Source organism: Chanos chanos, chromosome 5, assembly GCF_902362185.1.
Source record: "Chanos chanos chromosome 5, fChaCha1.1, whole genome shotgun sequence".
NCBI lineage: Eukaryota > Metazoa > Chordata > Actinopteri > Gonorynchiformes > Chanidae > Chanos > Chanos chanos.
In genome coordinates this window covers 40,959,168-41,084,889 of record NC_044499.1, presented here as the reverse complement: position 1 = coordinate 41,084,889, position 125,722 = coordinate 40,959,168, and the positions used below count along the sequence as shown (strand labels likewise).

The following is a 125,722-nucleotide window of genomic DNA, read 5'->3' as shown; positions in this document are numbered from 1 at the left end:
TCTAATTTCACAGTCAATTTCTGTGGATTCAGAACCATTTTGAATAATTTTAACTATTTCAAAATCTGGTTTCTATGTATTTTAATTCCATCATAACTCTCTGCATCACATCCAAACCATAGTGAATGTCACATTATTTGACACACTTAATGCACACTTAATGAGATCCGACAGGCAAAGAGTAAACATTTACTTCAAATACACTGACTTTATGCATTTTTTATATTTTCTGTGGTTACTTATTTTTGTAATGCATGCATCTGTTCGTACTTTTGTAATTTTGCAAACAATGGTAAAGCACTTGATTTTTTTGTAATGTAGCTTTTGGTTATTTTAATTAAATTAAATGTTTACATGTCATAAAGAAAGATAATTCAAATGTATATAATAATATGTCAGTGTTCTTCCAATCACAGGTTTTAAGTATGTTAAATCCAGAGTGAATATCCCTACCTTTAAAAGCAGAAGTCTTACCTGCACAGAGCAGTACCCAACACTACAGCAGAGAAAACTATCTGACCCCTCAGTGCAAAAAAAGGAGACAGGCCTTTATAAACCCCGTTTATACCTGCACCTCTCAGATACATTACCCACACCTACCCACGTACACATGCGTATACACACACACACACACACACACGCACACGCGCACACACACACACACGCACATACAGACTCTCACTCTCTCTCTCTCTCTCTCTCTCTCTCACACACACACACACACACACACACACACACATGCACAGACACATATGCACACACACAGACACACATACACATATCTATTCTTTCTCTCTCTTTCTCTCTCTCTCTCTCTCTCTCTCTCTCTCACACACACACACACACACACACGAACGCACACACATATACATGGACACAGGCAAAGAGGCACAAACACACATACAAAGCCACAATTAACACCCTGGGTAATCTGTTCGTGATTTAACCCATAATATTGATGTGGTAAACAGATAACCCAGACTGATAACTCAGACTCTTGATAACTCAGACTGGACTGGTCTGACAGAGTCAATGTCCCTTTCTGCATCTTATCACATTTATACAACCTGTTTGGCATAAACACAAGCTCATGTTACTTAAGCTCCATTCACCTTCAACATCCCCATGGAAAGAACGCCTTTGCTGAAAGAGTTCCTCCTCTTCCTCCTCTCTGTCTCTCTCCCTCTCTTTCTCTGGGTTCATTTCATCCAGACTTAGGTCAAAGCTGCCATTGAGTGCCAAGGCAGACCTGTGTGGTCACAGCCCAGAAACAGGAGAGATTAGCTGGGCTTGAAAACAGAGTGTATTTTTCTTTAACTTGAAACCTTTATGTTGATTTTGGCTATAGGCTGCGCTAACATGGGATGCCAGGTATCTTACAATAGAGTTCTTTGATCCAATATTTCAAGGTTAATATGTTTTTATATGACTGCAGTGCATCAAATGTAGGGACTCAAAAGCTCAAGATAAGTCAGACCTATACACATGCATATTTCTAAGCGTAAAACTTATTCGGCTCTTCCCTGAACCCTCCTTCATAAGATTAATAAAGCAGGACAAAGTCTGGAAAAACATTATATCAATAACTTTTTCAAAGTGTGCTCTCTTTAAAAACAATTGGTAGTGCTTTATAATGCATAACATACAAGACCTGATGTTCATAAGAATTACCCCTGAATTCATATGACATTGTGAGTTTTATTACTCACTTATAAAACTTTATATTTTACTGAATAATGAAACCAAAAATACAAACATATAACCATTTCACTAAACATTTTTCCGTTATACATTCTTAAAAACACTTTGTCGGCATATGTGCTTAGACACAGAGCTCCATGAAAATACATATGGTACTTGAATTCATAAGTAATATACATCATATAATGTGTTACATGGAGGGGTTTCGATCCAAAACTATTTGCATCACATAAATAAAGAAAGGGTGAAAGAATGATACAGAGAGAGAGAGAGAGAGAGAGAGAGAGAGAGAGAGAGAAGAGATACTCACTGTGTGATGGGAATATAGAGTGAGGAGTCACCCTCATCAACATTTGTGTCAGTTGCCTGAGGAGAAAGGGAGCGTCATATAGAATATGATGAGCTTTTCGGGCTGAGTTTGTATGTTTACAGGGGGAGATGTAGAGAGGGCAGGAGTAATAAAGAATGAGATAAATGAGATAAAAGAAGACAAGAGTGAGAGAGAGAGAGCGATGCATTTTGAGCTGCATTAATAAAGAAGATAAAATAGCCATGGCTACTGAGAGAAAAGAACAAAAGAGAAACATTACATGGCACTGACACAGAGTAACAAGTATTTGTACTGTTTTTTTGTGTCCACAGTGACTTTCATAGCTATAGATTAGATATGTTTCTTGGTGTAGCACATGATATTTTTTAGTGTATTGTAACCTGTTAACTCTTTTGTCGCTGGACTCTAATCAACTCACCACACTAAAAGTGATATCCGTTGCCATTGGTTTATGCCTATTCACTTATTTCTTTTGCTCCGCGTTGTATCAGGAAAATGTTAACATAACCTAGAAGACAATATGACATATAGGAATTATAAAAACGTGAAAACAGGAAATAGGGTGTGTTAAAGAAGGAGGATTTTTAGTGTAATGTTGACTTATGTTGGGCCCCTCTCTTTGTAACAGTACTGTTCTTATCAGTTTGTTCCATTCACATTTAGGGCCTCCATCTATACCAGGAATCTGCAGTTAGTGTCTCACACAGAGCTGAGCCAACAGCAAGTTCATATAATGCTAACGCACACAAACACACACGACACAGGCACTCAAACATGCACACACACGCGCGCGTGCACACGCTCACACACACACACACACACACACACACACACACACACGCACACACACATACATACAACCAATCTCCCCAACAGATAAGGATTTTGAACATTACAGAAAGGGTCTATGCTTTACATTTAAGAAATAAAGCTCACACATATAAAGTTGAAGGATCTTAAATAGAAAGAAGTCTGGATATCTGGATAGAGGCTATAATGAAACATAATCAAAATTTCAGTTAAATTTGTATAACCTATATATACACCCTGAGCATCAAATTCCAATTAATATAATCTAAGATGCAAGTCAAGAACACATGCACCATGTATGTGGTGTAAATTTGCATAATTGACCAGCATCTATTAATGAGATATATTCTCTACTGCACTAAACCATTATTTTATTCAGTGCAGCCAACCATCAACATGTCATTTTAGATATAAGGACATGGTAGCTTAAATTTTATTACCTGTGCACATTTGTTGTTTTTGTAAAAGAGGAAACAGAAAAGGGTCTCTATGGACCTATATTACATAACACATAAGAAAAGCATAAGAAAAGACCTCATCAATATGTGTCAAGGGAATCTTTACAGCATGTGACATTTTAGCATGGGATATTTGAAAAAACAGAAAACTGACTCGGTCATCTGCGTTTTTAATTTTCTATCATCCCCATTCTGACAGTCGGCTGATCTAAGCTTCCCACACTGCTCCACACCGCCCCTTGTCACAGGTGAGTTCATAAGATGTAGGTTTGAGTCTTACCTGGTGAGATGCTGTCCAGCTGTTGCCCGGAGCTATGTCAGTGTGTGTGTGTCCAAGAGGGACCACATCGCTGAGTCACGGTAGAACTTTTCAGAAAAAAAAAAGGGTCCCCCCACCTAAAGACGTAAAAAAAAAAAAACGAAAAAAACAAAAAAAAACGGCATCCCTCCTCCCTCCATGGATGCAGGCAAGATAAACCCCTCCAGAGGCACAGGACACTATCACCCTCCTCACATCTGGCTCTAAGCCAGGGGCTACCCCTCCCCAAGACATCCACACCCCCCCCCCCCCCATCCCTTCAAATGGAGAGAACCCCAGATATAGGCCATTCAAATAGTCCTAACACTGATCTATGAGTGGCTCCCACACCATCAGTCTTAGCCTTACTCAGTGTGAACAAAGCAACGCAACTGATCTCAGACCAGTACAGAGGGCAACTGCTAAACTGTTCATGCAATGCTTCAGAAATTAGGACATTGAAAGCAGTTGTAAAAAACTAGTAGAAGGAGGAGATGTGCAACAAGAGCAGTAACGTTACTCATGACAGCTCCAGGCTCGTGCTTTTGGGGATTCCCTTCACTAAGGGGACTGAGGAGAGTGAAGATTATGTAAGCTCCATACTTCATTAAGAAAGCCTGAATACATAAACAGGCCTCTCAGTTCTTATTTACCATATGATTTTACAGCCCCAAACAACTTAAATTATCCTTAACAATTGTCACAGGACATCACATATTTGATCACCCTGAAATGAACTTAGCGAATATCTTGTCATTGACAAGAGCGGTTCAAATTCCACTAATATGTTTTTAATGAGGGTCTTAAAAACGCTGTATGATGGCTTCATGGTGCAAATCAGTCCTGGAAACGAAATTCTCTGCATGGATTTAGAATGTTACGATACCCATGGTTTGTATCTGTAGCTGAGCTTACTTCTGCTGTTTACCCTAAACACAAAGTAAGCTCTGTCTTCCATAGAAAGTAATAGCACACCATCATGATTTTTCATCAGGGTATTTATGGAAATAAAATACACAAAACATCAGAACACGACTGTATAACATAACATCGAAACTCTCAAATTACCCTCGTTTTGACCCACTGCCCGTTGTGAAAGCTTTTTATTACAGTGAAAACAAACAGTCAAGTTCTCCGATTATGTTTGATGTAAATCCAGTTCCTCAGACCTTGCAGCCTCTCGCAGTATGTTTACCACAGCATGTTTCCCAGGTCCCGGGTTTCCCGGGTTTAAGATGACTCATACTCAAAGTTTTGAATTTATCATTATTATTACTATTTATTATTATTATCATTATCTCAATACTGCTGAAGATTATTTCAGACGCAAAGGTGCATTTCCTAGATGATATGCTTATAGGTGTTTGAAGATAAATCATGCAACGTCTCGAAAAGCATCATGTTTCTGAAAAACAAAATGACATAAAAAGCAGACTTGAGCAAAAACGTATTGTCAAATGTAAAGTCTGTAATTCGGTACAAATTTTCATATCTTTTGATTGGAAATATGTATTAAATTCAAGATTCAAGACTATATCAGATCTATGATACATATGTTATTCTGAGAGTTGAGCCCAAAAAAAGAGACTTCACTGTCTCCACCCACGGAAAATATATGATAATGATTTTCACAATCAAACATCTTCACAAAGACACAGACAAATACTGGTGTTTTTTTTCTCAAGCTTCATATTGAGAGCATTGTCTGGATATTAACATATGCTTTTCAGAACCTGTGTGCAAAAAGTGAAAAACAAGGACAATCACACAGTAGCACAGAATGTAAGAAAAACAGAACTTTACTTTGACGCGCTGCTCGCGGGTAAAAATGTGATGCGCTAAGATATGTAATGGAAAGTTAGCATACTATCAGTGAACTCCATATGCAGTTCCCTCTGTGAGCTATTATCTACACACCAGACCAGAAGAGAACAAACACCAAGACATACAAGCATAAGCACTAGTTCATGGGTCCCACCTCATATCTTTCACACACTACAGAATGCAAGAAGTTCCTCTGAGGAAAATGCCAGTTATATTTTCAATGTTTACCTGCATATTTGTTCTCTTTCACTTCCCTACAACAGTCAAGCCTTCAGGTATTAATGGTGAAAATGATCAAATAAATAAATACTAATAAAAAAAACATGTTTGTGAGAAACTCTCTCCTCATTGCATGTTTGAAATGAACTGAGCATTTTTGACACACTGCGTATGACAGGTAGTTGATTTCATAAGTATGCCAAGCTGTGTCGTTCGAGTCGCTGGGTATACATGAGGTGGCAGCATTGCTCTGCTAGAACAAAAAAATGCTTACTGCATATGCTGACTCCAGGGGGCAGCAAGCCTCTAATCAGAGCATTAAACACCAGATTTCAAAGGAGATCTAATAAATGAGAGAATCTTTGAATTTTTCTTGACCATGTTCTCTGAGTGGGACATCTGAGAGCCTTCTGACAAGGAAAAGTGTGTACAATACTCACTGGTTACTGAGATAAGAGCACTGTTATAGGAAAATATTGATATCCGCCAACAGTGAATCCTTGTAGCCCCTCCTGCCACCCATTTCTCTCACATGGATGGATTGGGGGGCATACCAAATACAAAGTGATTTAAATTGTTAATGAATGAAATGACTAAGACTAAGGATACAGCTGCAATGACTACAGCAGTCAATCTAGCCACTATGCTGGTTTTGGGCTGGAAAAACCATCAAGTATGCAATTAGAGGCATTTTCTCGCCAGAATCATCATATTGCCAATGTGTCTTAATTTAATGGAGGATTACAGTAAGCACTGTGTAAGCAGGATGAGCAGATAAACTATGCTCATTAGAAAGACGAAAGAGAGTGCTTGTGCATTTACTCACATTAAGTGAGAGGAAAATAGAGAGACAGAGAGATAGAGTGTGTGTGTGTGTGTGTGTGTGTGTGTGTGTGTGTGTGTGTGTGTGTGTGTGTGTGTGCTCATGTAATAGAAGAAGAGATTGGAAAAACACTGGGTCTGGTAGAACAGAATGAAGTAAGGTCTGACAGAAAATATTCACAAGAGCAGATGTCTCCCTCTCCCCTCTCCTTTCTTTTTTGTCTTTCCTCCTTTATCCTGTGTCTCTAGGCTGCTGTTCTGTCTCAACTTCCCCTCATTCCTTGTAAAGGACAGCTATAATGTCAATGGATAAGCCACCAATGGCTCAGCTTTCAATGTTTGGAGTCTGCTCAATAGAACACACTGAAGACGCCCCTACTCATACAAATGAGCCCTCTACTTCTTTCTCTCTCTTTCCACCCTTCTCTCTCTCTCTCTCTCTCTCTCTCTCTCTCTCTCCTCACCTCCTTTCTGTGTTTGAGGACATAAGCCAAGCTCTGTGCTGATACTATGTATCTGCTATGAGCTCAATGCAGGCAACTGTTCTATTGAACTCTAGTAATAACATCCTCATTGTCAGGCCTTGAGTCAAGTGGCCTGCTAATCTCTTACAGATTACTGGGCATGCACAGATCACAGACAGACGACATTTCCTCTTCTTGCCCTGTCTTTCACACACATACTCATTTCTCCCTCAATACCAATCCCTTCATTTCAAAATGATATATTACATGAGGGCAGCACAACTCTCATCTGAAGCAGATCAGATGATTAGAAGGTTAAGAGTCCTTGTAGCTGATTGGTCAGTAATTGAAAAGACACGTTCAGATGCATCTCAGAGGACCCTGATGATTAAAACTGAAGTCCCTTCAACACCCCTGGAATTAGTGATCATTACTAGACAGGTGTCTCTGAAAAGTTTGAGGAGGGATTGTGATGATATAACTGAAGGTTAAGCAGTAACAGTAATGTTTCAGAAAAAGAGCAGAATTTGATTTTGTCTGTGGAGATTGTGGAAGACACATCTTGAAATGTGCTTGATGTACTTAAAGACGTCATGTTACTGAACATGTTGGGAAAACCTGAAATCACTTTTACTGAAACACAGAGGTTCATCCAATTTAAATGCTCTGCTTTTTTTAAAAAAGCTATTTCAATCCTTTCAGCATAAGTGAGACGCAAATTTTCAAAGGAATCTTATTAAATTATTATATTCAAATCAATTTCTGAATTTAGTGGAAACTACTTGTAGAAAAAGAGAAAGAGAGGGGGGAATGTATGTGTGTGTGTGTGTGTGTGTGTGTGTGTGTGTGTTTAAGTGTATTTGAGTCAGTGTGTAAGATTGCCTTTTCTCTCCTTTGCTCTCCATCTCTCTTTGACAAAGCAGTGCAGAGGTAAAGCGTCAAGGGCCTAGTTTCACTTCTCTGTGTCTGACCACATGTGTCTGTGTAATAGAGCCTAAGGATGATAGGGGGCAGAAACTTGGTGCTGGCCCATCAGTGAAATCAAACTGTTCCCTTTTGTCCTGCTTGACAGAAAGAAAATAAAGATGGAATGAGAGACATGTGATAAGGTGAACTCTCAATGAAATGAGTGACAGCTGTCAGTGAGGTACCAAGTGTTCTTGTGCCTCTTCCCTCAGTATATTGTATTCTACACAATATTTCGCAAATCTGTTATAATTGTTATTAATGTCTTTTGGCTGCCACTGGCAGCTCTGCAAACATTGAAACCTGAAAACCTGAACATGTGTAAAAAAATATTTCTGTCAGTATGATTAAAGACATTTAGAGAATGAATATTTGGGAAATAGAAAGTAACCTTAAGGTGTGAGCAGGCGTGCTAACGGCATGGAAATCTAACCAATCAGTTTATCTGAATAACAGATGGCGATGTTCACTTGCTCGATGACAGGATTACACAGATTTGTCTAGTATTGATCTGCCAATCTGCTGGACCCTTCAGTCTGACTCTGTAACCAATAAATCACTGACTCAAGATGAGTGCAAGGTCACTGTAAAACAATCAATACATCTCCGGTAAGTATCAAATTTCCGTAGTTAGGGCCGGCTCTGACTCCTTCTGAGTCACAGCAACTCAGGAAACTCATGAGGGTAACGTTTTACCGCAGAAGACTAAATAAGAAAGCATTAATTTTCCAACACCGTCACTCCCCTGGAAAAAATGCTTGAGAGAAAGGGACAAGCTTGAAGAAATTTGGCGATAAGGGGTTGAGCAGATTTGGGGAAGTTCTGAATTGACTTTAGGACTGATGCTGCATTTCTGCAATAATACAGCGACGACAAAGACATAATCCATAAGTAATGTCTCACTTAGTTAATCTAGTTTCTCAAATCAGAAAAGCACGATTGTGTCGAACCTAAAATACAGCTTGATGGGCATAATCACAGCCTCTGACAGCCAATGCATTGCTCCATGTGGTGCAGGACGGAAGTTTAAACCCAAATGGGTACTGTAGAGGCGACTTCAAAAATTTACTTCAAAACCTCAAAGTAACGCACAAACGCTCTCTGAATCCAGAGCTGTAGCATTATCGCCACCTTGCGGAGGATTTCATTCAACATCTGGGAGACCCGATGTAGTTGTCGTTTGAAATCTGCTCCATAGGAGATAACTGCCAGAGAACTGGCAGAATGGTTTCCATTTCAGTTGTAAACTGATGTGCATCCTGTACCGCTGTGGGCAACATGGCTCTGATTTCATACAGTAACGTAACTTCAAAGACTAATGTATTTTGCAGACTGACAGTCAATTTGATTTACAAGTCGTCCAGGTTGTAGTTGCAATTCTTTTCTTGTAACAATTAATCTCACAGAAGGCATAAATTACCTAACCACAAATTTAAAGCCATAAATAATAATAATAAAAAAAAGTATAAACGCTTTATTATGAGTTTGAAAAAAAGGGTCGAAAAGTGAGTTTAATTGACTTTTAATATCTGAGCTGGTCAGATGTCCATTTTCCTTTATTCATACCTTACTTAATAAAACACCGCGGCAATAAAATGGTGTGCAAGCAGATAACTTTTAAGGGGATGATAACTGCTCTTTGAGGCGGGAGTAAGGCGGCGACCCTCCAACCCCCCTCGTCCCGTAACACACTGATGAGGAAGGAGAGGAAGAAGATGAGGAGGAGGTAAATGGAGGATTATTTCCCTCGAAGAGACTGTGAAAGCTGTTACGTTGTCATTTGAGACGCGCACTGGTGCACGGTCCAGATCAGCCTAGCAGGGCGCACCACGGTGCTATCGCTCTGGACTCCCCATTACGGTGACGGAGAGATGGACTGTGCATCTTTTTAAAGGAGGACTGATGTCTTGGACGTAGAAGGACACTCATTTATTTTCTCGGACTCTTTTTTGGAACTCAGAAACTACGAAGACTATAAAGCCACACGAGGATAAAAGAATATTTAAAACTAAGCTTCATGAACGCTCTAATTACTATGATGCTCATTTCACAGGTCAGCTTCATTACGGAAGTAAATGAGTAAATTATTTTTAGTTGTTTTTGTACGAAGTTTATATTTTTCAAGGCGCTCAAAATTCGGCGAAAGAGTTGCAGAACATGTTTACTGTGATCATACCAGTGTTCCTTGGAGTGGTGAGTAGCACGTAGTCGTTCAATTTGTATTTTTTGGAACCTTGTCTTAATATATAGCCTAATTTAGTTCTCCTACTGTTTGCAAACCTTCGTAGTCTTGCACCTGAGTCTGTTCTTTTGGCTGTCGCTCGTCAAGGCAATGAGCGAGCTGTGATTGGAGCAAGTTTTTGCTTCAGTCCTGCTCATTGTAACCAGCCAGAAATTTTTCTCAAGGTGTTGAATGTATTCACCCTTATGTTTCGCTCTTCCGCGTATAGTGAGCTTCATTGTAGCGCACGTGAGATGTTTGCTTTTTATTAAGTATATTATTAGAATATTATATAGAATGTCTAATATTAAAGGATATTATTAGAATATTGTATAAAATATCTAATATTAGAAAACGTAATTTAGATGTTGGTCTGAAACAAAAGTGGAAATGACTCCTTGGCTTCTAATCATGATCCTTGATGTTGAATTTGTTTTTATTTTTTAAGTTTGAGTTCATTTTGTTTTCAAAACAGTGCTTTCCTACTTCACCTTTCCTTTCGCGAATTTCCTGAGTTTGTTACGATCAGCGTTACAGTAATATTTTTTTTTTGCCAGTTTAGTGGTTCATATTATCACTGGTACAACAAAAATCTTCACTGTGCCTTAATATCAGCCTCTAACACCAATCTGACCCATACGCCCCTCTCAATAACCCCGCGGACACGACTAGATATTTGCAATGCTGCGGGGCAGGGGCTAACAACCTCAGTGCTTTGCTAGGTTGTTTACTGACGGGTACACAGTGTTCATCTCTGCAAATTGTCTACATTCTGAATGTAATCAATTCCCCTCTATGTTAAAAAAAAAAGTCCTGAACTTAGTTACTGAATTTAGCTGCCCCATTTTTAGCAATCCTAGCATCATCTTGTCCCTATTGAGCATTTACACGCCTGAATCCACTGGTTTCACAGGCACGATCGCTGTGTCAGCGACTAATGCAATATTAATATGGCATGTTCTCTCTCTCTCTCTCTCTCTCTCTCTCGTACGAAAAAGCGTGATGACTTATAGGTGCTTGTTACCATCACAGGCAAATCACTTATCAGTTATAACCCCACCCACATTGGAACAAGCGAGGGCCATTAATTTTAAGAATTAAAGAACAAAGCAAGCTGCGACTCAACTCTCTTATGGTACTGGAAACAGCATAGGAAAGCTTACAAGCAGGTATAATCATCAAGAAACAAGAAGTAATTTGATTACTGAAGCGGGTTTTATATCAGTTATTGCATTTGTAGAGGGTTAGAGGCGTCTGATATTTCGCAGATCATATGCTCCCAGTTTCTGCTCCAGAGAATGGGTTCGGTCCTCTGATTACTTAATAAGTGGTGACAGGAAGAGGTCAGTCACTTAAATGCATTCAGCTGAGAAATACTTTAGCCAGAGTCTCTCTCCAACATCTTTAAGTCATATAATTCTATAACTCCATATCTCTCTTATACCTTTGCTCTGCAAACAATTCCAAATTACTTCATTATTTCCCCCCACTAATTAAACCAACAGAGAATATAAGAACCTTTTAATAAAAAATGTAACAACCTATTAGTACCTGGTCTATACATACAACATCAGATCACAGGATCACTGTCATCCGATTCGGCACTTTGATGTAGAAGGGTTGCAACATTCTGCATGTTGTTGCCAGATTTGAAGGCACTAGTAGGACTTGGCTCCTTTTTGGAAGCACTTTGGTTTCTGTAAACATGTTTTTTGCCACGTGAGGTTATTCTAGTGTGTGAATGTGTGCAGATTGTAAGAACTGGTTTCAGGGCTGTGGGAGCTGAACTGATGCACATATGTTGACAGACATATGTTTCTCAGTAACTTACAGCGTATTATGATAGCGCACGCGGGTTGAGGTAGAGAGAAAGGCACGTGTATTTATGTCTTACACTGACACAGCGTAACTTAAAAGATCATGACAGAAATAATTCAAATTAATAGTTAAACAATTACAATTCATCTTTTTCCAGTATACAAGCGTCAGAATTGACAAACAAAGCGAGACGAAACATTTGAGAAAAGTTATTTCTGTTTTGCAACAAACTCGAAAGCTCATGGATAGCAAAATTCCTCTCGGAGTTTTTCATCAGTTTTTAACCTGATGAAGAGCCTCATGTACCTCCCAGCGCTATAACAGTATTCAGGGTTGGTTTTGTTGTAGATCTACATACTTGAACTGTTAAAAACTGTCTTTCGACGGCCTGTATGTCACTCAGCAGACTTCTCATGCATTCCTGAGATGTATAAAACATGGAATTGGTTCCAGAGGCTCAGGACCAGTAAGAACTTGGAGATTATTGGTCGTTCGGACTGGAATGCCTGTTTACGGGAGGGGCGGAGGGGTTGCTCAGGTGGAGGGAGGGAGAACTTAAGAGCGTTATGCTCTGCAGAATACCAAGGAGTCTGTTGGTCAAAGGTATACAGAGAGTGTTTGTTTGTTTGAAGGGATACTTACATATGTCACTATTTGCAGTTTCTTTTTCCACCTGACTCAGAGATACCTCGAGGGGACAGTGGCCCGTGCACCACCCCCTCTCTCTCTAGAGTTGTTATTTCAATCACTTAACAAACTGACATCAGTATTCATCACTTACTTGCTAAAATCATTTGAATGAAATGCTGGAAAGGTCACTTTTGTCATCTACACACCCTTTATGTCAGGACTTGAGTTCAGGTATGCAATTTTTTTTTTGCTTAAAAAACCAAAATGCTGACCATATTGGAACAATTTGTAGTAAAATAAATAAACGGCATAAAAAATCTTATGCTAAATAAAATTATTATAGATTCACAAGGGAGACACAAAGCAATCTAGAATTAACAGTATAGGGATTGAAACCTAATGTAAAACCTTAGTTATGGACCGTCAGACCAGAGCCTTTAATCCACTGAAAGAAATGTTTTTATGTGAAAAATGCTACATCCTGTATGTAACTATAGGTCTATACAAAATCAACAGAGAATGCGAGAAAAACAGGACTGTAACTAGAGAAGCTTAAGAGACACCAGCTGCTTGTAGTTTGGCGAGCCAGTCTTTGTAAACCACATGGCCTTTTTGTGTGATGTCTAAGGTGACAGTGTCTGGTATGATGCATTCCTGTTCCTACGCCTCCTGGACAGAGAGGGCGTGCTGGGGTCAGTGTCTGGAGAGACTGCGCTGGCTTTAAGGAGATCCACATTGGGAGGGGTTAGAGTTGTAATTGAAGGGCTGAACGTTGGGTATGGGGAGCATTAAAGGGTGTAAAGGGTCACATTTACATTTAGAAAACATTACCTTTCTAACCTGAAGTCTGTACGCTGTTAAGACTGTGAGTGACAGGACCGTTATCGGCAGGAGATTATGATTAAGAGGTCATTCCATGTACTTATACCGACTCTTTGTTCTGTCTTATTCCTTCAGTTACGATACATTAAACACTTGGACTTAAAAAGTTTGAAATAATGATGGAGAATGTGAGGCTGGGTCTCAAGTTGAGGACTGAGAGGTGAACTGAAGATGATTTGAAAATCTAGCTCTGGGTAACACAGAAGCATGTGGAGCACCTCTTGTCACTACATGTTTGGCTATTCATTGGAAGTCAGCCATCGTACCACGCTCTGTGGGAAGAAAACAGGCTGAATCTGCCTGGAAGACTCATTACTCATTTACTGCTGACCTCTACATTGCAATATGTTGTACTTCTGAGCCTTCTGGGTAAAGTAATGGAGAACATGAATATGATTATGTTATGTTCTCTCTCTCTCTCTCTCTCTCTCTCTCTCTCTGTTCCTTTCCTCTGTTTCTCTGCGTAGGTTGGTGTGTTGGGAGCACAGGACCCGTGTATGTCGGGTCAGTACACAACAAGTGGTGAATGTTGTAAGGAGTGTCAACCTGGAGAGGGTGTGGTGCAGCCATGTGGAGATACTCAGACAGTGTGTGAACAGTGCCTTGACAGTAAGTTCTCTCTTTCTCTCTCTCTCTCTCTCACACACACACACACACACACACACACACACACACACACACACGCACGCACACACACCTCCAACACCACAGCCTTTCCACTTGGGCAGCGTTAACTCTAGCACCGTAAAATGAACCTGCATCCTTATTTAAAATGCCATTTCCTGAATGCATCCCTAGCCCCACTGTCTGCTCTCTGTCTTTTAAAGGAGAGATAGCTCTCTACTCTCCCTCTGGGATACAGAGAGAGAGAGTGTCTTTTAGCTGTGAGCAGTAATTAGCAGTTAAAGGGGGAACAGTTTGGCAAATGTGACTTGACAAAATACTGTCTGGAGTGATCACAGACCACTCGTAATGTTTCTGGCTGGGAGTTTAATGAATTATGGAAATAAAACATTGGACCAGGATCTTGATGCGGAGAAGGCTGTTTAGCCAGAGTGGATCTCATGATTTGTTACGTGTTTGCAGATAGGGTCAGGGGGTAGAATGGACCATGGGTTACAGAGACCAGAGCCAGATTTTTTATTCTGATTCCCTTTGCTCATTCAGCTGTATCCCATGTTGGACTATCATGATCTGTAGAGAAAAGAAAGAGAAAAGAGAATGGAAGATATGGGTAACAGATCAATGCAAATGCAAAGAGAGGCCTGTAGAGTTTGAGAAAGGAAAAATGTGAATTTCTAGAGAGAGAGAGAGAGAGAGAGAGAGAGAGAGAGAGAGAAGGGTGGAACAGATGAGCCAAAATCTGTAAAGTGTTGATCTTGTCTTTGTATATCTCGGTTATGTGTTGGCTTTCGTATGATGCTGCATGCAATGTAAAAAGATCTTAGTAAGATCAGAATGCATCTATTTAAGACATTGCAGTGTAAAACAAAGTGTAGGACCATACACTTACTTAAATATTCTTCTGTCCCTTCGTGTGGAGCCTTGAGGCAAAATATCCATTGACAGTGTGTTTGACAGTGGACTCCACCCCCACCCCGTGTCAATCAATTCAAACCTTAGACATTCCTCTTCCTGTAATTCCAGCCCCAGTATCTGGCCTCCCCTGAGGGCTGCTCTGGGATCAGCTTCTCTCACCCTATCGTTCAACTATAACCATTATGTGCTGAAAACCACAAACTGTTCCTGTCACAATCCCAGTAGTCCTTTTTTCTGTTTTTTTTTTTTTTTTTGAAATGTTCAATAATGATGTGTTGAAAAGTAACACTTAAACGCATTTTGGTCCAAGATAAATATTCGCACTGTCACACAGACACACATCATTGAAATTGTAAAAAACAGCAGTGTTTGTCTTGACAGACCACATTTCCTTCTTGGAGCTGCAATAAAAAAAGGCTTAAGCAAGACTTTGGCAGCAAACAGAATGCTGTATTTGTTACATAGTACTGTTGGGACATTGTATATTTTACTATGTTTGCCAAATTACTAAAAATTTCATGTTTAAATATGTCATCTCAATAAGGATACTGGTACTTTTTTTTTTTTTCGTTTTATCTATTGGACTGACAGTGTCTCTTGCGAATGATGATAATAAATTATTGCTACAACACACATCAAACTCAATACAGCAGCCAACACACTTGAAATTAGGAGTTACACTGGAGCTCATAAACACATAACAACTGAGGCACGTGGATGGAAATATCTGAGTAATACTACAGCTAGTAACTCAAATGGTTACATTTGTCCTGAACTAATAGTTCACGTACCTGGCGTTGAAAAACCTGCTTTGCTCTTTGAAACAGGTGTGTTATTCCAATGCCTCCCTTCCCTAGCTCGGGGCCTAAACACACTAATCACATGATACACGCGCTCGTCACCCTTCTATTCACCTCAGTAGTCTCACCGACGTGCAGTTGTCTCTTTGAACCTTTGCACACTTTCACCAACACTCTTCGCTTTCACTCTGCATTTTCATGGCCAAAAAAAAAAACAAAACAAAACAAAAATCTGTGACAATTAATTATGAGCTGCAGCTCCTACATGAATTTAATAACCGGTCCTGTTAGAAACATACAGGCTCCAATGCAAGTGTTTTGTTCCATTCAAAGTTCCTTCTCAATGTTACCATAGGCAGTTTTATTGGCTTACCTGTTCCTCCTGGCCTAATTTGAATAGGGTTCAGGCTCAAGAATTCTGTGCTGTCAGATATAGTAAAACATGACATTTTGTCAGTCCTTGGTTCAAGGCTGGATTCTACTTTATGGTATAGTACAGTGGCCCTTATAGTTCCTTCAGTATAGACATTATGTCTGTCTGTCTTCAAGCTTCTTATATTTAACCTTATTTTTACAACTTCAGCACTTTCATGTTTAGATAGTGATTACTGAAGTTTCTTGCAACATAGACCCTTCAAAAACTTCAAATACCTCAAAATGATGTAAAGCCTGAAAGCCTCTGCTTTTAATTTGAGACAGCTTAAAAATGCAAGGCGATGCAGTCAGGTCTCATGAAGTATGGCAGACAAAACGACTGCAAATTCAGATGGAGATAAACCAGCTGTTTCAGAAGGAGTGCACAAACACGTACACACACACACACACACACACACACACACACACACACACACACACACACACACACACACACATGCGCGCGCACACATAGACATGCTTTACTCCAGCATTCCAGAGAGACTGACACATAGAGACATGGCGGTAAAATATAGTTGGCCTGGGCAGTCAGGGTGGCTTTCCTTTTAAGGGCTTTTGACAAACAGAAGTCACTGACTGAATGTTACCTCTGCTCTCTAATGTACCGACAATGACAAACGCCCACACAAACACACAGCTGCTGGTATACAGCCTGTAGTGATGAGCTGATATGCATTATTGATGGGTGGCACTGTGATAATGGCTTTGAGATGGAGGGATGAGGAGGAGAGGGCTGGGTAATGGTAGGAATGGAAGCTTGGCAGAAGGAAAGGCTGAGTGGACGTATTTTCATCTGCAGGAAATGTAGCAACTACCCCCAGCCTCTTAAATAAACCCCAGCAGTTACCCCAAAGAACACAAGGCATTACCCTTCCTCCCCCTCATCAATAAGACAATCAGCAGAGTAGCTGGACAAAACACAAGGGAATCAGGAAGACCATAAAATACGAACTCCCTCTCGTCCAGTGAAGAGACACAATAGCACTTCAGATTCACTTCAGAAGATGAATGTTGCCCTTAGGCAGGCTAACGTTGGCGTTATTGGTCATTCCCATTGAATGTGGCAGTTTTGTACAATAGAAACATTGGGTGGCTCTGAAGTTCTCTCTCCTTTTCTTTTGTTCATTAGTTCTACGTAGCGTTAATCCTGTCAGTGGGGAAAAAAAAACATTTGATCTACTACAAGACACTGAACACTGCTGTACAAAGGCTGGTCGCAAGGGAAGAGCTGTCTACACAGTCTACACACACACACACACACACACACACACACACACACACACACACACACACATTAACATTGGCATCTTGTGTGATTTAAAGCTTTTCTGTAGCCTATCTGAATAATATTACATAAACATACCATATTGATTTTTTCTGTCCCCAATGCACTGCATTCTATAGAACTCCATAAAAAATACTTGTGATATTCAAAACCTTCAAAATCCATTGCTTGCTTGTCATGAAATTGATTCCATGATGGGAAATCATGAACATTATGTGTATTATGTTCTTCACCTCAAATTATGTGCTATGATTATGATTTCTCTTTTTTGCTCTCTCTTTTGCTATCATCTGAAAACTGACACATCATTTTATACACATTAATGTGCTCCTGCTCCCTCTCTCTCTCTCTCTCTCTCCCTCCCTCTCTATCCAATAAGGTGAGACATTCTCAGAGAACTTCAGCCACACAGAGAAGTGTCAGCCATGCACACGTTGCACAGGCTTGCTGCGCATGGAGACTCCCTGCACAGATACCAACGATGCCGTGTGTGTGTGTGACTACGGCTACTTTCGCAGCGAGGTGACGGGCGAGTGTCAGGCGTGCACGGTGTGTCCTGAAGGTCAGGGTGTGCTGATTCGTTGTATGCATTATCGTGACACAGTGTGTGAGGAGTGTGACGAAGATACCTACTCAGACCAGGAGAGTGCACTGGACCCCTGCCTGCCCTGCACCGCATGTGAGGAATCTGAGACAATGATCCAAAGCTGCACTTCAGTTAGTGACACTGTCTGCCAAGGTGAGACTGTGTGTGTATGTGTGTGTGTGTGTGTGTGTGTGTGTGTGTGTGTGTGTGTATCTGTGTGTGATTGAGCGAGCAAGAGAGAGAGAGAGAGAGATTGTGTGAAAACTATTGGAGAGATAGAGAATTTTCCCTGGAGTTCTTTCTGAAGCGTATTTTATCATAAGATGAGACATAGAAGCACAATTATCTGCAGTTTTGAATCGGCTGAATTGTGCTCTGTCACATGGCCTTTCACTGTCTTTGTTGGCCGCCTGTTTCACTGTGTACAGTGAACAGGAGAACATTGGTCTGTTGGCCCAAGACTGATACTGTGCATCTTCACATTAATAGTACAGTACTATTTGGCTTATCCAAAGGTCAAATGTGAAGGGTAATCTCAAAATGCAGTCTTTATGTCTACAACCCACACTCATCCCAGACACTTGTCTTTTCTTTGGTCTAACTTGGTCTCTTCTGACTGGTCTTGGTAGGTCATCATAACGCATTGAGTATGAATAGCTCTCATATCACACAGTTAAACCCTGCAGGCAAAAGAACAAGTCAAGCCAGGAATTCCATTCAGTTCACATCAGGCTAGATTCACTTTATAACATGACTAAACTAGGATAAATGAGAGGTCATTAAAGAAGGTTTGCTGATCACTGCAGTGTTGGAGTGTTTGGAATATGTGTGTGTATGTGTGTGCGTGTGTGCGTGTATGTGTGTGTGTGTATACATGTGTGTTTGTGTGGTGGTGGTAGTGGTGTGTGTGTGTGTGTGTGTGTGTGTGTGTGTGTTGAGGGGGGGGGGAGTGGTCGGTGAACTTGCTGAGGGGGTAAGATTGGGGTTGAGGGGTTACGCATGTAAAACAAGGTCAGGAATAAAACACTCAGAAAGGGTCTTTTGTATCTCCCTTTGACCACCCCAACCTGTCCTTTGCCCTCCCCCACAGACTGATCGTCTGAGTAGTATTTTTAGGATCTGTGAACAAGCTTTACTCACGCTGAAGAATTTTTTATAAACATTTTCTGGATCAGGCTGATCTTTGTATATCTTTTCCACTTCACATACAGAAGTCTTCAGCTTTGGGCATGTGCAGCTGGATGAATGTTTAACACTGAATTTTGTTAAAGCAGTTGAAAGAAGCTCTCTGCCAAGTTACCCACTGCTTAATGCAGTCTCTTTACCCTCTTTATGACAAAGAGGGCTTTGATTTGTATAGTACTTCCCATTAGGGCATTATGTCCTAACTGCTGACCAGCCAGACAACATTATTGGATTTACATCCTCTTTTGTTGTTTTGCCTTTGCAGAGTTTCCACATCATTGGTTCAGATGTGTGGCATGTGTAGCCTATTTACTGACCAATGGGTCTGAATTGACTGATGGCAATACGCGTTTTATAAATAAACAGGACTCCTGTCCTTCGTTCTCTTGCTACGACGCATTAGCTGTACTAATGTCCTCTCTGTGAGAGAGCCGTTTCCTCCCTCATTAACACTGTCCTATCACTAACATCAGGATAAACATCCCTCCAGACTCATCTCCCCTGCTACAACGTGCAGTAATGAGCGACAGAACTTGGCTTGTGTGTGTACATGCGCATGCATATGTGTTTTGCTGGCTGTGTGTTACATAGGCAAGTCCACGTGAACAGCACAACAGTACATGGCAAGAGGAATTCTCTACAAAAAATGCCAGGGGAATGAGTATGCCTGCCCCCCGTGTGTGTCTACTGGTAGCCCACTCACGTCTTCCAAAGTTCTCGTCTGGAGATGTTTATCTTACCACAGATCAGGAAGACGTCTACTTGCTCCCTGCATGACCCAACACTCTGACCTCAGCCCAGGTCAGGGGTGAAGGCAGGCTACTGTGTTCAGATGGGAGTGAAGGCTAGATCTCTGCTGAAGTCCTGAATAAGATTTAGAAACAGCAACATATCATGATCCCCTACAAAAGAGGAGACGTTAAGACAGTAGTTTGGTCAGAGGCAAGTTAAAAAAAAAAAAAAAAAAGACTTTTTATCTAATAATAAATTATGATCTATTTTCTAAAAGGATCACCCGGTTTGGTGATTTTAGCTACAAGTTCTCTATTATTCCCTCCTAAAACCCGCCTTGTAAACAATATGATTGCTTGGCGCGTTTAACTGGTATATTCTCAGGCAAAATGACATAAATGGAAAGAAAATGTTACAGAGAAAATGCACTTGGAAAATAAATATTCTCAGATAATGTGTGGACATGTGTTCTACTGGTAAATGAGTAGCCCAGGGACAGTCAAAAAAGCCGGAGGGTAAGTAACTGATGAAAATTGATCTTCAGTGTAATGATGGGGATCTTGTTTCCTCTAAATTTCCACACTCTAATTTGGGTTTAGTAGCCTGTATGTGACCAACCCAAAACAGAGGAAGCCATTTCTGTAAGGAGAAGGAGGCAGTGTAAGTGGTGTGTAATTTCATTAATAGAGGGATCATTTACAGAACTTCTGCTGTATGTGTGTGTGAGTGTGTGTGTGTGTGTGTGTGTGTGTGTGTCTGTGTGTGTGTGTGGTGGAGGGGATGGGGTGGGGGGGGGCTGTTGTGATTATCAGGAGATATCTCAGATTTGTCCCGTCCTCCACATTATGTTGAAAGCTGGTTTACAACATTTACATTTACTTACATAACACGTGTTACTTCCACGGGCCGCTCAGTGCTCAGACTACTCTCAGACTATGTTCAGACAAGCTAGAGATTTACTAGATCACATTCCTTAACTTTCTTAAAGAATTGCTCTCTGCTGAGTAAAATTGTTTGATTGGAGGAATAACCTTTTGTTTAGTTACCTGGAATTTGGAGGCAAAGTTAGTGTATGTGGGGAAAAGGGCAAGTATGAGGAGAGAGTTAGGAGGTATGGTACATTTAACTGATTCCTCCTGTGTCATGCTGATTCCTAACATGACATAGGCTACACAACTGGACAGAATTTGAATTTAACGTGCAGCACCATGAAAAACAGAAAAGATGTAGCACCATATATTGTAGCAATGTATGTGAATTGCCAAAAATGAATCATGTGTTTAGACGTTTGTCTGTGGCCAAAGTTTGGAGATTGAAGCAACTGTGTTAAAAATGCAAATACTAAATGCTAAAGGAGTGTGTGTCTGTGCCATATCCTCTTTGTCATAAAACGACCAGATGATCGCATCACTTACTCTGTGGACCCTTCTTTCTGTGTGAGGGTGCATAAAGCATCATTGTACTACCGTCGCAGAGAACAATTTTTTTTTTAGTGCTACATCCGTCGACTTATCCCTGCCAGTGTTGACCTTTTAACTTTAAACTCTATCCCTTTTCCTGTCACAAAGTGTGCCTATCATACTGGAAAGCCTTACTCTGTCTCTTTCTCTAGATTTACTCTCATTCCCTGTCTCTCTTTGTACACACGAGCCTCTTTATCTGTTACAGTCGCTCTTTTTCACCATTCGATCTCCAAAACAATGAACTCCATCCATGTGGGAATACTGTACTGTCCTCAGCAGTGTGCCACAGTGCAGAATGTGCCCTGTGACATTCCTTAGGGAATCGCAGGGCTGTTGGAACGGCTTGGCCATGCTTTCGGGGGCTCAGAGGTGAGAGCTAGGCGTGCGGCCCAGCTCGTGTCAACTCATTCATGGCCGATTTTCCGCCTCGTAAATCTCCCCACGGCCCTTGGCTGCATGCTGAGACTGAGTGTCTGATAAGTCACATTGGATAACTGATTTTTTGGGAGAAGTTGGCATTCCCTCTGTAGAATCTGACATTCCAGCTGAGGAATTCTTCTTCTATTTGCCTTTTGTTTTCAAGAGGCTCCTTTTTCAGACCGTGACAATTTACATCTATTCTTTTATCTGCCCATCTTCACCACTGATGTCAAAGTTCAATTAATCGGATTGTAGAGCAAAAGTGTGCATTGTTTGAGCCAACCACAGTGGAATGACATCATCCCTGATCATTAGCATGGCCAGCAACTTGGCCTGGAAGTTTGAATGTGCTGCTGAACAGCCTAACTGCCTCTTTTGTATAGTGGAACTTTTGTGTTTTATATGAAAGACTGTGTCAGGCAGAAAGTTGGTGTCCCATTTGGTGATACATAAAAAGCATTTACATATCACAAATAAGAACCTTGCTATATCAAGAAGTGACGTTTAAATCTTGGATACCATACAGATCCTGTCAGTTGACCTATAGAGAGGTTTTTTGGAGAATTTGACTGAAAAAACTGTAGCACTTGCATCTGATTTGATTTGCTGAATTTTGATTTGTGGGTCTAAAAGCATGGAAACTGGAGTGATATGGAAAGCTAGCGTTTACTTCTTCTAATGAACTTGTCTTTCTCTTCAAAGAAATAAGTCTTTTAGACAGGAAGTGTTTTTTCCCTAATCACTGACAGGAAATTGCCCTTAAAGGTCAAGAGGTTGTTTTGGACACCATTTGCAGGTTAGTGACTGATTAAATTTGGATGTAGAAATAGCTGATCAGGGATCAGGTTTCTCAGCCTATGCCACATTTCAATCATTATATGATCCTGAAGTCATTCTAGAGCATCACTTAAAAGAGAATCAGTGCCAGCCCTCTGATTAAAGCAGAACACTTTGCTTCTATGAATAATACAAATTATAATGGCTTCTCTTTGTTGCATAATGGTTTTGAATTGCTGACCAGAAACAAAGTGTGTTGTGGCCTGGAAAAGAAAAAAGAGAAAGGAAACAGTAGGAGTTTGGACAACAGAGGGGTTGAGATAGTGCCTGGTGAAGAAGAGATAAAACAGAGAGAGGAGAGAAAGAGAGATGAGCAGACAGATGTACACTTAAGGAGAATATGCATTTAAGATAAGAGAGGGAAAGGAGAGAGAGAGAAAGAGAGAGAGAGAGAGAGAGAGAGAGAGAGAGAGAGAAGGAAAGGGAAAGGAGGGAAGGAGACAGAGCAGATGTAGAGAAGCGTTTGTGGTCGATAAAAGAGATGAAGTTTCTCCTCTGCACTCTCAGGTTACTCTGGCTGACCTCTGTGAGTGCCTATCACATTCTGCCGCAGAGAACACACACACACACACACACATACACATACACACACACACACATGCACAGACACATACACCAGCACCACATTCCATATTTCTACTCTCAGTGCTTTTAGCTGAAATCTTAGTCATTATTCAGTCATGTAAGGACATTATTAGTACCAAAACAGAGGAACGGATTTCTGAGCAACAGTAACACTGCTGCTCCGGGAAATGGTCTATATTATAGAGTGAACAGCAGTATTAGTAGTAGTTGCAGAGGTAGGATAATGACACACAATAAAACCATAGTTTTAAGAACTGTTTTGTAACAGTGCCCTGAAATCACCTCTTTTGCTTAACTTCAGTGTGAGGCTTTTAAACTCTTTTACACTCTAGTGATGTGTAGCAAGGCTAGACATTAGCTTGGGTGGGCCTGCACACCTGCGTGCACACACACACACACACACACACATACACACACACATACACACACACACTTTATAGGCACAGTTCCTCTAATTTCATTGTAACTGAAGTCATAAATTTGGGCATGTACTTTCCCCTTGTTAATAGTTTAAATCGAGGATGATGTGAAATTAACTCTTGGCAAATGCTGGGGATATTATGTTGGAGCCAATCTTCTGTCTTTCTCGAAATCCCTCAGTCTCAGTGCTTTTCATTCTGAAGGCAAGATAAAGAGGGTAATCTCATGTCCTTTTACATATTCACAAACTCAAAAGGCCAGTGAAACATTTTATGCGCTGTATATAAGATTAATCCAGATCAGAAGGATAATAGTGATAATCAAGTCAACCTGTCGCTAGAATTATTTAAATAGTTTCTCATAAGAGCTGGACAGTGTGTGTGTGTGTGTGTGTGTGTGTGTAAAGATACAGAGGGCAAAGAGAGGACAGAGAGAAAACAGTTCCAGCTTCCATTTAGCCTTATTCACCAGAGTGTAATCACTGTATCTGATCTGAGTATTTCACAACACTACATCCATTCAGCGGAGTGAGAAAGAGAGAGAGAGACGGCGTGAGAAAAAGAGAGAGAGAGAGAGAGAGAGAGAGAGAGAGAGAGATGTACGTTTTGATTTGAGATAAATTGATAAATTGGGAGAGCAGGAGAGCAGTAAAGGAGATATGTGTGGGAGATAAACAGGGAGTGGCAGCATTAGAGACCATTAGAACATGAAGGAAACATGAAGGTTTAAAGTGAATCTAAAGGGAGAAATAAAGAAATAAAGAAAAAATAAAAACAAGTCAAGGAGAGGAGACAGGGGACCAGGAAGAGAGGGGAAGAAAGAAAAGATGGAATGAATGACCAGAATTGTGTGAAGCCTTTCTGGAGAAGATGATAACCAGCTGAACAAAAGAGCAACAGTAAGTAAAAGAGACATGATGGAGAGATAGATAGTTTGAGAGAGAGAGAGTGGAGAGCAGGAGAAAGAGAAAGAAAGAGAAAGAGAGAGAGAGAGAGAGAGAGAGAGAGAGAGAGAGTGAGGAAGAAGGAGAACATTTTGTGCTTGACAAAGAGGATCTCTGTCCATGCTGGTATCTGGTATCCCCTCTGTGGGGATTGTGTATGTGTGCCTGTGTGTGTGTGAGCATGTGTGCGTGTGTGCGTGTGTATGCGCGCGTGTGTGTGTGCGTGTGCGTGTGCGTGTGTGCGAACGAGTGAGCGATTTAGCGATATGTTGGAGAAGTGGAGTTAATTTTTTTTTTTGGTTGTTTGAGAAAAGTGGAAAGAACAAAAAGGAAAGAGTATGACTGGGAAACAATAATTACAGTAATCCAGATACACACAAATGAACACACCGTGAACACATAGATGCAGTAAACCAGAGCAATAAGAGAAGAGATATGATATGAAATTTTGGCATTCTTTGACACGGAGAATGTAAAACTGTCAGAAATCTACTCGGGGTAGACTCAGTCGTTCTGCATCAGCGCCACACCCAGTCAAACCGTTGTGTGATGGTCTTTAGTCCATTCCCATCCTTAGGGCCTCCATCCTCCCCCTATGGCCAGAATATCTGATGATAGACAATGTGTCCCTCCATCTGTCAGCGGTGTAAGTGAACACTGTCCCCCCAACATACACTCTCACCGTGATGGTGTTCATTGCCACTGCGGATAATTTCTTCATGATCTGCCTCTCTTTCCGAGAGGCTTGTGTTGGACTGTCAACTCTGCTGTTAATTATGAAGTCGACCTGTAGTTAGACTTTTTCCCCTTTTCCATTGGTTCTCTGTTAGATCTGCCGAGAGTGGTTGACTAAACTGTGCCGGACTCAGACACAGGACAACAGTATTCTCTCATCTAATCATAGTCGTTTGGCCCAGTTTTAGGTCTATTCAGTGTGACGCAAACTAAGACCGTTTATTATAGTCCACAATTGAATCAAGCCGAATCAAATCAAAATGACCATTTCTTACCCTGCAAGTGACATCAGTGTGCATGGCTGGTGAGCAAAGCCAGAGAAGACCTAAGTGCCAAGTTTCCATGTGATTTGACTTCGTTTGACATTTTGAGTATTCACACTTTTGCAATACTCCCTTTCTCTAATCTTTCTCTTTCTCTCTCTCTCTCTCTCTCTCTCTCTATCACTCTACTCTAACAGGTCTGAATACTCCCAGCACCTTTGGTTCTCCTCCTCCTTCTCCTGAAGAACCTCTTGTAACAGACATGAGTGACTTTCCTCTGGATGTGTCCACAGAGAGGGTGACCACAGCAGACCCTGGGCTGAAGAATCTGAGGAATGGCCTGAGCGAGAAACTGATCCCCATTTACTCCTCTATTCTGGCTGCTGTTCTGCTGGGCCTCATCGCCTTTGTCATATTCAAATGGTGAAGATGAGAAGAACAAAAATATGAGATAAATGAGCTTTTTGGTTTTTTTATTTGTTATAGCCACGGGTGTCGGAATTTATTATAAAAATACAGACGGGCGGCACAAGGGAATCATAAAACACCAAACTGGTCATAATTTTTTTTTTCTCTTCTTTTTTTCCTGAATCAACTCGAATGCGGTTGATAACCTTCTGGCTCACAAGCCCATTCAGAACAGAGCAGCGTGTCACCTCCATCAGACACTGCTGCTGGGGTATTCCAGCCTCTGAGAGACCATTGTGTTCTGTTTATGGTGTGGTAGAAGAGAGTGAGAAAGAGAGACAGATAGAGAGAGGAAGAGAGAGAGAGAGAGAGAGAGAGAGAGTGAGAGGATGGAGCAGAAATGGATAAGCTTTGAGGTGTAGTCACGAAAACATAATGCCATTTATTGGCTAACAGCGCTGTTCTAGTTTTAAACTTTATCTGATCTATTTTTAATGAGGTCATCCATGTTTTTTTTGTGTAACGGAGGCATCGTTACATTTCATCCTCTCTGTTGGTTTTGTTTGTTTACATCAACACATGGGAGCTATGTTATCATCCCACCATACTCATTTAGCATATATTCTTCTTCAATATTAAATGTGTGTTTTCTCCAATCTTTATGGTTCAGTGCATTTCTGAACACAAACACATTTTTTTTTTTTTTAGTTCGGGAAAATTGAAAGATGACATGAGAAACGGATTAAGTTATGGTTGAAAGGGTTTCACTAGCTGCAGGCCATGGGCAGGGAGACAGCACAACAGAGCGGGACATGAAATATTTAAACACATCATTGGAGGGCATGTGATTGACCCACTTCCACCATATTGAGCAAGAATAACAGTCTGATGTGCATTAGCCACATAATGCCACTCCTCATCATTGATCTATTGTACTGCACTTTATGTACAGATGTAGTGATATCAGATGTTCATTCCTTGGCTGGGAGTGTCAGAGCTGTTTACAAACAAAGGGGTGTGTCTTCTTTGAAAAAAAAAAAATCATACTTTATCAACTGTGAAAACCCATCTGAAATATTTTTTTTTTATCTGTGTGTGTGTTTTGCTTTTCTTCATATAGTTTTCTTTTTAGTGTGAAAACAATTTGGTGTCTACATGGAACTTTCTGTAGTTTTTAAAGTGTTTCTGATCTTTTTTGAACTTTCATTGGTTTGATTTTAGGTGGAACAGCTGCAAGCAGAATAAGCAGGGTGCCAACAACAGGGCGGGCACTGCCAACCCCAGTCAGACTCCCTCTCCTGAGGGAGAGAAACTGCACAGCGACAGTGGCATCTCTGTAGACAGCCAGAGTTTGCAGGAAGGGCAGGGTCAGCCCCATACAGGTAAACACACACACACATGCACTTATGCATGCCACACAGTACCATAAACGCAGACTTTCATATGCAGTGCACAGTACACGTGTATCTTTGTACAAGAACCATGACACATACACATAGCACTAACTTCAAATTACAGCACAGTACATCATTTACATATAGAGGATTGTGGAGTACATAGCTATGTGAGCAGCAGGAATATGTGTCTCTGCATGTCAACTGTGTTATCCCAGCTGCACATGTGCTTTAGTATCTAGGAGTCTAACCAAGGGGTTGCCATATCCTCTGAGTTAGGATTCAGTCAGTCTTTCCTCAGAGCAGCGCTCATGGAAGGAGTCAGGTCTCAAGTGTTCTTCTTTTCAGTACAAGAAAGGAATCCCCTTTAGGGTGTTAGATGTCAGTCAATATGACTCTTAAATTGCACTTCATACATTTTTACAAAACAAACGACAAAATATGAGAAGTTGTAAAAAGAACCAAATTTATTCAGTCTACACAGTTTACTATTCAAACACTTACATGGCTTCTGGTACAGCCCACATTGCAAGCCAGAGAGGAACTGTGTGAGGATGTTTGTGTATATATTCTTGTCTGTGGTTAGTCTGGTGATGTTTGTGGGATAGGAAACATGTGATGAATGTTTTCCCACTAACATCACAGTAGATAGAGGAGGGTCAGATTCAGCTGAGATTTATAATTGAAAAAATCCTTTCATGAATTTCTGTACAGATGTTTCAGTTAATCATGTGAATTTCAGCTAACTTGCTGAATGGGCTTTCCTAAAAATGAACTGAACTCAAAAGTAGTGCTCAAAGACTTCCCTTTCAATGTTCAGGAACAAATGATTCAATGATTCCCCCAGATTTCATTTTCTAAAAGCTGGGAGTGTCCACTGAATGTAGCTTGAAAAAAATAAATAAATAAATTGTAGCACGATTGACAGTGGCCTGTTTTTAGGTCTGCATGTAGTAGAAAGATAATTACCATCTATCTATCTATCTATCTATCTATCTATCTATCTATCTATCTATCTATCTATCTATCTATCTATCTATCTATCTATCTATCTATCTATCTATCATGTTTCTCAGTGGTGAAGATGGATGGTGGCTCTGCTCTTTCCCTGCCTCTGCACACTCGTGAGGAGGTGGAGAAACTCCTCAGCCATACCTGTGGAGGAGAAGGAAGCGGGGCCACAGAGGAGACTGACTGGTGCAGCCTGGCAGGGTTGCTGGGCTACGAGGAGGAACGCATCGCCTCGTTCCGTCAAGAGGAACGTCCAATCCAAGCTCTGCTCTCTGACTGGGCAAGTCAAGATAGTGCTAGCGTGGACACGCTTTGCACAGCCCTGCGAAAGATCAACCGAGAGGACATCATTCAGAGCATCAGCCTCAAACCCACTGCTACATCTGCTGTTTGAGAGAGAATGGCACGTGCACACACACACACACACACACACACACACACACACACACGCACACACACACACTTCATTTCATTTCACACACAAAGAAAGAGCAAATCTTCATCTCCACATGCTCCTTATCCACATCACACTTTCTGGATAATCTAGGTGTTATACATACTGCCCCTGCCCTTAGATGTCTTTCGTTAGGTGTTAGTGAGATGTGCCTTTACTCTCTTAGCGAAGGCCCACACTGTTTTCACTGACTGAATTTCCCCTTCTTCAGCTTCTTTTTGCATGTGTCCTTCACCCAATGCTAAACGTTCCCAATGCTAAATATTCACCTCTCACATCACCGGTCAAAGTCCCATGACCTTTTTACCCATCAACCGCCTGCCTCAGTCATCACCCTTATACCCATCATCAACCGCCTGCCTCAGTCATCACCCTTATACCCATCAGCTACACTACCCATCAGTGCCTCTCAGTATCTGTATAGTAACCACTGGCTTTTTTTCCTCACTCACCTTCATCTAATCCACCCCCAAACCCTGCGACCGATCAGCCTTAACACTAGTCTGAACTCCCTCAATAAATATATATTCATGTTAATCAAGACTTTCACCTAGTGACTAACGATGACCTCAGTCATCCTGATGCCATTGCTACACTTTGCCTTTGTGCTGTGAGTCTGGTAGACGCAGCTGCTGTTGCCATATACATTCATATCTATGATTACAAGCCATGGTGACTCTGTTGCCCCCTCTATCCTTAGAGTCATAAAAGCCTCACGTTCACTGCCTCCCCTCAGAGCTCAGTAAAGCTACACAGTCTGGTTATCTAACTTATTACATTGCATTACATTACAGAATGTATGTAAGTGTCATTGAAACATTATGGCCAAATGAGACACAGACCAGTGGTCAAAAGACTTTGAGAAGAAAATCACCAGTCACTGTTTCATGTCTCTCCTGCAGACCACTACACACTACTCTCACTCAAGCCTGAATTTCGTCATGTGTGCTTTTGATTTAGTCAGTGTGGTTTTGAAAACACACCAGTTAACCGGCAATTGTATTGGCACCGCACCCCCCCCCCCCAGCCGACAATTGTATTGGCACCGCACTCCCCCCCCCACCCCCCACCGCGTCCCCCGTCCTAAACAGAGTTGTATATTCTGTAAGATTAAAGTATTCAGATGAATGTGACTACATGTGACTACATGAAAACAATGACTGATTCATTGCGCAGAGACTGCTACCTATTACCCACTGAAGAAGAACGAGCTGCTCAAGAGTCACTGATGCTGTAAATGGAGAAGGATACACAGCATGGATCATTATACCAACAATTATACGCCAATTATAACAATTATACCGTCAAAAGTATCTTCACTCCAACGTCCAGTCCATCAACACTGCCTGATCTGCCTTCATCTTTCAACACAGCGTAGGGAAAATGAAGCTCTGAGACTCTCGACATGACAAAGACTGCAAAAACCACCCCTCCCCTATTACTGTATTTGTTTTTTTGTTTTGTTGTATTATCTTCTCAAAACACCGTGTATTGAACTAGCATTTGAGAGAAAAGTGACTTGTAGAACATTCCAGATGGACTCCAGTGAGTTTGAAGTCCCAGCTGTCCTGGTGGTCTAAGCTGAAACATTAGATGGGCTGTTTTTTGATCAGGAGAGTAAAATGGGTAAAATGATACTGGTCACTACCTGCCCAGGGTCATCACCATGACAAAAGAGCTCGGTCACGCAATCTCTGACCCAGTCAACGTGCAGAAATGAGCACACACACACACATGCACTCGCACACTCCCACTCCCACACACTCAGAGAGAGACAGGGAGAGAGAGAGAGAGAGAGAGAGAGAGAGAGAGAGAGAAAGCAAGAGCGGGCAAGGGAGAGGGGGAGAAAGAGTGAGGGAGAGGGGGAGAGAGAAACAGTGTGAGAGAGAGTAAGAGAGAGAGAGAGAGGGAAGGAGAGAAGAGGCTGCCCTAAGAAAGAAGCAAATACGTGTAAAGTGGACGTTTTCTACAGAATATGTATCACATGTATCAAAAGTCACAGTGACAAGTGAGGGTGAACTGGCTGTAAGAAATAAGAAACTGAGATCAAAGGTATACGTCAGGAGGACAGCCAACAGCTCTGCTCCTATTCGTTAACCTTCCTTCATCACCATTACACTAATATGATCCAGGCATACCTTAATCACATATATTGAAAACAGACATTCAGTATCTGGGGGTCTGAATTTGTTTGGCTTTCGTAATTAATAACAACTGAGTGCAACTGTCATATGATAAATAGAAAACTTAAAAGAATAATCAGTAATATGGTCAGATACACTTTCATATTTATGATACGTACACCATACATGTGTTCTGCTAGTGTGTCTGCCACTGTGTACTCTGGGCAAACCCTGTGTGTTTCTCCATGCATGTGTACCGAGCTGAAATCCAAGGTACTACACGGTGTATTAAAAAACATGATGCGATGATAAGCTAAAATGTAATTCTTCAGGGCAAAAGGTCAAACAAAATGAAAACAGATATCCAGGGGATATCTTGTTTCTCAGGGTGGTTTGTGCCACTTCTCTACACTGTGGTGTATTGTTGGATGTCAAGGTGTGGCCAGATATTGGTTTGTCAGGGCCCTTAAAGGGTATTGGGAGTTTGTGTTGTGTGTAGAGAGGGAAGCAGCAGCTGTGGTCTGCTCAGCCAGAAACAGTGCGACATTAAGCATCCTTTTCTCTCTGATGAATAGGGATGTTAGGAGGCCAGCACGGGGGTGAGGGGTGTACAATTTCCCTGTTGTCTGTACAATGCGGAAAACCCATGATACATAAGAGAGTTTAGCCAGCATTCGAGAAGGTAAAGGGAGTAGTAATTTACAAGACATAGACCACGCCACAGCACAGCTGTCTTTTTATTTGACATGGATGCATTGTATTCTGACATTATATCTACACTGTAACCTCTTTTCCCCAAGTTTTACTTTTCAAAGCGTTTTGCATTATTTAACTGTGTGTAGCATAGAAAATGATGTGTAGATTTCTGCTGAATGTCGTACTAAGAACGTGATTAAACTCTGATGCAAGAACAATGTAATTTTTTTGTTGCTTTTCACAAACTTGGTTTTTAGTGTTATTTCATTGTTTTTGACTGATGAATATGGCAATGAGCAATGGATATATTTGACACACTCTTCAAGTACAAACACTCTCTAGAAAGTATACATTCAGTAGTTCTCGATGAAGGTTTTTCTCCTCTGTAAGAGAGGGGTTGTGTATTTCTGATTGATAAATGGTGTTATGTTTCTTTCCTAAATTTGTCTGATTAGATTGTAGCACTTATATGTGTAAATATGCATTCTCTATCACAAGTGCCTGAGAAAAACTTCAGGTCTCTGTTCTTCCTTTTTTGTTATTCAGTTTGATTTTTTTTTTTATTGATTTTTTTGTTTGTGATTAATTTGTTAACAGTTGTTTGTTATTGATGTTACTGTTTTTTAAATAGGGCCTAAGAGGCCTGAAGGGGACCAGAACTGTTCCTATAGTAACTCTGAAGCCAATCTTAACCCTGTCTGTCAGTATAAAACCACCACAATTGAGACTCCAGTGCTCTGACTAAAATAGAGGTAGTCACTGCTCCTCCTCTTGTGTTTTGATTGTTTCTTCACTTTTGTTTTAACTGGTTCTAACTGACTTTATTCGCAATCTGTATTATGATGACCTGGTTCAAAATCTGCTTTTATTACCTCTTTATACTGTTGTTCGGTATTAGTGAAGAAATATTCTATTGAATTTGCAAAAGTAGCACACTGCTTTTAGATAGTCATTTGAAAGCGATCTACAAATAGTCACAAAGATTATCTAGTTAACAAGAGACAATCAGGGAATCTGGGTACAGTGACAGTCCTTAAAACATAAAACGGAAGTGGTTAAAACATAAATAAAATGAGTATGAAGTAAACTTGAGTGGGTATCTGGACAAACAACGCAAAACCAAGTTCTTCATAGAAGTTAAGTTAAGCATTGAGTAAGGGGATAACGTGGGACAGGTTGGAGGCGATGAGAGGAGAGGAGAGGAGAGGAGAGGAGAGGAGAGGACAGGAGAGGAGAGGAGAGGAGGGGAGAGGAGGGGAGAGGAGAGGACAGACATCAAAGTTTGTTATGGTAAGCTTATTTAGGGACACTTCTCTCAAAGTTATGATTTGGAAATGCACAAACTGCTAAAATACTGAATGTTTCTTGCATTTACTAATATGTACACTGTATTATATAAATGTGAATTTAATAGAATCCCCACATCCCATTAAATGCTGCAGAACAATGGAAAGAAATCCTAGTTAATAAAGTAATTAACATCAGAAATTCGTGATTTAAGGCAGATGTTTTCTTTTTTTGTTTGTTTGTTTTTTGCAAAAGCCCACATTTCACATACTCTCCAGTTGTCTACCTTAAAAAGCAAAGATTTGCTAAAATGCAAATTAAAAGAACATGCCACCTTATTAATATTCAAATACACCTCCATCATACCATGCATCACTCTCTGTGACTTGGTTGCACTGTGAGGGATTTTGTTAGCCTTTTTTTCTGGTATAGCTCATTCTGACATCTGGTCTGTCTCCCTTAAGGCGACCATAATTCATGCTTGCATGTAACTGAACCCAGAGGACGCATGTCTGATGGCTGAATATATTATGAATGTGTGTGTTTGTGTGTGTGTGTGTGTGTGTGTCTATGTGTGTGTGTGTGTGTGTGTGTGTGTGTGAGTGAAGTGACAGAAAGAGAGAGAGTTACACAGTCTTTAGCAGAAGTAAACATGCTAACATGCTAACACACACACGCACACACACACACACACACACACACACACACACACACAGTGACTTGATGCACCACTGCACATCATCTTGTCTTCAGGCCCCGGGTCAGACCACCAATACAGACCTACTGTGACCCTCTCTGTGCTGTTTCTTCATGCAAGACCTTTAAAGGGTCATTATCTTGAGTTTGACTGGTATGATTGAAAGGTCTTACAGGCAAGTGATACAGATCATCTGATGTCAGTAGTTTAAGATATACTGCTGAGGTCTGTCATCTGGTCAAGCGTAATTCACTTACCACTGACTTTTGAGCTGTCACCCAAATGTGTAAAGAGTTATAAACGCATGCTACTCAAGTTAGCAAGAGACACAAAGGTGAATGAAATGCTCAAACGTTAATCATTAACTCTTGTCATTCCATTTCATATGCCACGCAACAATCCTGTAGATGTGTTTGTTGAGTGCAGGAACACAAACACACACCCACCCACACGCACACAGACACACACAAACCCAGACCTCAGTATGTTTTGATCGATGATGGTGCTGTTATAGCCTATTTTGATTCAGCTGTAATTATGTGGGATCCGCCTCCACCATTGCCAGTAATTAGGACCACATTCCCACACTCTCAGTCCCAAAACCAGCAGCTTTTCCCTGTGGGCTGATCGTGGAGGAGCCTGCCTGATCCGTGACGGGGGCCATGCATGGAGCATTGAGAGGTGCTAAAGGATAGAGGGGTCTGGGTGAGACAAAGGGCAGCTCTGGGTGAAGGTGATTACATGGCTTAGTATGTAGCACACAAGCATAGAATCCAGCACACTTTCCCTGGCTCACAACTTCTAACAGCTTTTTCTAGTTAACAAATATGCCTTAAAAAAAAAAAAAAAAAAAAAAAAAAAACTTTTATCCACTACTACACTGGTAGGGATGCTTACTTTTAAGGATAGGTTAGGATAGTTATTTTTTATTTCAAATATTCTTTCATATAAAGTTGAAGAATTCTCTCAGAGAGGCTCAAACATTCATCTGACCTTTGACGCTCTCAGCTGTCTTAATGCGTATCAGGGATTTATAGCCTATTAAACCAAGGTGCTGACACCAGAGGACTGAAAGCCCCTACTGAATTGGGCAGTTATTGGATGGTAAAGTTATCACTGTTAATTTACATTCTGTAAAATCAAAAGACAAAAGAGTTCTCTTGAGTTATTGATTTGGAAAAGTAGTGAACAAAAGAAAGAGAGAGGTGAGAGAGAGAGAGAGAGACCGCAGGAGACAGGGAAAGAGGGTGCAAAGCAACAATGACACAGCCACTTACTGACCAACACAAAGGCAGCTGAGGCTTGGCAGGCGTTAAATGCAGTCTCTCTTCTTCTGGCTAAGTCACTCTATAGCCTCCCACACCGACCAATGATAACATCAAAGCTGGACCAAGCTCTAAGACAAACAAGGCTCTGTGAAACTGCACCACAACTGCACTGACACTACTCAGAAAGTGATGTCAGCGAAAAACAACAACAACAACAACAACAAAGACAACTTCATATCAGTTTTTACCTACAATTTTCAAGTTATATCTTGCATTTGAGTAAAGGACATGTTGGATCAATTACATTACTTTAAGAATAATTCAGAGCAGGTGTGGACAGAAAACTCATTATAACTATATCTCTATGTAAATATGAAATTACTGTTCATAACGAATCATTATTACTGTTCTGTTATTTCCAATAATACTGTGACAGTATACAATACATTACGCACACTAATCAGAGATGTATTAGGACAGTGTTAGCATTAGGCACAGCAAAGCCAAGAGATATCTGCCATACGTTTGTGTGTTAGCGTGTGACTGTAGGCACATTTTGAGAGAGAGAGAGAGAGAGAGAGAGAGATTCCACTTCTCTGTTGGACCACTCATAATGAGAGTGTTCTTCACATCCCTGTAGATGTTATGTTTTGGAAATGTACAGATCATAACATCTTTTTCTTTGCATTCTTATTCTCTTTGTACTCAGGAGAGAGCACAACTGATTCACATGACTGTATATGCCCATAGGATCTTTTTTTTAAAAAATGGAATTCACTCATTCAGACTGTCTTCTCCCCTATGCTTTCTCTCTCTCTCCCTCTGTGTGTGAGTGTGTGTTTATATGGGTAGACACATTTGGAATTTAAAATGTTTGAGTTTTCCTTGTTTCTTGGGAGCCATTATTATTATTATTATTATTATTATTATTATTATTATTATTTTGCATCTTTAACCAATGCCTTATGCTGCAACACAAAGCAAGTGATGGCAGGGGAGCATGTTTCAGAGTAGGGATCACCAGATAAAACTCCTTACTTAACAATTTCAATCCATCCAACCCATTATAGCACCTTGACATTTGGGCCTGTTCATCATCTTGTTAGAGATAAAATCCAATGACAAATGATTTAGTTTGAACATGTGCTGCAGTATGGTAATACTGATGATTGCTGAGTCTTTTGCAACCCTCATTACATCTGTGGTCTAGCCAAAACATTGTATACGTAATTTAAGAGCATTTGTGGTAAAACCCCCAACAATTAAAACTCTAATTATCCAATTTATCCATGTGTATATCCTGTTTTGGATGTCTCGTGTTTCTCTCTACATCAGAAAATGTTCCAAATTAATGTTTTTTTGGGAGAAGAAACAGTGGTAAAAAAAAAAAAAAACAGAATGAAAATGGTTGCAATTCTTTCGGTTTATTGCGTGGTTTTCAGTGAATTACAACCATGTCTCTCCTAAAAAGGCCACCGAATAAACTATTTACAAGTTCCTACATCAGACAAAAACAGTGTAAATCAATATTGAAATGACCCTGACTTCTCCCCCAAACAGTCAGTAAGAGCTGGGAGCTGGCTGGGGGCCTGATGTCTCTACTGCATTGACAGTTCACTAAGAACGTGATGATTTTTGGTACGAGGATGTTCTATGTACTTCATTAGTTCTTCAGTTCTTTATATGGATCTGCTTTCAAGATTGTACTAGTTTCACTATTACAGTTTTACAGCTTTATAGAGTCAGAATAATATAATATAATATAATATAATATAATATAATATAATATAATATAATATAATATAATATAATATAATATAATATAATATTAGATCATATCATATCATGACATATCATATCATACCATGTTACTTGCTGAAAACTGAAATGCAGACAATATCTGAGAGAGAATTTTAAATTTGTCATCACCACTTCATTACTTTTAAACATGGAAGGAAACACCTTCAAGAAATATTAACAGCAGTCTAGGCATAGCTGTTTCATACAAAACCACAGTTCTGTGGGGAGCAGAGTTGGAGCTCATAAGCTTTAGTGTTTAAACAACTTTGACTTTTCATACTGCCATTAGTGGTCCCAACACATCACACAAGACAGCTCACTCAGCAAATGGGCACCCATACTGTTAAAGCAACAACAAAGGTCATTTACCAGTGGAAATACACAATCAGCAGAGAAATTGTGAGGGTAAAGGTCATATTATGGGGTCTCTTTCACCACAGAGAGAATGTAAAATGTATTTTAGACTGTTTTATTGAGTGACAGTCCTCCTTTATCCACATTATTACTCATTCCATTTCTCTGATTTGACAGAGTGAGCAATAACCAAATCCAGTGTACTTGTCTCATCATGTTTAAAAGGAGCGAGAATTTCTGAATGTACGAACACACGTACACACATACACACCAGTCCCCTGACATCATTTGTGTAATGCTAGGTTGTGTAAGATCAGTAGTTATGATAAGGTTTGGACTTATATAATGCTTTCTTTCATTTGTCTGTTTCCTCCATATCCTTCGGTATACTGTACTCAGAATTTACATGCAAGGATCTAGGAGAGAGAGAGAGAGAGAGAGAGAGAGAGAGAATTTGAACTTATCAGAGTAAAGGTGCACACACACACACACACACACATAGAGAATGATGTAAAACACAGAATGATGTAAAACCTGAAACACAAGATGTGAGAATGTGGGTACTTTTCCAAATGCTCTGGGCAGATGGAGTCCAGACCAGACCCTCCTCAACAGGTGTCCTTCTGAGCCATAAACATCACTCGTGTAACACACCAGCACTGGAGCCTGGGGCACACATAGATACTAAAAAATAATAACATGATTTACAAATATTATAGATTTTTGTTAGAAAAAATTATTAAAGTGACACACGGATCCTCCGAAGTCAGAGTAAGTAGTTTATTTCTGGCTGCCAGGAGACAAGTCACAAAACAATACAGTCAGGTATCACAGTTGTGAGAAGTCTGTCTTCTCTTGTTCGCATGCAGTATTTATCTTCTAGCAGAAGCAGTTTGTTTGGCCAAGGCGGAGCTTCATTATAATATTTAATATTTGACACATCTGCTCATCTGCACACAGCGTCTTGCATGTTTGCACACGATGTCTTATATATTTTCATGCAATACTTTAATGTGGTTGGTCACACTACACGTTTACCGTCTGAAGAACATCCTGTGGTTAGTTCGCTCATCACCATCTGTGAGGCGCATCTAACCTCAGTTCTTCACGTGACTCAGTTCAGCATCCCCAGTTGAACTTTTGCTGAACTCTAGTAAAACATGATCATGGCCTTATTACATACAAAGGAATAACATCTTTCTTTATGCAATTACAGACTACATTATTTGAGAAGTGTGAATCACGTTATGCTGACTGACACCGTACGATCCCATTCTAACTGAACCAAAATGCTAACATGAATTTCAACGCTGGCCCACGCGCCATGACAGAAATCCTACCACCATCGGGCTAGAGCATTCAGTACACACAAGCAAATGCACACATGAGAGTGAGAGCTCTTTTTCCCCCTCATAGGAGACCCTGAGTCCATATCAGTCATACACAGGACAATGCTGCATCTTTCCTTTCACTCCATGCCACTGTGTCTGTGCTACATGCAGGTATAGAATGATAGCCGTGAGGCCATTTTGATATCTCCGGTCAATAAAGGAATGATGTCAGCCTGTAACGTTGAGCTTCCAAAGAAAAGGGAGAGTGCATTTCAATCCTCACGAACAACAAGGTTGTGGCCAGGCCATGTCGTATTAATGTGTTGATGGGACTGAATTATAGGACTTTTCTCCTTGGTGTATTATCTGCTTTTGACATGAATGTGTCCACCCTCGAAAAAAGGAAAAAAAAAAAAAATCTACAGCTCCTTTTGTTTGCTTAAGGAAGAGAATCCTGCACTGAGACAAGGTGAACTGAAGCTTGTTTCAGTGCAGGACACATGCTATTCAAACAGTCTTTGTTTTGAGGTTCACAAATTCATCAAAAACAAAAAAGTCCTATTTGAGTCAGAGGTTTAGGCTTTTCAGTTAACTCATATCCTGTCAGAGTTTGCCGCACTGGTCTTTTATCTTTCTCGCCTCTGGTAGCCTAAAGATGTCAGGCTGACAGTTAGAATTTGAAAATAAACGATTAAATGACTGTTGAGTGTAAGTGAGACTGTATTATGGTGTCGGGCAGTCCCATTGGTCAAGTGCAATAACAGCTCATTCCTGAGGCTAAGGATTGGTCAGGGCATGCCATCTACACGTGTAAACATCACACACACACACAGTTCTCTGTGCAGGGGGGTGACTGACATGTTATTGCACATGTGCAAACCATTCATAAGTTCTAACACGATTGGTTGATTCATTGTCAACACATCCCGAGCAGATGTTGGGTAAAAAGGATTTGAAATATATGTGTCCTCTAACATGTGTCCTCTTGTTGACAAACTGCATCTGAAAGCAGTTTAAATCAAAGGAGAGGAAACACTTTCTTTTTTTTTCTCTCTTTGGCATCTTTTCTTTTTTTTTTTCCAGCTTTTGCCATTCCTCTTCCCTGCTTTCCCCAGCAGTATTATTGTTTTCTGGTGGTTACATCAGCAAAAGGAAATGTGCTTTTCAAAGACTGTAAAAAAGGTGAGGAAATCGGTCCTCAGATTTGTGATGTTAACATGATGAAGAGGGTGGAGTACAGTGATGCTCCTCCACGACACTTTGGGGTTAGGTGAAACAGAGGGAGCTCGATCAGTGGGAGAGGACACCAGTTCCTAGTTTGAGTAGACAGATGAGCTCCTACATTCCCCAAGTTCATTAACCAAAGAGGCCATGAGACAGCCCACACATCACAGCTGCAACCACCAAACACCCCACACACCCCTTGGGCCCATCCAACACCTATTAAAAATAACATAATCCCTGTTAATAGCTGACATAAGTGATTTATTGAACTCAGAGTAGACCACACACTATACCTGAATCAGACAATGCTGTCAATGACCATGGTCCATTCAGAGCTTTACAGAGACCCTGAAGCAGACCATGTCAAACACACAGACACATGCAGACTGCAGACTTCCCTCAGGTTCACATAGTCTCGGAGGTGCCAACCGCAAAGAGTTTCAGGATGGGGTCCAAAGTGAACACCTGAGACACGTATAGCCCACACACTCTCAGGACTCATTCACACACACCATCTTTTAGTCAGACTAAACCACACACCTGGCGACAAGAAAGCCCAAAACAGCCCTGAGCTCCGCACAGTACAATCTTAAGATGCGCAATTACAGAAAAGACACCTGAGATACAGGTAAAGCCATGCAACCCGCAGGTCTGAACAAAGCCTGTCAAACTGAATGCACACAGAAGTAGGGTGCCGTGACACAGTTTTCCGTCCAAAACGCCTTATATTTAATCTCCCACAACCTCAGAACTTTCATGTTTAAATAATAAGAGTGAGACCTCATTTAAAATGCTATCTCCAAAACATAAACATCTCTATGAATTATTAAACCCAAAATCTGCTTTATATTTTAGATGGCATAAATTGGACATAGCACAGATAGGTGTCTGGAGGAACAGTGAGCAAGACCACCGAAACTTCCTGTGTTCATGGGAGGAGGACAAACACACGTACATGCACACGTACATGCACACACACACGTGCGCATGCGCACAAACTCAAACACACACACACCAGCCTTTGAGGTGTACAGAAAACAAGCTTTACCTCGCTCATGTTAAAGCACCAGACATCAGGCATTGTAATCAGGCACTTGGCCCTAGTTAAGCTACTAAGCATGAAAAAAAGAGAAAAGAAGGTCAGACCCACACAGTAGGATCATATTTCTGACATGAAAACAGAAGACTGTTGATAGCAGAAAGTGGACAGTGTCTCTTAACATCAACTGTTAGTGGTTTAATGCACACAAAATTAATCAAAAGAACCTATTCCTCTTAAACAAATGGCAGTGACTGATACTGTGGGATCTAAAGAACGGTGCAGAGGGAAGAAGTGCGGGGGAAGTATTTTAAGTTTCAGAACCTTTGTGAACCTGTTGCCAGTTTATTTTGTATCTGTTCTCTACTTTTTCTTCCCATTGCAGGATCCTGTTGGAGTGGAAGAGAGCCACGGTTTCAGGTTCATCTGCAGTATCAGTTATCAGAGATGGACACACTTCAAAGAGAAGAAATGAAAAGGCAGCGATCCACACCCAAAACTGCACATTACAACAATGAGGGTGGATGGATGGGGCAAACAAAAGGGGGCAGGAGCCCCTCTCCCCCTCCCCACCACCACGAGGAATCATAATGAGAGTGTGATTACATCTGCGGACTCCAGACAAGCTGTGGGACGTTGCTAAAGCTGGAAAAAGAGTTCTTGTGTGGAATTGTTTGGGCCAAGAGGATCTCAGGAGAAGCGTGCAGATGAAGATAGAGTTGAGGAAAACTTATAATCCTCTGATTTACGGAAGAAGCTTAATCAATATGGCGTAGCCATTTTTAATGATCTTGACAACAGCTTGACAGCACAGATTTTTCCTGCAATGTTTATGAACGTGAATCTCCGCTTAAACCACATATTTGGAGCCCTTAAACCACATATTTGGAGCCCTTAAACCACATATTTGGAGTCACGGGTATCATGGAAGAGCCCCAACGCTAGAGCCCCAAAGCTAAATGTCACGCCCCTCTCTGTTTTCCCGGTCTGAAATGTCTCTGTACATTTGTGCATAGTCATGCCTCTGTTCAGCACTTAGTCAGTCTGAGGGACCAAATCAGGTTAGAAACGATTGGCTGGTCAATTCCCTCCCAACTCACTGTAATCCAGATCTAATTTCAGTCTATTTTCTCAGCCAGTTGGGCAGAGGGGGGGTCAGGGAGAAGGCCAGAAGGGTGAAGGGAACTTTATTTGACCCTGTTAACATGGGTAGTACGACATCAAATAACTGATGATTTTTCTTTGTCTCTGTCTTTTCATTTATAATTGTCCGAGGTATGTACAAACATTTTTAATTTCTTTGTACAGGTGATACAAGAAACGCCTTTAATGTGGGAAATCTTAGGGTGTACATGTAACTGTGTAAGACAGGCAATGAACATGCTGATGTTATAGTATTTGTCCTTTCAGCAAAGCAGCTTTTGGCAAAATTTTAAAACTTGATGACACTCAGCAAATCATGCACGTCCTGCTGATAATGATAAAAATAGAATGGGTTGAAATGCCAAAGAAAAGATAACTATGTGAAGAGTCGAATTCCTAAAGTATCTGCTTGTTAAACAGTCATCTGGGACAAATCAAAAGTTCGTATCATCACAAATGCCGAAGAATCAATTTGATTTTCATTTTTAAAAGAAAGTGAGTCAGAGCTGTCCAAACTCTGACTCTGGTTGTCCTCACCCTTCACTCCCACTATTTAAGGCAGAGGGTGGAAAAAAAATCCCATAAACCAGCAGCCATAAGCTTCAGGCACTGAAACCAGATGCAGGAGGAAGTTCTTAGGTCTCAGAAAATCTAATCGGGGAAAATCTCTTTTCTGATCAAATGAAGAGGAAAAACACTGTTACACGTAGTCATCCATTTTCAGGTTGGGGAGGGCATTACTCTTTTCAGGCAATAAAAAAAAAAAACAACGAAAAACCATGATGATTATTTCTGTCTTTTCCCATTTCTGCCGTGTTCAACACTGTTTACCAGATTGAAGCAAAAGTTGCTCTGTCCCCCAGTTTAATAAGTTCGGTCAAAGTGTTTGGGATTTTCTGGACCCTTCTCAGGAGTCTAGAATTTACCACTGTCAGGTGATTAATTAGGAAATTGCTGCTAGATGAACAGTGTGGCTCAGTAATGTGTGTTCTCAGGTGAATCATTTTTGTACAATAAAAGAGAGATTTTCTCTTTGGTGAGGCAGGGATAAAGAAAGGCTCTTTAATCTAGTCTGAAACATTGTCCAAGTCAGCTCTCGTTGCTCAAATACGCCATACGAAATGGAATTTATTCTGAAAACAGACCCTGGGGACTTTCAGTCCCTGTAAGGTGTCTAATACTGGAACAAAAATGACAACTCAGAGAGGAAGATGATTTCCCACTCTATCTCTTTATCTCTCTATCTTCCACAGAGAAACGACATTATGGATTTGAGACAGGGCACCCAAGTCTAGACATCTGGTCTAAAATGATTGGGAATGAGAGCAGAAAAGTGTTTAGCCCATATCTTTATCACTATACTCATTAAGGCATGTTGTGACAGCAGTTTTTAGTCACATAGGAAATTGCTAAGAGACTCTAGGGAGGGCTTCGTGTTAAGTCAACAAGTCCCTTTGACGCTTACACACATCTGAACAAACTGGACGTCTCTCTTCACATGTGTTCCACGGAAAGTCGTTCTGGGATTGTAAATTCTTGTAATTCGATCATGTAGAAATTCTTGAAAATTAATTAATTTTCACTTTCCCTGAAGTTGGCTTCATGAACACAAAACATTTGTGGATGTGAGGAACATTCTAGATCTTTTTATTGACAGCTTTCTGCCATTTTCATGTGATAATTATGTGAGCATGAATGAAATAAGCAATGAGGGAATGTGTGTGTGTGTGTGTGTGTGTGTGTGTGTGTGTGTGTATGTGTGTGTGTGTGTGTATGTGTGTGTGCGTGTGTGTGTGTGTGTGTGTGTGTGTTGAAGGAAGAAACCATCCTGCCTGTTGATTTATTGATTACATGAGATGGAACAAATTGAGTGTGTGCCCTCTCCTGACAAAATACCACCTGTTCTCATTAGATGGCCCCTTAGTGTATTCTTCCACCCTCTAAGTGTTTTAGGTTGAGTCTTTGAAGTGCCATATCTAGTCCCGAGTGATTCCCCCATTGTCTTTGAGGAACCGAACACACTATAACACTCTGCCCAACATTCTGTTAGCACAAAGTGGCTTGACGGATGACATAGCACTTAGGGACTCGGCCCCACTTCAGGAGCAAGACACATATTTCATGGAGATTTCTACTATCACTATTCCACTTTGTTCCAGCTCATTTTGCTTCACATCTATATATAAGCCATTTTCTGTGTAAATCCTTTCTTTCCATGAAATATGAAACACACACACACACACATACATTAGACTTTGTATCCTCTGAGAAGTTTCACAAACATCATTTTAATGTATCCAGAAAACTACAAAAAAACCACCAAAAACCATTTTAACAGCGGCAATTTTCCCTTGTGAGAGCCAGCAAAGGTCTCTCTACGTGTCAGGTATTTGTATACATTGAATCCTCAGGATGGTAGAATAACCTAAACTCATCCACCACACACGCAAAAACACACACCGTCATACTCCATCTTAAAGCTCTCACGGCACCTTTTCCTAGGTGCAACGGTTTCTCGTAAGAAACATAACTTTTACAAAGCAATAGTCAGGGAGGGAAATTTAGAAATCCTGAATTGATATTAAGGTCAGAGTTCATTAAAGACTGTGAGTACAAAAACAGGCTGAACATATGAAGAAAGAGGAGACAAACACATCTGACACACCTTGTAAACCCCAGTCCCCCCTAAGGCCAGAAAAAAGGAGCATCTGAGAGACTAAACACACAAAAACATCTAAACTATTTCAAGTGCAGCAGCAAAAGGAACAAAACGATCTATGACAGAGCCACATAGCCAAGGTCTCATCGTAGTCAACAAACGTCTTCAAATCACGAAAGGACAATACAGCGCAGGTAAAAAAAAAAAAAAATAGACAGCGGTATTTTAGTTGAATGCCGTGATTTTAGCAGGTCTCAGTGGTTTTGGGCAAGGAATTTGCGTGACATGTTGGACGGTTCAGAACAAAACGCCAAGCACACCCAGTTAGGACAAGATGAGTCCTGTTTAAGAGGAAAGTCAATGAAAAGCCTGCCCTTAAACAGCGGGTTTGGAGAAGATCTGCTGTTTAATCGTTAGTACTGGTGATGGTTGTTATGATATTACAGGAAAGAGAGAAGAGGCACAATTTCTTTGAAAGGATTTCATTACCTGTTGAAGGAAACAATAAAGCATCTTTAGAGAATAATCATTACTATTCAAGAGATAAAGTTATTTTTGTGAAATGCAGAGGTGAAATTTAAACTCATTGTAGTGTCCTTCACTGGAAGGATTCAAGTAATGTGACATGCCATGAATTTCATGGCATGAAAAGAACTGTTCAAATATTGAGCTATTTGCTCTCTTTTAAAAATAACGCAATTTTGAATTACATTGTATGACACAAATGTGCGTGAATCTGTGACTCTCTGGAAAAATTTTTTAAAAAATTGGTAACTCAATATAGAGGTAGTCAGCCGCAATGTAGATGACAAGTGGCATTTATTTCAGAGTGATGTGTCTTTTTTGGATGGGACACCATTTTTCATAGCTTCAAACAACGGATTTTATGTGCGGTTATGCATGATCTCTAATATTTTTGTAGCCTAAGAGAGACAGTGGAGATCAATACACCTGCTTGACTGCAAGACCCATAAACACAGAGAGTCCATGGCTCAACCATAGTGATTTTACTCTGTTATTCTGAGGGGAAAGATTCACACACACACATACATACACATACACACACACACACACACACTCACATTCATATATATACACACTATATATCCACAGATAAGGGCCATCTGCTCCTGGCAAATCAAATTTGGACAGGATGTATCCAAGAGAAAGGGAGAGAGACATACTCCAGAGTATATCTGTCACAGTTAAAACGCTGGGCTAGGATCGCAATGTTCAAATGGATCCTTGGACAACTAAATTTAATACATTTGCATGCGCTCTGTTCTGTGACTTTTCCTTAATATTAATCTGCTTTGCTTTATCATGACAAATACCAGCACAAACACCTTTCATGGGACTGTTTCATTATTTCTAACCCCCCAAAAAAGCAAAGGTATTGCCTTTAAAGGCAATGTTCAGCAGGGCTACCATCTGTAAACACAAAAATTGTGACTGTTGAAAAAACAAAACCATACTGGTAAATGATTAGAAAAAAACCGTATTTTTGATGGAGGCATGTGTCCTAGGAGAAGTGTTAGTCTTTTAGCTTTGAGCTTAGTCCGTAGAGGATTATTTGAAGTGGTCACAGGTGGTTTCACTTGAGGTGGATCTCAAGTTGCTGTTTAACCAAAGCAGCATATTACAATTTTAACACACACACACACACACACACACACATTAGCACAAACACTAAAGCACAAAGCTCGCTATTTTATCTGAAAACGCCTTGTGAGAAACACAACTGACACAAATAATGTAAACATATGTATCTGTTATAAAATGCATATTATTTCAGGAAGCTCCCCAAGCAAAATTGTGATATGACATAAAAAGGAAAAAGAAGTCCGAGAGCCATTTTAGCCATGTGAGTTTCATACATCAAAAGTTAATCCCAGGGCATGTTTTCTTTTTTGAGAAGGACTCAACCTTAATCTTAGCCTCAAGGCCTTCTAACTATCTCATCTCCACTTGACCAGCATTAGTTACATATAGTCTCTTGTGATCTGTCTAAAGTGGACACTGGGCAGAATGATTGGGTGTAAAATCAAAAAGCCTTTGCGATCACTGAAACATGGATTTTAACAAAACAAGTTAATCTAACTTTCACATGCTATTTAGCTCTATAGAGCGTGGGAAAATATCAGAGAGGTCAGTAGAGGTGAAAATCTTTTTACCCATAGAATGAGACCATTGGCTGCAACTGCGTATTCATAGTGTGCTTTTCTATGTCTTTGCTGTCTCAGGCTATCTATGAATTCATCAGTCTATCTGACTATTGAGTCATCAGTCTATTTTTCTAAATAAATCAAATTATCCATCCTCTGACATTGGCTCTGGATCCTTCTTAATGGAAGTCAATATTTCACTTAATCTGATTCACGGCCAAGACTTTTCTTTGACAAATCAGAGAAACTGATATTCTCTTCCTGTTTCCCAAACACAGTGGGAAATCATGCAGCTCCAGAGGATTTATTCATAGTTCATAAGAAATGCCAAGTTTCCCTGCCAAATGTCTCTATTAGTTCACTGTCCCAGAAGACTCTCTACTACAGCAGATGTTGAAGAGCATTTTTGAAGAGTATTTGTTGGCATTCTTAAGACCACCATCAGCAAACATATTTAAAGCTAACAGCAGTCCTAGGAAAATAAAATCATTTTTTAAAAAAGTGCATGCTTAATCACTTGGACATATTTTATGATAGACTTTATGGTAGGCTATGTACACTTCATGCAATAATCACAATTCACTTTTATTCTATTGAGTATTCTTTCACTAATTCTGAAAAGAATGACATCAAACCATCTCAAAAGTTGATCTTTTCAGGATAATTGTTTGACACTTTACACAAAATGGAAAACATAATCCACATGACCATCTCAGTGCCTGTGTGATCTTCTGCAACAAACCTAGTGCCAAAAGCTATAAAACTGATTATCACAAATCCCAGAGCACAAGAGTTTAAGATAGAGTATACATAAACGAAAAAGACAAGACAATGTCTGTTTTGTTTTGTTGTCGAGGTATTGTGCAGAGGGCTACGGGTCACCCGTTATGGCTGTATGATCATTGCTTTTATGTGTGTTATAAGAGCCATTAGAAAGTGCTTGAAGTGTCTTCTGACACATTTGCTCAGGGTGATCCTGTTACGTCTGCTTTGTGACTCTGACAAGCTAAAATATGAGTGTATATTTCAGTAATGAGTATGATGGTATGGTACAAATAGGTCCCATCCATAAAACCCCCAGAGATTGAACTGTACTTACAACTGCAAAGCTCTGTCGCCCCCTACAGCAGTAATCAGACACATCACTTTCGCCCAAATGACTGCATTTTGTAAATGTTTGTATTTAAAGCTGATCATAACAGTAAAATAGAAAAACCTGAAAACAGAACAGAAGTGATTCACAATCATCCTCGTATTCAATAATTATTATTTTTGACAATTGATTATTACTCTATTACATTAATTGTTAAAGCACATTCAGTCAAAGTTACCAAAATGCAGAAGAAGTTGTTACAATCTTGAGATAGCTCTGACAAACAGATTATATCTTCTATAGCATTTCATCTCACCTGAGACTAGAGCACAAGGTTTTTTTTAAGTAATCTTAGCAGCAATATGATTAATTTAAAACAGTGTTACTATCAGCAAAATATTGATCAATAATTCTATCATTTCACAGTACACAGAAATATGCTTCCAATGATTTGGCATACAGGAACTTTAACTGATGAAGTTATTACATCTGTGATGCATAAATTCAGGATGCGCTCAGTGAACACAGCATTGCAGAGTGCGGAACGCTGACATTAATGGACCTTCAGCCCTATGGAGCCCTATGTATCCTCACAGCTGTTGGGAACTGCACATCCACAGCATCTACAGAGTGATGAGAGGAGTGATGTAGAAAACACAGAAACCAGAGACCAGACAGAGGACACATGAGTAAATGATAGATGTGATATGTTGCTTGCATATGTCTTTACAAGAAAAAATGTCTGAAAAGATTTAAACCCAAACCAAACATTGCGTAAAAATTTAATATCTACTACATACCCTATTCTATTCATATCTGACATATATTATATCTTTCACCTCACTACTGTGTATAATCAATAACAAAAGAGTATTTGATCTTCAAATTGAGGATGAATAGCTTCAGTATTTACCTTTGTTTCTGCCTGAGAACTCCAGTGGGCCGAAAGAAACTGAAGCACTGTCATGGCCATCCACAGACCTGCGTCTTCTCAAGTGATATGCCTGATCACATGGCTGAAAAAATGAGAATAGACAAGTTTAGGGTGAGTTAATGTCATTTCTTCTATAACTAAAGCTAGATATAATAAACAAACCAAATGTAAGACCTGAATGTCAAGATGGCATGTTTCTGGTGCCAGTGGCAATTTCTTGATTACTACCAAGAAATCCTCAAAAGAAGCTGATTTGAAAGCCATTCTGCCTCAGACTGGTATCAGTCCAGTTGGAGGTGTGAGTTGGGGCTTGTGTTGGTCTGATACACCAGTAAGCACTGTGAGTCACCAATTTATCTCTAACCCCATAAAATCCTTTCCTTTTCTTCAAAACCTGAGAAGATGTCTCACAAGATCTGAAAACTCACCAGAGTACAGCTGTTGTCCTTGAGAAGACATATGTGAGTTTTACAGTGCAGGAAAACCTGAGAGAAATTTCCCACGAATGTAAATATTCTGAAGGAGAAAAGGCCAGTTGTGGAGTCACCATTCTCCAGCACCTCCACTGTTCCATCCTCAGGATTCGGACATCTGGAAAAAGGAACGAAAAAGACGTCAATACAGAGAATCAAAGGGATAGAGTGTGTAAGATAAAATGTGAGTTGAAGAGGGAGGGAAGTTGAATGGGGCCTCTTGGAGGCGCTGTTTACTTTGACTAACTTAGTGAGGCAGCTCCAGTTGTACCTCTAAACAATTTCGTTCTGTAAATATGGCCATCACAACAGATGTTTCAGATGTATGTATAAATATCTGAGCCAAATAAACAGCATAAAGTCAGATGGTGATTGAACCTTGTGCAGTGACGTGGTATATTCACAAGACTGGTGTGTTTAGTCATACCTGTTAACAATGAGGTCCCAGCTGATATTGTATGTAGGATCACGCACAGGAGTGGCCCAACAGGTATCCATCACCAGGGCAACCTGACTGCTATCAACCCCATCCACATGCACTGCCACATAGAGTCGCTCATCCACAATTGCATCCACACTCCCGTTAAAGGGTTGTGAAAACTCAGGATCCGGATACGGAATCATCTGGACCTGATATGTCCCCTGACCTGCTGGCAGCTCCACATTAACATTTCTAAACAAGCACAAACAAAGACAGCACTATAAATCAAAGACTCCACTTTTGTGCTCTGTAATCTATCTATCATAACAGCTATGTCTCTTTCAAGCTCAAAACAGGGTTGTTCATCTATCAGCCAAGGTCACTAAAATGGCTAAAATTGCTGCACGCTCATATTTATTAGTGGGTTTCTCAGAGTTGAAATTCAGTTTATGAAAAGTGACACAAAGAGATATTGTTAATATGTTAAATGTTAATATTACTGTATGTTGTCAAAAAAATTAACATCAAAATACTGTGTGAAGCTCATGAGCTATAACAGGGTTTAATCTTTGCCTACAATGTAAACAAATACCTTTGACCAAAGACCTATCCCTGAAAATACATACTCAATGAGCATTCAATTAACATGTTAATCATGATGACAAGTTAAAGTGTTTCTTCTGTTTGAATAGGCTATTTACTCTAACAGATCATGATTTTGCCTGAATCTTATAACTGAATACAGGACAGCAGCATTAGAATGCTTTTCAGTACGAAGAGGGACCAGTCTAAGAAAAGTCTGTCCAGAAGTAGTAAAGTCAGTTACAAATGTTAGTTATTTACAAATTCATACATGTGGGAAAAGACAGGGCACCTTGCCAGTGGGATGATGTCCTCCTTCGTGGAAACGGTCTGGGTGATCGGATATGCACACTCAAAACTGAGGTTCAGTTGTCTTTCTCGGCTAACAGAATATCTGCTCCAGTCCACTAAGCCTTGAACGGAGTTCTCATACATGTAGTGTGTGCTGTTGGTCTATATAGCATGAACTGAATTAGCACATTTGAAGGACTTAATGTTGTGCTGAGTATTTAATGTACTCCTGAGTCTTCCAGGTCTTGTTTTCCACTCACAGAATGTGCAAGGGGATAAATTAAGCAAATACATTTCTCTGTAATTATCCATTCAATGCATGAGGAGTGATCACTCAATTTGAGACTCATGGTTTATTAATAACATCGTACTAAAGGTTATGGGACTCAAGTAGTTACAAATTAAATGTAACATTTTAATTGAAGAAAAGAATGAGATGTTGGCCAGCCTTCTCTTATAAACCTCTCTCCTGTGTTATGGATTTTTGACTCATTTCTCCACCACTCCTTCAGGTATTTGAGATTAGCACTCAGTACTGTCTTCTTGACACTGTGTTAATCTGCACACACAGTACAGCCTTTCTCATACGGCACAATGCCGTGTTTAAGTCTGTATAAAAAAAAACAGTGCATGGCCAACACAATTTTGCACCTTTATAAGAATAATTAAAAAGTTCTAAAAATCATCCATCAGATGCGGCTTTGCAATGAAGGATAATACTTCTTCCTGTCAAAATGTCACGCTGGTGGTGTGGTGCAGGACCCATGCGCAAGACACGAAGATTGAAGGTGACAAAAGGAGGACTTTACTTACAAACTAAAGATCAAAATACGCGTGCAAACTGGAACAAAACCGATAACAAAAAGGTGCAGCATAACAGTGTGCATACAAAACACAAACAACGATAGACAAAGGACAAGGCAAACACAAGGGCTTAAATGCAGAGGGAGAACTAAAAAGGGCAAAACATGATTGGTACAAATTAACGAGGTTAATAAATGAGACAAACAGGAACAGGTGAGGGGCGGAGACAGACACAGAACAGGAGCACAAAGACATATCAAACTAAAAGTCCAAAATGAGGTGCAGGCTGTGACACAAAAATCAGAAGTCTCAACATTGTCTCAAATTAATGTTTGCTTATTTTAGCTTGTTACAGTAAGTTAATTTCTTGGAAATTTCAAAATTAAATAGAAAGTAAATCTAAAAACACTGGAACTTCATTTTAGTCCAACACAAATTTTGACATTCCACATTGTAAACTTAAATTGTATCACGCACCTACAAAATAAACACTATTTTAGATTAGAGACACAAGAAAACTTACTGTGAGAGTAGTTCCACAGATTCTCATGTTGTTATCAAACTGAAATATGACTCTGCCATCTCTGATGGTCCCTGTGCAGCTGGGGTCATTCATGTGTAACACATGGGCAGGGAAACCAGCCTCAAGGAGCTGGCAGCGAGACAGGGAGATTGTTCCTGAGCTACTGTGACAAGACAGAACAGCGTCTGAGAGAAAGAGAGATAGAGAAAGAGAGAGAGAGAGAGAGAGAGAGAAAGAGAGAGAGAGAGAGAGAGAGAGAAAGAGGGAGAACTGTTGCTCATGTTGATTGTATGCAGTGCTTTTTCAATGTTCTCACACACAAATCACACATATTGACACACAGACATCAGTCCTACCAAATGGTTCAGAGTCAGTTTTGTCATAAGTCTCATTACAGTAGCAGCCATAGATTCCGTTTTTCTCCCCACACCACTCATCCTCTGTACAGTTCAGTTCAGCGCAGAGATCTACTTCACAGCAACAGAGAGAGACATTATTTATCAAATTATACATGTCTCTTGCTCAGAGGAAAAATCAGACTAATGCACAGCAAATTAAGAGCAGAAATTATGATCAGGACTGTAATTCTGCACTCTGAAAAAGACAACCTCCTAGGAAGTGTAAGTATTGCATTTATGATGGCTTTAGACATCAGATGTTAAATGTACTCTTGGTTAGAGGAAAAATCAGACTAATGCACAGCAAATTAAGAGCAGAAATTATGATCAGGACTGTAATTCTGCACTCTGAAAAAGACAACCTCCTAGGAAGTGTAAGTATTGCATTTATGATGGCTTTAGACATCAGATGTTAAATGTACTCTTGGTTAGATGGAGATTAAGCAATTTCATGTATTAAATGTTTATCTTAAATGCAGGAAGTGTCGCCAATCCAAACGGCAAATGCAGCAAGCAATAGACTGTATACATATATACTGGTTAAAGATGTTTGCAGCCTCAGTTCTTAAAAAGATGGGGGTTATGGTGGTAACATTGTAGTAAAAGGAAGAACAGACTCTAAAACTAAATTCGGACACTCTAAAAACACTTGTTTTCTGATGAAAGTATCAAAATAAAGACACATCATTCTTCAGTGTCTTACCAGTGGGTGTGGGTGTCGTGAGAGGAACATCTGAGGTAATTGTATTAATGTCTGAAAACAAACAAGTGAGAACCGTTTTAGTTACACACTGTAAATGGTGTCAAGGTTCAATCTGAAATTAAACTGTGACTCTACCTGTACAGAAAGCCTTGCTGCAGCCGCTTGGTCTTGTGATCTCATAAACATAGTAACCTCCTGGACACGCTTTGACCCGAACAGGGCTTGAAGTGAAATAACAACAATTGTTATTCCAGTCTCCACAGACTGGAAGTGTGACCACCCCATCTTGTATTTGTGGGTGGGAGCCATTAAGCCAGAAACGGACAGCGGTGCCACATGTGTAGGGAAAAGAAATGCAGTGCTCAGCCAGTTGAATGTCCATGCCATTATAGAAAAAACGATACCAGCCCACCCAGTCGTATGTGCTGTCACATAGATTTTGATTGGCAGTGTTGTTGGATGCTCTCCAGGTCTGGTCCAGAGCTGTGTAGTTGTTGCATGGGTCAGTAAGGGGACTGCTTGTGGCTGATACTGATACTGTGGTGGACAGTGAGAAAAGCGTAATGAAACATATCAACACACGATATGCCAGCATGAGGACACATATTCATAGGGCATTACCACTTTACAGAATAGATAGGGGATTAAGGATGGTCGTATTAGTAACTGAGACAGTGTATTCTAAATTGCACAATTACACACACACACACACACACAGACACACACACAAACACATTTCTATGCTAGATTCTGGGGGCCCTACAGAAAAAAATTGTATTGGTACTTTTTTAAATAAAGGATATTGTTGTTACTGGTAAGACAAAGGTGTGATAGTGCTTTCTGGTCAGAGTACAGTCAGGGTTAAGGTTAGTGGTAAGGTAAACTCGTTATTCTTGTCTTTCAGCTTTCACTATAACAAAAGTAAAGAATAACAAACTAATCCTAACCTTAGCCCTAACCCTTAATATTTCTCACACTTTTCCTAGAAATAGTGACATAGCTGTTACTCAGGATATTATCAGATGTTGAAAACCCTGCAGCTTTAATTTGAGAGAAGGAGGCAGTGCACTCAGAGAACATACACATCATCACTGTTGCTGTCATCATAAACTGAAGAAGCACTGAGAACAGCATTTTGGGAATTTCCTCAAAAGAAGATTACATCTGCAAACAACAACAGCAACAACAATAACAACAAAAACATTAACCACATGATTACATACAATTCTTGACTTTTAAAATGTGAAAAGTAGGAAATAAAAGTTACTTATATACCAGATATGAAATGATGAGTCTCTCTCTCTCTCTCTCTCTCTCTCTCTCTCTGTCCCTCTCTCATCCTTTCCCTTCAAATGTTTAGTTCTTATAGTTATTGTAATATGAGAAATACTGAGGACCATGGGAGGAGCTCCAACAAAGAATAATTTAGCTGGACTGATTTTTTTTGTTTTTAATATCACATTATATTTAATAAATACATTTTCAAACACTGTCACGCCGCATAATGTATAAAGATTCATGCGCTCCCCATGTGGACTGAGACAATACATTTTTATTTCTGTGGTGGCACTTAGAACAATGTGGCCAGAAAAGTTAACGTATCAGTCCACAATAGAACATAGTCACTTCTGAACTAATGAATACGTTTAATTCATTTTCATTATGAAACTTTTCAGATGATTGTTGTGCTTGACACGTTAATAAGATGTGAGGTGCCGGCGTTATCGTTTTGAGAGCCTATTTTTCACAAAATGCTTTTGTATTCATTAATAGCATTGACTTAATCTAAAAGAGTTAGGCACACACAGAAGTTAATATTTAATTTAAGTGTTTCTCAATTCTTTCATATGAAAGTACATGGTAAACACTTCGTGAGAAGATATTATTTCTACGCTAGCAGTACAGCTTCTAAACTGTTATGCAATTACTTTTTTTCCCTCATCATTGCCACATTTTGCCTAAAAACCCAAATAAGGGCAGCACGGAAATGAATTGCAGTTTTTTTGTGTTTAGCATACATTGCTGAAATTTGGTATGAGACTCCTCTGTGTCTATGGCTATTTGACTCACATTTGCCTTTTATTTCACAAATTTACTGTCACTTTATATTTTGAAAACATAAATAAATGACAACATCAGCTTTGGTTATTTCTTTCCCTGAAATGAAAGGTGAAAAAAAAAACCTTAAGCATTTATTATTTTTGCTCTCAGTCGGAATGTGCAACTTATATTTGTTCTTGACCACAGGGCCATCTGTAGTGTACTTCTCTGATTGGTCAGAAGGGTTTAAGTTTTTATAAACTTTCAGATATTTTATTAAGAAAACCCATGTGTTAATTACTAGATATCAATGATTGAGGTGTTGGTTTTCTCTTGATATGCGCTGTATGTGTGGGGTAAGGAAAGGGTAGATTTCTGCGTGTGCTAGAAGAGTTGCCACTTTTGAAATATATTGAGTTCTAATGATTTTGTTTGTCTCCATCCATGTAAGGACTGATATGTGTGCGTGTGCACATGTGTGTGAGCGTGCACATGTGTGTGTGCATGTGTGTATAAGCAAATATCACTTCCATGTATTTTTGAAGTAAAGGCCTGTAAAGGGGAAAAGTTCCATTATAAGAGTTCACCACTGACACACTCTGAATTCTATTTCTATTACACTTGAATTCCTCTACATTTCATGTGTTCTTTTGGCAAAATCCAGGCAGATCACGTAGTGTCTCCTTACAGTGTTCTTCATGTTTTGCACGTTCCCAGCCCTAAAATGCGTCATAAATATTTTGAATGTGTCAAATGTGATTCAGTTCAGACTAGACTAGAATAACTGCATCTGGGAAGTGGTGTAGATGCCAAGACAACAGGAGGATCCTGATAAGGAACCCTGGAACACGGATGACATTCATCCACAGAGTTGCCGGTGGTTGAATTTGTGTGAATCTCCTAATTTTGGGCACTGACTTGCACAATGCACTGTGGCAAAGCAGTGAAAACTTAATGAAATACTATGAATACAAGGCTGTTTTGTCTTTTAAAAAAAGAAAGAAAGAAATATAAGTACAAATAAGTAACCACTTTACTTTAAAAACCACTTCACATAACACATATTACACCACCCAATAGATGTGCAATTGGAGCGATCGTGTGCAATACACAATACTTCTCCACATCAATCATTTTTTCTTTTTCAAACAGGATGCTATGATAATGTCTCCAGAGCTGAAATGAAGTGCAAACATTGTGATGTTTTGAATAACTGACTGCACTGACTTGACTGAGAAGTGTAAACTGTATCATAACTGGTTTTTGTTCATGCCTCCAGCATAGTCTTTCTAGGAAACTTATACATGTCCATATGTTAGAATACATATTGAAAATCTCTCTCTCACACACACACATACACACACACACAGAAGTTTTATGCTCATGAAAGAGCATATTTAATAAAAGCATACTTGATTTTGCTCCCTTGCAGTTGTTCCTCATTATGAAGTAATGTAGAATTTTCATAATGTCAAATTCATCAGGAATATACGTTTGTAATGTATAGTGTGCAGTTTAAAAGCATTTGTGGTGTTCTTGCTGAATTTGGAAAAGAAAAATTATCTGATATTTCCCCTTTAGTTTTGCAGTTCCCAGGTTTGGATGAATATATGCAAAATTTTATGAAGTGTCACAATACTTACATTTTGCAATTAAATGCTCTTGCCACACAACATGAAGAATGAGCCGATATCTCAGATTTATTCTTACCAGCCCAACTACGTGTTTGCTTCCATGCACATTTGTGTTCAAATATTAAACAGAAAAAAAGACATAAGCCGGCCCAGCTTCTACATCAGGGGTCTCAAACTCCAGTCCTGGAGGGCCGGGGTCCTGCTGACTTTTGTGGTGTGTAGTGGTGAAAATAGTGAAGAAGTTGTAATCACTCACTAATAGTAGGATTGGATCCTTCACACAGTGGTTAATGAGCCCTTGAGCAACACAGTGTACTCCAAAGTAACTTCAAAAGAGTACAAATACTGTTGCACAATAAAACTGCATACAGAAGATCTTTTTACAAAACTGGATTTATCAGTTAGCCAAACAAATTGTGTGTCAAGTCTATCCAATAACAGAGCAGCTTTTTGAGATAAAAGCCTACACCTATTGAATAATCTATCAAAATATGTTGTGTTCTGTCCACGCCCACTAGGTGTCTGCACATAGCTTGTGTTACTGCTGCATGTAGATCTGCTGAAGTAAAGGATTACAGCTATGTGTTTGTGATGAGCACACTTCAGTGAATGCATTTGTACTGAATAAAATCTTATGGAATGGATTTATGTTACAGAGTGCTCTACAGAGAGTTGCGAAATGTGTGTCCGAAAAAGCATTAATGAAAAAGCATTACTTTGTTTATTATGATGTGCATGTAGATATGCAATTTTAATATGATTAAATGTAATTAAATCTGGTGTATGTTTAGGTTGAAATGTTAGATGATATTACGCCATCATGTTCAGTGTTATGATGATTTATTACATTTCTTTCACTCATACATTTCTACTTTTATATTTCCAACAATGCTAACTTGCTTCAAAGTACATACAGAGCATTAGTAGCCAGTGCTGGACTGGTGATCATTTTTTTTTTGTATGACCTACAAAAGAGCGGAAATGCTGCAGGAAAAAAGAAGTTAGTTAAAAAGAAAAAAGAAGTTAGATGTGATTTCACAAGTATCCTTGTACAGAAGGAAGGCTATTTCTCAGATGTTTACATGTACATTAGTGTCATTTGTTTTTTATTTGTTTAATTTTAAAAAAAAAAGGCTTCAAATATGTTACGGAATGAACTGGAAAGGAAACGCATGCAATTTGCCAGCTGTTTTCTGCCACCGTGCCATTCATTTGGATCTGCTGATAAACTGTAAACTAATAAACTTCCTTACAGTCAAGACACCTTCGAAGTGTGCAAAACTCCCTAATTGCTTGATTTGTCATAGTATATATGAGCATTGAAGCTCAGCCGTACTTTTTGAGGGGAAACCTGACTTAGAGAGCCCCTTGATGCTCAGTTTTCCCCAGTGACGACTACAGTGTAGCTGTTGGAGGGGGTCCTGAAACTGTCCTCTTTTCCCAGTTCGAAATTAAGAGGGTATTCACATTTTCTGCAAGATGGTATATTGTCTGCTCGCTCTGTCATACACAGCCATTTCTCAGTATAATCACATCATGACAAACTAAGTATATTGTAGAATAAAGTTATGGAATGGTCTTCCACCATTCGTTATGTAGTCTTACTACTGTTCCTTATCAGTCAAATTCTTTCAAGGCATTATCTAGGAATTTTTGTTTATTTATTTATTTATTTTGCGACCATGGGGAAGAAATCCTTGCAAAAAGTTGACATGTGAAATGTTTCTCCACTGTGTAAATGGTCCCTGAATGAAGAGCCACAAAACAACCCAACCCAAATTGTAACTAATAACTGTATTTTTTCTGAGGCTGTAAAAGTGAACATATGACATATTTCGACCCTTTTTATTCATGACAGACCATATAATGGAGGAGGAGAGGAAACGAGGCCAAGAGGGGGGAGTGCAAAGAAACTGGTGCCACACTAATCGTTCACTAGAGTGCAGTACAGCTTAGGGGCGGGAAACATTCCTTTTTCTGTTCGTCTGAAAGGGTCGCTTCCTCTCTGTGGTTACTGCAGTCAGTCTTGACCGCGCTCTACAGCAGCACCAATTGTTTCAGCATTCAAGTCAGTTACTTAATACGTTTCATAGCGAGTTAACACGTTTCGTAAAAAGGCTCAGTGCTTTCAGGACGGTACTTTAAATTTGATACTGTTGGCATATAAGATTTGTACTTCTCCACTGATACGAAGAGTTGGAAAATAAGCGAATACGATCTTGACTGTGGACTGAGGAGATGCGCTCCACCGAAGGATTTGCCTGACTGTTACTGAACGGGACAGTTTGTCTGGTAAGACGCTGTACAACTTTTCGTTATCCTCACATTCAGTCTGCTGACCAGCCGATTGAAATCAGTTTAAAGGGCAATACAGCTGCTCCTTAGCATTATATCTTTATTTCTTATTTAAAGGACGGTGTATATAACAGAGAATTTAAGAGTACGATAAGAAATTGGAGTCACTTAGCTTCAAGATGGTTGCATTATTAGCCAATTACATTAACTGTTAAAACACAATCAGTCAAAGTTACCAAAATACAGAGGAAGTTGTTACAATCTTGGGAAATCTATAAACAAACAGATTATATCTCTCAATAGCATTTCATCTCCCATGAGACTAGGGCACAAGGTTTTTTATCAGCAAAATTTTCATCAATAATTTTATAATTTCACAGTACATAGAAATATGCTTGCAATGATTTGGCGTACAGGATAATGCAACTTCATCTGATGAGGTTATTACACCTGTGATGCGTAAATTCAGGATGTCCTCAGTGAACACAGCGTTGCAGAGTGCTGAACACTGGTATTAATGTCATATCCGCTCATAAACATGCTGATCGTATGCTGGATCTGTAGCTTTAACAGAGACCTTCAGCCCTATGGAGCCCTATGTATCCTCACAGCTGTTGAGAACTGCACATCAACAGCATCTACAGAGTGATGAGAAGAGTGATGTGAAAAACACAGAAACCAGAGACCCGACAGAGGACACATGAGTAAGTGATAGATCTGATATGTTGCTTGCATATGTCTTTACAAAAAAATTTTTTTTTTGAAAAGATTAAACCCAAACCAAACATTGTGTGAAAATTTAATGTCTACTACATACCTATTCTATTTATATCTGACTCCTAAGACTGTGAATTTGTTGAGGTTATCTCATATATTATATCTTTCACTTCACTACTGTATATAATCAATAACAAAAGAGCATTTGATCTTCAAATTGAGGATGAATAGCTTCAGTATTTACCTGTGTTTCTGTCTGAGAACTCCAGTGGGCCTAAAGAAACTGAAGCACTGTCATGGCCATCCACAGACCTGCGTCTCCTCAAGTGATATGCCTGATCACATGGCTGAAAAAATGAGAATAGACAAGTTTAGGGTGAGTTAATGTCATTTCTTCTATAACTAAAGCTAGATATAATAAACAAACCAAATGTAAGACCTGAATGTCAAGATGGCATGTTTCTGGTGCCAGTGGCAATTTCTTGATTACTACCAAGAAATCCTCAAAAGAAGCTGATTTGAAAGCCATTCTGCCTCAGACTGGCATCAGTCCAGTTGGAGGTGTGAGCTGGGGTTTGTTTTGGTCTGATACACTAGTAAGCACTGTGAGTCACCAACTTATCTCTAACCCCATAGAATCCTTTTGTTTTCTTCAAAACCTGAGAAAATGTCTCACAAGATCTGAAAACTCACCAGAGTACAGCTGTTGTCCTTGAGAAGACATATGTGAGTTTTACAGTGCAGGAAAACCTGAGAGAAATCTCCCACGAATGTAAATATTCTGAAGGAGAAAAGGCCAGTTGTGGAGTCACCATTCTCCAGCACCTCCACTGTTCCATCCTCAGGGTTCGGACATCTGGAAAAAGGAACGAAAAAGATCAATGCAGAGAATCAAAGAGATAAAACAAGATATAGGGTAAAATGTGAGTTGAAGAGAGAGGGAAGTTGAATGGGGCCTCTTGGAGGGGCTGTTCATTTTGACTGAGTGTGGCTGATCGAATAGTACCTCTAAACAATTTCATTTTGTAAATATGGCCATCACAACAGATGTTTCAGATGTACTGTATGTTTAAATACTTGAGCCAAATAGATAGAGTAAACTCAGATGATGAGCCTTGTGCAGTGACGTGGTACATCCACAAGACTGGAGCATTTAGTCATACCTGTTAACAATGAGGTCCCAGCTGATATTGTACGTAGGATCACTCACAGGAGTGGCCCAACAGGTATCCATCACCATGGCGACATGGCTGCTATCAACCCCATCCACATGCACTGCCACATAGAGTCGCTCATCCACAATCTCATCCACGCTCCAGTCAAAGGGATGTGAGAACTCAGGATCCGGATACGGAATCATCTGGACCTGATATGTCCCCTGACCTGCTGGCAGCTCCACATTAACATTTCTAGACAAGCACAAACAAAGACAGCATTATAAATGAAAGACTCCACTCAGTACCTTGTAATCTATCTATCTATCTATCTATCTATCTATCTATCTATCTATCTATCTATCTATCTATCTATCTATCCATCATAACAGCTATGTCTCTTTCTAGCTCAAAACAGGGTTGTTAATCTATCAGCAAAGGTCACTAAAATGGCTAAAATTGCTGCACACTCATATTTATTAGTGGCTTTCTCAGAGTTGAAATTCAGTTTATGAAAAGTGACACAAAGAGATATTGTTAATATGTTAATGGTAATATTCTGTTGTCAAAAAAAATAACATCAAAATACTGTGTGAAGTCCATGAGCTATAACAGGGTCTAATCTTTGCCTACAATGTAAACAAGTACCTTTGACCAAAGACCTCTCCCTGGAAGTATATACTCAATAAGCATTCAATTATTATGTTAATCATGATGACAAGTTAAAGCGTTTGTTTCGTTTGAAATGGCTATTTACTCTCACAGATCATGATTTCGGGCGGCACGGTGGCGCAGTGGGTAGCGCTGTTGCCTCACACAGCAAGAAGGTCTCGGGTTCAATTCCTGGCCAGAGTCCTTTCTGTGTGGAGTTTGCATGTTCTCCTCGTGTCTGCGTGGGTTTCCTCCGGGAGCTCTCGTTTCCTCCCACAGTCCAAAGACATGCAGGTTAGGCGAATTGGAGACACTAAATTGCCCTAGGTATGAATGAGTGTGTTTGTCTGTGTGTCTGCCCTGCAATGGACTGGCCCTATGAGCGCTGGGAAAGGCTCCAGAACCCCCCGTGACCCTAATTAGGATAAGCGACTGAGATAGTGAGAGAAAGATCATGATTTCGCCTGAGTCTTATAACTGAATACAGGACAGCAGCATTAGAATGCTTTTCAGTATGAAGAGGGACCAGTCTAAGAAAAGTCCGTCCAGAAGTAATAAAGTTATTTGCTTTAATCAGTTATGTATAACTTCATATGTTTGGAAAAAGACAGGGCACCTCTCCAGCGGGATGATGTCCTCCTTCATGGAAACGGTCTGGATGATAGGATATGCACACTCAAAACGCAGGTTCAGTTGTCTTTCTCGGCTGATACGAAATCTGCTCCAGTCCACTAAGCCTTGAACGGAGTTCTCATACATGAAGTGTGTGCTGTTGGTCTATATAGCATGAACTGAATTAGCACAGTTAAAGGACTTAATGTTGTGCTGAGTTTTTAATGTACTCTTGAGTCTTCCAGGTCTTGTTTTCCACTCACAGAATGTGCAAGGGGATAAATTAAGCAAATACATTTCTCTGTAATTATCCATTCAATGCATGAGGAGTGATCACTCAATTTGAGACTCATGGTTTATTAATAACATCGTACTAAAAGTTATGGGACTCAAGTAGTTACAAATTAAATGTAACATTTTAACTGAAGAAAAGAATGAGATGTTCTGTCTTATTTTATTATAGTATTTGAGATTATTACTCAGTACTGTCTTCTTGACACTGTCTTAATCTGCACACACTGTGCAGCCTTTTTCATATGGCACATTGCCATAGCCATAAATATTCTATTGTTCTGAAAATTACATAACAGCAGTCACAGGTCAGCCCCACTCATGACATATGGGAGATATTGCCATATTGCCATAACACCTTTATAGGAATAACGAAAAAGTTTTAAAAAATCTTCCTGTCAAAAATCAGAAGTTGTCTCATCGTTGTCTCAAATTAATGTTTTCCTTATTTTAGCTCGCTACAGTACGTTAAGTTCTTGGAAATATCAGAATTAAATGCAACATAAATCTAAAACAATTTCATTTTAGCCCCCCACAAATTGTGACACACCACACTGTAAATTTAAATTGTATCACACACCCACAAGAAAAACACTATTTTAGATTAGAGAGACAAGAAAACTTACAGTGAGAGTAGTTCCACAGATTCTAAAATTATTGTCAAATCGGAATATGACTCTGCCATCTCTGATGGTCCCTGTGCAGCTGGGGTCATTCATGTGTAACACATGGGCAGGGAAACCAGCCTCAAGGAGTTGGCAGCGAGACAGAGAGATTGTTCCTGAGCTACTGTGACAAGACATAACAGCATCTGAAAAAGAGAGAGACAGAGAAGGAGGGAGAACTGTTGATCATATGCAGTGCTTTTTCAATCTTCTCACACACAAATCACACATATTGACACACAGACATCAGTCCTACCAAATGATTCAGAGTCAGTTTCGTCATAAATCTCGTCACAGTAACAGCCATAGATTCCATTTTTCTCCCCACACCATTCATCCTCTGAACAGGTCAATTCAGCGCAGAGATCTACTTCACAGCAACAGAGAGAGAGACATTATTTATCAAATTATACATGTCTCTTGCTCACAGGAAAAATCAGACTAATGCACAGCAAATTAAGAGCAGAAATTATGATCAGGACTGTAATTCTGCACTCTGAAAAAGACAACTTCCTAGCAAGTGTAAGTATTGCATTGTCACAGCCTGCACCTCATTTTTTTGGACTCTTATTTTGAAATGTCTTGTGCTCCTGTTCCGTGTGTGTTTCCATCCCTCACCTGATCCTGTTTGTTCCATTTATTAACCTCGTTTTCCCCTCGTAAATTTCATCCAATCATGTTTGCCCTGTTTAGTTCTCCTCTTGTATTTAAGCCCTTGTGTTTGACCTGTCCTTTGTCTATTGTTGTTTGTGTTTGTATACACTCTGTTTGGCTGCACCTTTTGTTACTGGTTTTTGTTCCTGTTTGCACCTGTTTATTTATCTTCATTTTGTAAGTAACGTCCTCCTTTTTGTCACCACAGTCATTGTGTCTTGCGCTTGGGTCCACCACCACTGCACGCATGACATGCATTTGCGATGGCTTTAGACATCAGATGTTTAATGTACTCTTGGTTAGATGGAGATTAAGCAATTTCATGTATTAATTATTTATCTTAAATGCAGCAAGCAATAGCCTGTATATATACTGGTTAAAGATGTTTGCAGCATCTTAATATATTATATTAGTTTACTAATATCAATATATTCTAAATTTTACACACACACACACACACATTTCTATGCTAGATTCTGAGGGCAATTCAGGTAACAATTGACCCATGTACTAAATATCAATTGAAATGACTGTGATGATGTCACAGGCTACCATCAAAATAACTTACCTCCAGAGCTGCCGTCAACACGGAAGACCCAGCGACCATTAATGTTGACGTTGCTGCTTGAGGGGAGGTCTTCAGACTCAGCTACAGGAATTGAGAAATAACGTCCTTCCTCCACTCTAGTGTAGCCAGCCTGAGAGCCATTCATATTTCCAGTAGCATCACAGTCAATAGAAAAAAAGCAGTTGAAATAATTCATCTGGATGGAGTAACTTTTTTGAACATAATTCTTTTCCTACATATGGACTGTAAATATATTCAGAAAGCAAACTAAAATTGTGTGTGATTATATCAGTGAAGACAGGAACAATGAAGTTTTAAAACCTTTCCCTTTCACAGAATATAAAGAGATAACATTTAAAGTAAATGTTTAAGCGTTGAATATTACTCATCAAAATTTCCTCATGCTGGCCCTACTGTGACTAAAAATACAGGATTTCAAGATTAATGAGTACATCCTTGAAGAATAGCTTATTTTACAAAATTCAATAATCCTTCCTGTATTAAAAAGAACCAACATTGAAATGGTTGTCAGTGTTTATACTCGATGAACAATACTTTATTTTACAATTATATTTAAGATAATCCTCACCTTCCAGCCTTGAGCTGTGTCAGGAACGACAACATAGTTCATCATTATGAATGAAAGATGACCTCCAGAGATTAAAATCACTTGAATTTGTGCTGCCTGAAAGATGCAAGAATTATGTTCTTGATTAAACAAACTGTTTTTCAGAAAGCATGCCTCAGTTTCTAAGTTCAAGCCATTAGGAAATCTTTTACTATCACTAATGAAACATATATACTAACACACACCCCATTTCGAGCAAAGTCTGGAACACCATCCCAGGTGGCTGTAAAGACTGACGAAGCAGAGAAGGACAGAGTAGGAAAAAGGGTGTTAATGTCTGCTGTGGCTCTTTCAAGAAGAGGACCACTGGTGACCTCCTGGTAGTAGATGGTTCCTGCAGCTGCATTGTTGAGGTCTGTCCACAGTGGAGCAATGAGGTCTCTTGCCATAGTCTCGAAATCATTTGGGTCCCAGGCAGCGTATGGAGCATCAAATGTCAGCTGTCCATTGTGATTGATCTGAAATAATGAAATTGACCTGTTTTTTATTTTGTTTCATTTTTAGCTTTTTTAATTCTTTTTTCTAATGACTTTCTTTTTTAGTTTAGGACAAAGCCCACACAGTTCTAATTGTGTAATTAATAGATCAAATACTTTGTCTTAGTGTAAAACTCATTAATATCATTCTACATGGCCACAGAATGGAGAGCGTTTCGTTCATCTCTGGGATGTGTGAAAAAATATTGATATTATTTTGTACATGCATATTGTGTATTTGCAAAAACAAAAAAAAAAAAAGCAAGACAAATTGAATGAGGGTTGAGAACAACATAGTAGCTCATACTCTGGACTGCTGTTCCCAGTCTACTGTGCCCTGACCAAGCCTGATTTCAGGACAGGGTGGACAACAGTAGACCAAACATCTATGCTAAGATGACACTCAGAGATAACCTGGGAACACTTTATAGAACAACACATATGCTTCCTCATTTGAGGATCATTTGACAGACTTTGATTAGCTCTGGTCAGTCCTTTAAATGACAAGAATACCGATAGAGCTTCTCCAATCAATGCAAAGCACTTCCATATCTCAAGCCAGCTCAGTTATTGTAGCTGAAACCAGCTTTGAAATAAGCATCGGTGCAAGACAAGAAAGTATTCTCTCACCCCTACTATCTGTAACCTGTCTAGACAAAATGATTACAGCTTAATCACTCCTATCATTTTGGATATGCTTGCGACATTGCACAAACTGCCTATAGTAGACAACTGGAGGCTATCATTAATGAGGAGGATGTACCATTTACTGGTCATGGCCACAAATGTAGTTACAACAACACAGAGTATATGGCAAAAGGAAGAAACCAACAATAAGGAAACACAGAGATGATCAAGATTATCAGGACTGACAGCTTTGTTTCCCTGGGCAGTACACTTTCTGAGACTGGCAGTATGGAACCAGTAATAGAACCAAAAATAGATCAGAAAATATGCAAGCTAACCAAAAGTGTGGGAGCACACTACCCACTGCTCAAAGATAATTATATGTTAAGGAAAGTTTAAGCACATATGTACAACACTATACTCAAATGACTATACACCAGCATTAGCTCTCACCAAGAAACTCAAATGATACATGTGCATGTGAAACGAGACAGAATGAGAAATATCAACATCAAGAAAATTGAACACATCATTTGAACACATCAACTCTTGTGGTTTTATTCACAATGGATGAAGAAAGGGAAGTGAAGAAGATGCTACAATGGAAACCACACAGGAAAAGACTACTAAGTAGACCATGAAAAAGATGGCTCGACAGGATTAAAGTAGCCCTAAGGCAAACTGGAATGATTATCCATGAAGCTGAAGATTTTAACAAGACTGATCTACCTGAGGGATGTACATGAGTAGGCTCCCACCCAACAGGCCAACTTAGGCCCACTGTACAATGGGTGAGAAAGGTGAGAACATTCTTGTTTCAGCTGAAAACAAAGTAAATTGATTTACTCACATGTATCTGACTGTAGCTGCGTCCAAAGTAGTTGAAAGGCTGTTGTAAGTAAACAGTTGTGGAGCCATCATCAGCAGCAGGTGCGGCGAGACCATCCAGATGTGAGTACAACACATCTGCAATCAGAATTGTTATATAAACCATTTCAGATATGTAGTGAATAAATTTGGACAAATAGATCAATGATTTTTTTTCTCAAGTTTGTTTTTACCAGAACCTACATGCACTGTCTGGCCAAAAAAAGTCACCATTTGGATTTGGAGCCTCTGGAGGCAGTGTTATGATCTGGAGTCACTTCAACTGGACAGGTCTAGGCTCAAAAACATGTGGCAATAAAATGAAGTCACCTGTGTGCCTGAATGTACTGAATGACCAGGTTATCCCATCAATGGATTTTTTCTTCCCTGATGTCACGGGCGTATTCTAGGATGACAATGCCAAGATTCATCAGGCTCAAACTGTGAAAGAGGTTCAGGGAGCATGAGGAGTCCTGACCATAACCCCACTGAAAGTCTTTGGGATGCACTGGAGAAGACTTTACGGAGTGCTTAGATTCACCCGTCATGAACGAGATCTCAGCCAAGAATTACTGCAACTCTGGACAAAAATAAATGTTGTGACTTTGCATAAGGTTATCAAAACAATGCCACGGCGAATGCATGCCATAATCAAAACTGAAGGCGGTCCAACTGCATTTAGTTTTTTGGCCAGGCAGTGTATGTATGTATGAATGAATGTATGTATGTATGTATGTATATGTATGTATGTATGTATCAATGATTGTAGAAAGCATGGACAGTGTGGCTACATGCCCCTCCATTCTATAGAGATGAAGCCAAAATTCCTCTGTCATGTTTTCAAATTTGTAGTGACTTTCTGCTGCTATCTGGAGCCTAAAAAAGGACCTATGCACTTTTGTTACTAGTGGGGACTTTGTCCCCAGTTTGACAAGGCATCCCCAAAAGAATGGTGTTCTTTCTGCGAAATGTCCACCTGAATTTGCAAAAATGAGTATGCACACGTGCACACACACACATGCACACAGTGAAAACAAATGTATTTTGTAAAAGGCATAAAATAAAGATCTGTAATTCCTGAATTTCTCACCAGTGGGTGTAGTTGTACTTGTGAGGGTCTCAGGTGTCACAGAAGAAAGGACAGGGGTAATTGTATCAATGTCTGAAAACAAACATTTGTTTTAAAGTGAGAACTGTCTTAGTGTCACGCTATTATTGGTGTCAAAATTTAATCTGAAATTAAAATGTGACTCTACCTGTACAGAAAGCCCTGTTGCAGATAGTTGGTTTTGTAATCTCATAAACATAATAACGTCCTGGACACGCTTTGACCCGAACAGGGCTTGAAGTATGTTCACAACACTTGAAAGTCCATTCCACACAGACTGGAAGTGTGACCACCCCATCTTGTATCTGTGGGTGGGAGCCGTTAAGCCAGAGTTTGGCGGCAGTGCCACATGCGGTCCACGTGTCTATACAGCGCTCAGCCAGCTGAATGTTCATGCCATTATAGAAAAAACGATACCAGCCCGCCCAGTCACAGTCACGGTCACACATGTTTTGAGCTAGAGTATTGTTTGATGCTCTCCAGGTTTGGTTCAGAGCTGTGTAGTTGTAGCATGGGTCAGTAAGGGGACCGCTTGTAGCTGATACTGATACTGTGGTGGACAGTGAGAAAAAGTTAATGAAACACAGATCATTTTTAGTCAAACTAGCTGATGTAAAACGATTAGATTTTTATTTAACTATCTCATGAAATGTATCATAAAAGGAAGAATACGCTCTAAACTGAATGCAGACACTCCAGAAACACTTGGTTTCGGATGCAAGTATCAAAATAAAGATATATAAGTCTTCAATGTCTTACCAGTAGGAGCAGTCGCACTTGTGAAAGTCTCAGGTGTCACAGGAGAAAGGACAGGGGTAATTGTATTAATGTCTGAAAACAAACATTTGTTTTAAGTTGAGAATTGTCTTAGTGCAACGCTGTTACTGGTGTCAGGATTCAATCTGAAATTAAAATGTGACTCTACCTGTACAGTAAGCGAAATAACAGCCACTTGGTCCTTCAATCTTATAAACATAGTAACCTCCTGGACACGCTTTGACCCGAACAGGCCATGAAGTTTCATAACAACAAAGGCTTGCCGTCATTTCTATACACGTTGGAAGTGTGACCACCCCATCTTGTATTTGTGGGTGGGAGCCATTAAGCCAGATGCCGCCAGAGGTGCCACATGTGTAGGGAAATGAAATGCAGCGCTCAGCCAGTTGAATGTTCATGCCATTATAGAAAAAACGATACCAGCCCACCCAGTCATATCTGCTGTCACAATGAGAGGTACTGTCAGTGTTGTTTGATGCTCTCCAGGTCTGGTCCAGAGCTGTGTAGTTGTAGCATGGGTCAGTAAGGGGACCGCTTGTAGCTGATACTGATACTGTGGTGGACAGTGAGAAAAAGTCAATGAAACACAGATTCTTAGTCAAACTAGCTGATGTAAAATGATTAGATTTTTTTTAACTATCTCATGAAATATATCAGCTTCATAACATTTTGTCATATTTTTCCTAGAAATGACGCCATAGCTGTTACTCAGGATATTATCAGATGTTGAAAACCCTGCAGCTTTAATTTGAGAGAAGGAGCCAGTGCACTCAGAGAACATACACATCATCACTGTTGCTGTCACCATAAACTGAAGAAGCACTGGGGCTGAGAACAGCATTTTGGGAATTTCTTCAAAAGAAGATCAAATCTGCACACAACAACAACAACAGCAACAACAACAACAACAAGAAATGTTAACAACATGATCAGCTGTTTTTTTTTTACTTTTAAAATGTGAAAAGTAAGATTATAAAAACCACCTACATGCAAAACATGAAATAGTGAGTCTCACGCTCTCTCTCTCTCTCTGTCTCTCTCATCATTTCCCTTCAAATGTTTAGTTTTTATAGTTAGCGCACGATTAGGGCTTGGACTGAGGACCATGGGAGGAGCTCCGACCAAGAGTATTTTAGCTGGACTGATTTTTTTCTATCACATTACTTTTCATAAATAAATTTTCAAACACTGTCACACCACATAATGTATAAAGATTCATGTGTTCTCCATGTGGACTGAGACAATAAACGTTTATTTCTGTGGTCACAATAAGAACAGTGTAGCCAGAAAAGTAAACATATCAGCACACAGTAAAGCAGATCCACTTCTGAACTAATAAATACCTTAAATTTATTCTCAATTTGAAACTTTTCAAATGATTGTTATGCTTGACATGTTAATAACGTGAGGTGCCAGCATAATCCCTATTTTTCACCCAGTGCTTTTGTATTCATAAGTAGCATTAAATACAATATTATTTTATAATTGAATACAACACACACACACACACACACACACATGCAGTTCCATGCATTTTGTGAAAGAGCATGTTTAATAAAAGTATACTTTATGTTGTGCCCTTGCAATTGTTCCTCATTATGAGATAACCTAGAATTTTCATGATGTCAAAACTTTTTGCAACTAAATGCTCTTGCCACACAAGACACAAAGAATGAGCCAATATCTCAGATTTATTCTTCCTAGCTCAACCACATGTTTGCTTCCATGCACATTTATGTTAAAAAAAAAAAATAAACAAAAAAAAATAAGCTGGCCCAGACTTTGTTTTTTTTTTTTAAGGAATACTTTCACACTCCTTTAGTAGAGCATTTTTAGCACAGAGACATTCATTCTTGTCTTCGCTCTGTTTTACACCAAATGTTTGCAATAATATTCAAATCTAATGACTGTGACAGCCATACCAAAGCCTCCAACTTTCTTTTGGGAAACTATTTAATGATTGATTTTTGTTTATTTCAGAGCATTTTATCACTGTGAAGGGGAGAAGTTCCATTGTAGGAGTTCACCACTGACACACTCTAAATTCTATGTCTATTACACTTGAATTCTTCTACATTTCATACATTCATTTGGCAAAATCCAGGTAGATCACCTTTTTCATTGTCTTGTATGTTAAACCATCACAGTGTTCTTCATGTTCTGCCTGTGTTCTGCCCTAAAATACATCATAAATATTTTGAATGTGTCAAATGTGATTCAGTTCAGACTAGAATAACTGCATCTGGGAGGTGATGTAGATGCCAAGACAACAGGAGGCTCCTGATAAGGACACAGATGGCATTCGTTCCACAGAGTTTACTTTACTTTAAAGACAATTTCATATAGCAAACATTAGAGCACCCGGTATTCGTGCAATTGCAGCAATACTTCTCCACATCAATCATTTTCTCTTTTTCAAACAGGATACTATCATAGTGTGTCCAGAGCTGAAGTGTAGTACAAATAATGCAATATTTTGGGAACTGACTGCATTGACTTGAGTGGGAAGTGTTAACTGTATCTTAATTGGTTTTTGTTCATTCTTCCAGCATAGTCTTATTGGGAAACCTATATATACTCATGTATTAGAAATATATCTTCATATATTTAAAAATCTCCACTGTCACACCACATAAAGTATAAAGATTCGTGTATTCCCAATGTGGACTGAGACACTAATTGCTTATTTATGTGCTGGCAATAAGAACAATGTGGCCAGAAAAGTGAACATATCAGCACACAATGAAGCATATCCACTTCTGAACTAAAAAATAACTTAAATTTATTTTCAATTTGAACCTTTTCACATGGTTGTTATACTTGATGTGTTAATAAGATGTGAGGTGCTGGCATAATCATTTTGAGAGCCTATTTTCACCCCATGCTTTTGTATTCATTAAGAGCATTGACTCAGAGTGACAGGGTTTGGAACACATAGAGGTTAATATTCATTTTGAGTCTTTTTCAATTCTTTCATATGAAAGCATATGGTAAACACTTTGTTTGAAGATATTGTTTCTACTGTGGGCGTACTGCTTCTTGACTGGTCTGCAATTTCGTTTTTCCCGATCATTGTCACATTTATGCCTAAAAACTTAAATAAAGAACATAAATAAGAACCACACAGAAATGAATCACTTTTTTTTTTGTTTGACATACGTTGATGAAATTTGGTATGAGACTCATCTATGTCTATGGCTATTTGACTCACATTTGCCTTTTGTGGAAACTCATATTCAACAAATATACTGTCAATGAGAGTTTATATTTTGAAAATATATGAATAAATGGCAACATCAACTTTGGTCATTTCTTTCCCTAAAATCAGAAGTAGAGAAAGTTTGAGCATTTCTTATTCTTGTTTTTGAGTGGAATGTGCAGCATTGAACATAGGGCTGTCTGTAGTGTACTTTTTTGAGCTGTCAGAAGGGTCTGACTTTTTATTAAACTTTCACATATTTATTAAGAAAAGCCATTTGTTAATCACTATATGCATAACTGAGGTGTTGATTTTCTCTTAATATACTCAGAATGTGTGAGTTGGGGAAGGGTGGATGTGTGCATATGTATGTATCACATCACTTACATATATCTTTGAGGTAAAGGCCTGTGAAGGGTAAATGTTCCATTATAGGAGTTCACCACTGACACACTCTGAATTTCATTTCTCTTACACTTGAATTCTTCTTCATTTCATGCATTCTTTTGGCAAAATCCAGGTAGATCACCTAGTGTCTTTTTTTATTATTATTTTATTGTCTTCTATGTTAAACCATCACAGTGTTCTTCATGTTTTGCCTGTGTCCAGCCCTAAAATACATCATAAATATTTTGAATGTGTCAAATGTGACTAGAATAACTGCATCTGGGAGGTGATGTAGATGCCAAGACAACAGGAGGCTCCTGATAAGGACACAGATGGCATTCGTTCCACAGAGTTTACTTTACTTTAAAGTCAACTTCATATAGCGAATGTTACAACACCCAGTAGCCATGCAGCTGGAGCCACATCAATCATTTTGTCTTTTTCAAACAGGAAACTATGATAATGTGTCCAGAGCTGAAGTGTAGTGCTAATATTGCGATATTTTGGGAACTGACTGCATTGACTTGAGTGAGAAGTGTTAACTGTATCATAACTGTTTTTTGTTCTTTCCTACATCATAGTCTTATTGGGAAACATAATCATGAATTTAAAATTCTCATACACATACACGCGCTCACGCACACACAGACACAGACACACACACACACACACACACACACACACAGACAGTTTCATGCATTTTGTGAAAGAGCATGTTTAATAAAAGTATACTTTGTTTTGTGCCCTTGTGATTGTTCCTCATTTTGAGGTAATGTAGAATTTCCATAATGTCAGATTCATTAGGTGCATTAAGAACATATTTTTGTAATGTATTGTACGCAGTTAAAAACATTAGTAGTATTAAACATGTTGGGTTTTGAAAAAGGAAATGATCTGATATTACCCCTGTGAGGTTGCAGCTCCCACAGCTGGATGAATATATGCTAAATTTATAAAGACACAATACTTACATTTTTGCAACTAAATGCTCTTGCCACACAACACACGAAGAATGAGCCAATATCTCAGATTTATTCTTACCAGCTCAACCACGTGTTTGCTTCCATTCACATTTGTGTTAAAAAAAAATTAAACAGAAAAAAAGACATAAGCTGCCCCAACCTCCACGTGGTCTACAAGATCTTTTGACAAATTTGAATGCAACAGACTTTGTATTCTTTTTTGAGCAATATTTTCACACTCCTTTAGTAGAGCACTTTTAGCGGAGATTTTCATTCATGTGTGCACTGTATTATTTTACATCTAATCAAATGTTTGCGGTAATATTCAAATCTAGTGACTGTGACAGCCATACCAATGCCTCCAGCCTTTTTTGGGAAAGAATTTCATGATTGATTTTTGTTTGTTTCAGAGCATTGCATCACTGAAAATATCTAAATTCCTCTCAACTTCAACTTCTTGCCTGACTCTGAGCATTAGCTTCTAGGATTTGTTGATTGAATCAATCCTTCCTCCTTCCATACATATTTCCTGTATCATGTACTGCCACACAACCCCAGTGTATAACAGGTCCACCCCCTTCTGTTGACAAAGGTTGCCATTAGGCTCTCCTCTTCAAATACCTAATTCTTTTTACTTCAAGCAGATCATATTGATTGGGACTCAACAGTTAAACTTTCATTTCAACAGTCAAAAGCACATCAAAGTTTTCTGTCAGCCAGTTTTAAATAATATTTAACATTTAATAACATTTTTCTCATAACTCCTCCATACAGTTCATTGTAGTGCTGGAAATACTGTACAGTGAGTACACTGGAACTTCACTTTTTCTTTGTTTGGTATGTCTCTGAGAGTTCAGACAGAACAATCACCGTCTAACAGAAATATTGTATTTCACATTAAAATGACAAATTCTTTGTCACTGCTTCGAGGCATGGAGTTGTGACAATAGTGAAGAAGCAGTAATTACCCAGTAATAGCAGGTTCAGATCCTGCACACAGTGGTTAATGAGCCCTTGAGCAACACAGTGTACTCCAAAGTAACTTCAAAAGAGTAAAAATTCTGTTGCACAATAAAATTGTTCACAGAAGATCATTCTACAAAACTGGATTTATCAGTTAGCCAGACACATTTAGCATCAAATCTATCCAATAATAGAACAGCTTTTTGAGATAAAAGCATATACTTATTGAACAATCTATCAAACTGAGAGATCTTACTTCAGGAAATGCCTCCAGATCTGGATAAAAGTGTGGTATGAACAAATGAAGGTGAATAAAAGGTATAAATATGTTGTGTTCTGTCCACACCCACTAGGTGTCAGCACATAGCTTGTGTTACTGCTGCATGTAGAGGCTGAAGTAGAGGATTACAGCTATTTCAGTATTTCTATTTCTGTCACTTGCTTTTGGAGACCATCAGGTGTAGTGTATGGTTCACTTGATTACATCTGGTGCTGTCTTTATTGATCAAGAAACCGTCCATTACAAAGTATATGCATTCTCTGAACTTCTCAAAGAGGCTTAAAAGTATCTTGAAATAAACTAGAATTGGTTAAGTATGCATTGGTTTGCATTTCTATTTCTGTCACCGATTTTGAATTTTTCAAAACTTAAAATAAATATAAATGTTCCCAGGTTTAGGTTACAAACTAGCAGTGACAGATGAATAACTGTTATTATTGTTTCTGGGCCACTTAAGGTCAAGTAAGAAGTGTTCAACTGCAGAGATGAGAAGAGCATAAAAGTTAAGTAATAAACTCATGTGGGGAAAACTGAGGATCTGTCACTGTGTCCACTTCCTTATGGCAGTTTCTCCTCATTCAAACACAAATGTTTGTACATCAGAGCAGTCTTGTGAATCTCACCTCAGTTCATGATTTAGCTGTATGCTCAGACCTCCCCTGGGTGAATAAGCACTGAGCTATAGTGGAGCCTGAGCTGCTTCATTTTCTCTGATATGCTTGGTCCTCCGTTTTGCCATCATATGTGTTTGTGATGAGCACACTTCAGTGAACGCATTAGTACTGAATAAAATCTTATGGAATGGATTTATGTTACAGATTGCTCCACAGAGAGCTGCAAAATATCTGTCTGGAGTAATGAAAAAATATTACTTTGTTCATTATAACATGCATGTAGACATGCAATTGTAATATAATTAAATATAAATAAGTATGGTATATGTTTAGGTTGAAATTTTAGATGATATTATCCCATCATGTTCAGTGTTATGATGATTTATTACGTTTCTTTCACTCATACATTCCTACTTTCATATTTCCAATAATGCTAACTTGCTTCAAAGTACATACAGAGCACTTGTTGCTAGGACTGGTGATGATTTTTGGTGTTTAAGCTGGAAAAGAGCAAGAATGTTAAATGAAGAAAAAATTAGCCAAAAGTTGCTTAGATGTGATTTCACATTGAAGGACCCAGGTTGTACAGTAGGAAGGCGATTTCTCAGATTTTTGCATGTACATTAGTGTCATTTGTTTTTTATTTGTTTAATTAAAAATGGCTTCAAATGTGTTATGGAATGAACTGGAGAGGAAACACATGCAATTTGCCAGCTGTTTTCTGCCACTGTGCCATGGTGCCATTCATTTGGATCTGCTCAATGAACTGGTTAATGTCCATATAATCAAGACGCCTTCGCAGTATACAAAACTCCCTAATTACTTGATTTGTCATAGTATATATGAGCATTGAAGGTCAGTCGTACTTTTTGAGGGGAAACCTGACTTAGAGAGCCCCTTGATGCTCACTGTTTTCCCTAGTAACGACTGCAGTGCGGCTGTCCGTGGTCCTGAAACTGTCCTCTTTTCCCAGTTCGAAATTAAGAGGGTATTTGCATTTTCCGCAAGGTGGTATATTGTCTGTTCGCTCCGTCATACACAGCGATTTCTCAATGTAATCACTTCACGACAAGCTAAATATATTGTAGAATAAAGTTGTGGAATAGTCTTCCAGTATTCGTTATGTAGTCTTACAGTCAAATTCTTTCAAGGCATTATCTAAGAATTTCTGTTTGTATTTTTTTGCCACCAGGGGAAAAAATCCTCGCAAAAAGCCTACATGTGAAGGGTTTATCCCCTGTGTAAATGGTCCTTAACAGAAGAGCCACAAAAAGAACACAGGAATATTCAGTGGCGGGAAACATTGCTTTTTCTGTTCGTCTGAAAGAGTCGCTTCCCCTCTGTGGTCAATGCACTCAGTCTTGACAGCGCTCAGCAGCAGCACGGATTGTTTCAGCGTTCAACGGAGTTATCTTCTGGCTTTATTCTGGGAGTTTTGTGAACAAACTTAACACGTTTCATAGCGACTTTAACACGTTTCGCAAAGATGCTTGATACTCTCAGGACGGTACTTCATCGAATAAATTCGATATTATTGCCAAGCAGGGTTTGTACTTCTGATATGAAGAGTTGAAAAATAAGCGAATACGATCTTGTCTGTGGACTGAGGAGATGCGCTCCGCCGAAGGACTTGCCTCACTCCCACTGAGCGGGACAATTTGTCTGGTAAGACACTGTACAACTTTTCGTGATCCTCACATTCAGTCTGTAGATTTATGTGCGTTAAGTTATGAGCTATTAGAAAGATGCTTAAAGTGTCTTCTGACACATTTGCCAAGCTAAAATATGAGTGCATATTTCAGTAATGAGTATGATGGTATGGTACAGATAGGTGCCATCCATAAAATCCACCAGTCTTTGAACTGTACTTACAACTGCAAAGCTCTGTCACCCCCTACAGTAGTAATCAGACACATCACTTTCACCCAAGTAACTGCATTTTGTAAATGTTTGTATTTAAGGCTTATGGTAATAGTAAAATAGACAAAATTTAAAACAGAACAGAAGTGATTCACAATTATCCTTATATTCAATGATTATAATTTTTGACAATTGATTATTTCAAAACACATTCAATCAAAATTACCAAAATGCAGAAGAAGTTGTTACAATCTTGGGAAATCTATAAACAAATAGATTATATCTTCAATAGCATTTCATGTTACCTGAGACTGGCGCACAACTTTTTTTAAATTAATCTTAGCATCGACATGATCGATGTAATACAGTATTATTATCAGCAAAATATTGATCAATAATTCTATCATTTCACAGTACACAGAAATATGCTTGCAATGATTTGGCATACAGGAACTTTAACTGATGAAGTTATTACATCTGTGATGCATAAATTCAGGATGTCCTCAGTGAAAACAGCATTTCAGAGTGCTGAACACTGGCATTAATGTCATATCCGCTCATAAACATGCTGATCCTATGCTGGATTTGTAGCTTTAACAGAGACCTTCAGCCCTATGGGGCCCTATGTATCCTCACAGCTGTTGGGAACTGCACATCAACAGCATCTACAGAGTGATGAGAAGAGTGATGTGAAAAACACAGAAAACAGAGACCCGACAGAGGACACATGAGTAAATGATAGATCTGAGATGTTGTTTGCACATGTCTTTACAAAGAAAATTCTTTGAAAAGATTTAAACCCAAACCAAACATTGGGTAAAAATGTAATATCTACTACATACCCTATCTTTCACCCCACTACTGTATATAATCAATAACAAAAGAGTATTTGATCTTCAAATTGAGGATGAATAGTTTCAGTATTTACCTGTGTTTCTGTCTGAGAACTCCAGTGGGCCTAAAGAAACTGAAGCACTGTCATGGCCATCCACAGACCTGCGTCTCCTCATGTGATATGACTGATCACATGGCTGAAAAAATGAGAATAGACAAGTTTAGGGTGAGTTAATGTCATTTCTTTTGTAACTAAAGCTAGATATAATAAACAAACCAAATCTAAGATCTGAATGTCAAGATGGCATGTTTCTGGTGCCAGTGGCAATTTCTTGATTACTACCAAGAAATCCTCAAAAGCCATTCTGCCTCAGACTGGCATCAGTCCAGTTGGAGGTGTGAGCTGGAGTTTGTTTTGGTCTGATACACCAGCAAGCACTGTGAGTCCCCAACTTATCTCTAACCCCATAAAATCCTTTTGTTTTCTTCAAAACCTGAGAGAATGTCTCATAAGATCTGAAAACTCACCAAAGTACAGCTGTTGTCCTTGAGAAGACATATGTGAGTTTTACAGTGCAGGAAAACCTGAGAGAAATTTCCCACGAATGTAAATATTCTGAAGGAGAAAAGGCCAGTTGTGGAGTTACCATTCTCCAGCACCTCCACTGTTCCATCCTCAGGGTTCGGACATCTGGAAAAAGGAATGAAAAAGACATCAATGCAGAGAATCAAAGAGATAAAACAAGATATAGGGTAAAATGTGAGTTGAAGAGGGAGGGAAGTTGAATGGGGCGTCTTGGAGGAGCTGTTCATTTTGACTGAGTGTGGCCGATCCAGTTGTACCTCTGAACAATTTCATTTTGTAAATATGGCCATCACAACAGATGTATAAGATGTATGTATAAATATTTGAGACAAATAAACAGAGTAAACTTAGATTTCATTTTGTAAATATGGCCATCACAACAGATTCAGATGTACTGTATGTATAAATATTTGAGCCAAATAGATAGAGTAAACTCAGATGATGAGCCTTGTGCAGTGACGTGGTACATCCACAAGACTGGAGTGTTTAGTCATACCCGTTAACAATGAGGTCCCAACTGATATTGTAGGCAGGATCACTCACAGGAGTGGCCCAACAGGTATCCATCACCATGGCGACGTGGCTGCTATCAACCCCATCCACATGCACTGCCACATAGAGTTGCTCATCCACAATTTCATCCACACTCCCATTGAAGGGTTGTGAGAACTTAGGATCCGGATACGGAATCATCTGGACCTGATATGTCCCCTGACCTGCTGGCAGCTCCACATTAACATTTCTAAACAAGCACAAACAAAGACAGTATCATAAATCAAAGACTCTACTTTGTACTTTGTAATCTATCTATCTATCTATCTATCTATCTATCTATCTATCTATCTATCTATCTATCTATCTATCTATCTATCTATCTATCTATCTATCTATCTATCTATCTATCTATCTATCCATCTATCTCTCTATCTATCTATCATAACAGCTTTGTCTCTTTCTAGCACAAAACAGGGTTGTTAATCTATCAGCAAAGTTCACTAAAATGGCTAAAATTGCCGCACACTCATATTTATTAGTGGCTTTCTCAGAGTTGAAATTCAGTTTATGAAAAGTGACACAGAGAGATATTAACAGGGTCTGATCTTTGCCTACAATGTAAACAAATACCTTTGACTGAATACCTCTCCCTGGAAATACATACTCAATAAGCATTCAATTATTATGTTAATCATGATGACAAGTTAAAGTGTTTATTTTGTTTGAATAGGTTAGTTATCCTCACAGACCATGATTTTGCCTGAGTCTTATAACTGAATACAGGACAGCAGCATTAGAATGCTTTTCAGTATGAAGAGGGACCAGTCTAAAATTCTGTCCAGAATTAATAAAGTTATTTGCTTTAATCAGTTATGTATAAATTCATATGTGTGGGAAAAGACAGGGCACCTCTCCAGCGGGATGATGTCCTCCCTCATGGAAACGGTCTGCATGATCGGATATGCACACTCAAAATGCAGGTTCAGTTGTCTTTCTCGGCTGATAGGAAATCTGCTCCAGTCCACTAAGCCTTGAACGGAGTTCTCATACACGAAGTGTGTGCTGTTGGTCTATATAGCATGAACTGAATTAGCACAGTTAAAGGACTTAATGTTATGCTGAGTATTTAATGTACTCCTGAGTCTTCCAGGTCTTGTTTTCCACTCACAGAATGTGCAAGGGGATAAATTAAGCAAATACATCTCTCTGTAATTATCCATTCAATGCATGAGGAGTGATCACTCAATTTGAGACTCATGGTTTATTAATAACATCGTACTAAAGGTTATGGGACTCAAGTAGTTACAAATTAAATGTAACATTTTAATTGAAGAAAAGAATGAGATGTTGGCCAGCCCTCTGTCTTATAAACCTCTCTCCTGTGTTATGGATTTTTGACTCATTTCTCCACCACTCCTTCAGGTATTTGAGATTAGCACTCAGTACTGTCCTCTTGACACTGTCTTAATCTGCACACACAATACAGCCTTTTTCATATGGCACACTAATATAATAATAGCCATAAATATTCTGTTGTCCTGAAAATTACATAACACCAGTCACAGGTCAGCCCCACTCATGACATATGGGAGATATTGCCATATTGCCATAACACCTTTACAGGAATAATGAAAAAAAATCTTCCTGTCAAAAATCAGAAGTTGTCTCATCGTTGTCTCAAATTAATGTTTGCCTATTTTAGCTCACTACAGTACGTTAAGTTCTTGGAAATATCAGAATTAAATGCAACATTAATCTAAAATAATTTCATTTTAGCCCCCCACAAATTGTGACACACCACATTGTAAATTTAAATTGTATCACACACCCACAAGAAAAACACTATTTTAGATTAGAGAGACAAGAAAACTTACAGTGAGAGTAGTTCCACAGATTCTCATATTGTTATCAAACTGAAATATGACTCTGCCATCTCTGATGGTCCCTGTGCAGTTGGGGTCATTCATGTGTAACACATGGGCAGGGAAACCAGCCTCAAGGAGCTGGCAGCGAGACAGAGAGATTGTTCCTGAGCTACTGTGACAAGACAGAACAGCATCTGAAAAAGAGAGAGACAGAGAAGGAGGGAGAACTGTTGATCATATGCAGTGCTTTTTCAATCTTCTCACACACAAATCACACACATTGACACACAGACATCAGTCCTACCAAATGATTCAGAGTCAGTTTCGTCATAAATCTCGTCACAGTAACAGCCATAGATTCCGTTTTTCTCCCCACACCATTCATCCTCTGTACAGTTCAGTTCAGCGCAGAGATCTACTTCACAGCAACAGAGAGAGACATTATTTATCAAATTATACATGTCTCTAGCTCACAGGAAAAATCAGACTAATGCAAAGCAAATTAAGAGCAGAAACTTTGACCAGGATTGAAATTCAGCACTCTGAAAAAGACAACTTCCTAGCAAGTGTAAGTATTGCATTTACAATGACTTTAGACATCAGATGTTTAATGTTCTCTTGGTTAGATGGAGATAAAGTAATTTCATGTATTAAATATTATCTTAAATGCAGGACGTGTTGCCAGTCCAAATGGCAAATGCAGAAAATAATAGCCTTTTATACATATACGTTGGTTTAAGATGTTAGCAGCATCTTAATATATTATATAAGTATATTAATAATTAATATATTAATATATTTTAAATTTTACACACACAAACACACACACACACACACATACATATTTCTTTGCTAGATTCTGGGGGCAATTCAGGTAACAACTGACCCATGTACTAAATATCAAATGACTGTGACGATGTCACAGGCTACCATCAAAATAACTTACCTCCAGAGCCACCATCAACACGGAAGACCCAGCGACCATTAATGTTGATGTTGCTGCTGGATGGGAGGTCTTCAGACTCAGCCACAGGGATTGAGAAATAACGTCCTTCCTCCACTCTAGTGTAGCCAGCCTGAGAGCCATTCATATTTCCAGTAGCATCACAGTCAATAGAAAAAAAGCAGTTGAAATAATTCATCTGGATGGAGTAACTTTTTTGAACATAAGTCTTTTCCTATTTATGGATGTTTCTGACATATGGACTGTAAATATATTCAAAAAGCAAACTAAAATTGTGTGTGATTATATTAGTGAAGACAGGAACAATGAAGTTTTAAAACCTTCCCTTTCACAGAATATAAAAGAGATAACATTTAAAGTAAATGGTTAAGCGTTGAATATTACTCATCAAAATTTCCTTATGCTGGCCCTACTGTGACTAAAAATACAGGATTTCAAGATTAATGAGTACATCCTTGAAGAATAGCTTATTTTACAAAATTCAATAATCCTTCCTGTATTAAAAAGAACCACCATTGAAATAGTTGGCAGCGTTTATACTCAATGAACAATACTTTATTTTACAATTATATTTAAGATAATCCTCACCTTCCAGTCTTGAGGTGTGTCAGGAATGACAACATAGTTCATCATTATGAATGAAAGATGACCTCCAGAGATTAAAATCACTTGAATTTGTGCTGCCTGAAAGATGCAAGAAAAAGCTCTTGATTAAACAAACAGTTTTTCAGAAAGCATGCCTCAGTTTCTAAGTTCAAGCCATTAGGAAATCTTTTACTATCACTAATGAAACATATATACTAACACACACCCCATTTCGAGCAAAGTCTGGAACACCATCCCAGGTGGCTGTAAAGACTGACGAAGCAGAGAAGGACAGAGTGGGAAAAAGGGTGTTAATGTCTGCTGTGGCTCTTTCAAGAAGAGGACCACTGGTGACCTCCTGGTAGTAGATGGTTCCTGCAGCTGCATTGTTGAGGTCTGTCCACAGCGGAGCAATGAGGTCTCTTGCCATAGTCTCAAAATCATTTGGGTCCCAGGTAGCGTATGGAGCATCAAATGTCAGCTGTCCATCGTGATTGATCTGAAATAATGAAATTGACCTGTTTTTATTTCATTTTTAGCTTTTTTTTTCTTTTTTCTTATTTGTAATGACTTTCTTTTTTGGTTTAGGACAAAGCCCACACAGTTTTAATTGTGTAATTAATAGATCAAATACTTTGTCTTAGTGTAAAACTCATTAATATCATTCTACATGGCCACAGAATGGAGGGCGTTTCATTCATCTCTGGGATGTGTGAAAAAATACTGACATTATTTTGTACATGCATATTGTGTATTTGCAAAAAAAGTGGACAAGAGAAAACAGTGAAAACAGAACCCAGACCCAACACTAGAGGGAGAATAGAGGGACCAGGGCGTGACACCTCCTATCTGTAACCTATCTAGACAAAATGATTACAGCTTAATCACTCCTATCATTTTGGATATGCTTGCGACATTGCACAAACTGCCTATAGTAGACAACTGGAGGCTATCATTAATGAGGAGGATGTACCATTTACTGATCCCGACCACAAATGAAGTTACAACAACACAGAGTATATGGCAAAAGGAAGACACCAACAATAAGGAAACACAGAGATGATCAAGATTATCAAGACTGACAGCTTTGTTTCCCTGGGCAGTACACTTTCTGAGACTGGCAGTATGGAACCAGTAATAGAACCAAAAATAGATCAGACAATATGCAAGCTAACCAAAAGTGTGGGAGCACACTACCCACTGCTCAAGGATAATTATATGTTAAGGAAAGTTTAAGCACATATGTACAACACTATACTCAAATGACTATACACCAGCATTAGCTCTCACCAAGAAACTCAAATGATACATGTGCATGTGAAATGAGACAATTACATCTCATACTGACAGTGACTGAAAAGGACAGAATGAGAAATGTCAACATCAAGAAATTTGAACACATCATTATCACAATAGAGAAAAATCAACTCTGGTGGTTTTATTCACAATGGATGAAGAAAGGGAAGTGAAGAAGATGCTACAATGGAAACCACACAGGAAAAGACTACTAAGTAGACCATGAAAAAGATGGCTCGACAGGATTAAAGTAGCCCTAAGGCAAACTGGAATGATTATCCATGAAGCTGAAGATTTTAACAAGACTGATCCACCTGAGGGATGTACATGAGTAGGCTCCCACCCAACAGGCCAACTTAGGCCCACTGTACAACGGGCGAGAACAGTGAGAACATTCTTGTTTCAGCTGAAAACAAGATTTACTCACATGTATCTGACTATAGCTGCGTCCAAAGTAGTTGAAAGGCTGTTGTAAGTCAGCAGTTGTGGAGCCATCATCAGCAGCAGGTGCTGCTAGACCATCCAGATATGAGTACAACAGACCTGCAATCAGAACCATTACATAAATTATTTCGGATATTTAGTGAATAAATTTGGACAAATAGATCAATTAGTTTTTCCTCAAGTTTGTTTTTACCAGAACCTATGTATTTATGCATGAATATGTGTATGTATGAATGTATTTATGTATGAATGTGTGTATGTATGTATGTATGTATCAATGACTGTAAAAAGCATGGACAGTGTGGCTCCATGCCCCTCCATTCTATAGAGATGAAGCCAAAATTCCTCAAATTTGGAGCCAGAGTCTGCGTAGTAGAGGCGAGAGTCGAACTGTGTGTAAAGTCAGGTACACCGACTTTTTTGGTAGGCCTGCCCCATGACTGTCAAAACATCTTTCAGCTTTCATTATAGCAAAAGTAAAGGATAACAAACTAACCCTAACCTACTAACCCTTACCTTAGGCCTAATCTGAACCAAAAACACTTTCACACTTTACTTTTAATAGTAATAACATTATCCTTTATACAAAAAGGACCTATGCACTTCCGTTACCAGTGGGGACTTTAATTTTGTCTCCAATTTGGCATGGCATCCCCAAAAGAATTCACACACATACACACACACGCACTGAAAACAAATACATTCTGTAAAAGGCATAAAATAAAGATCTGTAATTCCTGAAGTTCTCACCAGTGGGTGTAGTTGTACTTGTGAAGGTCTCAGGTGTCACAGGAGGAAGGACAGGGGTAATTGTATCAATGTCTGAAAACAAACATTTGTTTTAAATTGAGAATTGTCTTCGTGCAACACTGTTATTGGAGTCAGGATTCAATCTGAAATTAAAATGTGACTCTACCTGTACAGTAAGCCGAGCTGCAGCTGCTTGGTTTTATAATCTCATAAACATAGTAACCTCCTGGACACGCTTTGACCCGAACAGGGCTTGAAGTGTCATAACAACGATCGAAAGTCAAGTCTCCACAGACTGGAAGTGTGACCACCCCATCTTGTATTTGTGGGTTGGAGCCATTAAGCCGGAGCTTGACAGCGGTGCCACATGTGTAGGGATATGAAATGTAGTGCTCAGCCAGCTGAATGTTCATGCCATTATAGAAAAAACGATACCAGCCCACCCAGTCATAGTCACGGTCACACAGATTTTGATGGAGACTGTTGTTAGATGCTCGCCAGGTCTGGTCCAGAGCTGTGTAGTTGTAGCATGGGTCAGTAAGGGAACCGCTTGTAGCTGATACTGATACTGATACTGTGGTGGACAGTGAGAAAAAGTCAATGAAACGCAGATTCTTAGTCAAACTAGCTGATGTAAAATGATTAGATTTTTACTGAACTATCTCATGAAATATTTCAGCTTCATAAAGCTTCTCATATTTTTCCTAGAAATGATGCCATAATTGTTACTCAAGATATTGTTAGATGTTGAAAGTCCTGCAGATTGAATTTGAGAGAAGGAGCCAGTGCACTCAGAGAACATACACATCATCACTGTTGCTGTCATCATAAACTGAAGAAGCACTGGGACTGAGAACAGCATTTTGGGAATTTCCTCAAAAGAAGATTAAATCTGCAAACAACAACAACAACAACAACAAAAACATTAACCACATGATTAGATACAATTCTTGACTTTTAAAATGTGAAAAGTAAGCTTACAAAAGTTACCTCCATATGAGATATGAAATGGTGAGTCTCACAAACTCTCTCTCTCTGTCTCTCTCCCATCCTTTCCCTTCAAATGTCTAGTTTTTATAGTTAGCGCAAGATTGAGAAATACCGAGGAGCTCCAACCAGAACAATGTGGCCAGAAAAGTGAGCAAATCAGCACAGAACAGTGCATATTCACTTCTGAACTAATAAATAACTTAAATTTACTTTCAATTTGAAACTTTTCAAATGATTGTTGTGCTTGATATGTCAATAAGATGTGAGGTGCCGTCATAATTGTTTTGAGAGCCCATTTCTCACCCCATGCTTTTGTATTCATAAATAACTGACTGAGTCTAAAAGGGTTAGGAACACACAGAGGTTAATATTTAATTTTAGTCTTTTTCTACTCTTTCATGTAAAAGAACATGGTAAAAACTTTGACCATGCTTGACATGTTAATAACATGTGAGGTGCTGGCATAATCGTTTTGAGAGCCTAATCCAATGCTTTTGTATTCATTAATAACTGACTCAGTCTAAAAGGGTTAGGAACACACAGAGGTTAATATTTATTTTAAGTCTTTCAAATGTTTCACATGAAAGTACATGGTAAATACTGAAGATAATGTTTGTACTGCAGGAGTACCACTTCTTGTCTGTTCTGCAATTTCTTTTTTTCTGATCATTGTCACATTTATGCCTAAAAACTTAAATAAAGAACATAAATAAGAACAACACGGAAATGAATCACATTTTTTTCTGTTTGATATACATTGATGAAATTTAGTATGAGACTCCTCTGTGTCTATGGCTGTTTGACTCACATTTGCCTTTTGTGGAAACTCATATTTAACAAATTTACTGTCAGTTTGTATTTTGAAGGTATATGACTGAATGGCAATATCAGCTTTAGTCATTTCTTTCCCTAAAATCAGAAGTAGAGAAAGTTTGAGTATTTCTTATTCTTGTTTTTAAGCAGAATGTGCAACATTGAACAGAGGGCCGTCTGTAGTGTACTTTGTATTAAACTTTCACATATTTCATCAAAAGAAATCATGTGTTAATTGCTAAATGCATAATTGAGCTGTTGGTATTCTCTTAATATGCTCTGCATGTGTGGGGTGGGGAAGGGTGGATGTGTGCATATACATGTATATGTGTGTGCGTATGTGTGTAAGCACACATCACTTACATATATCTTTGAGGTAAAGGTCTAGGAGTTCACCACCGACACACTCTGAATTCCATTTCTCTTACACTTGAATTCTTCTTCATTTTGTACGTTCTTTTGGCAAAATCCAGGTAGATCACCTAGTGTCTTTTTTCATTGTCTTCTATGTGAAACCGTCACAGTGTTCTTCATGTTCTGCTTGTGTCCAGCCCTAAAATACATCATAAATATTTTGAATGTGTCAAATGTGATTCAGTTCAGACTAGACTAGAATAACTGCATATGGGAGGTGATGTAAATGCCAAGACAACAGGAGGCTCCTGATAAGGGTCTCTGGAACACAGATGGTATTCATCCAAAGAGTTTACTTTACTTTAAACACAACTTCATAAAGCAAATATTACACCACTCAGTAGCCGTGCAGCTGGAGCAATACTTCACCACATCAATCATTTTCTCTGTTTCCAACTGGAGACCATGATAATGTGTCCAGAGCTGTAATGTAGTGCTAATATTGCAATATTTTGGGAACTGACTGCGTTGATGTGCATGAGAAGTGTTAACTGTATCATAACTGATTTTTGTTCATTCCTACATCATAGTCTTATTGAGAATCTATACGTATTTACGTATTAAAATAAATAATCATGTATTTAAAATTCTCATACGCTTACACTTTATTTTGTGCCCTTGTGATTGTTCCTCATTTTAAGGTAATGTAAAATTTCCATAATGTCAGATTCATCAGGTGCATTAAGAACATATTTTCTTAATGTATTGTATGCAGTTAAAAAAAATTAGTAGTATTAAACATGTTGAGTTTTGAAAAAGGAAATTATCTGATATTACCCCTGTGAGGTTGCAGCTCCCACAGTTGGATGAATATATGCTAAATTTATTAAGCCATAATACTTAAATTTTGCAACTAAATGCTCTTGCCACACAACACACGAAGAATGAGCCAATATCTCAGATTTATTCTTACCAGCTCAACCACATGTTTGTTTCCATTCACATTTGTGTTAAAAAAAAAATTAAACAGAAAAAAAGACATAAGCTGGCCCAGCCTCTACATGGTCTACAAGATCTTTTGACAAATTTGAATGCAACAGACTTTGTATTCTTTTTTGAGCAATATTTTCGCACTCCTTTAGTAGAGCACTTTCAGCTGAGATTTTCATTCATGTGTGCACTGTATTATTTTACATCTAATCAAATGTTTGCGATAATATTCAAATCTATTGACTGTGACAGCCATACCAATGCCTCCAACTGTTTTTTGGGAAAGAATTTTATGATTGATTTTCACTTGTTTCAGAACATTGTATCACTGAAAATATCTAAATTCTTTTCAGCTTCAACTTCTTGCCTGACTCTGAGCATTAGCTTCTAGGATTTGTTGATTGAATCAGTCCTCCCTCCTTCCATACATGTTTCCTGTACCGTAATACAGGTCCACCCCCTTGCCTGATGGCAAAGATCGGCATTAGGTTCTCCTCTTCAAATGCTGAATTCTTTTCATTTCAAGCAGATCATATTGATTGGGGCTCAACACTCTGAAGCACATTAGAGTTTTCTGTCATCCAGTTTAATATAATATTTAACATTTAATAACATTTTTCTCATAACTCTGACATACAGTTCATTGGTGTGCAGGAAACACTGTACAGTGACTACACTGGTTCTTTGCTTTGTCTTTGTTTGGCTGGTCTGTGAAGGGTCAGACAGAACAACAATCACAGTCTAACAGAAATGTTGTATTTCACATTAAAATGACAAAGTCTTTCTCACTTTTTGGGGAGTGCGGTGGTGAAAATAGCGAAGCTGTAATTACCCAGTAATAGCAAATGTCAACAGAGCAACACAGTGTACTCCAAATTTGCTCCAAAGGAGTACAAGTACTGTTGCACAATAAAATTGCATACAGAAGATCATTCTACAAAACTGGATATATCAGTGAGCCAGACAAATTCAGCATCAAATCTATCCAAGAACACAACAGCTTTTTAAAAATTCTATCAAACTGAGAGATCTTACTTCAGGAAATACCTCCAGATCTGGATAAAAGTGAGGTATGAATAAATGAAGGTAAATAAAAGGTATAAATATGTTGTGTTCTGTCCACACCCACTAGGTGTCAGCACATAGCTTGTGTTACTGCTGCATGTAGAGGCTGAAGTAGAGGATTACAGCTATTTCAGTATTTCTATTTCTGTCACTTGCTTTTGGAGACCATCAGATGTAGTGTATGGTTCACTTGATTACATCCCGTGCTGTATTTACTGAATCAAGACACCATCCATTTTATGCATTCTCTGAACTTTTCAAAGAGGGGTAGACATATCTTGAAATAAACTAGAATAGGCTAGGTAAAGTTGGTTTAGTCAAAAAATTGCATTTCTACTTCTGTCACCTGTTGTGTTACCAGGTTTAGGTTACAAACTAGCAGTGACAGATGAATTACTGTTATTATTGTTTCTGGGCCACTTAAGGTCAAGTAAGAAGTGTTCAACTGCAGAGATGAGAAGAGCATAAAAGTTAAGTAATAAACTCATGTGGGAAAAACTGAGGATCATTCACTGTGTCCACTTCCTTGTGGCAGTTTCTCTTCTTTAAAATGTATCATGGGCTAAGCCAATGTGATGGGCAGTGTCAACATTAGTGTCATCAGTGATGGTCACATCAAATTGCAAATGTTTGTACATTGGAGTAACCTTGTGAATCTCACCTCAGTTTATGATTTAGTTGTATGCTCAGACCTCCCCTGGGTGAATAAGCACTGAGCTATAGTGGAGCCTGAGCTGCTTCATTTTCTCTGATATGCTTGGTCCTCCGTTTTGCCATCATATGTGTTTGTGATGAGCACACTTCAGTGAATGCATTTGTACTGAATAAAATCTTATGGAATGGATTTATGCTACCATTTAATCCACAGAGAGCTGCAAAATATGTGTCCGGAATAACGAAAAAGCATATTGTGTCATGCATGTAAAAATGCAATTTTAATATGATTAAATATAAACAAATATGGTGTATGTTTAGGTTGAAATTTTAGATGATATAATGCATCATGTTCAGTGTTATGATGATTTATTACATTTCTTTCACTCATACATTCCTACTTTCATATTTCCAATAATGCCAACTTGCTTCAAAGTACATACAGAACACTTGTTGCTAGGACTGGTGGTGATTTTTGGTGTTTAAGCTGGAAAAGAGCAAGAATGTTAAATGAAGAAAAAATTAGCCAAAAGTTGCTTAGATGTGATTTCACATTGAAGGACCCAGGCTGTACAGTAGGAATTCGATTTCTCAGATGTTTGCATGTACATTAGTGTCATTTGTTTTTTATTTGTTTAATTTAAAATATGGCTTCAAATGTGTTATGGAATGAACTGGAGAGGAAACACATGCAATTTGCCAGCTGTTTTCTGCCACCGTGCCATTCATTTGGATCTGCTAATAAACTGTAAACTAATAAACTTCCTTACAGTCAAGACACCTTCGAAGTATCCAAAACTCCCTAATTGCTTGATTTGTCATAGTATATATGAGCATTGAAGCTCAGCCGTACTTTTTGAGGGGAAACCTGACTTAGAGAGCCCCTTGATGCTCACTGTTTTCCCCAGTGACGACTGCAGTGCAGCTGTCGGAGGGGGGCCTGAAACTATCCTCTTTTCCAGTTCGAAATTAAGAGGGTATTCACATTTTCCGCAAGATGGTATATTGTCTGTTCGCTCTGTCATACACAGCCATTTCTCAGTATAATCACTTCAGGACAAACTAAGTATATTGTAGAATAAAGTTGTGGAATAGTCTTCCACCATTCATTTTGTATCCTTCCAGTCAAATTCTTTCAAGGCAGGAGGAGAGGAACGAGGCCAAGAGGCGGGAGTGCAAAGAACTTGGTGCCACACTAACCGTTCACAAGAGTGTAGTACAGCTGCACAGGAATATTCAGTGGCGGGAAACACTTATTTTTCTGTTCGTCTGAAAGAGTCGCTTCCCTTCTGGTTACTGCACTGTCTTGACGGCGCTCTACAGCAGCACCGATTGTTTCAGCATTCAAGTCAGTTACTTAACACGTTTCATAGCGATTTAACACGTTTCGAGATTTGTTCAGCTGATATGAAGAGTTGGAAAATAAACGAATACGATCTTGACCGTGGACTGAGGAGAAGCGCTTCGCCGAAGGATTTGCCTTACTGTTACTGCACGGGACAATTTGTCTGGTAAGACACTGTACAACTTTTCGTGATCCTCACATTCAGTCTGTGGACCAGCCAGTTGAAATCGATTTATATGGCCATACAGCTTCTCCTTAGCATTATATCTTTATTTCTTATTTAAAGGGCGGTGCGTATAACACAGAATTTAAGAGAATGATAAGAAATTGGAGTCACTTGAAAAGGTTACATTTTGGAGCCATAGCCTACACACTCTCTTAGATCGAATGCAACCCCACTGCTTTTCCATGTTTTAGGCATAACTAGATAACTCGGTACATATCTAACCTGGGCATGTGTCCTACTGGTGTGAAATTCTACCAAGAAAAGTCCCAGAATTCATGCAATTTAATCACAATTCAGGACAGCGTTTGGCACAACAAAATTTGATTTTTAGGTGTCATTTTTATTTATCCTACACTACTCAAAGCCCAGTGCTCAACAATCATAAATTATGCATTCTGAATTGACCTTAATCTCACGTGTAATTAGTACCAGTTCTGTTCATCAGGATGGATCATTAGTTAAAAGGGCAGCGTCTTAGCATTTCACCAGTTTGAAATCTACCATTAGAGCAGAACATTAGTCATCAGTGAGGCCTTAGGTTTGGCCCCAGGGGAGAGAGCAGTTACACTGGACGACCCAGAGAACCCACCTGACAAGCTGATGTCAGAGGGTTGTGATGTGGATAATTACTAAATGTGCAATAGCTCAAACAATGAGCTATAATCTGACTGGAGCAGCTCTTGTGCCTCATGTCAGTTTTAATCACTCGAGACAATTGCTTGTGCTGGGCAGTGGAAAGAAAGTAGGAAATAAGTAATGTATTTCATTTCGGGCATTTATATTATCACTCTCAGGAAACCTATACAGCAGTAACCTAGCAATTTAGCATTTTAAGACCCATTGTTGGACATTCAATTTTCATAATAGATTGAGTTTAGCTTGTCCTCCCCTCTCTTTTCTGTTCTCTTTATTTCACTTTCTCACTTATCATTGATCCTCTTATCCCACAGGATTTATTCATAGTTCATAAGACATGCCAAGTTTCCCTGCCAAATGTCTCTATTAGCTCACTGTCCCAGAGGACTCTCTACTACTGCCGCTGTTACATTTTTGAAGAGTATTTGTTGGCATTCTTAAGACCACCATCAGCAAACATATTTAAAGCTAACAGCAGTCCTGGGAAAATAAAATCATTTTTAAAAGTGTATGCTTAATCACTTGGACATATTTTATTATAGACTTTATGGTAGGCTATGTACACTTCATGCAATAATCATAATTCACTTTTATGCTGTTGAGTATTCCCTCAATAATTCTGGAAAATGTTAAATCAAACCATCTCAAAAGCTGATCTGTTCAGGATAATTGTATGACACTTTACACGAAATGGAAAACATAGTACATACATTGTCAGGGTTCCTGCATGAACTGTTTTCTCTGTTGTGCCCCTGCTGGTCATTTCTGGTGTTAGCTGTCATTTGTTTTTGGGTTTTTTTGTCATGTGCTTTTGTTTATTTTGGTTTTCCATGTTTTCTGGCCCCGCCCCTCACTTATTGTGTCATTGTGCTCACCTGTCGCTTGTTGGAGTTGTATTAGTCTGTCTATTTAAACCCTGCCTGTTCTACCCTTTGTTTGTCAGTTTGTACTGCTTTCCCCAGTGTGTCATACTAGCCTTCTGTTATTCTGACTGCCTTCTGTGTTTGATTTTTGTTTTTTTTAATATATATATATATATATATATATATATATATATATATATATATATATATAAAAATACTGTTTCTGCCTGTCTTGCCCTGCAACTGTTTGGAACCTTCTGCCTGTCCCTGGAATTTGCCTATGTCTTCCGTTTTGGATTGTTCGCCTGCCTCTGACTGCTCTTTGGTATGACCTCTGCTTGTTTTTTGGATTCCGCTATCTGTCAAGTGTATTGAAAGACTGTTGCCTGGCACAATAAACATCTCTAATTCATTCATTGGTGAGTCTGCAACTGAGTCCTAAGTTTTCCCTGACATATGTCCACATGACCATCTCAGTGTCTGTGCGATCTTCTGCAACAAACCTAGTGCCATAAGCTATAAAACTGATTATCACAAATCCCAGAGCACAAAATTCTAAGAGAGCATACATAAATGAAAAAGACAAAACAATGTCTGTTTTGTTTTGTTGTTGAGGGAGAGTTATGTGTAGAGGGCTATGGGTCACCTGTTATGGCTGTATGATCATTGCTTTTATGTGTGTTATGTTATAAGAGCCATTAGAAAGTGCATGACACATTTGCTCAGGGTGATCCTTTTATGTCCACTTTGTGACTCTGACAAAGAGGAGAAACTCAACCCAGTAAGTTTATACCGTTAAATGACTTTACCTATTCCCCACCATCAGCTGAGATCTCTGTATGGGCGTACATCTTTACTAGCATTGAGTTTTAAATTTGCCACATGTACACTAACTTTTTCCTCTTAAAAGAGAAAATGAAACCCACAGAATGTTGCAAAATGAACTATTAATCTGATGACCTATATTTCAAACACTGGATGAGAACATTTTGAATTCAAGTCTTTTATCTACAGGACAGTTAAACATAAGTAGAAGCACTTAAGTGGCTAAAATATGAATGTATATTTCAGTAATGAGTATGATGGTATGGTATAGATAGGTGCCATCCATAAAACTCATCAGACTTTGAACTGTACTTGCAACTGCAAAGCTCTGTCACCCCCTACAGCAGTAATCAGACACATCACTTTCACCCAAGTAACTGCATTTTGTAAATGTTTGTATTTAAAGCTTATCATAATAGTAAAATAGAAAAACCTGAAAACAGAAGTGATTCACAATCATCCTCATATTCAATAATTATAATTTTGACAATTGATTATTACCCAATTACATTCATTTTCAAAGCACATTCAAAGTTATCAAAATGCAGAAGTTGTTACAATCTTGGGAAATCTATAAACATATTATATCTTCAATAGCATTTCATCTCACCTGAAACTAGAGCACAACTTTTTTTATCAGCAAAATATTGATCAATAACTCTATCATTTCACAGTACACAGAAATATGCTTGCAATGATTTGGCATACAGGAACTTTAACTGATGAGGTTATTACACCTGTGATGCATAAATTCAGGATGTCCTCAGTGAACACAGCGTTGCAGAGTGCTGAACACTGGCATTAATGTCATATCCGCTCATAAACATGCTGATCGTATGCTGGATCTGTAGCTTTAACAGAGACCTTCAGCCCTATGGAGCCCTATGTATCCTCACAGCTGTTGGGAACTGCACATCAACAGCATCTACAGAGTGATAAGAGGAGTGATGTAGAAAACACAGAAACCAGAGACCCGACAGAGGACACATGAGTAAATGATAGATCTGATATGTTGCTTGCATGTCTTTACAAAGAAAAATCCTCTTCTTCTTCTATCATTCACCTCACTACTGTATATAATCAATAACAAAAGAGTATTTGATCTTCAAATTGAGGATGAATAGCTTCAGTATTTACCTTTGTTTCTGTCTGAGAACTCCAGTGGACCTAAAGAAACTGAAGCACTCTCATGGCCATCCACAGACCTGCGTCTTCTCAAGTGATATGCCTGATCACATGGCTGAAAAAATGAGAATAGACAAGTTTAGGGTGAGTTAATGTCATTTCTTCTATAACTAAAGCTAGATATAATAAACAAACCAAATGTAAGACCTGAATGTCAAGTTGGCATGTTTCTGGTGCCAGTGGCAATTTCCTGATTACAACCAAGAAGTCCTCAAAAGAAGCTGATTTGAAAGCCATTCTGCCTCAGACTGGCATCAGTCCAGTTGGAGGTGTGAGCTGGAGTTTGTTTTGGTCTTATACACCAGTAAGCACTGTGAATCACCAACTTATCTCTAACCCCATAAAATCCTTTTGTTATCTTCAAAACCTGAGAGAATGTCTCATAAGATCTGAAAACTCACCAGAGTACAGCTGTTGTCCTTGAGAAGACATATGTGAGTTTTACAGTGCAGGAAAACCTGAGAGAAATCTCCCATGAATGTAAATATTCTGAAGGAGAAAAGGCCAGTTGTGGAGTCACCATTCTCCAGCACCTCCACTGTTCTATCCTCAGGGTTCGGACATCTGGAAAAAGGAACGAAAAAGACATCAATGCAGAGAATCAAAGAGGTAAAACAGGATATAAGGTAAAATGTGAGTTGAAGAGGGAGGGAAGTTGAATGGGGCGTCTTGGAGGAGCTGTTAATTTTGACTGAGTGTGGCCGTTCCAATTGTACCTCTAAACAATTTCATTTTGTAAATATGGCCATCACAACAGATGTTTCAGATGTATGTATAAATATCTGAGACAAATAAACAGAGTAAACTCAGATGATGATTGAACCTTGTGCAGTGATGTGATACATCCACAAGACTGGAGCGTTCAGTCATACCTGTTAACAATGAGGTCCCAGCTGATATTGTAGGCAGGATCACTCAGAGGAGTGGCCCAACAGGTATCCATCACCATGGCGACGTGGCTGCTATCAACCCCATCCACATGCACTGCCACATAGAGTCGCTCATCCACAATCTCATCCACGCTCCCATTGAAGGGATGTGAGAACTCAGGATCCGAATACGGAATCATCTGGACCTGATACGTCCCCTGACCTGCTGGCAGCTCCACATTAACATTTCTAAACAAGCACAAACGAAGACAGCATTATAAATGAAAAACTCCACTTTGTACTTTGAAATCTATCTATCTATGTATCTATCTATCATAACAGCTATGTCTCTTTCTAGCTCAAAACAGGGTTGTTAATCTATCAGCCAAGGTCACTAAAATGGCTAAAATTGCCGCACTCTCATATTTATTAGTGGCTTTCTCAGATTTGAAATTCAGTTTCTGAAAAGTGACACAGAGAGATATTGTTAATATGTTAAACGTTAATATTACTGTATGTTGTCAAAAGAAATGAATATCGAAATACTGTGTGAAGTCCATGAGCTATAACAGGGTCTAATCTTTGCCTACAATGTAAACAAATACCTTTGACTGAAGACCTCTCCCTGGAAGTATATACTCAATAAGCATTCAATTATTATGTTAATCATGACGACAAGTTAAAGTGTTTGTTTTGTTTGAATACGCTGTTTTGTCTCTCAGATCATCATTTTGCCTGAGTCTTATAACTGAATACAGGACAGCAGCATTAGAATGCTTTTCAGTATGAAGAGGGACCAGTCTAAAATTCTGTCCAGAATTAATAAAGTTATTTGCTTTAATCAGTTATGTATAAATTCATATGTGTGGAAAAAGACAGGGCACCTCTCCAGTGGGATGATGTCCTCCTTCATGGAAACGGTCTGGATGATCGGGTATGCACACTCAAAACGAAGGTTCAGTTGTCTTTCTCGACTAATAGGAAATCTGCTCCAGTCCACTAAGCCTTGAACGGAGTTCTCATACATGAAGTGTGTGCTGTTGGTCTATATAGCATGAACTGAATTAGCACAGTTGAAGGACTTAATGTTGTGCTGAGTTTTTAATGTACTCTTGAGTCTTCCAGGTCTTGTTTTCCACTCACACAATGTGCAAGGGGATAAATTAAGCAAATACATTTCTCTGTAATTATCCATTCAATGCATGAGGAGTGATCACTCAATTTGAGACTCATGGTTTATTAATAACATCCTGCCAAAAGTTATGGGACTCAAGTAGTTACAAATTAAATGTAACATTTTAATTGAAGAAAAGAATGAGATGTTGGCCAGCCTTCTGTCTTATAAACCTCTCTCCTGTGTTATGGATTTTTGACTCATTTCTCCACCACTCCTTCAGGTATTTGAGATTAACACTCAGTACTGTCTTCTTGACACTGTCATAATCTGCACACACAGTACAGCCTTTTTCATATGGCACATTGCCATGCTTAAGTTTGTACCAAAAAACAGTGCATGGCCAGCACAATTTTGCCGAATATCAACTTTCATACGTTCATTCTATTGTTCTGGAAATTACATAATAGCAGTTACAGGTAGTCCCCACTCATGACATATGGGAAATATTGCCATAACACCTTTATAAGAATAATAGAAAAGTAAAAAAGATCATCTGTGTTTAAGTCCGTACCAAAAAAAAACAGTGGACGGTCAACACAATTTTGCACCTTTATAAGAATAATGAAAAAGTTCTAAAAAATCATCCGTCAGATGATGCTACTTCTACTTATGCTACTTCTTCCTGTCAAAAATCAAAAGTTGTCAAACATTGCGCACCTGTAAAGTAAACATTATTTTAGATCAGAGTTATTAGAAAACTTACCGTGAGAGTAGTTCCACAGATTCTCATATTGTTATCAAACTGAAATATGACTCTGCCATCTCTGATGGTCCCTGTGCAGCTGAGATCATTCATGTGTAACACATGGGCAGGGAAACCAGCCTCAAGGAGCTGGCAGCGAGACAGAGAGATTGTTCCTGAGCTACTGTGACAAGACAGAACAGCGTCTGAAAAAGAGAGAGACAGAGAGGGAGGGAGAACTGTTGATCATATGCAATCTTCTCACACACAAATCACACACATTGACACACAGACATCAGTCCTACCATATGGTTCAGAGTCAGTTTCATCATAAGTCTCATCACAGTAGCAGCCATAGACTCCGTTTTTCTCCCCACACCATTCATCCTCTGTACAGGTCAGTTCAGCACAGAGATCAGCTTCACAGCAACAGAGAGAGAGAGAACATTTATCAAATTACACATGTCTCTAGCTCAGAGGAAAATCAAATTAATACACAGCAAATTAAGAGGAGAAACTATGACCAGGATAGTATTTGTAAGTCCATACTCTGAAAAAGACTGACAACTTCCTAGCAAGTGTCACTATTGTCACGATCCAGTCCGGTCCTTCTACTGCCTAGCTGTGTTTTCCCTCTGTCCTGTTTGTGCCCTCTTCCTGGGTTACGCTCCTGGCTTTTGAGTTCCATCTATCACCAGCCTTCTCTCCACACACCTGTTCACTATCACCTTATTAGACTGTTTTAAAAACCATGTTTCATCCATTCAGTGCTGGCCAGATTATCTTGCCCCTTTCCAGGAGATTGTCCAGCCTTTTCATGAGTATTTAGATTCTTCATGTTTTTGACTACTGCCAGTTTTTGGATTTTTGCTCTGGTCTTGCCCTTTTTGGTATTTGGTGATTGCTTGGTATGTTTTTGCCCTCCTAGCCTCTGACCTGTGCCCTGCTCACTTTGATTACTGTTGCTGCTCTTCCCTGTACCTCTGTTTTTTCCTCTTTGTGTTCTGACTCTGGATAACCCTTTTTTGACTGTGAATTCTGCCTGCCATTCTCTGTGCTTTTGATCATTAAAATTCACTTTTTGAACTCTCGCCTCAAGAATCCTGCTTTTGGGTTTAAACACCACGTCCCAGGCCTCACAGGCCGTGACAACTATTGCATTTGCGTTGGCTTCAGACATCAGATGTTTAATATACTCTTGATTGGATGGAGATTAAGTAGTTTCATGTATTATGCTAATCTTAAATGCAGGAAGTGTTGCCAATCTAAAAGGCAAATGCAGCAGTAATAGCCTGTATACATATGTTCTTTTAAGATGTTTGCAGCTTCAAATCATAAAAAGACGGGGGTTATGGTGGTAACATTTTTCTAAAAGGAAGAATAGACTCTAAATTAAATGCAGACACTCCAAAAGACTTGGTTTCTGATACAAGTATCAAAATAAAGATATATAGTTCAGTGTCTTACCAGTTGGTGGTGTTGTAGTTGTGAGGGTCTCAGGTGTCACAGGGGGAAGGGCAGGGGTAATTGTATCAATGTCTGAAAACAAACATTTGTTTTAAATTGAGAATTGTCTTAGTGCCACGCTGTCATTAGTGTCAGGATTCAATCTGAAATTAAAATGTGACTCTACCTGTACAGAAAGCCCTGTTGCAGCTGGTTGGTTTTGTAATCTCATAAACATAGTAACCTCCTGGACACGCTTTGACCCGAACAGGGCCTGAAGTGTATTCACAACAATTAGAAGTCCATTCTGCACAGACTGGAAGTGTGACCACCCCATCTTGTATCTGTGGGTGGGAGCCGTTAAGCCAGAGTTTGGCGGCAGTGCCACATGCGGTCCACGTGTCTATACAGCGCTCGGCCAGCTGAATGTTCATGCCATTATAGAAAAAACGATACCAGCCCACCCAGTCATAGTTGCGGTCACACATGTTTTGAATTTGAGTGTTGTTTGATGCTCTCCAGGTCTGGTCCAGAGCTGTGTAGTTGTAGCATGGGTCAGTAAGGGGACCGCCTGTAGCTGACACTGATACTGTGGTGGACAGTGAGAAAAAGTTAATGAAACACATCATTTAGTCAAACTAGCTGATGTAAAACAATTAGATTTTTACTGAACTATCTTATGAAATATATCAGCTTCATAACATTTTGTCATATTTTTCCTAGAAATGACGCCATAGCTGTTACTCAGGATATTATCAGATGTTGAAAACCCTGCAGCTTTAATTTGAGAGAAGGAGGCAGTGCACTCAGAGAACATACACATCATCACTGTTGCTGTCATCATAAACTGAAGAAGCACTGGGGCTGAGAACAGCATTTTAGGAATTTCTTCAAAAGAAGATCAAATCTGCAAACAACAACAACGAAAACAAAAACGTTAACCACACAATTAGATACAACTCTTGACTTTTAAATGTGAAAAGAAAAACGATGAAAGTTACCTACATACAAGATATGAAATGGTAAGTCTCACACACTCTCTCTCATCCTTTCCCTTCAAATGTTCAGTTTATATAGTTAGTGCAAAGTTGAGAAATACCGAGGACCATGGGAGGAGCTCCAACCAAGAGTAATTTAGCTGGACTGATTTTTTTTTTCTATCACATCATTTTTCATAAATACATTTTCAAACACTGTCACACCACACCATGTATAAAGATTCGTGTGTTCCCAATCTGGGCTGAGACAATAAACGTTTATTTCTGCAGTGGCAATAAGAACAACGTGGCCAGAAAAGTGAACAACTCAGCACATAATAAAGCTTATTCACTTCTGAACTAATCAATAACTTAAATTTATTTTCAATTTGAAACTTGGATTGCTATGCTTGACATGTCAATAAGATGTGAGGTGCCGTCATAATCATTTTGAGAGCCTATTTTTCACCCCATGCTTTTGTATTCATTAATAACTGACTCGGTCTAAAAGGGTTAGGAACACACAGAGGTTAATATTTATTTTAAGTCTTTTTCTATTCTTTCATGTGAAAGTACACGGTAAAAACTTTGTCCATTCTTGACATGTTAATAACATGTGGGGTGCTGGCATAATCGTTCTTAGAGCCTATATTTCACACCATGCTTTTGTATTCATTAATAACTGACTCAGTCTAAAAGGGTTAGGAGCACACAGAGGTTAATATTTACTTTTCAGTTCTTTCACATGAAAGTACATGGTAAATACTTTGAAGATATTGTTTCTATTCCGGGAGTACCGCTTTTTGACTGTTCTGCAATTTCTTTTTTTCTGATCATTGCCACATTCATGTATAAAACGTAATAAACAAGAACAACACGGAAATTAATCCCATTTTTTTTCTGTTTGATACACATTGATGAAATTTGGTATGAGACTCCTCTGTGTCTATGGCTATTTGACTTACATTTGCCCTTTGTGGTAACTCATATTTTTCAAATTTACTGTCAATGACAGTTTGTATTTTGAAAATATATGAATAAACGGCAACATCCCTAAAATCAGAAGTAGAGAAAGTTTGAGTATTTCTTGTTCTTAACCGTAATATTTTGAATGTGTCAGATGTTATTCAGTTGACTAGAATAACTGCATCCGGGAAACGGTGTAGATGCCAAGACAACAGGAAACTCCTGATAAGGGTCTCTGGAACACAGATGGTATTCATCCAAAGAGTTTACTTTACTTTAAAAGAACTTCAGATTAGATTAGATTAGATTAGATTAGATTAGACTCGATTTTACTGCTCCATTGGTGTAGATGGGGATGTGTGCTTGGCTCCTAGCTCGCCTGAAGTCCACAATGATCTCCTTGGTCTTCTGGGTGTTAAGAGCCAGGTTGTTGTTGGCACACCACACGGCTATGTGCTGGACCTCGTCCCTGTAGGCCATCTTGTTGTCCCCTCTGATCAGGCCTACCACTGTGGTGTCATTTACAAACTTGATTATGGTGTTAGAACCATGTCCAGAAATACAGTTATGGGTGAAGAGGGAGTCCAGAAGAGGGCTAGGCACACATCCTTGTGGCACACCAGTGTTCAGGGTGAGAGTGGAGGAGAAGAGGTTGTCTAGCTTAACGGATTGGAGCCTGTTAGTCAGAAAGTCCAAAGTCCAATTGCAGAATGATGTACTAATACTGAACTGGCTAAGCTTGGAAGATCAGCTTGGATCACAGTGTTGAATGATGAGCTGAAGTCAATGAACAGCATTCTGACATGAGTTGAGACTGTCCAGGTGGGTCAGGGCAGAGTGGAGTGCTGTGGAGATGGTGTCCTCTGTTGACCTGTTGGTGCGGTAGGCAAACTGATGGGGGTCCAGGGTAGTGGGCAGACAGGATTTCAGTTGAGATAGAACCAGACTCAAAACACTTTAACAGACTCAAAACACTTTACAATGGGACTGGCAAGATGGTAGCAGTCTTGAAGCTTGTGGGGACAACTGCCTGGGCCAGGGACAGATTGAAATTGTCCATGAACACCCCAGCCAGCTGCCCTGCACAGCAAATATTAGCAAATATTACAAGACCCAGTAGACGTGCAGTTGGAGTAATACTTCTCCACATCAGTCATTTTCTCTTATTCAAGCAGGATTCTGTGACAATGTGTCCAGAGCTGAAGTGTAGTGCAAATATTGCGATATTTTGGGAGCTTTACTGCACTGACTTGACTGAGAGGTGTTGACTGTATCATAACTGAATTTGTTCATTCTTCCATTATAGTCTTATTGGAAAACCTATACATATTCATGTATTAAAATGACATTTTTGTAAATTTAAAAATTTCCACACGCATACACATACACTTACACGTACACGTACATACAAGCGCACGCGTGCGCATGCACAGTTTCATGCATTTTATGAAAGAGCATGTTTAATAGATGTATGCTTTATTTTATACCCCTAGAATTGTTCTTCATTGTGAGGTAATGTAGAATTTTTATAATGTCAGGGTCATCAGATGCATTAAGAATATACTTATACTCATAATGTATCGCATGCAGTTAAAAACATTAGTAGTATTAAACATGTTGAGTTTTGAAAAAGGAAATTATCTGATATTTCTCCTTTGGGGTTGCAGTTTCCACATTTGGATGAATATATGCTAAATTCTATTGATTCACAATACTTAGATTTTTGCAACTAAATGCTCTTGCCACACAACACACAAAGAATGAGCTGATATCTCAGATTTATTCTTACCAGCTCAACCACGTGTTTGCTTTCATGCACATTTGTGTTCAAAAAAATTAAGCAGAGAAAAAGACATAAGCTGGCCCAACCTCTGCATGGTCTACAAGATCTTTTGACAAATTTGAATGCAACAGACTTTGTATTTTTTTTTAAGGAATATTTTCACACTCCTTTAGTAGAGCACTTTTAGCACAGAGATTTTCATTCATGTGTGCACTGTATTATTTTACCTAATTTTATCTAATCAAATGTTTGCGATAATATTCAAATCTATTGACTGTGAAAGCCATACCAAAGCCTCCAACTTTTTTGGGAAAGAATTTTATGATTGATTTTCACTTGTTTCAGAACATTGTATCACTGAAAATATCTAAATTCTTTTCAGCTTCAACTTCTTGACTGACTCTGAGCATTAGCTTCTAGGATTTGTTGATTGAATCAATCCTTCCTCCTTCCATACATATTTCCTGTACCATGTACTGCCACACAACCCCAGTGTATAACAGGTCCACCCCCTTCTGTTGACAAAGGTTGGCATTAGGCTCTCCTCTTCAAATACCTAATTCTTTTTACTTCAAGCAGATCATATTGGTTGGGACCCAACAGTTACACTTTCATTTCAACAGTCTGAAGCGCATCAGAGTTCTCTGTCAGCCAGTTTTAAATAACATTTAACATAAATAACATTTTTCTCATAATTCTGACATACAGTTCATTGTGGTGCAGGAAACACTGTACAGTGAGTACACTGGAACTTCACTTTTTCTTACTTTGGATTGTCTCTGAAAGTTCAGACAGAACAATCACAGTCTAACAGAAATATTGTATTTCACATTAAAATAGCAAATTCTTTGTCATTTCTTCGAGGCTTGGAGTTGTGACAATAGTGAAGAAGCAGTAATTACCCAGTAATAGCAGGTTCAGATCCTGCACACCGTGGTTAATGAGCCCTTGAGCAACACAGTGTACTCCAAAGTAACTCCAAAGGAGTACAAATACTGTTGCACAATAAAACTGCATACAGAAGATCATTTTACAAAACTGGATTTATCAGTTAGCCAAACAAGTTGTGTGTCAAGTCAATCCAATAACAGAACAGCTTTTTGAGATAAAAGCCTACACCTATTGAATAGTCTATCAAACTGAGAGATCTTACTTCAGGAAATACCTCCAAATTTGGATAAAAGTGAGGTATGAATAAATGAAGGTGAATAAAAGGTATAAATATGTTGTGTTCTGTCCACACCCACTAGGTGTCAGCACACAGCTTGTGTTACTGCTGCATGTAGAGACTGAAGTAGAGGATTACAGCTATTTCAGTATTTCTATTTCTGTCACTTGCTTTTGGAGACCATCAGGTGTAGCATACGGTTCTCTTGATTATATCTTGTGCTGTCTTTATTGATGAAGACACCATCCATTACAAAGTATATGCATTCTCTGAACTTTTCAGAGGCTTTGAATATCTTGAAATAAACTAAAATTGGTTAAGTAAAGTTGGTTTAGTCCCAATATTACATTTCTACTTCTGTTTCTGGGCCACTTAAGAGCAAGTAAGAAGTGTTCAAATGCAGACATGAGAAGAGCATGAAAGTTAATTAATAAAGTCATGTGAGAAAAACTGAAGATCTGTCACTGTGTGCACTTCCTTGTTGCAGTTTCTCTCTTTAAAATGCAGATGTTTGTACATCGGAGTAATCTTGTGAATCTCACCTCAGTTTATGATTTAGCTGTATGCTCAGACCTCCCCTGGGTGAATAAGCACTGAGCTATAGTGGAGCCTGAGCTGCTTCATTTTCTCTGATATGCTTGGTCCTCCGTTTTGCCATCATATGTGTTTGTGATGAGCACACTTCAGTGAACACATTTGTACTGAATAAAATCTTATGGAATGGATTTATGTTACAGAGTGCTCCAGGGAGAGCAAAATACATGTCCAGAATAACAAAACAGCATTACTTTGTTTATTATGATATGCATGTATACATGCAATTTGAATATAATTAACTGTAATTAAATCTGGTGTATGTTCAGGTTGAAATGTTAGAGCTAAATTAGATGGTATTATGCCATTATGTTCAGTGTAAAGATGTTTTATTGCATTTCTTTCACCCATACATCTCTACTCATGTTCCAACAATTCTAACTTACAGAGCACTAGAAGCCAGTGCTGGACTGGTGATCATTTTTAGCGGTTGAGCTGTAATAGAACAAAAATGTTAAATTAAACTGCTAAGGAAAAAAGTTAGCCAAAAGTTGCCTAGATGTGATTTCACGTTTAAGTATTCTTGTACAGTCGGATGGCTGTTTCCCAGATGTCTGCATGTGCATTAGTGTCATTTTTCTTTATTTTTGTTTATTTAAAAAAAAGGCTTCAAATGTATTATGGAATGAAATTGAATGGAAACGCATCCAATTTGCCAGCTGTTTTCTGCCACTGTGCCATGGTGCCATTCATTTGGATCCGCTCAATAAACCGCTTCATATCCATATAATCAAGAAACCTTAGCAGTGAACAAAACTCCCTAATTACTTAATTTTTCATAGTATATATGAGCATTGAAGCTCAGCCGTACTTTTTGAGGGGAAACCTGACTTAAAGAGCACCTTGATGGTCACAGTTTTCCCCAGTGACGACTGCAGTGCAGCTGTCCGTGGTCCTGAAACTGTCCTCTTCTCCAGTTTGAAATTAAGCGAGAATTTACATTTTCCGCAAGGTGGTATATTGTCTGTTCGCTCTGTCATACACATCCATTTCTCAGTATAATCACTTCAGGACAAACTAAGTATACTGTACAATAAAGTTGTGGAATAGTCTTCCACCATTCGTTATGTAGTCTCACAGTCAAATTCTTTCAAGGCATTATCTAGGAATTTCTGTTTGTATTTTTTTTGCGACCGGGGGGAAAATCCTCGCAGAAAGTTGACATGTGAAATGTTTCTCCGCTGTGTAAGTGGTCCTTAACAGAAGAGCCACAAAACAACCATGAAATTGTAACTAATAACTACATTTTCTCTGAGGCTATGAAGGTGAACATAGGAAATATTTCGATCCTTTTTATTCATGACAGACCATGTAATGGAGGAGGAGAAGAACGAGGCCAAGAGGCGGGAGCGCAAAGAAGTTGGTGCCACACTAATCGTTCACTAGAGTGCAGTACAGCTGCACAGGAATATTCAGTGGCGGGAAACATTCCTTTTTCTGTTCGTCTGAAAGAGTCGCTTCCCCTCTGTGGTTACTGCACTCAGTCTTGACAGCGCTCAGCAGCAGCACGGATTGTTTCAGCGTTCAACGGAGTTATCTTCTGGCTTTATTCTGGGAGTTTTGTGAACAAACTTAACACGTTTCATAGCGACTTTAACACGTTTCGTAAAAATGCTTAATACTCTCAGGACGGTACTTTACAGAATAAATTCGATATTATTGCCACATAAGATGTGTCCTTCTGATACGAAGAGTTGAAAAATAAACGAATACGATCTTGACCGTGGACTGAGGACTGAGGAGATGCGCTCCACCGAAGGATTTGCCTTACTGTTTCTGAACGGGACAATTTGTCTGGTAAGACACTGTACAACTTTTCTTGATCCTCACATTCAGTCTGTAGATCAACCGACTGAAATCAATTTAAAGGGCAATACAGCTTCTCCTACCCGCATTATATTTATATATGCCATTTAAAGGGCGGTGCTACACAGGAATGAAAAAGAATGATAAGAAACTGGAGTCGCTTAGTTTGGAGATGGTTACATTCTGGAGCCATAGCCTCTACACTCTATTAGATCGAATGCAACCCCACTGCTTTTCCAAGTTTTAGGCATAACTAGATAACTAGTTACATATCTAACTTAAGCATGTGTCCTACTGGTGCACGAGATGTTTAGGTGTGAAATTCTACCAAGAAAAGTCCCAGAATTCATGCCATTTTATCATATTGCAGGACAGCGTTTGGCACAACAAAACGTAATCAACATGTTGATTTTTAGGTGTCATTTTTATCTTTTACAAAACAGAAAAAAAAAATCCCACAAACCCTACAGTACTCAATGGCCAGTGTTCAACAATCATAAATTATGCATTCTGAATTGACACCAATCTCACGTGTCATTAGTACCTGTTCTGTTCATTAGGATAGATCATTAGTTAAAGGGCAGCATCCCAGCATTTCACCAGTTTGAAATCTACCATTAGAGCAGAACATTACTCATCAATGAGGCCTTAGGTTTGGTCCCAGGGGAGAGAGCAGTTACACTGGACGACCCAGAGACCCCACCTGACAAGCTGATGTCAGAGGGTTGTGATGTGGATAATTACTAAATGTGCAATAGCTCAAACAATGAGCTATAATCTGACTGGAGCAGCTCTTATGCCTTATGTCAGTTTTAATCACTCGAGACAATTGCTTGTGCTGAACAGTGGAAAGGAAATAGCTAATTAGTAATTTATTTAATTTCAAGCATTTATATGATCACTTTCAGGAAACCTATGCAGCACTAACCTAGCAATTTAAGCAGTTTAAGACCTAGTGTTGGACATTCAATTTTCATAATAGATTGATTTTAGCTTGTCCTCCCCTCATCTCTCCCTCTCTTTTCACCTTATTTCACTTTCTCTCTTATCATTCATCCTCTTATCCCTCCACTCCTCCGCCCTCCTCTTGTAAACTCTTCTCTCCCTCTTCTTCTCTCCTTAATCGTTACTAATAATCTCCTTCTCCCTCTCTATTTTTTATTTTCCAGTTGATTCTTGCGCAACATAATGCACAGGGTCAGTCCAGTCTATGGACTGGACAACTGGAAGAGGTCAGTCCTCCACATCTCGGGAAGCTCAACACCAAGGCCCAGTCATCCAAGTCATTGTTCCATAAGGTATTTAGCCGCTACCCACGAGCTCTTTACAAAAAACAGGCCCAGAAACTAAAAAGCAGTAACCCTTCAGCCTATTCCACATATGCCTCACACAACAAAAACTGGCCTCTTATCAGCGCGGGAAAGTTCCAGAAGATGTTTGGCTGGGGCGATTTCTACTCCAACATCAAGACGGTGAGACTCAACCTCCTCATCACAGGAAAAATTGTTGATCATGGTAATGGTACGTTCAGTGTCTACTTTCGCCACAACTCTACAGGCGAAGGTAATGTTTCTGTGAGCCTGGTGCCCCCTTCGAAAGCAGTGGAGTTCGATTTGGAACGGCAGAGTGTTGTTTACCCCAAAGACTCCAAGATCTTCACCTGCCGTGTGGACTATGAGAAGGTAGAGCGTAGCAAACGCACGTCCCTTTGTAACTATGACCCATCCAAGACCTGCTTCCAGGAGCAGACACAGAGTCATGTCTCCTGGATCTGCTCCAGGCCTCTGAGAGTCATCTGCATATATATCTCCTTCTATAGCACTGACTACCGACTGGTCCAGAAGGTCTGTCCGGACTACAATTACCACAGTGCTCTCCCATATCTGCCCTCAGGGTAACACAGGAAAAAAGTAGGAATTTTGGTTAAGAGACAGATATGCAAAGGATGAAATATAAATGACTTTTTTGCAGAAGCTCTATAACCTCAATACACAGCAATATATTTTATGTACAGTACCTTTAATATGGCCACTGGAGATAGCACCACTACAACAGAATCTCTCTCCAACAAAGTAACAATAACCTTTCGACATTCTCCAGATTGGCAACCCAGGTGGCAGTCATTATATCCATATATAGACTATGAATCGTTTATTTCAAAAACATGTGACTGATTGACCTGATGGATCAAAGCTGAAAAAATGGTGAAGAGTGGGGAATGAAAGCAGATTCCCAGATGGGTGCAGTCAGAGCCAGGCAGGTCAGGCACAGCATTTTGTGGAAGTGTCCTAACCTGACTCGACCAGAGGTTTGCCAAACCATACTACTTCAGGAGGACAAGACAGAGATGAGAAAAGATCCTCACTTAAGGGCTAATTCTTGGGTTTGTGTAAATACAAGTGCTGACTGTGGGAAATGGATGTAAACCAATGAATGAATTTGTTGAGATTATATGCATTGGAATACCATTGTGATCACTTTAAAAAAGTCTCTCATTGACCTAGATAAAACTGGTCTCTAAACCTAGTGCATGGTCAGATAGTTGGCTTAGGTGCATATCACTGGAAATCTCTATCAATGACAGGTCTGTCGTAAATGTGCCATATATAATCGCAATATCCAGGTTATTATGCAGAGAAACACAGTGTCACACCATGCACAGGGAAATGGATGTGGTCAAATTTACATGGCAGCTGCATTGTTACAGTAACATTTTTAAAGTCAGACATTTGAAACAAATAAGACATCCAGCGCTGTTGTCATCTGTTTGCAGAGCACTCTGAGTCTAAGCTCATTATAACACAATTATGATAACATCATTAAATCAAGGCTAGTTATGATTAAATGAGACAGATATTTCTGGAGCTGCCAGACTTAATAGACAAGAAAATGAATGCCCCGACTAAGAAGCTCTCAGAGAATCTTAACAAGTTTAAGCTTAACCCTGGCTGATATCAGTGTTTAGGCATCATGTTTGGTCATGCTTTGTTCTGTGGCACCATTTTGAACGGAGGTATTTCTCTGCAGTTTTGTGGCTTTGTTTTCCGATGTATTTTACTGTCATGATTGCTATAGTTTGTGGTTTTGTGGTGGAAAATGTTGTGATTGTACATGTAAAAAAATATCAATCAGTAAACAAAGCTGCTGGCTAAAATCATGATGTACAGTATTCCTGTTGGGTATCTGAATAAGACACTTGATCTGAAGTCGCTGCACAGATACTACAACATATTTCTCCTCTCTCATAACAAATCTGACGAGTCTTTTTTGGGGGGGGGGGGGGGGGCGCAGTATGCTAGAAATGAACTCGGCTGGTCAAGTAAAGGTTAAAAACCACACACGTTGCATGATTTTATAATTCATCCTCTTTCCACCCTCTCATTTCCTTCCCCGTTTGTTTAAACATCATATTCACTTTTTCCTTTTCTTTCTTTTTCTTTCCTTATACTCAAACTCTTGCTCCCTCGTCATTCGTTTTCAATGCAGGTAGGAAATAAAAGAAAGGAAAAGAAATCAAATAACAGTGACTGGGAATTTCATTTAGGTCCATGCTTCAGGGAGGCAATAATTAAACTACTATCAGGGAAGGGGCCTTGAACAGAATACAAACGTATTTCATAATTTCTGCTGGTCACGGACGATGCACTTGAGTCATGGTTTAGAATTTTAATGTGTTTTTGAACTACATGGTCAGAGAATTAGATTCTCCAGGACACATCTTACCTGCTAACTCTTGTTGGTGATATTTCCTAGCTTATGAATGGCTAAGATCATTTATGGATGAATGGTGAGAAGACAGCTGACATAAAGAATACAGAAATTAAGCAATGAGACCAAAATGCAGTTTTTGGGAGAAGTAAAAAAAAAAGTTACAGAACTCTCTCTTTCTCTCTCTCTCTCTCTCTCTCTCTCTCGCTCTCTTCGTAATAGCCTTTCCTTTCCAGACTTTTTCTAAACGGAGTTTTGTGCTTAATGCCTTTTTCCAGATGCAAGGCAGACTAATTTTATATTATTTCATCAGAAAATGTCAGTGCTGCAGTCATTTGGATTTATGTTGAATGAACCATATAATTTCAATGTCCTTCACTGTGACATGTGAATTATTATGATTAACTGCAAGATTATCCCAATAAGAGCATGTTGTTTGGTTAGATAGCAGAACAGAACCTCAGGATATATGCAAAAGTATCAAAAGGAAGCTAAGTTTGAGTGTCACTAAACAGAAGCATGTTGTATGTAGGAGTTGTCTCATGAGATGAAAAGAACCACCCTTCTTTTTCTTATTGTCCCAGTGAAAAGGGTGCATTAATGTGAATAAAATGTCTTTTTATTTGTGGCAAAATACATCTTACGCCAACAAACATAACCTTTACACCAACAAACAAAACCTTTACACCAACAAACAAAAAATGATACATTGATATAACAGTACAAAAGAACATTAAGGGACAGAAGTGTTTAGGTGAAAGAGAACAATATGAGAAAATGTAAAAAAATAAATAAATAAATAAATATATATATATATTTCATATATATATATGGGCCAAAGCCACACCCTGCAACCTTGCTTTCCCAACAAGATGTCCCCTGGACGGCTTTCTCCCACAGGCTATAAATCATGTAATTCTGTGTTCACTGAGGCTTCACTGCACAGCCCCTCACACTGATTATACTAAAGAGAGATGACTGAGCCTCTGAACCATTGTGTGGCATGCTTAACTGAAAAACACTTACTGTCGATAACAGAATATAGTACTGGAATTGTGTGGTATGTACAGTTAACGTATGTGTATCATATGTCTTTGTTCAGCCCTCTGTGAGGAAGTTGCTTAAAATCCTGTTTTTATACAATTGTTTTAAAATTAAGAGCACGGTGGTGAAAAAAATAGATAAAAACAAAACCGCCGCATCTTTCCTTTACGCAGAGCAGATGTGATACAGCGAACATGCTAATCCTGTTTTCTCCTAAGTCCATGCCCAAATCGAACACGGTGACAGTTTTATGACCATGGGGATGAATCTCTGTTTGTTGGTCTATGAAAGGAAACATCCAGTAATATCTGGAAGGATGGCTTCAACTTAAACTGTCCCTTGACACCTCATACATTTTTAGGTTCTGCAGTACACAGTCCTCTAACAGACTATAAATTCAGCTGAGGTAAATTAGAGGATGGCGGCAAAGTGGATTATATACCACTGCCTATTGAGGTTTCCTGGGTGAAGGACAGGGGGAGGTAAATAAATGTCTGCAAAGATACAGCAGTGAAGGCTCATATATGTATTTTGCACCAAATAACAGACGCTTACAAATAGCAGGGCCACTGTGAATAAAAAGAGCACAGAACTTTTTCAAATGTTAAAACTTATACATCATAACATTCATAAGATTTTTTTAAAAAATCAGAAGATATTTTTTTCTTTCCACCACCTACCCTCTTTCCAGGGTTAAAAAGAAACAGCTGGTGGGGTTGGAGTCATCCAAAGACAAGCTAGAGAGAAGGGTATGACTGGACTGGTAGAAGTTTAAATTTCCCCCATATTACATGAGACTAAAGGGCATGAAAGGCATTTGGAATATAGACACTTTACTCATGCAGAAGGGCCTTGCAAGTCTTGAGTCCTTCAGGTGTGAGAGAAGGTGTTTTGGGAGTAAAGAGGTGTTAGTGTGTCAGGCCACGTGAGGCTGATAGACTGGTGGTGTGAAGTGAATGTTTCAGAGGGTGTATGTGTGTTTATACCAACTTGTAAAATCAGCAGTGTTATTTTGTCATTGATGTCACTGGTGTTACATGTGACGTGTGACATTTCTCCTCTTCAGACTCACACACAATACACACACAAATACACACAAAGAAAATCCCAGAAATCCAAAAGATGGGTTGAGTATACTCCAGAAAACATCATCAGAATGTATTTTAGGCACTTTTTCAAGAGCTAATGGTGAAAAATTACAATTTGATACTATTGGTGACAGTATTTAAAATACATTTTTGTGATTATGGTCTTTTAATGAGCAATAATACCATACTTAAATATGTGCTCTATAGCAAAAATGATTCCACAATGATTTAGACAATATACTTGCATTTTTGATGTAGTAAATACTACATCAAATCAAAGTTAATTTAAATGCCTTTGTGCTCAGAGAGATTTTAAGGCAAAGAAGCAACTTTTTTTTAATATTTTTGCAGTCAGTAACACTTTTGCTAATCAAGGCACTAGATGACTATGCATATCCACATTTAAATTTACCATATTACACAATGAGTGACATATGTTCATTAAACAGATATTGGACTCACGGCATGCAAACTATCCAGCTGTTCCAAGTCTAGATTGCACTCCCAACTCTACTTCTCTCACGGAGCGATCAGTTAATCCACGTCTCGTCTCGGCGCTGTCCGTGAATGGCTCTGAACTGTTTATTAAAGGATCTACTGTATGGTGCTTGGTGATTATGCTTAAGGTTTAAAGCATTGCCATGATTCTGAGTTTGTTCCTAATTGGCAACTGGAAATATCCAGGTGTTGTGCAAGGCTTTCAAAAGAGAATCTGGTTATCATTTAAGATAAATGTAATTTCCCATAAATGTGTGTGTGTGTGTGTGTGTGTGTGTGTGTGTGTGTGTGTGTGTGTGTGTGTGTGTGTGTGTGTGTGTGTGTGTCGGGGGGGGGCCATATTCGTATTTGATATTACTGATTTCTGCAATATATATTATTTGTTCATTTATTTGAATTGTGGTGCCTGTCTAACCTTTAGGTTGTGAGAGTGTGAGGCAGCTTAGTCTCCTCATTATAAAAACAGCCGGGGCAGTGGACTGGAGTGTGGCCTCAGTGACAGGTGTGCAATGTGTAGATATTAGATGAGAGAAAACAGCTTCCTTGTGAGCAGATATGTGTGTAGAGCTAGATGGCGACAGATGGGACCCTTCTTTGATTAGATGAAGGAGCAAAAAATTAACCATTGACCACCACTGGCTCTTCTTTTCTTGCTTCTCAGAACTGCCATCTTCACAAATTTTTCTAACTTCATTTTTGCCCTTTCCAAGATAATTTCATTGCTTTGATTCTTTAAGATTTGTTTTATTGCTTTGCTTTGAAAAAAAAAAGCAAACGTTCTTGCCTGACATATCAGACATGTGACACAACGAAGCATTTTATAATGATTTTATTCTATCTTTATTATACATGGTTAATATTTCTAATTTTATCTTAAACATTGCAAAGGTTCTGTGACGTGTGAAAGAAATACTACGGCACAGTTATAAATCATATATTTGAGGACAGCTTTAAATTTCTTCTTCTAAAATGTGACCACAGCCCACTGTGTCACCACACTTGGAGAAAAATGTACACAGAATTATCATAAGTAATGTTTTCATATGTAGCGTGAATGTGCAGTTGTTAATTTTATTAAATGAATCACTCAATGAGAAATGCTTCATATATACCTGAGTACCCTAACTCTTTCCATAACAGTTTTCAACCTGCCTTCTCTTCTCTCTCGATGGCAAACCAATATTTATAGTAAATGAATGTTATGTCTTACATGCTTTACATTCTTTAATGAAAAGGTTCTGCATTGTCCCCATAGCCTTTCATACCTACACATCTACAACATTTTATGTAATATGTGAAGTTCAAAGCTTGCTAATGTAATCAAGTATGCAGTTTGGCGTATGACTGCAGTCCACCAAATTATGACAAATTCTGCAGTAATAGATAAAGGTGCATCAATGGAACGCAATCAATTTCTAAATATCTCATTTCAGACATAGCAGAATACATGGCTAACACACAGACACGACTGGTGATATGGTAATGAAAACGAGATCACTGCAACCTCCCCAGCTGTGATCATAATAATGAGCTCATTGCAACACGTCGTGTTAATGTTTGGTTTTCGATGCATGTTGTTTTATAACTCCTTTGGAGCAAGGATACTTCATTCCAACTTTTTAACACATTTTTTTAACACACACTCAGTACCTTCACACTAACACACATGCACACACACACACACACACACACACACACACAATCACCCCCAGTTGACATGTTTGTCCGGAAATAGACAACCCTTGACACAGCTCCCACAGGTTTTAGGATGATTATTTTCAAATTTGAAACATGACTGAAGAACCACTTTATTTTCACACTCTCTTCATTTAAAAAGAGACGGGCAGTCCATTTCCCCTTTTTAATAGTCTTGTAGAGAGGTTTGTGATCTAAATTAAGTTCAGTCTAGTTCAAGTTCAGTCTGAGCATAATCATTGAGTGTAGAGTATTATTTGAGAGTGAAAGATTCTGATCCATTGTTGAAAACATCAAGGCTAAAAGGAAGCTCTCTGATTTGGAGGTCTGTTTGTATAGCTGAGGTTTTCTTGATATCCATCACTAAGATGAAGGGCAAGTGCCAAACATTCCCCTCTGTAGAAGTAAAACTAGCATCATCCAAACTTACTGGAAAAACCACAAACATAAACAAAGGTCTGTTTTTCTCTTTCAAAAAGAAACTCAAACCTGCACACCTGCATAGGAATTACATTGCACAATGATTTCTCTAAAAATGACCATCATTGCACACCTCAGACACAATCCGTGTGATCAATAACAGATAGAGATGACAAAGAACCTGCTACCCTTGATCAATAACACACAAGGCTCATAAAATGGACTCATGGATAATTAGTGTGATATCAGTGCCCTCACAGTCTAGATCAGACAGAACAGACAGACAGACAGACAGACAGACAGAACGGATAGACAGACAGAAAGGCCGGCAGACAGGCAGACAGATAGATAGATAGATAGATAGATAGATAGATAGATAGATAGATAGATAGATAGATAGATAGATAGATAGATAGATAGATAGATAGATAGATAGACTGAAAAGTCTCCGGGGTTTCTCACCGGCTTCAAGAGGTGCCAGGAAAAAAAGCAAAGGGGAAAGGGAGAGAGTGTGGGATGAAGTGCACATGTGGGGTTTGTTACAGCAACATTAATGGTCTCTGCAGTGTTAATGCAGGCAATAAATATTGCATTAGTGCAACTATACTACCCGTTACAAATAACAGTAAACATGTTTAATCAACTAATTATGCACTTGGGGGGCAGTAAAAAAAAGAGGTGTTTTTACCTGCATACCAGCCAACTCCCATCAGCATCTCCCTGTACCCTGTTGTGACTGATATTGTGTAAGGAGGTATTCAGGTATCCCACATTTATGTTTGCTTTTTGATCACCTCAGTAGCCATTGCCGAAAGGCAATATGCCATTGTTATATGAAACTAATGGAGATGCAATCCTTATTCTCACTTGAGGAAAAAGAGAAATTAATTCACTGATTTTTTTTTCTTTGTTTGTTTGCTTGGTTTTTTTTTTTCAAATAATGGCTTTTAACTTGAATTCTATAGAGCCCACATTTTCATTAGAGAGAACTGAGCCCACATGCCTCAGTTTTGTTAAATAACTCATACCCAAGAGACCAAATCAGACGCATTAACAGGTTTGAGGACCTCAGAGGACTGTTAATGGTACAATTGTCTACAAGTAAAGTTTTGTTAAATCTAGTCCTCATATATGAGGCATGTCTTAATTACCATGTAGAAGAGAGCTGGAGAAATATGAACATGGGTCAACTCTATCACTGACATTTTCTCTCATTCTGTGTAATCTACTGTCATTTATTTACATCAACAGTCACAGTTGACTGACTTGCCAATGATCACCTTTCTAGTTTAAATATCCTTTTTGATTTTTTGACAAAATGATCTTCTGGCATCACAGTAGCAAATATCTGATTGATTGATTGATTGATTGATTGATTGATTGATTGATTGATTGATTGATTGATTGATTGATTGATTGATTGATTGATTGATTGATTGATTGATTGGTTGTGTGAATATTTGGTTGCTTGGAAATTTGGTTGGTGGATTGATATGTTTTATGTGTTTTATTTTTTAGGTTTAAACCCATATTGTTTTCTACATAGGCCTGCATACTAAGCACAGTACCTTTTTTCATCTTTCTGCTAGCAGAATGGGAAATAAAAATGGATAAATGAGTAGCCAGTGACCTGGTTGAAATTGTTGTCAGGGAAGCTGGTTCACTCAGGAGCTAAGACAGTTGTCATGTCTATCTATATTGGGCTCAGTAAATTTGTTCATGTTTGAATTGCTTTTATTAATGGGCTATTAACATACAAGCATTGTTCAGTATCCAAACTTTCTTTATCTGAATTTTTTCTTTAACAGCTCTTGGCTTCTGATATTCAAATTTCAGTATCGAAGATTCACTATGACGGAGTTTATTTGAAACTCATCTGAAAATTCGAAATTCTCGTGTACATACTGAAACTGGTGCTTGTTTGTCGTCAGGTTGTGAGTTTGTGCTTTGTCTTCATTTTTATCTTAACATCTTCATTACTTAATTTTTTCATCTCATTAAATGTTCCTTATTGTGCCCCGGATACAAGGAAAATACAATTTCTCTCGAATAAAATGATAAATTGGTACTCTGAAGGTTGAAGGTTATATTTTAATCAACGATATTTGTTCAGCCAGACCAATATTTCAAATATTCTAAATGTATCTCCATGTAGTTAGAGTAGTCTGTAGATTTGTCCTGTAGCCTAACATTAACATTGTGCTGAAAATTTTTGTTTCCATCACTTTCTTAGTTATTCCACTTATATTTAGCCTGTTTATACTTTACAGAATCATGCGAGATGACTGTATCACGTAGGACCCAGTCCCAATAAGACGAGGGGGGCAGGAATCAAATGGTGACAAGGGTCATCCAGCTGTTTCACCTTTCAGGCAATGCTATGTAATAGAAGTAAAATAAACCTAACCTACAACATTATGACGTGCTCATCCTTTTAAGGCCAATCTGAGTTAACCTAGAGCCTGTTTAACTGAAGATATACACTGTTTTTTATAGAGGAAGCATTTGATTCGACTGTGTCTCTATAGGCTTTGTAGCATATTCCACAAGCTTTTTATTCTACAGGTTCTACAAGCAAGTCAGTGCATTCAGTAGGTTGTTTCAGAGTCATTAGGCTCTGTAAATGCATTGTGGCAACAATCCAACAATGCGCTGACATTAAAAAGAAAATGTACGTTTGAATACTTAAGTATTTATAAAAGCAAGTACTCTAGTACTTTAACTCAAGTAAAAATTTAACTGAACAACTTTTACTTGTATTGGAGTAATATTTGACCAGGAGTATCTATACTTTGACTCAAGTAATGGAGTTGCTTACTTTGTCCACCTCTGTCTATTGGTTTGTCAATTCATCCCCACACATACGTATGCATACCTGGTTATCCTTAAGATGTTTGTTTACCCGTCTAGCTCCATTTGGTATTTTTCAGAATATCTATACCTGTTTTGTGTGGGAGGTGTCAGTTTGCCCGTGCTACTGTTATTCTGCTACCGGTTCGTGTTGACATTTGTGTTTGTGAGGTATTGATGCACTGGATGTATTTGTGTTGGTGTTTGTGTGTGCTGGCTGTGGATTGGATCATGTTTGTGCATCTGATAACTGGAAAAATTTACCATCACTCCTGCACCATGGGACTACCAGATGTCTCAATCTGTTGATTGTGTTTTCCTTGGGGCTGCTTGGATTTGATTTGTTTCCACGTGCACTGCTTCATCAGCAGTGTGTAGATAGACCAACATGTGTTGTGTGTGCAGGGTGTGTGTGTGTGTGTGTGTGTGTGTGTGTGTGTGTGTGCGCGTTCATGTGTTTGTGTTTGTGTGTGTGTGTGTGTGTGTGTGTGTGTGTGTGTGTGTGTATGTGTGTGTGCGTGTGAGTGTGTGTGTTACAAGTGGCGAAATCATGTTTTAAACCTCCTGAACTCATTCATCTTCATTCAGATGCAACTCAACAATCATTCATGCCATCTCTCTGTTTACTACATTAACCATCCCCTGCTCCCTTTATCCCCCACACACTCAAATACACACACTTAAGCAGAAAAAAAAAAAATTTCTCTTACATAAAATAAACAAGTGTTGCATTTCACCCCATTCATAAATGGTGTTTTCGACGACGCTATGAATATCATAGTCATTAAAAACTCTAAAGCGTTCATATAGTGATTTCCTGAAGAGAAAAAGTATCGAATTTTGCTAACTGTGTCCAGGTCTTTCACTTTTATACTCCTCCTCTTCTCAGGCTGGCACACTGCCGTGCCAGATGAAGGAGCGGGTAAGGAGGATACCAACAGTATCACCTCACTGACAAGCACACAGCATATGGCTAAGCTCTGTACAAATGATGTTGCTCTCTGCAGCAAACTGTTCACACTGAGAAACGACAGTGCTAGAAAGAAATATTAAAAGAAGTACTTTTTCCACTGTCTTGAGATGAAAGGACCCTTAAGGATTCTATGAAAAAGTATAGGCTGCCTAAACCCTTCACTAAGCTACCTGATAAGAGTATCTCACCACACACTAAGGTGCCATTAGTTCCTATGGAAATTATATCAGACAACACCTGTCCACCTTCAAATGGTTTTTCAAATGGCCTAACTGGGTCTGAGCTTTTTTACAAGGATGTTTTCCAGTGCGTTTGTCTCTAACAATGTGCTATGTATGTTCCCAGGTGAGAATATTCCCAGATTAGGGCAAAGAAACAAACAAAAAAAAAGCAATATTTTCATTCATCAAAACATTTATCATAATTTATATGGTAGCTGAACTTGTCAAGGCTGGCCAAAGGTGAGCAACAGCTATCTGAGGATGAAACAAGAGGAAGGAAAGACAGATGAGTAAAACTGAAATTGAATTACTCCCATCACGCTAATTGGTACTTCACTGCTACTTGGTACCATAAGGTATCCTACATTTGCGCCTGTGAGGAGGTGGATTTCACACAAATAACCGCTCTAATTATACAAAGCCACAGAAATCACCTCCTCAATTTGTCTCCTCACTCGTTCTCTTCACAGACACCCGTGCTCAATACCATTACATGATTCATTTCAGCCAAGGTCTATCTTCATTACTTCAGTCGATTTATTTTTACCGATATGTTACTTTGGCCTTCTTCCTCTTGCTCACGCACACACACACACACACACACACACTCAGTGGATAGATCGTCCCTGACCCTGTTGAAGACAGCTGGCGGTCGATAGTTGAGACATCTGAAGATCAATAGTCACCACAATGGCAATTAAACTTAAAAATGAACCGTAAATAAACAACAAGTTTTACTCTATTGGGAGTCTCAGCAGTCTGATGTGTGAGTGCATGTGCACACACACGCATATACATTGCCCACCTTTGTATAGAGAAACATGCAACCTGACTACACCAATGCACATGTGCATCAGCAGTGTTAACTGGGAGGATGTAACATGGACACACACCCACTCAGTTTGTGTCGGGGACTATTGTTTAGATCTCAAGTAGAATGAAGATTGAATAGGCTTGCTTTTCAAGGTATTTTAACAAGAAATACTGTTGACATGATCAACACAGATCTTACATTATGATTATATATAACTACAGTATATTGTCATGTGTTTTTATCAGAACTATATATATATGTATATAAGTGTGTGTGTGTGTGTATACACACACACACACGCACACACATATATATATATATAAATATTCACATTTCACAAGCCACAAGCAGATGAATGGAGGAGATAAATCAATAATTACTGAAGTTGTCATGGTAACTAGCAAAACAGAGATAGTGATGGGGAGAGACAGGTACTATGACCTTCTATTTGAGCATGACAGGATCCTACTTAAGAACAGAGAATATCTGCACAAATTGTTATCTGAATCTCCACTTACCCGCACCTGATTATGTTGTGAGATTGCTTTTTATCTGTCTTAGTGTAAAAAGGTTAAAAGGCTGGCAGAGCTATTGACTGATGTTGTGAAGGTTAAAGGCTAGCAGGGTAACTTACTGATGTTTAACTATGGCATGCTTGGATGATCTTTCAAGCCCTCCTCAGGTATTGGGTGCATCATAATTTCTCAAGGGCAACTACTTTTTATATACAGCAGACAGAGTGACACCCAGGGGCTAATGGTCACTCTGTTCTGGCCTCACTTCAGAGAGGTGGGGACTGATGTGTTTTCACTGTGGTCTGTACAGTGTAAGGGTGTGTGAAAGAGGGGTTATTGGGGTGTTAGAAGCTCAAGGGCATCCCTGCTGCAGGGGAAGAAGTGAAAGACTACTGTGGGAAAACAGGGGCGGGGGGTGAGAGAGCAGGAGGAGGAGGAAAGAAAGAAGATGAAACGGATGGGAGAAGATTGAGGGGACAGACGGAAAGTCAGAGAGAGAGAGAGACAGAGAGAGAGAGAGAGAGAGAGAGAGGGAGAAGTAGAGAAAGAGAGAGGGGCAGACAGAAGAAGAGTGAGGGAGGCCTGGGTAATGACACATGAAGCCATGTCACACGCCACACGGAACACAGCCGAGAGGGTGTAGATTCGTTTGACAGCTATCACCCCAACCCTCCACCTTCACAACCAGGCAGAGACAAACTATCCCATCTCTCTCTCTCTTTCTCTCTCTCTCTCTCTCTCTCTGTCTCTCTCTCTCTCTCTCTGTCACACACACACACACACACACACACACAATATTGTGCACTCTGAAAAAAATATTCTACACCATCTCTCTTTCTTTCTGTGTCTCTCCTATCTCTCTCTGTCCCTCTCTCTCTCTCCTTCCCTGTCTCTCCTTCCCTCTCCCACCATCTTTTTCTGTGCTGAAATGTACCCTTTATTTCTTCATCCATAAATTTAATTTGAGTCTGAAGGCAGGGTCATAAATTCTGGTGGCAGAGGCCTGTGTTCCCTGTTCCTGATGATTGCATCTCAGAGTAGAGTCACATTGACAGTCTGAACAACTGGCAACACAATGCATGTGAAGATTTGTGTGTGTGTGTGTGTGTGTGTGCGCGTGTGTGTGTGCGTGCGTGTGTGTGTGCGTGTGTGTGTGTGTATGTGTGTGTGGCAGATTGTGCTTATCATTCATTTTAGGCTATCTTCAGTCTTTTATTGTCATAATTCTTCATCTTCTCAAATCCCTACTGTGGGAGTAATGACCTCCTTGCTCCAGATTGGTGGGAGGGTGTGTCTGATGTATGTGTTCATCATTCATCCATTTAGTTTTTATCCATTTTAATACATTTTCCCTCTAACACATCTCTCTCCAAACAGCACCAGAAGTGGGTACATATTTACTGCCTTCCACATTTTCCCCTTTTATCCTCTCTCTAAAATAAAACACTGAATGTTGTGATTGAGTTGACCTGTTTAAATAAATTTTCCGTATTCCGTGTTGGTAAGAATATAAAAGTCAGAGGCTGATGTGTGTAAATCCAGTTTTAAGACCTTATTTATTCATGCACTTGTTTACTTGCGGGAGTCAAGAGAGCACCAAAACATGCGCTTGTCTCTGTAATTGCACTCAGGTAAACGGGTGAGCTTTCCAGGGTGTGTATGCGTGGAGGGCAAAAGAGTGTATGAGAGGAGGGGAGAGCGGTTTCCTCATAAAATATCTGAAGTGACAGATGATTGGTGATATGAAAGACAGAGATGGGGCGGGGACTGAAGAGGACTGAAGGCCCATCTCACTCTCTACGCCTCCACCCTCTCTGGCGGACCTAACACCACCATGAGAGCACACAGCACTGAGGGCTTCATTTTAAATTCCATGAATAGAATTGTTTCCCATCTAACTGCTAAATAACTTTTTTTTTTTTTTTAAAGTGTTGTTGAGGAACAGAAGATACCGAACTGCATTTCAACTGTAATATCTATGGGTTAATTGTAAATATAATGTCTGAGAACCACCCGCTGGCCCCATACTGTGTGAATCTCCAGCTTTTCCTTGGCCCTTTAATCCAATTAAATATCAATAATATGAATCAATATTTTCACATACTGTCACTCAAATGAAGCTGGCAGGTCATTCAACTCCAATAATCAATACAGTTTTCGAGAATATTTGTACTATTCTGAATAAGTCTTCTAAATGTGGAAATATAAATTATTAAATAATTATCTGCTGCTCTGTAGCAATGTATAGATTCTAATTTTATTCTAAATATGCACTGCCAATGTATTTTATTTATTATTGTTGTATTTGAATTCCCAATATCCATTCTAATGAAAAGAAATCGCATGTCATGCTCCCTCAGGCAAGCAGACAAGACTGGTGAAAAATATGCACTATTCTAACTGCTCTCTGTAAGTGTTTATGTTGTTATTTGATTTCCAGGTTTGATAAAATGTATATCAGTGTCTTTTTTTCTGAATCTGTTTGAATCAATGAACACCTTTAGCTATGGTTTCTGTGTACTACATGAATGCATAAATGTCTACTGGTCTAGAGGTCTGACAAAAATGACAGGAGAGCAAAGAGGAACGATGAAAGAGAAGAACATGAAAAAAAGAAAGGAAAATTTCGGACAAACTGATTGAGAAAGTTGTTGATCGAGAGATGTTATAAAAAGCAAGTGAAGTGTGGAACGTAACGCAATCGAAAAGGAAAATAGAAACCAAAAGTACGATTAAAACAAAAAGAGAAAGAAAATGAGAAAAATAGAAGTAGAGGTGGAGGATGACAGAAGGCAGAGTGGGAGGGGGGCTGGGTGGGGGGGGGGGCGGCAAAGGAGTGTCTGGCATTACATCAAGAAAAAATTGAAAAAGAGATGAAAAACTGGTGGATTTATAGATCCATCTTTTTTTCTCAGTTTTATTTTATTGCCATCCTCTTCACCATCAGTCTTTTTTTTTTCTATCTTTCTCATTCTTTCCGTCTTCAGCATTCTTTTTCCAGAAAGTGAGAGATGAAGAAACTGGTGTATACTTAAAGCCATCATCTTTTTCTGCTTTTGCTCTGCCCTCCATTCTGGTCTTACTACTGACATCCTGTATACTGCACATTTTTTTTTTTTTTTTTTACAAATCCAGTATAATATAAAAAGCAAGTTCTTACAGATGTGTCAGCATAACTGGTAGCACCAGATCACCAGTTGAGCTAGAGGCTAGACTCATAACTTGAACTGACACATCCCCTGATTCAGTGACTACCTCCTCTGCAAAAACATAATGGTCTGTAAAGGAGGATGAAAGAGCGCAGTAATGGCAGATTCAACTGTCACACAACTCATCAGCGAACAGAGAGGGCTCTAAACAGATTAGCTTGGATTAAGAGAGAAAGAAAGAAAGAAAGAAAGAAAGAAAAAAAAAAGAAAGAAAGAAAGAAAGAAAGAAAGAAAGAAAGAAAGAAAGAAAGAAAACGAACAGAAATAGAGACAGGAGATGGAGAGTGTACAAGTGAAACACAACTGTGGGCCAGTACAAAGAAAAACCATTATAGAAATCCAGGAGGGCCAGGCTGGACTGGATCAAAAGGCTGAGTTGATGTACGCAGTAAGAGGAAGAATGATTAGACAGCAGCTGTTAAAGGAAAGAGAAAGTGCCCTGGGCCTCTCTAGGCTTGACCAGAGAGACCCTGGATCCATTAGACACCAAACCCTCAAGGGGAGAGTGCAAGAGTTGAGATCAGAGTTCGTTCAGGATTGCAAAACCACTGTATGAACATACCACAATAGATGTGGTGCTGACAAGAGTTTATTACTCTTCCAAAAATGTCGATATTGGAAAATCAGCTCAGACTGCAACTGCCACGGCCAACATGTCTGTTTTTCTCCCCTCCTCCAAACACAGCAACTGTTACATGAGATAAAAGAAAAGAAGAAAATCTTGTTGGGAAAGTTGGGTTGAAATATTATTTATATTCATAGAAACTGATACATTAACTTAAAACTTCATTTATTTGTGCAAATATCTCATTGATTTTGCTGTCTGGTGTTTTTTCCTCAAGTGACCTAGAGAAACAAGAGCAACAGAGGGGATGATTCATTCAGCATAAGTTGGGTTTTCAGAGCCAGAGACTTTGGTTTAAACAGCTTTTACCTTTGACTGAACATGAAGGTCAAAATGACAGGTTAATGTCTCTGCTGAACCTGTGTCTAAAGCAACAAGACAAAGTAAACTGTGGCTTTTGTTTCTGGAGCTCAATGCAACTGATCGCAAAGGAATTTCCACACTGAGAAACATCAGAGCGGAAGAGAGACATCAGAATCCCAATAAGCTGCACAGCAAAATAGCGGAGAAAAATAAAATTTCGCGCATAAAAAAAAAAAAAGTCTGACTTTCATCGGCTTCTAAGAGTTAACAATAAAACGTCCCATTCTAAAAGCCAATCTTAAACCACATAACAGCTGCCACTGCAATAAAAAAAAGGAGAGAACAATGACCTTGTCTCTGTGAGCACCACTAAACAGTTCTCTTTGACTGAGGCATACAGTGGAGCCAGGACAAAAAAAACTGTATCCAATAATTGGTACAGGCTGCAAAATTGATTGTGCCTATCACGTGAAGGCCCCTGCAGTGCAGTTTCATATTCTGTCCTTGTTCGTGGAATTCCTCTGTCCCTAAAAACTCAATTTCAGAGAGGTATGAGCTATTGATTTTTCCCTACCACAGATCACCTCATATCTTTCTTTGGTGTCCCGTCCTTTGAAGGGCCTGAGACATCTGTTGAGAGGGATTTGGTGAAGCTCAGGAGGATCTGTGTTCATATTTGACCTGCTAGTGTTTCCTGGATAAGACTGAACAACAGGACCATCAGGTCACATGTAGACATTTTAGGCTGGGAAAAAGGATGAAGTGTGGTATGGCAATATAGGTTAACACCTTTCAGACTACAACATCGTTCTGTGTGGATTAGTTGGATTATGCTTTTGCCTGTTGTACTCTTCCTGATTTAGCATAATGCATAAATAAATTACACACACACACACACAATATATATATATATATATATATATATATATATATATAAAACAAATACTTTAAAAACATATACAGGTGCCAGTATTTGACCTGAATTAATTCTCTTTTTTGTAAGAGACTGTTATGCATTGAACAAAGAAATCCATTTAATTTCAATTAAAAATACATTTCTAATGAAAGGGTGACATTTTATTCCTTTGCAGTACCAAGTACCAAATAGAGATTTATGAAGATTGATTTAGTTTGGACTTCTGTAGAGTGTAGGGCTACATGTGCTCAGCTCTTTTGCTCACTGTATCACCAAAATACTCTGGCTGGTACAGATCAGAAGAAGAAACAGTTTACTGGAGTGTACTATGCGCATAAGACTACATTAGCCTTGGTTGAAACTGTTAAACAATGAACTATGGACGCATGCTTTGGAGGAATCGTAAATTCATTCCAGTGAAATTGCAAAGAAAATGGCACCATCTGCTGCTACCAGTGGGAAACAGCAGCCAGTGATGAGACCTACATGGTGTTCTGGAAAAGCAAAGCAGAAACTACAAAGAGAAAAAGATTTTTAAATTGTGTTTAAATAACCTATAAATTAAATACTAAACTTCTTGATATTATTTAGTGCAAGTGTTTAGGAACTCAGTTTCTGTTCCTTTTTTCATGTG

At 39.0% G+C, this 125,722-nt stretch overlaps 5 protein-coding genes across 5 annotated transcripts; 2 read left to right on the top strand and 3 right to left on the bottom strand.

Moving 5' to 3' along the window:
• Positions 1–10,051: 10,051 nt before the first annotated feature.
• ngfrb (nerve growth factor receptor b) lies at positions 10,052–28,881 on the top strand. The gene is made up of 6 exons (XM_030775664.1): positions 10,052–10,086; positions 13,912–14,053; positions 17,883–18,242; positions 25,870–26,095; positions 27,302–27,462; positions 28,551–28,881. Exons 2-6 carry the CDS (start codon positions 13,942–13,944, stop codon positions 28,877–28,879), a joined length of 1,188 nt encoding a protein of 395 aa, XP_030631524.1. The 5' UTR covers positions 10,052–10,086; positions 13,912–13,941; the 3' UTR covers positions 28,880–28,881.
• A 19,527-nt stretch (positions 28,882–48,408) lies between these two features.
• On the bottom strand, positions 48,409–50,663 carry LOC115812549 (uromodulin-like). Its single transcript, XM_030775030.1, has 4 exons — positions 50,521–50,663; positions 49,653–49,898; positions 49,181–49,343; positions 48,409–48,441 (listed from the first exon to the last, which is right to left on the bottom strand). The coding sequence occupies exons 1-4, from the start codon at positions 50,661–50,663 to the stop codon at positions 48,409–48,411; spliced, it is 585 nt and encodes a 194-aa protein (XP_030630890.1).
• A 26,925-nt stretch (positions 50,664–77,588) lies between these two features.
• LOC115812548 (uromodulin-like) lies at positions 77,589–82,735 on the bottom strand. Its single transcript, XM_030775029.1, has 9 exons — positions 82,532–82,735; positions 81,703–81,832; positions 81,061–81,171; positions 80,766–80,950; positions 79,801–79,838; positions 78,893–79,138; positions 78,339–78,501; positions 77,905–78,007; positions 77,589–77,641 (listed from the first exon to the last, which is right to left on the bottom strand). Exons 1-9 carry the CDS (start codon positions 82,733–82,735, stop codon positions 77,589–77,591), a joined length of 1,233 nt encoding a protein of 410 aa, XP_030630889.1.
• A 908-nt stretch (positions 82,736–83,643) lies between these two features.
• LOC115812547 (uromodulin-like) lies at positions 83,644–99,403 on the bottom strand. The gene is made up of 11 exons (XM_030775028.1): positions 99,103–99,403; positions 98,937–99,008; positions 97,775–97,888; positions 97,491–97,675; positions 96,495–96,655; positions 95,614–95,859; positions 95,143–95,305; positions 94,694–94,796; positions 84,962–85,369; positions 84,029–84,144; positions 83,644–83,658 (listed from the first exon to the last, which is right to left on the bottom strand). Exons 1-11 carry the CDS (start codon positions 99,401–99,403, stop codon positions 83,644–83,646), a joined length of 1,884 nt encoding a protein of 627 aa, XP_030630888.1.
• Positions 99,404–105,717: 6,314 nt separating this feature from the next.
• LOC115812546 (neurexophilin-1-like) lies at positions 105,718–108,107 on the top strand. The gene is made up of 2 exons (XM_030775026.1): positions 105,718–105,762; positions 107,379–108,107. The coding sequence occupies exons 1-2, from the start codon at positions 105,718–105,720 to the stop codon at positions 108,105–108,107; spliced, it is 774 nt and encodes a 257-aa protein (XP_030630886.1).
• Positions 108,108–125,722: the final 17,615 nt, after the last annotated feature.

Bases quoted from the DNA above. Each gene is read 5' to 3' on its own strand.
- ngfrb (XM_030775664.1), top strand. From the start codon at position 13,942: ATGTCGGGTCAGTACACAACAAGTGGTGAATGTTGTAAGGAGTGTCAA. The intron at 18,243-25,869 runs GTGAGACTGTGT...CTACTCTAACAG, and splicing joins TAGTGACACTGTCTGCCAAG to GTCTGAATACTCCCAGCACC. The intron at 27,463-28,550 runs GTAAACACACAC...CATGTTTCTCAG, and splicing joins GCAGGGTCAGCCCCATACAG to TGGTGAAGATGGATGGTGGC.
- LOC115812549 (XM_030775030.1), bottom strand. From the start codon at position 50,663: ATGTATGAGAACTCCGTTCAAGGCTTAGTGGACTGGAGCAGATATTCT. The intron at 49,899-50,520 runs GTGCCCTGTCTT...GTGCTTGTTTAG, and splicing joins GACATCATCCCACTGGCAAG to AAATGTTAATGTGGAGCTGC. The intron at 48,442-49,180 runs GTGAGTTTTCAG...ATCACTCTGTAG, and splicing joins AGGACAACAGCTGTACTCTG to ATGCTGTGGATGTGCAGTTC.
- LOC115812548 (XM_030775029.1), bottom strand. From the start codon at position 82,735: ATGGCAAGAGACCTCATTGCTCCGCTGTGGACAGACCTCAACAATGCA. The intron at 79,839-80,765 runs GTAAGTTTTCTT...CCGATCATGCAG, and splicing joins TCTGTGGAACTACTCTCACT to ACCGTTTCCATGAGGGAGGA. The intron at 78,502-78,892 runs GTATGACTAAAC...TCCTTTTTCCAG, and splicing joins TGGGACCTCATTGTTAACGG to ATGTCCGAACCCTGAGGATG.
- LOC115812547 (XM_030775028.1), bottom strand. From the start codon at position 99,403: ATGTGTGACCGCAACTATGACTGGGTGGGCTGGTATCGTTTTTTCTAT. The intron at 95,306-95,613 runs GTATGACTGAAC...TCCTTTTTCCAG, and splicing joins TGGGACCTCATTGTTAACAG to ATGTCCGAACCCTGAGGATA. The intron at 94,797-95,142 runs GTGAGTTTTCAG...TCATTTTTTCAG, and splicing joins AGGACAACAGCTGTACTCTG to CCATGTGATCAGGCATATCA.
- LOC115812546 (XM_030775026.1), top strand. From the start codon at position 105,718: ATGGAGGAGGAGAAGAACGAGGCCAAGAGGCGGGAGCGCAAAGAA. The intron at 105,763-107,378 runs GTTGGTGCCACA...TTTATTTTCCAG, and splicing joins AGAGGCGGGAGCGCAAAGAA to TTGATTCTTGCGCAACATAA.